Here is a 144,179-nt window from a genome sequence, read left to right as displayed (position 1 = left end):
AAGTTGTCTACTCCTGATAGCTTCCGAGCCCTGCTGGGGTGCCAGATGGATTCGGGGGGAAGGCACTGAGGGGGCTCTCTGAGACCCCGGCAAGGAAGAACAGACACAGGTGCTAGACGTCTGTGAGGGCTGCATCTGGGAAGAAACCCCCAGGGATGAGAGAGACCTTCCCTCGATTTCCAGGATCACTCTCCGTGTAGCTGATGTCGCAGAGGAGATACGCCTGCCCATGTTGGCAAGGTTTGTCCACAAATCCATAACCTGTGCACTTCCTACCTTATGAAGCTGGTGCCGAAATGTCAGCTTCGTCGTTTCACACTCTGATGACTGAGGAGTGGGGATTAAACGTGGATGTGATCCTAGCCAGGTTTACATTGTGTCCAGTGGATTTTCTTCCAAAATTGAAGCTGTGGCCTGTAGGCTTTTAGAGAAATAGTCCCAAGCTAGCTACACAATCTGCTCTTCCTGGGCCTTAAATACGTGCTTGGCAAAAGCAATGTTTGTTATGGGACGATCTGTTGCATTGCATTAGAAACAATGACAAAATCCATCGTTGTTGTGTTGCGTCTCGCCCCCTCCCCCCTCAATTATCGCGCATGCTTTTAGAGCATGGCAGTATAATTCCCGTCCTGTTTGAGAACCGTGAAGAAAGGGGCAAAGAGCAGAAGGCAATTGGCCCTCCTCAGTGGACAGTCTGGAATGATGGTTTCCTCCACGCGCTTGTTTTATGTGCCGGCAGTGACACCAGTCCCGGACGGAATGACTACGGCTGTGCAGGCTTTTGTGCTCTATCGTGCAGTAGCACGTTTCGATTTCATTGTTAACATTGTTGTTCCAGAACATGTTCTGTCTTTCACAAGAACCTTTGGGAAAAACATCCAAGGGCAAACCTCTGATGTCTTCTTTGCAGCCGGACATTTGACTGCAATGCTTTGTTCACTAAATGAGTTGATACAACGTATTGAAGTGTGTCATAAATTTTGGTTTGCGGAAGCCACAAATTTGGTGCCCAACCTTGGTATTCAGATGAAACTCCCTGAGCATGTCTGCAGAGCCCAGCAAGGCAGTCTGGAATCTCAGCTGGTGTCTGAGAGTTCCTAAGGAAATTCTAAGTGTTCAACAGTGGAGCACACTGTTCAGGGACTGAAGGAGTCTCAGAACAGCGCCTGAAATCTCTTCAGTGCTTATCTCTGGTGCCTTCAGTCGTGGGACAGATCCCACTTAATACACCGTGGGAGGGCCACGCTGGTGCCTACAGAAGTGGCTTGCCCAGTCCCGGCATGCTCTCAGCTCCGTGGCACCATTAAAGAATCAAGTGGGAACACAGAGGGAAAGATACAGTTTCCATCAGCCACTTACGAAGCCCTCCATCTGACAAACATCAGTTTTTTCCCTAATGTTTGTACATTGCTGAAGGTCCCATGTATTTCTGTGATGAAGGTTGAGAATGAATACTGTGAAAAATCAGGCCAAGTGCCTCAAAGCGTACCTGAAGAACACTTTGACAGGCCAAAGGTGAGGTTACTTGGCTTTGCGTAACATGAGTTTTGACCTAAAACATGACCTGAATTTAATAATGGTGGACACATATATCAGACTCAGTACAGTGAAGTCACAGCTTCCCACAGATAGTTCAGAAACCACTGAGACTACCTAAGAGACTTTAAACATAAGCTTTCGCTTACATTTGATACTTGAAAAAATATGAAAGAAATTTCAAAACAGCTTTCAGAGAAGCTGTAGATGTATGTAAGCCCCTTAATAACTGAATGTCTTGACCTTGGGCCTCTCATTGAGGACATCAGCCATTGATAATCTACATTTAATGGCCCCTGTTGGAACTCTTCCCACTTTGAAGACCTGTTTTTCCAGAAGACAGCGTTAACAGTGACACATCACACTTCTGTGAGATCTCTGCTAATGGCACTTTGGAATTGGCTGAGGTGTCATTTTAGACATTTTAACATTTATTTTTATTTTAAGATTTTATTTATTTACTTATTTGAGAGAGAGAGAGAGAGAGAAAGAGAGAGAGAGCAGGAGCAGGGGGGAGAGGCAGAAGGAGAAGCAGACTCCCCCACTGAGCAGGGAGCCTGATCCTGATCCCAGGATCCTGAGACCATGACCTGAGCTGAAGGCAGATGCCCAACCGACCGAGCCACCCAGGTGCCCCTAGACATAACATTTATTATCATTGTAGAGCTGATTGCTGGGTATTAGGTTATCAGTTCTTTGAAGAAGTGAATTTCGAGGCAGTGTGGGAGGAAGGAATACATTTTATAAAATGTTATCACAAGGGGGGCGCCTGGGTGGCTCAGTGGGTTGGAGCCTCTGCCTTCGGCTCAGGTCATGATCCCAGGGTCCTGGGATCGAGCCCCGCATCGGGCTCTCTGCTCAGCGGGGAGCCTGCTTCCTCCTCTCTCTCTCTGTCTGCCTCTCTGCCTACTTGTAATCTCTGTCAAATAAATAAATAAATAAATCTCAAAAAAAAAAAAAATGTTATCACAGGGTTCACTACTGAGCTCTGAATAGTAGGAGTTTTAAGTATGTTGTTAAATATCTGTAATGGACAGTTTAAAGGAATTACCAGACGGTGAGAGAAACACATGAGCTCTGGAAACAAGAATCTCAGAGTAGGTTTTTGTTTTTATGAAAGGAACTTAAACAAGTTACCGTTAAAGTTTGAGTGGAACAGCCTGCTTTTGCCGCTGGTCCACATCTGCTTGCTGCCGTTCACATTCTTTTGTTGAGGTTGTATCTTCATAAGCTTTTCAGCCAGTATGAGTTGAACACTTCTGTTGCATGGTCAAGATGGGATCCGAGACCATGGATATTGACAACTGATTTGCCTGTTTTCTTCTCTCTTTTTCCATGTCTCTATCTACTGCCTCATCTTAGTTTATAATAAAAACTCAAAAAACCTACAAAAATATTTTGTGGTTTGTCTAGGAATAATACAGAAAATATTGCTCTTATTTTTGGTGAAGACAGTAAGTTTTATATAGTTTATTTCACTCTAAGTAAACTATGAATTTTGTTTTTTAAAAAAGTATTACCCTTAAAAGGTTTTTAAAAAGTTTTTATTTGAATTGGAGTTAGTTAATGTACAGTGTCATATTAATTTCAGGTGTACAATAGAGTGATTCGGCACTTCCATACCATACCCAGTGCTCATCATGACAAGTGCCCTCCTTCGTCCCATCACCTGCTTCACCCATCTCCCTCCTACCTCCCCTCTCATGACCATCAGTATGTTCTCCATAGTTAAGAGTCTCTTTCTTGTTTTGCCCCTCTCTCTCTTTTTTCCCCTTCATTCATTTGGTTTGTTTCTTAAAGTCCACATATGAGTGAAATTATATGGTATTTGCCTTTCTTGGACTAACTTATTTTGCTTAGCATAATACTGTCTAGCTCCATCCACATCATTACAAATGGTAAAGATTTCACTTTTTACGGCTGAATAATATTCCATTGTGTGTGTGTGTGTGTGTGTGTGTGTGTGTGTGTATGTATATACATATATCTCACATCTTCTTTATCCATCCATCAGTCAATGGACACTTGGACTGTTTCCACAATTGGCTATTGTAGATAATGCTTGCTGTAAACATCAGGGTACATGTATCTCTTCAATTTAGTATTTTTGTATTCTTTGGGTAAATACCCAGTGGGGCGATTACTGAATCATAGAGTTTTTGTATTTTTAACTTTATTAGGAACCTCCGTACTGTTTTCCACAGTGGCTGCACCAGTTTGCATTCCCACCAGTAGTGCAAGAGGGTTCCCCTTTCTCCACATCTTCACCAACACCTGTTGTTTCCTGTGTTGTTGATTTTAGCCATTCTGATAGGTGTGAGGTGCTATTTTGTAGTTTTGATTTGCATTTTCCTGATGATGAGTGATGTTGAGCATCTTTTCATGTATTGTTGACCATCTGGAAGGCTTCTTTGATAAAAGGTCTATTCATATCTTCTGCCCAATCTTAATTGGATTATTTGGTTTTGGATGTTGAGTTTTATAAGTTCTTTATATATTTTGGATACTTATCCTTTCTTGGATATGTCTTTTGCAAATATCTCCTCCCATTCTGTAGGCTGCCTTCTAGTCATTATTTCCTTTGCTGTGCAGAAGCTTTTTATTTTGATGAACCCCCAACAGTTTATTTCTGCCTTTGTTTCCCTTGCCTCAGGAGACAAATCTAGAAAGAAGTTGCCATGAAACTTGCCAAGAAACACTTGAAAGACTTTTGTAAATCAACATAATCATGTAATAATGTATTCTGTGATACAAAAATAATGTAAGCCTGTCTATTGGACTATCTGTCCTTTTTTGATTTTTGGTTTCTTATTGTTAATAATGACCGTAAACTTACTTGAAGGAAAATATACCTGTGTTTCCAATAATCAAATGGCATTAGAGACAAAAAAACAACTCATGCTTCCCTTTCTTACTAGCCTATCAGACCCTAGTGTGCAGTGGCCATCTCTCCTCTTCCGCGTGGCGTTTTTCTATCCGTTTAGGGTTGGAGTCAAGCAAAGATTTCTTTCATGTCACCAACCCTCCATACCCCCATAATTTTAAATAATCCGTGAGCTCTGTGTAGAACCTTATGTACTCTGGATGTTCCTATCATCTTCTACTTTCCGTGCAATAAAATCATTGGGAATGGAGAGGGAGGCTTAAAGAAAGGAAGAAGGGACAAGACTAAAATCCCACTGTGCATGGGAGAATATAAGAATATAAGAATTTCCACTTGGAGAATGCCTTCTGTGTGCCAGGAGATTTCTATATGTTTTTGAAATCATAAAGTAGAAGTTTGTTATCCCCATGTTACAGAGATAGAAACTGAGACTCACAGAAATTAAATGATTCATCACAATTTTCAGAATTAGTGGTGGTTGAACTAGGGTCCATACCTGATTGAGACAATTCTGATTGTCTCAGAATTAGTGGTGGTTGAACTAGGGTCCATACCTGATTGTCAGCAAACTTGTGGGCCTGAACCCAGTTCAAGATCATGATATTTTGTTTTGCTTGGTTGGCACTGGGATATGCTCCTCTCACCCATTTTCATTCTCTTATATATCACACATGTACTTTCTTTTCCTGGATCAGTAGCATTTAGAGTTTGCAATTTCTGTCCCTGGTATAATGGATGATTGTGGGCTCTGGAGCCAGACAGTCAGGCATTTGAGCTGGGGCCAAACCAGTTACTAACAGAGTGTGTGTTTTGGGCAAGACTAAAACCCAGTCCCTCCGTACAGACAAGGTTAAGCCATACCTATAGGTCAAACAGCTTTGTAGAGATGCAAAGGAAACTGACGTAAAGTGCTTGGCATTTGGTAAATATCTGTGTCGTCTACAATCCCCTCCCACCCTTATCACCATCCATTATAAAATCACTTTGAAAAATTTCTCCATGCTCTGTTCCTTTCAAAGACTATTTCTAGGAATGGAGACTATGTCTGTGTCTAGAGACTGAGGCTATAGTCTCCATTGCTACTGTAAGAGAGTATCAGGCCAGCATTCTTCCAGCCCCCAGCTCTACTGAGGTGTGGAATTCCTACAGAGAATGTGAGACCAGTCTTCATTTTTATGTGTGATATAACAGAAATATGCAATAACCCCTTTCATGAACCTTGGTCTCTTAACCATACCAAAGATATATATGTATATGTGTGTGTGTGTGTGTGTGTGTGTGTGTATATGTGTGTGTGTGTGTGTGTGTGTGTGTATATATATATATATATATATATATAAAAGAAGAGTCATAACAGGGGTTGGTGAACTATTTCCTGGGAGCTGGGTGTTGCTATGCTGATTTCTACCCCTTCCCTCCTCTGTCTTGGCCAAATGAGGATTGACTTCTATATGGAAAAGCTCTGTGGACAGTTAGATGTATGTGTTGCTGCTGTTGGTGGTGGGGAGGAGAACTCTGTGTATGTAGGTCACATTCTTAGGCAAGAATCTAAAGGACAAAAGTCTGACAGATGTGTTGGTGGCAGATGCAGGGGAGGGCTGCTCAGATGGCGTGAATCTGCATTCCTTGACCTCATTCTGGGCAAGGATCCCTGAGGGTCTCCCGCTGAGTGCTGTGGGCCGCACGGGGAGCTTGTAGCAGGCAGCCGCAGAGCTTCCCACCATTTCCTTAGAACCTTCCCTTTCAGTGAGCTCCTCCTGACTTCTGATAATGAACGACTCTGTTCCTGAGGATTTTTCTAGAACAGGAGCAGGCCACTCTCCCTGGGGGGCAGTAGGCTTGGTGTGTCAGAGAATGAAATGCTCTGGAGGAGTCGTCAGATAGACTTGAAAAGTGACGTTGTTCGTGTGTTTGTGTGTTTGCAAATACCACGATTCCCTGTTTTGTTTTGTTTTAAAGATTTTATTTATTTATTTATTTGTCAGAGAGAGAGAGAGAGAGAGCGCGAGCGAGCACAGGCAGACAGAGTGGCAGAGGGAGAAGCAGGCTCCCTGCGGAGCAAGGAGCTCAATGTGGGACTCGATCCCAGGACGCTGGGATCATGACCTGAGCCGAAGGCAGCCGCTTAACCAACTGAGCCACCCAGGCGTTCCACGAGTCCCTGTTTCTGAGCTAGGATGATTCTAAGGCACGCATCCGATAATATTTCCCAAATTTCCTTGTGGGATGAAACTCTAGTGCTAATGGGCTTGGTGTTGTATTCCTTTCCTGGATGTCTCCTCTTCCCTCAGTACCTTGGCCCTCTGGGAGGGCTCTCAGCAACTCCCAGAGAAATTACTGGCATTCACAGCCTTCCCTCGGTGTCTGTTTCTGGAGGAGCCCAGACTAGGACAAGTGGCAGTAGGAGAGGTCCAAGGAAGAATATACCCTTACGATAAGATTCTGGAACTTGCCAACCAGATCACAAAAAGGGCTCTATCATTGGTGGTGATAAGAGAGGCGAGCATCACAATTATGAATATTTTCATCTGTGGTGAGCCGGAATGGGAAACAGGCTTCCAGAATATCTCTAGCATTTTTTAGATATGGTGGCAGTGGTAATGATGACTGTGGAATTGGTGTTAATTGTCACGGTGGCACTGAAGGGGAAAGACCACCTCAGGTCAGCTAACCATCAAATTATTCTCCATGTGAGGCCCAGAGGACCTTTAATTCAGCATTTACAGAATGCGTATTTCCTATAGCCACAAGTCAGACCCATCTAGTGTGAAAGAAGTGGAGTTGTAGAGACGTGATTCTTAGCCCTGGCAAGTCTCCTGTGCTAAAGTCTAGGACCTTGGTATGGGAGGGGCGTGGGCCTGAGACCTGAGATGGGCAGACTGGGGAGTGATATACTTGAGAACCTTGAATTAACACTTTCTCCTGAATTCCTTTCTCTGAAAATGGTTCCCTTCCCCCTTTGTTACCGGGGAGCAGATTCTCCTTGCCCAGAAATCATGCAGACACAGACACCTCCTAAGACGATACTTACCTTCTTCAAGGTTTTCCTATACTTGCTTCAGAGATTCTAGGACCGTAACTAGGGTCAAAACTCAGCTTGAATCCTGAGAAAATATTTTCCCTGCTCCAGGAGAAAAGAACAAAGGGATCCTTAACAACAGAGCTGCAAGGCTTGGCTAATATGTCCTGGCAGAATCAGGAATATTTTACCTGTACTTTGAGGGTACTACCCCAACTATGAGGAGTTTAAGGCTGCAGAGATAGAATTTTTTAAAGGCAGGCATTCTCCCGTGACATCAGCTTTAGTGTCCTAGGCAGGACTACTCTCATGGGCTCTAATATGCTGCTGGGATAGTTCCTCCAAGTTCGGAAAGTGATAGCTTGCAGCAAATGAGATGCCATTAGTGTGTAAATACCCAGCTCTCTTGCTCCTCATGTGGGGAAATCCTTAGGCGGGTGGTGAATGCTCAGTCTCACAGTTTTTCCTTAAGATTAAGGAGCTGGAAGCTGAAGGAAATACCAGATTCCTGGGGATGAAGAAACAGTCACCAGTGGCAGCTGAGTGAAGGGGCAATACGACAGGTCAAGGAGGAAGTTCTCCATCCTGCGTCAACCTGAACATCCCTCGGCCCCAGGAGTACAGTCATCTTGGGACAGAACAGTCCCAAGTGAAACTTTTCTATCCCTGTGCTATTTTTTTCCTCCGCTGTGACACCAGAGAGGTAAGAAACCATCTAGCAATCTAGGGATGGGTGGTGAGGGAACAGGAAGAGATAAACAAGTCAGAGAAATACAGAAGAAGCCAAATATTACTCCTTTTCGTGCCCCTAGGCTTGCAGTCTAAAATAAGCTAAAGTTGTGAAGAAAGAGAAAATACGTGATTAATTGGTTTTTGAATTTTTATGAGTGTCTGAGAACAGATATTCTAATTACTAAATTGACCTTGTATTCTGATTTAAAAGGATATAAGAACGTCTTTTAACTAACGGTTATCCAAAAAATTATGGTACATGTCAAATTTCTACTCAGCAGAGAGAAATTAGGACAGGGGAGTCTCTAAAGATAACAATGAAACAAACCAAAACACCAAGTTTCATGTGAGTCCCTCAGACGGGTCTGTTCAGCATGTCCTTTCTACTACATTGTTGCCTTTGTGTTCTTCGGAAACTCTCCAGCTTTTCTCCCCATATGTTCTGTTACAAAAATAAAAAGCATAGTTGATAGCAACTGACCTAGAGAAAAGGTAACATAGGATGCGGGAAGAAATCTTAGTTGTCTCATGTGTGTATTTCCTAGCCCATCATCCTTGGTGGTTGATAACTCCCAGGCTATTTTAAAGCCATATTGTAACATTGTTTCATTTGTTTTCTTTTGCAAGCATAACATGACTGTATAGAGAATGGATGGGGAAAAAAAAGGAGTATAAGAGGCAAAAGGTTGTTTGGCTTTCTTTCTTGAGTCTCAAATACAGTAATGTTTGCTTCATAAGGAAGAAAGAAACAGGAGGGTTTGAGATGGCCACCCACCATGTGCATAAGTCACTTACCATCACTTTGTTCCCTCAGAATCTTCAAGAGCACTGAGTGTGCCCAGGAGCAGAACTGTGACCTAAACCAAGTGTTTCTCTCTTGCTGTGTATTTTTGTGTTGTAGAAAACACAGTCCAAAGCTGTAATCAAATCTAGTGAGATCACTTCCTCTTTCTTAGCATGAATCTTTGTTTAACATGGAAGGCAACAATTTTTGTTGGAACACTGTATGCTCCATCAAATGCTCTTGCTTGATCCCTGAGACCTGATTTTTTTTTTTTTTTTTGGAATTTGTTATAGATTGACTTATTAGAGAATTCCTGATGGTCTCATTCTATCTCGATCAAATTCAACAACTCTGAAAAAAACAGTAATTGAAATTGTCATGAAATATGGGTAGGGCTCAAGATGCCCATCTCTTCCTTTGGACCAATATTTCCTAACTGTGCAGAGATAAGTTGTATGTCTAGGGCAGTGGTTTTAAACCGGGGGTGATTTTGTACCCCCATCCCTGTGACAGTTGGCAATGTCTAGAGCTATTTTTGATGGCACCCCAGAGAGGGACACTACTGGCATCCAATGAGTAGAGGCTGGGGATGCCTTTAAACAAATGCATTAATTTCCTATTGCTGTGTGACATAGCAGCTTACAACGATGCTTCTTTATTAACGCACGGTTTTCTAGGTCAGAAGTCTGGGAGATTGGGAAGGGTGCTTGACCAGGCTATCTACTCTTAAGTAGACTATCATGGAGCTGAAATCAAGGTGTTGGTTAGGTTGGGCTCTTATATGGAAACCCGGGGGGAGAATCTAGTTTTAATCTCATTGATGTTTTTGGCAGATTTCAGTTCCTTGTGGTTTTAAGACTGAGGTCCCTATTTCCTTGCTGGCTGTCAGACATTCTTAGCTCCTATAGCGCACCCACCTGTGTTTGTGCATGTCCCCCTCCAACTTCTAGGTCAACAACAGCATGTTGAACTCCCCCCAACCCCCCTACCCTGATCTTGCGCTTTGAATCTCTGACTTCTCTTCTGCCACCAGACAAAGAATATTCTTCTTTTAATGGGCTCTCCTAATTGGATCAGGCGTGTCTGAACTATCTCCATAACTGAAGGTCACCTATTTGGAACTTTAATTACATCTACCAAAGTTTCTTCACTGTAGCCCTCATTAGCTTTTGATTGAATAATTGGAAGAGGGGGGGACCATCTTGAGAATTCTGTTTACCATCACAGTCTATAATGCACAAGACAGTCTCTCACAATAAAGAATTACCTGACCCCAAATGCCAGACTACTGAGACTGAGAAACCCTGGTCTAGATAGACCTTTTTGCACATGGTGGAAATATTTTCAGCTTCTCTTTCTCATGAAGGGTCCCTGAAAGAAGCACTGGCTTTCTGATCATGACCCCAAACTCTCATTTTCCAGGAGTTGGTCACAAAGATCTTATGAATTATTTGACACTGGCTGGTCCATTGGCTTTACCCATTGACCACTCTAGCCTCACGTCAATCAGTCTGTGCAGTTCACAGTCTTCTGTTCTTTGATGCAAGTGCTGTTTGATTTACATATATTGGGAAAAGAGAAGAATTTTAGTATTTTTTGTTTTTGGCCAGATAATCAGAATATAATCATGCATGTAATTAGAATGCAAGTTCCTGATTATAGAGACTTTTCCTTGGTCACTGATACCCTGAGAACCTAGTGTAATTGGTGGCATATGGTAGGGACACACTGTTGAAGGAATGACTTATGCAGTCAGGGATAATACAGCAAGACAAATCTTGACTTTTGGTGCAGATACCCAGATTTAAATGGGTCTGAGGCTTGATTAGACAATCCTTTATTATGAGGCATAAAGGGATAAAGCATATGTTTATGTAACTAGAGATTAAAAATATCTTGATAGGTATATAAAGGTGTGTAGGCTCTCAGCCTTTCTAAAACTTAGAACAGCCACGTGGTTTAAACTCTTACCCCCATATGAAATCTTTATAACACTCCTGATGGGTCATTCTAGTTTGGATTTGAAACTTTTCAGATCGTGTCACAGGATTTGGATGCTTTGGAATAGAAACCTTCAAAGTTTTTTGTTTTTGTGTTTTTTTTTTCTGCTGAATACTCCCTAAAGAATTTTGGAAAATCATGGATTCCTTTGGGTATTTGAATTTGACATCTAAAATTTTTTAACCATCATATTTGGAAGGAATTAATTTCTGGCATTTCCCATATCATGTATATACTTTAAATATATATTTCAAAACATCAGATTGATAGATTTAGTTCATTCAGTTTGTATAATATGACTTCCATATGATCTATCAGATAAATGCAGCTCAAATTGTTAATCAAAATAGACAAATGAGGTTTACTTCTTGTGCAAAAAGTCTGGATTCATTTTTCAATTTAAATAAACTGGGATCTTTGCATGCCTGTGACAACTTCTCACTTCTAAATTCTCATTCTAAGATAAATCAATATACGGATAGACACAGAGCCTTAGAATGAGTCTGTCACCTGGATGAAATAAGGCATTGCCCCATCAATATTTCTTACAGATGATCTTTATGCTTTGCTGTCACCTTATCAGGAATTATACAACCTCTTGTTATTCCTTTGTTTTTACACCCTAAGTAATGCATGGTTGGTGAGGCCTGGCAAATGTAAAGTTGGAGTGTTGACAAAGAATAAGTTTTAACCTTAGATAGAAACATTTTAGGGAAAAGGACACATAGAGGTTGTGGATTTGGGAAATGATTCCTTGAAAGCTATACATACCCATTTACCCCTGGAAAAAAATCTTAATGTGCTCTCAGAGATCTGAGTCCCCCATTTTGGAAACTACTGGCTTTGATGACAGTCTTCTGCATGATTAGAAAGGGCTTTCCAATACCGAAGTAGTGAATTGAAATATGCTTTCTACCCTTTATCTCTTCTACTATATTTCAGCTCTCTTGTAAGTACCTAGAGTAGGATAAATTCATCTTCTGTTGATGATGCTTCAAACATTTGAAGATTCTCTCCTGCATCCCTAATGTCTTGCTATCTCTAAGATTCATATTCTTAGCTCCTAGAATTGTTCATTGTCTGTTACTGTTTTCAGTCCCTTTACCCTTATAGTTATCCTCAAACTTATGATAAAGGATCCTCAAACTTAACAAAAATTACCTGAATTTTGATGTCGAAACAGTATAATGCTTCTACAGTCAGGGATAAAATATTAATCCTAGTAATTTTCTTTGTAGCCTAAGGAACTACCATATACTGAATGTTTAGTGTATGCTTAGTGCATGAAATAACACTGCAGAGAAGATACTGTTGCTATTATTCTCATTTTACAGATGAGAAAACTGTCTAGAACTTCAGTCATTGCTTATTAATTAATCACTGGCTGGGCCAGCAGTTGATTTAACAGCAACATAACAGCTAACAGAGTGGAGGGATGCAGGGCCCAGGGTCATCCAGATAGATGATTGGGCAGAATGTCTGGCCCTGAACATCCTCTGACCAGGTCCCCATAGATCTGTGAGGAGCTTCACATGTATCATGCTGCTGTGGTCCAGAATGGTGTGCCTAGATAACCTGGGCCTGGAGGCCTTTCCAGACCGGACTCTGCTCCACTCAGGGGAGTGTGTCGAGTGTCTGGTGGACTGCTGCCAGGGGAGCGGGGAGACTCCTAAAATGGGGCTTTGTACAACCTCTCCTCTGCTTCAACCAAACAGCTGTGCTTTTTTTTTTTTTAATTATTTTACTTGTTCATACTTGTAGACAGCAACAGAGATAGAATTGAAATAGGGATAGAATTAGAGATATTGTGTGTGTGTGTGTGTGTGAGAGAGAGAGAGAGAGAGAGAGAGTGTTGGGGGGAGAGAGAGAGAAAGAGACCACTAACTATGAAAAGAATACTGATTTTGGAGTCTGCTTACTTAGTTTGCTATCCATAATATACTTAATATTAAGTGATTAAGTGACCTGGGCATGGTCTTTAGCTACCCTGAGCTTTCGTTTCCTCACCTGACATATAGCAGGGAGTCACAGGGTTTTGTTGAGCAAATAAGCCAATGAATGAATGAATGAATAAATTATTTTATGTTTTGGCAAAAGTAACTTTGCAAGGTTAGGTTGAGGATTAATGCTACTGTAGCCCGGCACATAGTAGGTGTTTTGCTCATAATAATAATAGTAATGGCACTCCTTGTCATTATTGATTCAGTGGTATTTTTCTGGATTGATGTAACAGGTGCCTTTATGGTACATCTCTCTATGCTAGATGGAGATCCCTCATCAAAATTGAGAGCAAATCCTGTATGTTGCTGAATATTTGGAGTGCGCCTAAGTCAAGAGGACCATTCCTATTAGAAAGGGAAGACACTGGAAATCTCAGAAGCTTCTTGGCCCTCCAGTCTTGAAGGTGTGGCTTGAGAAGTTTGGGGGCAAAAACAGTGGCAGCGTGTTGTCTGGGAGAAGTCCTGCCATTGTCCCAGATGTTCCAGAATCATACAGCAGCTCAGTGAGCTCAGTGCCTGCAGACCCAGAGGTGTGTGTGCTACTGTCAGTGGTGTTCCTGGGGCTTGAATTCCACTACCCAGTGACATCTAAGTCCAGGCGCACATTCATTTTTTGGGTAAGAACAAATTATGAACCTATAGCCCATTCTTCTTGAAAGAGAAGGGGAGGTGGGAAGTGTGCTGGGCTTTTGACCTAAAAATTGATATCTTTACCTAAATCATTTCTAGTTAAATACCATTGTCTTGTGGATCACATTCATCTGCTGTAGTCTGTAAATTCTCTAAGTTAAGACCTTGTCTTTCCATAGCACTCATGGTATAACAGATGGTTATCATTTATAACAAAAGAAAAAGAACAATGGTGACCTACTCACACCTAGAAGCTTGGTGTGAAAAAGGAACCCCGTTATATTTATATTTATACTTATACGTGTATTTATATATGTAGTAATCCCATTACAACATATTGTAAAGGTATGCATGTTTCTCATCAGGAAAACCTGATAACTCATTCTTCCAAGTCTAGAAAACAGACTAGTGAGAGTTAATTCTAATTATGTAAAGATCCTTTGCTTTACCAGACAGTTTTTCTAAAGAGTCTCTTTAAATAGCTGCATCTCTTTTTGGAGTATTCAAAATTGGATTTGCCTTACAAAATGTTGATTAAACTCAACTTTTCAGGAGCAAAGAAATTGTACAAAAATGGGGCATTGCATGTCAAGTGTTATTGGTGAAGTCTCACTTAGTGATCACGAGGCTCACCATTCCGTCCGTTGAGCCCATCCGAGTCAGAATGTCCAAATATGGCCGGTGGCTTTCACAGGGCATTGGGGGGTCCTCATTGTAGGCAGGAAATCTCAGCCAGCATTGAGGTCATTGTCCATCATTACCCATGTGAGTTCTGCAGCCACGGGCATTAATCTGTGCTCTGAATGATCTTGCATGATTCAGCATGTACTGGTATTAGCTTAAATAGGGATACTTTTTTTTTTTTTATTGAGACGATTATGAAGAAAAATCTGATGGCTTTTGTTCAAATAAATGAAAACCAAAATTTGGAAGAGAGATATGCATTTCTTACTTCATATGTAAATTGTGAGCAAGGAGAGGAAAAGGAGAAATTAGAGTAGGACCAGATAGGGACACAGGGTCCAAGGGGACCCCCAGATGACAGACAAACTTTTATTCCCTGTGTCATACCCTCTTTTTTATAAAGCTCTCTACTTGCAAGCAGTTAGGAAGGTGTCAGTCACTCCTGCTATCTCCCAGTTCAGGTGGATAGCAAGAAAAAGCACTATTTACTGCACCACTCCATTTTGCAGGTAAATATTGTACAGGCACTAAATTAGACTCAAAGATGGGAAGAAAAGAAGACAGGGAGAGAAAAAGGAAACGCATATTTAATAAGACAAGTGAATGCTTCCAAAGATCATGCAGTGTCTTTACGTGCTATTCCAAGCTGGTTTCTCCAATAGAAAAATGAGAAGACTTCATTTTAAAGTAGCCTACTGTAACGAGATGCACTATTCATACATTGCAAGGGTCCTAAAGCAAGAGTTGATTCATCTCTGCCTGGATGTAGGTGGGGTGATGAGAATCTTTCAGGAAGTCCTGTCCACTGTGCTGAAAGGCTATTGTTAACACTATAGCAAAGGAAGGGGGTACGCTCAGAATTTTCATAGCACAGTTTATTTCTCTACTCCTCTTATTTTCACCTTCCTGCCTTGTAAGCCTTGTGTGTGCTTTGTGTGCTCACAAGTGTCTAGATTTCAAAAGAGAGTGTTTAATATAGGGAGTGGGTCTTGGGCCTGGAGATGAGTGTGAACGAGTGGAGGGGAACCATGATCAGGTGACGTAAGAGGTAAGTTGAAGGATTTCGTGGAGAGGAAAACAGTTAATTTGCATTGTTCAATGTTAAATACACGTTTGGGTTTGTATTTAATGTTTTGCCACTTGTGTTAAGAAATGCCCCTCTCATTTCATTTCTTATATTCACGCAGTTTCTGTTCAGAACCAGGCCAGCATAGACAGGTTTGCAGAGGAGAGCAATCCTCATCAGCCCAGGGAAAGGAGAAAAAAAAATCGAATGTGTACCCTGCGGGGAGATGGCTCTCCAGAGTGTAAAAATGTGTTCCTGGGACCATGTGGAAGAGGGTTGAGGGTGAGGAAGCCCGGGAGCTGAAGCTTCCTCCCTTCCCAGGCTTAGGAGTGCCGAAGGTGGGTTTCTCACTGCGCGGTGCTGGGGTGGCTCCCCGTACCCAGCCCCAGGGAGGGGAAGGACCGGGAACTGGGAATGTGTGGCAGAGGCTCACTCTGCTAGGAGGAGGTGTTGGGGTATGAGGGTGGGGTGGGGGCCTGAGGGGTGGCTTGGAGCCCTGGCAGAGGCTGCCTGACGTCACCGGCCTCTCTGGCAATAGGCTGCGAGCTGAGCTCCCCGAAGCGGCGGCGGCAGCAGCGGCGAGGCTTGGTCTCTGGCCCCTTCACTCCGCGCCTTCTGCAGCCGCCACTGCAGCCGCGCGGCGGGGGCTCCCTCCCTGCAGCCAGCTGGTGGCCCCAGGTAAGGGACGCGGTGCGGCTGAAGGTTCCAGGCTGCCGGGTGGTGGGGCGCGAGCGGGTCGGACAGCCCCGGCGGCCTGCGCAGGCAACCCCTGGCCATAGCTTCGGCCCCCACCCTGCCCAGACCCGGCTTGCGCGCCTCGTCTGTGCTCCGCAGTGCAACAGTTTGCAGCTGCCTCTCGAGCACGGCGAGGGGGCTCTGCTGTGTGCTGTGGGTCTTCCTGGCTCTGGTCCCCGGGAAGAGCCTCGGGCTGGGGTTGGGGAGGTCGGAGGGAAGGTCCGTTCCCCAAACTTTGCAAGCGAAAACCCAGACCCTTCCATTTCCAGTCCCCCTAGAAAGAAGCAGGATACTGCCGAGTGCGGGGCACAGGGAGATTGAGAGAAGGGGGCGTTTGCGGGGATGTGCTTTAGCTGAAAAAGGTGTTTCAGCTGCTTTTCTTTTTCTGATTGGGGGGCGGGGGTACCAGGGAAGAAGACTGTAGAATGGAGGGAGCGTGATCCAGCGCGTCAGCTGCGGTCACGGACAGAGGCGGAGTGGGATGTGGTTGCTGTGGTGCCCCCTTGGGAATGGGACTTATGGGGCCTGAAGCCGTCCAGGGAAGAGGAGTCTGGAGGGGGAGGGAAGAGAAGGCAGTACTGCGTACCCGGAGCGCGCTGGTTCGGCGCTTGGGGGTGGGTGCCGGGAAGGGTGGGATGCACAGGAAGACATCCACTAAGAGGGCAAAGGAAGGAGGCAAGTCGGTGCTCTGGGAAGCGGGGACCGCGTTCCCAGGCGGCTGTGTGTCTGTTGCAATTAGAAAGTTGTGGAGGGCCCAGGAAGGCTGCCTTATCTGCTGAGTAATCTGTCTCTCCGCGGTGCCGGCGCAGACCCCTTCCCGCGAGTGGCGCGAGCGCGAAAGCTGGCGGCTTGGGTGCGCGGCCAGGGGCGGGCGGGTTGGGGTCCCCGGGCTGCGGAGAAGACGGGCAGCGCCCGGCCGAGGCAGTGTGCCCAGAGGGCCGCTTTGCGGTAGTGGCTGATCCTTCCGGTCCTCCGCACTCCCCTGGGCAGCGGCCGGGATCCTAACTAAGCCTGTTCTCTTTGCAGCCTGGTGCCTTGGGAGAGGAAAAGGGCGCGCGGACACGCGTTCCAGGCGGGGCCAGAGAGGATCTCCTGGGCACCGCTCGCTTCCTGGCCGGCTTGCTTGTCCGCGGTTGCTCTCTCAGTCCTTCGCTCGCGCGTGCATCCCCTCCCGCACCAGGGAGTAGTTTTGGGTGGCGTGGGCTCGTCCTCTTCTTTCCTGGTGGGAACGGTTGCCCAAGAGAGGAAGTCTGGTGGGCCCGGCCCCTCCCAGCCCAGCGCCGATGAGTGCCAGGGCGCCCAAGGAGCTGAGGCTGGCGCTGCCGCCGTGTCTCCTCAACCGGACCTTTGCTTCCCCCAACGCCAGCGGCAGTGGCAACGCGAGCGCCCGTGGCCCGGGCGCGGGTGGCAGCGGTGGCGGCACCTGCATCTCGCAGGTGGGACAGCAGCTCTTCCAGTCCTTCTCCTCCACGCTGGTGCTGATTGTCCTGGTCACCCTTATCTTCTGCCTCATCGTGCTGTCCCTCTCCACCTTCCACATCCACAAGCGGAGGATGAAGAAGCGGAAGATGCAGCGGGCGCAGGAGGAGTACGAGCGGGATCACTGCAGCAGCAACCGCGGCGGCCGGGGGCTGCCCCCGGCGGGCGGCCAGGCCCCGACCCACGCGAAAGAAACCCGGCTGGAGAGGCAGCCCCGGGACTTGGCCTTCTGCGCCCCCTCCAACGCCTCTTCTTCGTCTTCGTCCCCCGGCCTTCCGCGCCAGGGTCCCTGTGCTGCTCCACCTCCCCCGCCGGCCCCCAGTCCGCAGGGAGCACACGCGGCCTCCTCCTGTTTGGACACAGCTGGCGAGGGCCTTTTGCAAACGGTGGTACTGTCCTGATTGTTTAGCCCCCCTTCTCTCCCCTTCCTCATTTCCAGCATCTTTGCCGTCCTTGCTTTCTCCCCACCATCTTTCTTCTTCCACTTTTCTCTGCCCCCCCCCCTTCCTCTGTCTGCCCTCCCCTCACTCTGTTCCTCCTCCGCCGAGGCACTGTGCGGCATTTGTAAATACTGGGCGAGGAAAGTCTCGAAGAAGAAATAACGCTGATAATACTTTATTATTAATATTTATAGTAATTATATACTAATAACACAATCCAAGCGCATGACAAATCACCTAATTTCTCATTGTTGATGAAAGATGCGTCTTCCCTCTCCACCCTGCACCCTCCCCCCACAATAAGGAGAAGAAACCGCACAAGCTACCAAATATTTTTAAAAAGGCGTTGATTCCTGGAGCAAAGGGAGTGGAGGGGGCCCGGTGTGTTGTACATAGCTGTCAAGTTAAGGTTCAGTTACCTTCCCTCCCCCCCCCAAGCTTTCACTTTTCCTTCAGCTTCCCTCCCTTCCCCATACCCACCCTCCGCTGGGCTCAGGCAATACTATATTATAAAGAAAACGTCTACATTAAGCACCAGAACTACAAGAGACCACAGAGACAGTCCCAGAAAAATGTGTGTGACATGTACCCATCTCTGGCCAGCCCTCTTCCTCAGCCCTTAGTTAACCATTCCCCTTTCTAGGACCAGGCATTTAAATTTACTTTTAGAAATGTCCCTCGCTGGCTGAAAATCTTTAAATGAGTTGAAAGAAAAGAAAGAAAGAGGAAAAAAAGAGAAAGAAAGAATGAAAGAACAAAAGAAAAAGAAACTCTACTGCTTTAGCTCTCTGCCTGCTCCCAGCTGTACACCTTGACTTGGGGCGCCTTCAGGATTCACCAGGATCCAGGAGCTGTCCAGCCAGGTGTGGTGCTGAAATTGCTTCACCAAACTGGTTACTTTCTTTGGTTGAGCAGGCAGAGGAGGGGCTGTTTTGGGAAATGACTATTTTGCTTTTTGTTGGTTTCTTTCTTCTTTTTCTATAATCGGGTTTGCGTGTACTATTGGTTTTATTATTAAACATTGCATAAGTTACCTTTTTTGTAAAAAAAAAAAAAATTTACTAGGTGATGTACAGTACTGAAAGTGCAGTATCTAACCAACCAGAATGTTTCTGTTTCATTCTTAGAGCAAGTGCACCTTTGTTATATATTTATTATATTGGTACCAAATACAGAAGCAAACTATAGTTCTGTACTACATCCCTCAAACTGTATAGTCTTGTTCTTCATTTCCAGCTGTTGATACAACGGTCACCACTGGATGAGCAATTCAGTGGTGTAGACCTGGCTTCTGCTGTTTCCAGAAGTGTTCTTTTGTACCTTATTCTGTAGTCGACTGTTATAAAAAGATAACACATATGTTTTCTTTTTTTCTTTTGCGAATAACAGAAACAACCACAACAGAAAACAAACAAATAATGGATGTGCAGGAATGCCATCTATTAAAACATGGTTAATATTGAAACAGTGCCTGTAGTCCTGCCTGCATGCAGTTACCCCCTGGAGGCAGATGGGGTGTGTGCTTGCTTGTACTGTATGTGTTTGGGGGGGTGAGGCTGGTGGGGATATTGGGCGATTTGGATGACAGGACGTGCAAATTTCAAGGGAAGTTAAACCCAGTAACTACTTGTAGGATAACAATATTTGAAGCCTGTTCAGTTAAAAAATTGTGCCTGCATCCGAGGTGCAGTGAAGGAAGGGCTCTTTTCTCTTTCTCAGTCTGGCTTACCTGTGTTGGCTGGGTACACCAAAAAAGATTGAGAGAAAAGCAAAGTGAGAGAGAAGAAGGTCGATGTTTTTCTTCTCCCTCCTGATGCCAGACAAGGCCGTCTGTGTTAGAAATGGGGTCCACCTATGGTTATTTCCCACTTTGTTCCCCCTTGGACTGATGATAGAAGGGGCCAGAAACATGTTACAGTCTTAATTATATGCAGTGGCATCCTTTCTTGGGAACCAATTCTTCGACAGCTGTTTAAATGTTTGGACAATGTATGAATGTGAATGTTCTACAGAAAGCTCAACTGAAAGAGTTCTTACTAACCTGCAGAGTGTAAGGCGACCATGCCCCTAAGTGCATCCCTCTTCCAAATAACTAGTATTTCTAGGTTCTCTGTCTTGGTTCCAGGCTTCTGTGCTCTTATGTAGAGAAGAATATTACCTATGAGGTTTTAGGTCAAGTTCCTTCTTCATCGTTTATACAAATAATTTAACAAGCTTAGTTTTAAGCACCCATTAGATATTCACTCACATCCTTTCCTGAAGCACAGAGGATCATCATTTAAGCATGCCATGTTGTAATATTAGGAAGACCAGGTAGAAACTTTGGGTTCACTATATTAAACAATGAACCAGACTCTCTCCAGTGCCTTAGTCACTCCCTAGTAATAGGTAAAAGAATGCATTACCTCCCTCAGGCCGCTAGGGAATTCTTTAGTGCATCAGAGCTCTACATTGTACATCAGAATGACTAAGGCACTGTGAAGAAGAAAGTCCATTAATTTTTGTAGCTCACCCTCATCTAGCTGTAGCTTTTTAATACCTTATTACAGAATGACTTTTGGACTTGAAATTTGAATAGAACCAGGGACTCAGAAGGGAGCTTCCTCATTTCCAGTAAGCTCCCCTAAGTGCGTGGATATTACCTTCTTCCCCTTGTTTGGGGCACTTCTTACAGTGAATAATTTCCCATTTTACTAAAGCAATAAGATGTTCTGTTGTGAGCAGTGCTGGATGATGATTCCATTTCCTTGGTGCTGAAGCTACTCATACGTTCTTGCCTTATGAATCGCAGTGCATTCAAGGCATGCAATAATAACCCCGTCCAGGGAGAGCCGGTACACTCTAGGGGGTCATTATGAGAGCGTCCTATGTCAGAGTTCCCCAAAGGAATAGAGGACACAGGAGAAATGAAAGCGTTATGTATACCATTTAAAAAAACATCTTGATACCTCTAAACGTGGCACACATCCGTAACATGCTCTCATTGTGCACCTTTAAATCTGTATGCCTTTCTCCATTAACTGACTGTGGCTTAATATTTTTAATAGTGCTCTTTGTAAAGATGATGTGGTTTGTGAGTCAAATTCCATGCTGAGTTTAATATACTCAGAATTCTAAGCTTCTGGTGGTGTCACTTGAGATTTTTTTATGAGATAGTGAATTACATGAAATTCTAGTAACACCAGTCCCCATACCAAATTATTGCAATAAGCACATATCCCAGCAATTTGCACAGACCCTGTTTAGAACGTTGCATCTTATTGAGCTCTGTTGTCAGTCTCAGGAGTTTGGGATGCTACCAACAGGGCATTTCGGATTTCATTTATATGAAACAAAAGGCAATCTGGAAATAGCTGCATTTATTTTAAGGATTTTGTTCACTGATGTCCCGTCAAATGAATAGCTCAAATCCCTGCAGCTACAGCTCAACTTCCGCACTTGCTGTTCAGTATTAATAAGGTGGCATGCTTGATTCTTACTGTTTTTAAAAGGAGAAAATTGGAGCGAGAAGACCATCATGTCAACTGTATGGGACTCTGAATCTTAAAGATGTAGATGAATATAATCTTCTTTAGAATTTATATACACCCGTAGATATGTATTTATATATGCATACATTTTGTACAAATTTACAATGGACTTTTTGTATTCTCTTTTCTGTCATTATAAGAACGAGATGGAAACCAAACCATTGTGCCATCCTCTTATCCAGAGAGGATGCTGAGAAGTCAGATATATGCATGTACTTATTTCTCTGGGGTTAAATCCGAATGACTTTCTCTTTCTTTAATGGAAGGGAGAGTCTTGTTTGGCTCGGGGAGTTGGTAATTAGATAAGCTTCCTTTCCTAGTTAGTGACTCAAATGTAGCAATGATAATGAATTTGTGACCATACGTATGTGGTTTAAATATCTAGATGGAAAGTAAAAATATCTAGAAGAGCTTTAGGGCTGTCTAGACCACAAAACCTGGATTGTGGCTTGATTTTTTTTATTTTCAGCCTATATGTTGTGTGGAGATACAACTTATATCTGTGTAGCTTAAAGGTAAAGTGAAAATTTGACCATTATCTGTTAAGTTTGGAATGTAGTTTTTGGAGAATATGGATAAATTAGCTTTAAAAAAAAACTTTGGCATCGACCTTTTCCACCATTTCTGTCTATATTGATTGAATTAATTAGATAATGGTTAAAATTCCATTTTTTTCCATTGTGTAGACATGTGCTTTAAATGCTTTTCTATGGGTAACAGTTGAGCAATTGCTAGCTGATATTATGTGGAAGTTGTAGGTTAAATTAAAACCAGGAACTTTAATCTAATCTGGTCAGGCTCCTCAGGTCCATTCCCCTGTGAATCTGGACTTTGAATCTGAATTTGGAAAACCACTTCTCTGGGCCATCCTTTTTGGGAATTAGTGATTTCGGCTCATAGATGTTTTAGTTCACGTTTGAATGAACTGAGCTATCTATAGAGGGGTTGAACTGAACCTTAATCTGACTCTGATTTGGTTTCTGATTTACTTGATAACATTTGAGAAACAGATTTGATGACTTGACATCAGTACTTACTAATGTCACCAACCAGTTGGTGCCATGTAGGAATGCTTAGCTAAGAATAAGAATTTAATTAACTTTAATTGAGGACAATGTCTTGTCAAGGTAGTTCTACCTGTTTGAAGCAGGGACATTTGTGATTCCATTGGGTTGTTCCCATAGGGGGATTAACAACAACAACAATGACAAGAGCAACAGAAAAAACTGATTTTTTGAACTCAAATATATCCAACAAACCGAATGAAACAGATATTAGAATTCATGGAAAATTTGTTTTGCTTTTCTATCAATAAAAGAGTTTTCTTGTTAATTGGCTTTTTGGACACTATTTCCTTCTTGATGTAGAATATAGTAAGATTATAAAATTACTCATGCTATTGCCCTCAGATGCTGAAAGAAATTAGTTTTTATTTTTAATTATTACTCATCAGAACTTCTTCACTTCAGACCAACTGTATCACAAAACGGGAAGTTTATAAATTTAGTATCACCCAATAAACTGAGATTAGCAGTACTTTGAGGCAGAAGCTCCGGCTCTCTAGGTCATATACTTAGTCTTTCAGATCTCCTCTTTTCCTGCCTTCTCCGGTATAATCAGGTATTTGTGGAAAGGATATGGCTGACGTGATTTTGTGGCCGTGAGGGAAATGGGAAGCCTCACATTCATCTACATTCTTTGGGTCCTGGCTGAACTCCACCGGGAAGTGGTTGACTAGGACGGCTCTCCCGTCTGAAGTGCTGTTGTCCTTTCTAGCTTTCGTGCTGACTTTCACCACTGAGTCTTAGACCCTGGGCCTTTCTCCTGAGTCTCAAGTCATTTTCCAGAGGAGTCTGTATATCCTGCCCCCTGCCCCCCTAGGTCCAGCAGGCTCTCACACTTTGTCCTCTTGTAGATATGGGGACTTCTGGGTATCCTGTATGCTGTTGACCTCCTCTTCAGAGGCATGGCACCACCCGCCCTTGCCACCCCGGTTCAGCCAGCCGTGCTCCACATCAGATGGTGCCATGAACTAGGTCTTAACTGCTCCACTCTGGTACATTCCAGAGAGTGGGGCTTCCAGGATGCCCTAAGCCTTGGACTTCTCCAAAACTATGTACATGTTTATGCAGCAACACCCCTTCTTCTTGTGTGTAGAGAAGAGAAGCATGAAAACCTAAACAGCTGCCTGTCTCACTCTTCTGTCTCATTTTTTTTTTTCTTGGAATTGCCCCAAGCTGCAAGAAGCAAATTTTCCTCTCAGTGCCCCTTTTTATCTACCCAAGCTTCCTTCTAACATAAGTGGCATCCCATGTCTGCAGTGGGCTTTGTCTCTTTCCTGATTTCAGCCTTATGACTAGCCCTTAATGGTGGTTAGGGTCTAGCAGACAGAGAGAGAGAAGCTTATTGATAAGGGATCCTAAATTGGCAGATATTTGACACATATAATACTACATACTAAACCTTTGTATTCCTGAAAGGACATTAATTCATGATTAAGGTCCTACTCTCTCATTTTCCTAAAGGTGAGAGCTTGATTATTATCCTACATTTATCTCTTTGTGAACTTCTACCCAGTCTCTCCACATTTGGATGGATAATCTGGGTATGGATTGCATCTTTTACCTCGTATCACTGTTTGGCCTCCAAGAAGGCACAGCCTCTTCCCAATACTGGTTCATTGCTTTGCCCTACCCACCCCCCCTGCCCGCCCCCGCCCCAGAACTGTAGATTGCACGTTGGAAATGTTTTCCCTGAGCCGGGAAAAACTTCTAGTGGCTGTTGAATTCTTGAGTGGAGATGAATAGCTTTCTCCACCAAAAGGTGGCAGGAAGTATGGATTGGTGCCACGATCTAATCTCTAATCAAGGTCTGCTTCATGCCCAGGAGGTAAATATTTTTTAATCTCAGTTTTTTGGTTCAAGAGAGGGGATGGGTATTTACTCAGCTAGGTCTCACGAGACTGACAACGGACCTACTCACTGACTTCTTGGCTCTTCCTGGGTGGACTATTAAACACTAGCTGGGTATTCTCTTTCTGATTAGTTGCTGAAGTCCAATCTCTTTCCAATGATTCCTCTCTAAATATGTCCCAGTCTTGAACTGATGGGGATAGTATTGGGCGTACCTCTCTGAAAAGTTAGTTCTACTTCTCACAACTTAATAGACCAAGAAGGGGCTCTAGTGATAACTTTTCTTATCCCCTCTTTTCTACTTTATGCTGACCATTCTTGATCTGCATCTGCAAGTCTTCTCTCTCCCTAGGTCATGGCTTTGACTTAGAATTTTTAATTTTAGCCTAGAGGTTCGTAGTGACCTTTTGGTACAGAGCTCCACACAGATTCTTAAAAATTCTGAGAAATACCTTGAAATGCACTGAGAAGTCAACAATACTCACCCTTCACATACAGATGTGCAAAACAGATGTGGCTGTTCTGTCTTCCTATGATTCATCTTCTGTCTCTCACAGGGACCAACTTGCTGGGTAGTCCTTTTGAGAAAATTTTCAAACTCTCCAATTCTCTTCTTTTCTGCTTCTTTCCACTGTAATGTTTAGGAATGCTTTCTGTTACATGATGGTGGCTGAGGAGGAAAGTTCCTCAGACCTGTGCAGTCTAAAACAGCTCCTTCCTGGTTTGAGCTGCAGAGTGGCTGGTCCCATCTGCTTCCTGCGTTGTACCCAACACCGGAACCTAGGATTCTGGACTTTTTTTTTATAGTCTCCCCAATTCCGAGTCTGCAGTGGCTCTTTTGTGCCAAACATAGGATTTTGCTGTTTTTGCTGTGTGTAAGCATCTCTGGGCCCCTTCAGTTGAGCCAAATGAGTATCTCTGAGTCCCTTAGTGCATCCCATTTAGACCATGGAAAATAAGAAGCCTTCTAGTCGCCTAAGGTCACCACCACTGTCACAGTGCCACTGCCTTCCTGTAGGAGAGAGGAGAGTACTGTACTCTCTCTAGTAATGGCTCCCCCCAGTATGGCCAGAGAGATTTTCCAAAGCCCCTGCTGGCTTCACAGTCCACAGACTCTCTGCTCCAATCAGAATACTTATCACTGGACTTCTCTCGATAGCTATTTGTCTCTGAATCAAGGGCATTCAAGGGCTTTGGGACCAAGAGCCTTGGAATCTGCCTTCCTCAAGCAACATTTGGTGCCCTTTCCCCCCCAAATTACCTAGAAATAGAAGGGATAGACTGCTTCTCTGTGGTCCCTTATAGGGTCCTCTGATGCAGCCAACAAGAAGTGTTAGACTTGGGCTATTTTGCTTTCAAAACACAATTCCTGTGCCGTGACTCAATTTCACAGCTAAGTCTTAAATGGAGGAAAGGGAGTAGAAGAGGGACTGACCCACTAATAAATGGGCCTCCAGTAAGAGATGCTTAAAACATGCTTTATTCGTTATACTTGTTTACACATAGAGAGTTATTTCAAGTTGAATGGCTAGAATTTGGTGATGTCTGGAAGATACCGTCTCCGCCTTCTACTTAGCAGTGTGTAAAGTCCCTCCATTAAGAGCTTGGTCCTAGGGGTTTATCTTGTAGACCCCAGACCAGTCTCTATGAGGGAGATAGTAAGTGTCACCAGTGCCTTAGCATGGATCAGCCTTCCTAAAGATCCCCCCATGAAAGGAGAGGAGGACATGTACGTCCCTAAGTTCCAAAGCTGCATGTGTAATCAGGGAACACCAAAGAAAGGAGAGGCCAGGAGACACCCTTCTCTATCCTTGCCCTTGTGCACCTCACCCTTCCTTCTGCCACACTGCGTCCTGTGGGGAGATGTACAAAAGATCGTGGTCATGCCCGACATGTGAGAGAGTGGCTATTATGTGACAGGCTTGTTTGCAGGGTCCACCCATGTTCGTCCTGTTCTTAGACTCACCATAGGTAGCATCATTTTTTCACTCCAGTTAGACTGCCCTGCTTCTGACTGCTCTAGGTCAGCCTGTGCTCCTCACGGTCTGACCGCGTCCCCTTAGCGAATCCTGGCTTGGCCAGTCACTAGGTGTCATTGACTTTTTTTTTTTTTTTTTTAAATCTGGTTGATGATCCCTTTGAGCCTTCCACAACTAATACTTGAGAGCTCATTCAGTCAACAGGTACTCACTGGCAGCCGGTTCTGTGCCAGGTATCACTTTTGGTGCCAGAAATGTAGGATTACATAATATAGGTAAATGTCTTCCCTCATGGGAATGTCTTTCTTTTTTTCTTTTTGTCTTTCTTTCTTTCTTTTTTTTTTTTTTTTTTTTTTTTTGGAGAGACGTAAACAAAACACATGAGTAAATTAAACTATGGAGTACGTTAAGGGAGAAAAGAGCTATAGAGACAATCATGCAGTGTAAGGGGATAAGGAATGTGCCAGAAGAGAGTGTTGGGTTTTAAATAGGGTGGTCTGAGAAGCCTCACTGGGGAAGTGTTACGTAAGCACACACTTCAAGAAGCCACGCAAATACATGAGTTAATTGACGAAAGACCGTTTGGCTATAAGGATTTGTAAAACCCATTTCACCCATGCCCCTAATTTTGTAAGTAAGCAAATCGTGATCTGGGTAGGCAGAAAGCAGGAACCCGATGCTTACTGAGCAGTATGTTAAATGACGTACCTCAGGTGGGGGGCGGGTGGTAAAATCTGACCCTAGCCTTGAGGGGCTTGTAGTGATTAACAATACATTTCAATTCAATTCAATTGTGGTAGGAAATACATGTAAAAATTACTTTGGGAGCACAAAATAAGTAGCAACGGTCTGTGTGGTAGGGTTAGGAAAGATTTCCCAGAGGAGGTAATGCTTTTGTTTGGTTTTAAAGGATGAGTAGGAGTTTATCAAGAAAAGGAAAAGCATAAGCAGAGAGAAAAGCATGTCTGAAGGCACAGAGGTAAGAATGTGGTGCCTATTTTGAGAATATTATGTTTGCACTGAGAGTGACATAGAAGAAGGCCGACAGTAGAAGAAAGCCAGATTGTTAAGGCCCTTCAAGAGCAGCTTTCGAGAAGATGCTGTTGTGGTGGTAGTGGGGAGTCCATAGGAAATTTTGAATATAGAGCAGAGTTACACATTTGGATTGTTAAACTATTACCCTGGCAGTCTCAACGTTCAGGATAGATGTGATGGTGGCCACAGAACTGGATGGAGAGACAGCAGATGGAATCCAGCTTCATAAATCCTGCAGCAAGAGATGAGGGATTGAGCCAATAGGAGTGGGGATGAAGAAACCGTATATTCAAGAATATTCTTGTTACGTTCTGGAGTTGACGGATGATGGGTTAATAGATGCTTCCTGTGAGGGAGAGGAAGCAAAGAGAGAAGGAAAAAGTAGGGAGTAGTTGGATGGATACTTTCTTTTTTGGTGATTAGGGCAACCCCGGTGTGGGTGCTGCTTAGCTGTCGTGAGTTGGGGACAAAGTTAATCATTAATAATAAAAGTTTAGGAGGTCTGGGCTTTACTAGCACAGCCTGAATGGGTTCGTCCCCAGGCCGTGCTCAGACTGTGGTGAAGCCTAGTTGTGTGGACCAGCCTGCGATGTGGCATATGAGCTTCAAGAAATAGCACTGTCACTGTCATGTAATTCCTGGATGAAGACTCCTTGTCTGTCAAGTTGGAGGAGTTCTCCGTATGTCTGGAAGTGTGTGTGTATTCTGACATTAGCTTCTAGGGCATTTGCTGCAGTTCTGAGACACGCCTGCAGAGAATTGTGAACTTGTACAGGACCTACGATAAACCTTGCTTGGCTCTCTTGGAAGAGAGAAGTGATCAGACAATGACACCATTGGCAGTGATAAGAATCTTTATGCTGTTGAGAAGGAATCCTAGGGTGTTGGTGAATTTGTTGAAAGATCAGTACAACCAGTATTATGGGGAAAGGCATGGTTCTATCACTTGGTGGTCATGACACCTTGGACAAGTTTCTTACCTTCCCATGCTTTGGTTTGTGAAGGCTTGTGTGCATTACATGAGAAAATAAATACGAAGGTCTACCAACAGTGGGCAGTGAGTGCCTGGTGGTTCCTCTTTTTGCTTCTTTTATGGGGAGTGGCCAGCAAAGGGAGGGCATAGTTTTCTGGTAGATCATTAGTAGCAAACTCATGTGCTCTGTGCTCTAACAACACATTCTAGTTTCTAGCAAAGTGCCTGGCATTCAGTAGTTATTCAGTATAAATGTTGTTGACTAAATAAGTGAATGAATCAATTGAAATTCTATGGACACATGCCCGATGAAGTACTTTGATACTACTGTAGGAATCTAGCCTGAATCATCCCAGCAGCAGCAAAGCAAAAATTAAAAGAGTATTTGTGACAGTCACCAATTTCACTTGACTCCTGGATGAGTATGGCAAGGAGTATGGCATCATTGGAATCTTGGGCATTTTCAATGATCTGTATCTTCAAAGAAATACTTGGCAGATGCAGTGCTTCTCCAACACACACTACCCCTATCCCATGCTTGTGAGAATAGCCCAGCAAAGCTTGTTTTTCTGACCTGAGCCTTAATACATCTCAGGGCTGGTGTAGGAACAGTGAGTCAGCCATAGGAACTGAGGCCAAATGAACATTTACTGAAGGAAAAGAATCATAAAGCAGTCAGTCACCTGGCATTTCTCAGTGCCCATCAGTTCTTCCACACTGAGGGAGATGCTCAAGAAGATGGTAGGACCCAATTCTCTCAGAGAGACTATGACTCAGTTACAGAGACGAGACTTCCAGAATGAACTAATACAAGCAAAACCAAGTTCAAGTTGCAATTACATAAATAATAAGCCAGGTTGAATGAACACAAGCAGATCATTTATTATATCATCTTCTTTCACTCTCTTGTCCAAGAAGGGAGCCATGGGATCCCACTTAGATGCAGACAGGGAAATCTGGATCTGACAGCAAGATTTGGAGTGGAGGCAAAGAGAGGCTTAGACTCTCTCCCTTTGTACTAGAAAGCGAGTCACTGTCCCTTAGTGGACAGTGTAATGCAAAACTACAGGCCCTTCGCAGATTTGCCACAATTTATCATTCCTCTCTTTAACCCTCTTACCTACCCCGCATGCTTGTAAGCTCTCTGAACTGCCCAGGGCCCCACTCTGTGCCCTACTCCCACTTGAAGACCTATTCTCCTCTTCTTTGGGTTGCTGGACTCAATGCCAGCCTATGGAGGGGGACGTTTCCGGTACCAGGAACAGGCAGTTCTCGGACTTCAGCTCAGTTCTAACACCGTCCAGCTGGAGAATGCATCGGCCCTCCCAGGTCGGGTGCTCCGTCCTGCAAGAGTGTTGCCCGCCCCCCCTTCCGACGCCGCCCGCAAGTGCAGGGAACGGCCAGCAGTTCCAGCTACAAATCAACAGTTCCCAAGACCTATTTTTCAGGTTTAATTAATTTGCTAGAGCAGCTCACAGAACTCAGAGAAACATTTTACTTACTAGACCATCAGTTTATCATAAAATAACGTACCTTAGGAAGAGCCAGATTGAAGAAATGCACAGGGCGAGGTATTGGGGAGAGGGTGTGGATTTCCATGCTCTCCGAATGCACCTCTCTCCCCAGATCTTCACATGTTCACCAACCTGGAAGCTCTCTAAACTTCATCCTTTTGGGTTTCCACAAAGGCTTTATTATCTGGGTGTGATTGATTAAATCATTGACCATTGGCGATTGATTCCACCTCCGGCTCTTCTCTCCCAGCCCCCACCTCGCAGCTCCCCAGCTTGCACTGAAAGTTCCAACCCTCTAACCACAGGGTTGGCTCCACCGAGGAGCCCCCACCCTTCTGTGCTTTCCCAGGAGTCACTTCATTAACATAACAAAAGACACCTTGATTATTCACCACACTTTGAAAATTTCTAAGGCTTTGGGAGGTGTGAGCCAGGAACCCTGGATCCAGACCAAATACATATTTTCATCTGAATGCCCAAATATATGTTTTTCTTATAAATTATGATATTGTACTTCCCAGAGTACAATACAATTTAGTATTCTACAGTACTTTCGATTTAGGACCATCGCCTGTCTCTGAAAATTTAGTATGAAAGGGTGTTCCTCCTGTAACATTATCTGACTTTTCCTTCTCAGGACTATACCCTGCTATATCGAGCATGTGTAATTGGTATTACTCAATAATGACTATGACTATGAATAATTTAAGATGCTACTCTCATTCTCACAGAAACCTACAGGGCCTTGGATAGGAGGGCATATTTCAAGGCAGGACTTTGGGTGCAGGAATGTTGGTCTCAAGACCCTTAAGATCTGATCAAGGAAACCACCACCTACTCAACTCAGTGCTCAGCGGGCAACCCCGAGGACAGGACTGAGACCTACAGAGACCTCTGGCCTTAAAAAAAAAACCAAAAATGTGGCTTCCCAATCTATCCTCATCATGTGGTTCAACATAAAAATAATGCAAAACTGTAAAATAAATAAGGAAGCCCATTAGTAAAGTTCTGATTTTTTCCCTGTGGCAACGATTTTAATGCTTTGTTATGCCAGCAGTTTTTATTTTTTCACGCTTTGTCTGCCTGACGGGAAATCTAGCCAGCACCAAGCCAACCTAATGGAGCGAGTGGGCAACCTAGTGCCCCCTCTACAGAGACTCACATTCTGGGTCATGAGTGAGGGGCTGTCTGTGGAGAGTTTATCAACCAACCCTCTCCACCCTCTGGGCTTGGTCCTCAAGGAAGGGACATCTTTGGCTTCATATCAGGGTGCTTCCTGCCGTGCAGGGGGGAAACACTGGGGTAAGGGTCTTGTCTGGTCTGGTTGACACTGATTTCTGTACTCTCTGTTGGGTTTGAGGGTGGAGCATAAGAGTGTGCTCGCATCTCAGTAGGCTCTTTGCCTCTCTGGTTGCCATATCTAGTTCAGGAGCTTGTCTAGGTGACTTCAGTCACCACTGACGTACGCTCCCTTGGGTCACTGCATCTGTGGGCCTACAGTAGAGTCTTTGCAGGCTTTGTCCCATTCCTTGCAGGAGAAAGACAAGTCAGGGGCAAAATCTCCAGGAAGACCCCGTCTTAACCCAACAGAGCATCATTGACCTTTATTCTCATTCCTTGTAAAAATGTGTCCACTTCATTTAAGCGAAGGGACACTTCAGTGTCACTTAGAAGCTGTCCGGTCCAGACTCCAGGTGGGTGCTTTCTTTGTTCCTGTTTTGTATTTAACCGGGTTATCTCAGTTAACCCTCAGCGTAAACTTCTTGGGGGTCATTATTCCCATTTTATAGATGAAAAATCAGATTTAGTGAGTATTGCATTTCAGAAAATGCATCTTTAGCGAAGTCCCCATGTGGTAGGTAATGCAAGCTAAAGCCCCCATCCTAGAGGGGTGCCTGATGAAGCAGAACGAGGACCTTGAGGGAAATCTGTACATTTCATCAAGTTCAGGAAGGGAAACAGTTTATTTTTCAGGATTCTGTGGGGGACATATACTCATTATTTGTTGTGTATGGGTGGAACAGTGATGCTCTTTCTCTGTGTACTAACACACAGCACTGGAACCAAATGGAATTACCCAGCTTTTTGAGCCTGGTCCCTTTTTGTTGGCATGAAAAAGACCAAAGAACCCCATGGCTCTCAGACCCTGATGTCAGAGTCAGTAGATCTGGCAAGGTCCCGGTCTCTCCTTCACAAAGACAAGTAAGTAGAATTATGCAGATTGGGTTGGCAGAGTCATTGCCTCTGAAACAAGCCCAAAAGCCACAGACACCCACCAAATTGCATAAAACAGAGCTGTGGCCAAGAGGAAGTACATGGCAGCTCCGAATGCAGTAAAAGAAAGGGCTACCAATATTGCTGTTAGTGTATTAGCATCACTGGTGGAAATCATCAGTTTCTCCTTCAGGGCCAAAAAAGTCATATACTATATCAGAAATACTAATCATATCATTCTCTTCCTAGAAGCCAGATAGAGAAGGGGAAAAGTTTCAGATTAGGCTTCTGGAAGGGAAAATGAGGAAAGGTGCTTTAATTAAAAAAAAAAAAAAAAAAAAAAAAAAAAAAAAGTGGCTCCATTAGCTAACCAGTGTTTGAAGACACCGGTATCAAATGTTTGGCAGAGATTTGAGCTCGCTTGTTTTTTTAAAAAAGTAATGTAAATGGAATATTTGGAAATGTTTCACTGTGATCTATGCAGTAATAATGAGCTGCTTACATGATGCTAAGAATTTTACTTTTATTATCTCATTCATTCTTCACAAAATGCTGCAAAGTAGGGATTATCCTCATCCAAAAACTGCTGGGGAGAAAACAGGGCCTGGGGAAGGTGAGTGTCTCGCGCATCACCGCATGGTAAGTCGCAGAGACCATCTGGCCCCACAGCTCTGATTCTGGCTGAGTCACCCAGTTCCTCCATCGCCTCTGTCTCCCCATCCCTGTTCTTTGCTAACGGCAGGCGATGCCTGGTCCAAAACAAGAGTTCATCCTCTGTGCATGGCTACTCTGTGAACGTTGACTCCGGCCAACATCTCTTGCCCCTCTTCTGAAAATGGCCCATAGCCAGGGGTTCAGATTCCCTCCCAGCGTATGTACTATACCTGTCCCTGCTTCCTGATGGAGGAAGAGCTGGACAGGTGCCGATGTCTCATTTTTGAAGTGTGATAGTCTGTGGCAAAGGCCATTGTGTGTGGAGGCAGACTGCCTGGCTCTGAGCCCTCCGTGACTTACGAGCTGTGTGCAGGTGACACTGTGCAGGTTACCAGGTTGTCTCTTCCCCGTTCCTCTGGTTTGCAAAACTGATGTGAGGATGAAAGAGTGGGAGGGCAGGAGGGAGGGCTGAATGAGTTAATATATTAGGTAAATTCATGTGTGCTTAGAATGGTGACTAGCACCCAATGAACGCTCAGTAGACACCGTTGCTGTGTTTGTCATGGTCGTGAAAGGTGAGTAATGAGGGCCTTTGGGGCCGTCAGTGCAACAGTATGCAGTGCCACCCAAACCATCCACAGCGAGTGAGCAGCAGTCACTTGCACACATAACGGGGAGGCTAAGAGTATGGGTGCTGAACCAGACCACCTGTCTTCTTATTTCAGCTTGACACTCACTAGCTGTGGGACCTTGGGTGACTCGCTCATCGTTTTCTTGCCTCGGTTTTCCCACCGCGAAAGAGTAATGATAAGAGTATTTCCTTCAAAGGCATATTATAAGGGTTAACAGCCAGTTAACATTTCCGGAGTGTTTAGAAAATGCCTGGGACATAACAAGAATTGCCTACGTGTTGGGTAATAAACAACGAAAAAGACCACCTTTGCCAGTTGTTGAAGTCAGATTTGTTAGCAAATTCTGGGAATGTGTGAACCTCAGCTCACGAACGCTGAATCTCAGTAACCCTTAGACTGAAGGCCTTAGAGGCTTCTGGGATCTCGTACAAAAATAAAAGGAGTGAGAACTGAAAACAAAGGTCTGCAGTTTGGAGCAGTTCTTGGACCGTCAGGGAGACTCTTGCAGAAATTCGGGCCTCAAGCTGCTGATCTTCCTCCGATGGCGTGGGAGGCCCCTTCACAGCTTGGGAGGCGTGGGGGGAGGGCAGCAGCGGGCACAGCCTCCCACTGATGGGCACCCCTGACGACAGCATCCTTGGGCAATGCTGAACTGGCTACGTGCCCAGTGGATGTGGGCATTTGGGTGAGCAGCTCCGTAGTTCCAAAGGAGGAAGCATCTTGTGGTGCAAAGGGCATAGACTTTGGAATTCGTCAAGCCCACCTTGAATTCCTGCTCCCTTGTTTCCCGGCCATGGGACCTGTAACAATTTACTCAGACCCTCTGAGCCTTTATTTCTTCAACCTTATAATGGGGGTAATAGTGCTTCCTTATACAGTAAGTTTGACTTAAAAAAAAAAAAAAAATCCGTGTCGTGCGTCTAACACAGTGAGCAGAACACGCGCTGTGGTTCCCCTTTGGGAGCGGCTGTCCTTTACTGTGCACCGACAGTGTGCCCAGGCTCTGTGTTAGGCACTTAGGGTCCATTATGACACTTTATAAGGTTCTAGGAGATAAGTTCTATTAACTCTTTTCTCTATAAATGAAGAAACTTGGGGTGGGCGGGGTAGAATAACCTACGCAGAGCCACACAGCTGGGACCGGTGGGACTCGAGCTTCCATCCTGGTTTTGTCCGAGTCTGAACTCTCTCACTGCCCTTCGCTGGCCGTCACCTCTACTTCATTCCAGTCTGTTCAGAGGTAAACAGGCTGCATTAAATACCACCCACTCTGAGAGCAAACATGCAGACTACAGTGTTAGTGATCCCAGGTCTGTGTTGGTCCTCAGGCCTTCAGTACCGGCCAGGGCTGCTGGGGGTGAGCAGAGCAGAGCCAGGCAGCAGAGCTGACCCATCCCGTTGGACGCACCTCATCTTCAGAAGGAAGATGCGCTTGGGGGGCTGACTTTCAGCTCTTCAGATCCCAGAGTTCCAAAATAACCTGCTCCAGAAGAGACACGCTGTCTTGTCCCCCAGCAGAGGTCTGCAGGTGTCACACTGGCTTAATTGAAGACCTCTGATTAAAACCCTAGCACGTGATCGCCAGTGAGGTTTCCACTCATTCTTTTTTTTTTTTTTTTTTAAGATTTTATTTATTTGACAGACAGAGATCACAAGTAGGCAGAGAGGCAGGCAGAGAGAGAGGAAGGGAAGCAGGCTCCCTGCTGAGCAGAGAGCCCGATGCAAGGCTCGATCCCAGGACGCTGGGATCATGACTGAGCTGAAGGCAGAGGCTTTAACCCACTGAGCCACCCAGGCGCCCCAGGTTTCCACTCATTCTTGTCCTTGAATAAGGCCCCCAAACACGTCCAGTAGTTCTCTGGCCATCTTATCTCCTTTTTGACTTCTATTACCCCTTTTTATATTAGAAAATCCTGGGAAGGCTAGTGGGCCTCTGCATTTGGAAAGTAATGCACCTGGACATTCAGTGAAACAGGGGATTTATAGTTTTATTAGAGCAGCTCATTTAAGCAGGGAATCCCCCTAATAATGGACTTCACCTACCCCGGCTTAAGAGAGAGAGAAGCAAATAAAATAGCAAACAAAAAAAACAAAAAAACCAACCCATAGCACAGGCAGTGTTTCCTAGTGGGCTTCAGGGTCTGGAACATTCTCCTTAGACTTGAAACCAAAATGGAATTGGTATGCACAGCACACACAGTTGCACAAATCTGATGCATCTCACGTTGTGTGAAGCGTTTTCTTTTCTGGTTAGGAGTACCTTTGTGGAGAATGAGCCTATTTTCTTCCAGAAGGATGAGGGATATTTATCTTCCCACTCTGGAAGTAGGTAGGTATTATTGCCATGTTACAGAGATGGTCTTAGAGATGGCACAGATACTGGTAAAAATGAGTTACCAGGGATGCCTGGGTGGCTCAGTCGGTTGAGCGGCTGCCTTTGGCTCAGGTTATGATCCCAGCATCCTGGGATGGAGTCCCACATTGGGCTCCTTACTGGGCAGGGAGCCCGCTTCTCTCTCTGTCTCTGCCTGACTCTTTGTCTGCCTGTTCTTGCTTGCTCGCTTGCTCTCTCTGACAAATGAATGAATAAAAATCTTAAAAAAAAAATGAGTTACTGCTCACTATCCTAACCATCTACCGTATGTGTCCCCATTAAATGGGTCCAATACACCATTACAAGTTGGGTATTTCTCAGCGGCCACTGGCAGACTTCTTCAAAATCACTTCAGGCCACTGTGATTTGCTTGCTCTGCCCCTTCTCTCTGTGTCGTCTTTCCAGCTGAATATTGGCTCCATGCTGTGTCTCCTCTTCTCCCCTCCAGCCCTCGCATCCATGACCCAGTTTCAGTCTTGTCATCTCTAACAGATGCTGTCAGTGCCTCTCCCAATTCCCTTGACACCCATGAGTGTCATGTGGATTTCCTTCCACGTGAATGGCTTCTTACAGAAAATACCACAACTCTCTGAGTGCTTTTTCAGGCTGCAGAGAATGCCAAGACTCCTCGCCTGGTAGCCAGAAGTCCCAGGGACTGAACACCCCTGGGAACAGACAACTGCCGGTGACACATGGGAATTGGCAGATACATACCTCGGCCTCCTTGCTCCTAGGACGGATCAATTCTGAAATGTATTCTCTAGTCTCCTAGAGATTCTTTTTGACCTATTTTTACCCTCCCCTACAGATGCTTCCTGGAATCACCTTCCAAATAAATCTTACTTCAGTCCTGCCCTGGGCTCTGCTTCTCAGAGCACCCACCTTACAGGGCTAGTCCAGTTTTAGACACCAGCCGCCTCTAGTACCTGAACTAGTAACTGCCTCTGGGGAACTAGCGTTGGAGATCCCAGCCTCTCAGAGCTGCCGTAGCCCCCTGAGAAATGCCCCAGGCAAGTATGACCTTCACTCGGGTTCCTCTAGGCAGGAGGGGCTTGAGACATTGCAGTTAACTAGATCGGTGGAGAATTTCATGATTTATTCAAGTCAGCAAAGTAGACAGTTTGTGAAGAACTTTCTCAATTTACTTGAGCGTGTCAGTATCATTTTGTGTACATCTGGCTTTTAAGGAGAAGTAATACAATATGGTGGTTAAGAGCTTGGGCTCTGGGGTCACAAGAACTGGGTTCAGATCCTAGTTCTGACTCTTGCCATGTATATGACCTTGGGGCAGACTAATTAGTCTCTCTAGGTCACAGTTCCTTTAACTATAAAGTGGGGAAATAATAACAGAACCTACCTCAGAAAGTTGTTGGGAGAGTTAAATGCCATAATACTAAAGCCCTTGTCATAGAGCTCAGCACATCATACATACCCAAATAGGTATCTGCTATCATTAATACACCATAATCTGTCCCAGAGCATAACATAGCACACTATGCCTTTCATCAAGAAAGAGAAAAATAGGTGTGGATAGACACAGAAATCTGTAGATTTCATTTTCCTGCTACATAATAAATGGAGATTTGGGCCAGTATTTGGGAAGGGGGATATGATTCCCCTGGATTAACACATGGCTCCTGATTTGGGGACTTGTTGCCTGGAAGTAGAGCCCAACATGGGCACGCTTGTATAAGTAATTTATTGTTGGGGAGGCGCTGAGGTAAAACCTGTAAGGGGACGAGGAAGGCAGGCAGGGTAGGACAGAGGGAGTGGCTGAGTAATGATGTAGATTCATTTGAATTTAGACTCAACTTAATCCCTGATCTGAGGGAGCCCTAGACTATGAATGGCTCTACAGAGTTACTCCGTATTGAGGCAAGGGGGCAGCTCTTTTGTACCCCGTGTCAGTCAGTCCCCGAGTAGTATAGCTCTGGGGGAAGGCATGACCTCCTCGGTATTTCCAGGGGCTGGGGCTTTCATTTGGCGAGAACACTTCTCAGCAGGAGCGTGCGTCTGTGAACTGTTAGCAGCCGACATTCCCAGGGGCGGGGGGATGGGTGCGCTGGTAGAGTCTTTAGGTGAGACCTCATCAGTTACTGTCGAACTTCTCTATTTCCATAAAATGTGTATCATATTATGTACAATATTTCTGCTGTGGTAATTAGAAAAAAAAAATCCACCAACGCTTATCCTGCTTCTTCATCAATTGGTCACTCAGAGTATCCCAGTAATCCGCTTCCTCCATCCCCAGCCCTCCTTGCCAGACTTAGTTGTCATTGGCTCGTAGTGAGCAACACTTGTTAAGGCATCTCTCCCTCTAGTAACCCCCTCTGGTAACGTCCTGTTCATCTTGGGGTTTCTGAACTTGCTCTCACATCCCTGCATCTAGAAAAGTCTTGGTTTATGAGAAACCCACCAACCCGTGTACCCTTTCACCCCATAACTACTCTGTTTATTGATGGCTGACAGAGTTGGCAGGCCAGAGCAGGTAGTGGGAGAACACTGGGCTCAGGATTAGAAGGCCCGAGCCTGAATCCCGATTTTACCAGCTCTCAGTTGTGTGGTCACTTTTCTGTTGGGCATCTTTTCCTTTTTTTATAAAACTGGTTCAAAAGACCTGCCCTGAATCCTTCACAGAGAGACTGTGTGATCAGGTGAAAAAACACATACTAAAGGGCTTTAGAAAACAGTATCCTAAGGCAAGTTATTCATATGATTGTGACTACAGTGATTGGCCTGTTGATCTTGGACGATCCTCAGCCTTATGATTTCAGTTACTGTGAGTCCTTGTGAAAGCCTCAGCCATTGTGTTCCTCCCCCTGCACGTTGTCCCTTAGCTCTCTGGTGATCCATTTTCTGCTATGACATCCAAGTCATTCCTATGGGGAAGAGTTCCTCAGGCTCTACAAGAGATTTGCTAAAGAAAGGCCAATGGGGGGCGCCTGAGTGGCTCAGTGGGTTGACGCCTCTGCCTTCAGCTCCGGTCGTGATCCCAGGGTCCTGGGATTGAGCCCTGCATCGGGCTCTCTGCTTAGCAGGAAGCCTGCTTCCTCCTCCTCTCTCTCTCTCTGCCTGCCTCTCTGCCTACTTGTGATCTCTGTCTGTCAGATGAATGAATAAAATCTTAAAAAAAAAAAAAAAAGAAAGGCCAATGGGAAGATTCAGTGAGAATATTTCTTACTGAGCGTAGTCACCTGAAGTCTCCTTGTCCGGTTGAAAGTTATCCAACTTTTATCCAAGATTAGCTTCCCGGAAAAACAGAATTGTGCTGGTAACACCAGGGAAGATGATTTCAAAATCCATTAAAACGAATGACTTAACATCAATATGTTTATTTTGTTTATTGCTAAATATTATTATTTTAATACACAAGTTAACTTTTCTTTCAGAGCCGTCCTGAGAACCCTTTAGTGCTGTCACGTCTGATGCACATGACAGTGACACACATCATGCCTGATACAGACACAGGGCACTTTGCAATCACAGATAGGAAGTCTGGATCTTGGCATTTTGAAGGCGGTGACTCGTATTATGTGTGTGTGTTGGGGGGGGGCTGCCAAAGATTTTTCTCAAGACCTAATACTTTGAGATGATTTGTGAAATTATTGAAATTCTTTGTTCACTTTGTTTGGGTTTAGATTATTGAACCTCTTGCATTTATTGATTACTCATTCTCTATCTTGAAAGAAATACCATGTAGGAAATGGACCTGGGGGAGCATCCAAGGACAGGAAGGAAGGAGGAGGACTGAAGAAGGGAGGCCGGGAGGCAAGTTCTCTTCTATTAGTGAGGTCATATAAAACCTTCCCACTTAAAATGTGGTCCTCAGACCAGCAGCACAGGCATCCCTCGGGAACTTGTTAGGTATGCAGAATTTTAGGCCCCACTTCAGAGGTACTGAATCAGAATTTGCCTTTTAAAAAGGTCCCCAGGTGATTTCACGTTAGGGTCGATAAACAGTCCTATGAAGAATTCAAATAGCATAAAACAGGGTGTCTTCTTTCAGGGTTGAGGCAATAGGGCTCTAGGAAACTCAATAGACTTTTGTGAACACTGCCCCCCCAAAATCAGCCTTTTAAGAGGAATTTAATTTATAGTGGAAGAAGCAGAAACGTAAATTGATCCTTGTGATACAGAGTGATGAGTAAAGAGATGTGTCTACTTGCAAACGAGAAAAGTTTCACATAGAACATTGTTTTGTATTCTATCAACTTTTTTTCCTTTTATTCCTTTTAGCACTTAAAAACTTCTTTGATAATCGGTATATAGTAATGGAAGAAGCCAGGCTCTAACTCACCTCTGTGCTTCTAAAAATTAAGGGTACTTAATGTCTTTCTGTGGGTCCCCTACTCCAGACTCTAATGCCCACTCTTCCCCACGGCAGGACCTCTCATCAGCACACCTGCTCCTATCTGGCCCTGTACTCGGGCCTTCTTTCTGAGCCTAATCAGGCCTGGCCTTGTTTCCCTGCACCTGAGTATTAGTCTTAATAAATAGGGTCCTACCTTGCCAGCCCTGCCATCTCCAGTTGCTCCTAAAGACTGAAATTTGTCTGGATTCTACATTAGAGCCATGCTTCCTGCTGAGACATCCACGGACACCCGGATTTCTAAGGGTGACCTGGCTAGAGATGCCTCGTTCTTATGTTTACTGACTCCCTCATGATCTTCTTAGATTATTTATGATGTAAGTACCATATAGAGACGTGAACAGTGTAATCAAGCTAGGGAATGGGGATTTGGGTTGCTATTGTATTTTGTTTTGTGTTATTTTATTTATTTCCTTACTGATTTATTTATTATATTATATTCAGTTAGCCAATGTATAGTACATCATTAGTTTTTGATGTAGTGTTTAATGATTCATTAGTTGCATATAACACCCATCACAACACGTGTCCTCCTTAATACCATCACCCAGTCACCCCATCCCCCCACTCCCCTCCTTTTTATAACCCTCAGTTTCCCTGAGTCCAGAGTCTCTCAGGCTTTAAAGAGTGGTCAGGAAGATCTTTCTGATAAAGTAGCCTCTCTCATCTGCCATCTTTTTCTGTTTGCTTCATATCTTGCGTTTTTCCTTAAAAAAAAAAAAAAGGTTCTTTGTAGTCATTTTAATGAAGTTCTGGGAAAAGAGCAAAGATAAACATATACATTTAACCCACCAATATTAAATGAAGCTATAAGTGCATTTTCTAGCACAATTATCAGTCACCTTGTTCTTCTTTAGATATGTAAGACTAAATAGGCTTATGAAAAATTTAGATATCCCTACGCTGGACTCAGTTTCAGTTGGAGTCCTACATTAAGGGTTTCCCTAATCCCTAGAGATCCTTGTTACAAGCACTCGAATTCTATTAGAAGGTATTAATCTAAAAGCACACAATACGTTTTCAAACATGATTTAACATTTTAAAACCAGTTTCTTCGATATCACCCACATCTTCATGTTTTTTTAACCTTGCCAATAATTCTGTGTAGAAAATTGGTATCCAGTCTGCCTGGAATTGTTATTTAGCTCATCTGAATGCAGAAAAGTAAAAATTCTCTTATGAAGTTTAAGGTTTTTTTCTGAAGTATTTAACATTTACATTTCTGGAATGAGTGCTCGGCTCCTATCACCATCTCACTATAGGCCTGCTTTGGAAACGGACTCTTATATGTTCAACAAACATTGTTTTTTGTTTTTTTCCTGAGGTACATTAACTTACCACAAAGAGGGCACATTAAAACGATGTATAAATCAATGGCATAGTTATTAATGGGCTAATAACAGGTTGGCAGGCTTTAGTAGCCTAAAGACTACCTAATAAGGAAGTTGACAGCAGGAAAGCCTTGAAATCTAAGGTTTGCTTCGTATTCTGAGAAGAAAATGAAAATGTACATGTTAAAGCTGCAGCTTCAAAGAGTTAAAATGGCATCCTTTTCCCTTTGAGGTGAAACATTTATCTTTCAAAATTGTCTTTAAAGTAGCAGGACACTGTGTCATAGACTTGGTTATTGACGGTGAAACATGTACTTTTCAGCGCAGCGAGTGCCTCACTTAATGCCAGGTGATCGTCTCTTCACTTACTTATTTAAAAGATGTTTATTTACTGCCTCCCTTGCACAGTCACTGTTTGAGTACTGGGGCCACAAAATGCAAATGAAAGATACTTCCCCCGTCCTCTTCAACTGATAGTCAGGTGGGGAAGAGAAAGAGTTAACAATTCCATTTCCGAGTAGAGGTATTCAGTCGCAGAGATACCCAACCTTTTCTCTAGGAGCCACGCAGGGAGTCCAGGGAAGAAAGCATTATTCTGAGTTTCCAAGGAGGCAAGCATAATTACTGATGGAGGGCATTCTGGAACACTGAAGTTTCATGATGGTAGGATCCATGTCTGTTCACCTTTCTATCCCATCGCTGAGCACAGCATTAGTACACAGCAGACCATCAATAAATACTTATTGAAGGAAAGAAGAGGGGGGATAAAAGACACGTTCAATACAGTATCACATGCATTTGCGTGCTTGTGTGTGTGTATTTATGTGTCTGAAACTACTGATGCTAAATGGCGTCTCCATACTGCCCGAGTTTTAGAGTTGTTTCTCGCAGCCTGCAAACAATGCTTCATACACAGTTGCTTGCCTAAGCAGTGGGTTTAAGAGTGATTGCTAGCCATTCAACTGGATTATAAAATAGACGATCATTTTTGTTTTTCAGTTGTCTAAATAAGCCTTCCGTTCTTCCTGCCCCATTGTTCTCCGTACAACAGAGGAAGCCTTTTAAAGAATAGGATAAGATTCAGATAAAATGTAGAAAATAATTAAATTACTTATTCATCAACTATCTGTGGAGAATCTTTTATGTGCCAGGCTCTGTAAGATAAAAAGGAAGATAAAAAGGCACAGTCTCTATCCTCAAGGTGTTTACAGTCTTTGCGGGAGACAGATGCCGCAACACACACTGTGTTGGAGTTATTATTATTATGGTGTACGTAAGATGTTATGAGACCACAGATGAGGGAAACCGATTAAAGTGTGTGGGATGAGGTAGAATTGCTTATCAGGGAAGATTTCAGAGAGAAAATGACAGCTTGGCTGAATATTGTAAGTAAGGATTAGGTTACTAGGTGGTAATGGAGAAAGGGGACGTTTCTTGCAAACACTGGGAGACAAGAGATTATGATGTGTAACAGTAGTGAAAAGGTAGCAAGGTAGGGATAAGGAGAGGAGATTTAAAAAAAAATGGTGGAAAATGTTCATTGCAGCACTATTCCCAGTAGCCAAGATGTGGAAATAGCTGACGTGTCCTACTAAGAGATGAATGGGTGACGAAAATATGGTATAGATATATAGTAGAGTATTAGTCAGCCTACCAGAGAGAAGAAAATCCTACCGTTTACAGCAACAAACAGGAACCTGGAGGACTTACACTAAGGGAAATACACCAGTCGCAAAAGGTCAAATACTGCATGATTCTCCTTACCGGAGGTGTCTGAAGTAGTCAAACTCACAGAAACAGGGACTGCGTAGTGGTTGTAGAAACAGGGAATTGTTATTCAGTGGGAACTGAGTTTTCAGTTATGGAAGCTGAAAAATTTCTGGAGATCTTCCTTATACTGCTTACAGTTAACAGTGTGGTATTGTGTACTTCAAAAAAATTTTTAAAAAGTAGATCTCAGGTCATGTGTTCTTACCACACACACACACACACACAAAAGGATTGTGTGTGATGGCATCACAGGTGTTTACATGTCTACACTCACCAAACTGTACACATTCAGTATGTACAGTTCTTTGTGTATCACTTATACCTCAATAAAGCTATTTAAAAAAGAGAGATGGGGGAAGCGGGACAAGAGTGATTAAAGTCAGTCCAATTATAAAGAACTGTAGCCGTCCAAAGGAGTTCAGTTTCATTCTATAAAGAATTTGAAAGTTTTGAGTAGAGGAGTAATGTGGTCAGATTTGGATTTTAGAAGTATGACACTGTCTGCATAGGAAATCATGCCTAGATTCAGGGAGATGACTTAGAAGGTTGTGTTTAGTGATGAGAGCCTGAAAGAAATGTATGGGCTAAGAAAAGGGATGGTTTTAAAGCACAAATCAGGAAGAGTAGGGGAGGATGTAGAGAAAAAGGGCAGAGATGTAGAGATAACTGCTGGAATGCAGACCCAAGAAATCAGAAAGGAGTTGAGTCTATAACTTAGGCAGAGGTTAGGCCTTTTCAAGAGAATCTTCTTTCCCGTGGAATTCCGATTCAAATCTGTCAGCTGTTTATGAAAGCAGATAATGGGCTTGGAAGCTACTACCATGCAGTTCTTGCCACAAAGAATGGGATACTCTCTCCCCCACTTCCATTGTAACCAACTATCGTATTTCTGTGGGCAGGGCCTGTGTCTTCTTCTTCTTTATATATACTCATATCTGATATGGTAAATGAAGCTTAGTAGATAAGCAGTAAATGTGCTTTCTTGCAACTCATTATGGAGTTGTTATCTCATGATCCAGTCTGTGAGTAAATGTGTATATAAGACTCTATAAATAGCTCAAGGTTTAAGAGCCTTTGGAATTAGCCACAGTCATAGCTTTTCTTGAGACACAACTGTATACAAGTAGCAAAAATAAAGGTATATCTTCTTGTGTTCTTTTATGTAGATTTATTATATAACAGATCCTTAAAGAAAGGGTCAGTAGGAGGGACTCTGTTGTTTTACAGTTGATCTTGAGAAAATCAGATATACACAGAGAATAAATGATGAGAATACTCTCTATGAGAATGTATGTTTCATGTCTCCAGTACTTGCTGGCATGGGTAGAGGGCAGAAGATCTAATTGCCTGGGAATACAACAGATGCCCTCATGTTCATGGAAGGGACTTTTTAGAAAATGAAGTTTAAGGATTCCTGACAGCATTTTTGGTCTCCAAGAATACTAACAAAGAGGTAGAGCTTTTTTTGAAGCTTTTTGTGGGATTCAGTTTAACTGAAAATTATGTATTGAGTACCTACTATTCATAATGGACTGCACTCAAGGTTAGTGTGCCTTTATGGAATTAAAAAAAAAAAAGACACCACCTACACAAAGATAATTTGTGGGATAAAGATTTTATCTGACAGAAAAATAGTAACTCATACCTTTCTTCAAGCCCTGGCCCAGGGCACAAAGCTTGGTTATTAGAGCTAGCAATCATTTTCAGCCCTGACTTGCCATGCTGATCAGGCACATTGGTGTCGTGTGCAAGATGCACGAATTCATGTAGGAACCCTGACTTTTGAAAATCCAGGATACACAGTTGAAGGGGACCAGTTCCTGACCTCAGGCACTCCAGTTCTGGTCAGGGGAGGCAAACACAACCAAATATCCAAGTGACACTCATACAAGACGGAGAAGCACTAAATGTTCTATTGGAGACACATGCACAGTTCTCCAGGTATCTCTAAAACAATAGGAAATCAAACAGGCATTTCTATCCCCACAGAAGCAAGACATTGTGAGGAGGCTGCCACAAGATTCATACAGCCCAACAGTAAATAAAGACATTTGAGGATGGAGGGGAACCATCTGTGAAAACATGAGTGGTCCCATATTATATATAAATACTCAGATAATATTTTAATTGAATTTTCTGGATCTAGAAGTACAGAGCTAAAAATATATCTCTAGGGAAAGTATAAAGACATCATTACATGCTGTAGTAAGCATTGGGTAGAGTTGTGAACAACTAATTCAAATGAGGTCACAACTAATTATGGGGATTGGGAATTATTTTTCAAAAAGAAGTGATGCTTCACACATTGCACAGTGAACATACAGTTTACATTAATCCCCAGAGAAAGTAAAGTTTACAGATATAAATATATCAAGAAAAAGTAAGTACAAGAACATTTAAAGGGAAATGAGAATTTCATAGTGTTTGTGGGTGATGTCAAAAGCAATCCCCATTCCTTCTTACCCTAGCTGTTGATGCAAGGTGAGAAACGTGCTGGAGTGAGTGGATTATGGATATCTCCAAGGAGGCATATCTTTGATTTACCTGGAAAGTAGAAAACACAAGAGACTACAACTCTTATTTTAACAACCAAAGTAATCTGGGTGTGCCTGGGTGGCCCAGTTGTTAAGCATCTGCCTTCGGCTCAGGTCATGTTCCCAGGGTCCTGGGATCAAGCCCCACGTTGGACTCCCTGCTCGGTGGGAAGCCTGCTTCTCCCTCTCACACTCTCCCTGCTTGTGTTGCCTCTTTCGCTGTCTCTCCCTCTGTGAAATAAATAAATAAAATCTTTTAAAAACAAACCAAAAAACCAAAATAATCTGGATAAGCTATAAAATCATAATTTCTTTCTTAACTAAAGAGCTTAAATATGATACAAAGAAACATAAAGTAACTAAGCTTTTGGAAAATGACAGATCTTTTAGAAGAAAGGAGTTCCCTCCTAAAATAAATAAATAAATCTTTAAAAAACAAAACAAAACAAAAAACACATGGTGGCTCAGCTGGTTGACTATCCGACTCTTGATTTTGGCTCACACCATGATCTTGGGGTCCTGAGATCAAGCCCCATGTAGGACTCCACACTCACTAGGGAGTCTGCTTGAGTATTTCTCTCCCTCTTTCTCTCCCCCACCCCCACTTGTGCTCTTTCTCTCTCAAATAAATAAATAAATCTTTAAAAAAAGGAAGAAGAAGAAAGGAAACCTATGGATGTTCTCATCTGACAGGGTGTTGGAAGGTCTAATCTGTCATACATAGAAATAAGGAGAAACCAGGCAAAACATTAAGTAAAATAGAATATAGACAGTAATGACAGATTAGAATTCCATTGTACCCTAGCCATTGGATGAATCTCTACTACCTTCCAATTTTTTGGTAAGAATTTCTGTAAGAATTCACCAAGGGCTCAGGGATAATAAACTAAACACCAGGAGACAGGACAGAAGAATTGAGAGAGACATCTCCTGAAACGAAGGGTGATTACTCCAAATGCAAGTCAGCCACTCTCCATTGACAAGGAAAGAACATGAGAGCTGAGAGAAATCCATCTGATCCTCTTTAGGAATTTATCTACCAAAGGCTTGGGGAAAAGACAAGAGAACTGAGGGAAATCCCTTTGAGGCATTAAAGGCCTTCGTCAAATGCAAGGTATCTCTGCAGAGATACAGAAAGTTGATAGTGATATCAGAAAGCAATAAGGACTCCACAGTTGCTTAATAAGCTGGCAGCCAGCTATAATGCAGAACAGGAGATCTTTATGGTTAGGATGGTGGCTCAACTTTAAATCATAACGAGAACTGGAAACTCACCAATGCTCAGATCTTAAGTCATAGAGGAAAGAAAGCCCTGATTTTACCAACAAAACATTTGAAGGCGTTGGAGAACTGAATAAAATTAACCAGGTAATCTAGGAGCCTGGCACAACATGGAATGTGCCCTTTTTCTGAGGGTGAATATTATTTACTTCAGTGTGTACTTTTAAAAAATATAAAATAAATAACTACAATATGTATGAAGCCAAGGAAAATATGACCCATAGACAACAGAAGAAATAGTCAATAGAAGCAGACCCAGTGCTGATTCAGAAGTTGTTATCAGACGGAAAACTTACTTGTGATTTTTAAAGTGCTATAGGATGTAGAAAAGGTGGACAAATGTATGAACCAATGGGAAATTTCAGCAGAGACATGGAAACTATTGAAAAATAATCAAATAGAAATGCTAAAATTGAAAAATAAAAGAAATGAACAGTTCATTAGATGGTCAGACTAGATCTAACAGTAGAAAGAATCAGTGAACCCAAAACAGGTTAAGAAAAAAAAAAAGTAACCTGAAATACAATCAGATAAAATAAAAGCAGGGTGCCTGGGTGGCTCAGTCAGTGAAGTGTCTGCCTTTGGCTTGGGTCATGGTTCTGGGGTTGAACAGGCTCCCTGTTCCCCTCTCCCCAACTCGTGCACACACTCTTTCTCTCTCAAATAAAATTAAAAAAATATATATATAAATAAATATAAATATATATATATATATAAATATATATAAATTTCAAAAAGGTGTGGAAAAGAAAACAATGGAAAACTTGAAACTGTAAAATTGCTAGAAGAAAGTGTAGGCAGTAAGCTCCTTGACATAGGCAATGATTTTTTTTTAAAATCTAGTGTAAAAGCAAAAGTAATGGGCACCTGGGTGGCTCTGTCAGTTAAGCGTCCAACTCTTGATTTAGGCTCAGGTCATGACCTCAGGGTCCTAGAATTAAGCCCTGTGCTGGGGCTCTGTGTTCAGCAGAGAGTTTGTGTGAGGTTTTCTCTCCCTCTCCCTCTGCCTGTCTTCCTACTCACATGTACTGTCTCTCTAAAGCAAATAAATCTTAAAAGAAAAAAAAGAGGCAGATCTGAATTAACATTTTTTTTTTTCAAAGACGACAAACAGAGGGCCAATAGGTACATGAAAAGATACTCAATGTCACTAATCATTAGGGAAATGCTACTCAAAACCACAATGAGATATCAATTCATACCTGCTAGGATGACTATTAGAGAAAAGACAAGAAATAACAAGTGTTGGTGAGGATGCAGAGAAAAGGGAACCCTTGTGCACTATTAGTGGGAACGTAACAGTGTAGCCACTATGGAAAACAGAACGGAGGTTCCTCAAAAAATTAAAAATAAAACTACTATAAGATCCAGCAATTGCACCTCTGGGTATTTATCCAAAAATAAAAATAAAAGCATGAACTCAACAAGATATCTGCACCCCCATGTTAATTATAACATTATTTAGAATAGTCAGGATGTGGAAACAACCTGGATGCCCATTGATGGGTAAAGAAATTATTTTATGTAGATGGGCATGCATACACAAAGACACACAGATGCATATATATACACATATACACACACATATATGTGTATATATATATAAAACATACATAATATGTAATGTGTATATCTGTATCTAGCATAGTCAGTGCCCTTAGGAGCTTATGTCCAATAGAAACACATTTAAAAAATGATTATGATTCAGGAAAGAAGAGGTTGAGAAAACGGCTCAGCAGGTCAGGGACAGCCTGAAGAGGTAAAAGGGGAGAAAAAAATAAGAAAAAACTCATATGCTCATATATCATTATTTTCCATTCCCATCTCCCTGCCCCCAGACTTAGGTAAGCATGTTGTGTCATATATCAGTACTTCTTTCCTTTTTATTGCCTCTTATCCTAAAGAGTATCTCATTTTATTTTGCTTATCCATTTACCGGTTGATGAACACTTGGGTTCCTTCCAATTTTTGGCTATTTTGACCAATGCTCTTAAGAACATTGATGTGTAAGTCTTTGTGTGGATATTTTCATTTTCATGTAAATAGGAAATGAAACAGAGTGACTGAGATTTGTGGAATAATATCAAGAAGTCATACATGCATGTACTTGTAGTCCCTGAAAGGAAAGTAGAAAATTATTTGAAGAAATGATGGCTAAAAACTTTAAAAAAAAATTTTATTTATTTATTTATTTGACACAGAGAGACAGCGAGAGACAGAACACAAGCAGGGGGAGTGGGAGAGGAAGAAGCAGGCTTTGCAGGGGGAGTGGGAGAGGGAGAAGCAGGCTTCCTGCCAAGCAGGGAGCCTGATGTGGGGCTCGATCCCATGACCATGGGATCACGACCTGAGCTGTGGGGCTCGATCCCAGGACCATGAGATCATGACCTGAGCCAAGGGCAGACACTTAACAACTGAGTCACCCAGGTGCCCCAAAACTTTCTTTTTTTTTTTTAAGATTTATTTATTTATTTATTTATTTGACAGAGATCATAAGTAGGCAGAGAGGCAGGCAGAGGGAGAGGAGGAAGCAGGCTCCCTGCTGAGCAGAGAGCCCAATGTGGGGGCTCGATCCCAGGACCCTGAGATCATGACCTGAGCCGAAGGCAGAGGCTTTAACCCACTGAGCCACCCAGGCGCCCCACCCCCAATACTTTCTAATATAGGTATCAAACTAAAGACCTAGGACCAGTGATCCCAAGAAAGATAAGTGGAAATAAAGCCGCATGTACATACATGTACATACAAACCGCTATTTAAAAGAGAGAGAGGGAGAGATAAAGAGAGACAGAGAATCTTTAAAACACCAGAGAAAATAAAACAGAGTGTACATCTAGGGATAATAATGCAACTTAGGATGGTTTTTCACCAAGAACAATAGAAACCAGAAAGCAATGAAGTGACATTTTTAAGGAGCTTAGATAGAATAAAAAATACTGTCAAGCTAAAATTCTATTTCTAGAAAAAAAAAATTTTTAAAAAGGTAATTCAAATCACTGGTGGTAAAAATAGATAGATGATTCTGGGACAAGCGGGTAGCAATTTGCAAGAAGTTAAAATTATATCCATATCTCACACCATATACAAGACTAAATTTCAAGTACTATAAGAAAGTGAAGATGAATTCTTATTTAACCTTAGTGTAGGGGAACGTGATCTAAATATGATCCAAAATCCTGAGCTGTAAAAGATTGATAAGTTCAATGACATAAAAAAAAAAGAGAGAGGGACAAAAGACTAAAAAAAGAAAAGAAAGAAAGAAAAATAACATATAAAGAGATAATTTGCAAAATAAATTTGGAGAAATAATTATTAGATTGACAGAATTCTCCTGGCAATAATGTGGAGAAACAGACACTCATACAGTGCATTTGGAAATACAAATTGGTTCAACCCTTTTGAAAGAAAACTTGACAATATCTCCTAAAACTACATATGTACTTACCCCCTGACCTATAAATCTCACTTTAAGACTATAACCTTAGGATACACCTCTAACTGGGGTGCCTGGGGTGGCTTAGTTGGTTAAACGTCTGCCTTCATCTCAGGCCATGATCCCAGGACCCTGGAATCGAGCCTTGCATTGGGCTCCCTGCTCAGCTGGGAGTCTGCTTCTCTCTCTGCTCCTCCCGCCTCTTATACTCTCCCTTTCAAATAAATAAATAAAATCTTTTAAAAACAAAAAAGATACACCTCTAGCAATACAAACATACATATGCATAGCTTATTCATTGTGGCATTGTTTGTAATAACAAAATACTGGAAATAATCAAAATGTCCATGCATAGGAGAGTGATGGTTGAATAAATAGTATATCCACACAAAGAAGTATTAAGCAGTTGTCAAAAAAAATAAGATAGATCTCTCTGAACAGATTTTGAATAACTTCTAGAATATGTTAATGGGTTAAAAAAAACAAGCAAAATAAGAATAGCTATAGTGTACCACCATTCAAGGAAGAAAGAGAGGGTCTAATAATATACATTTCAGTCTTTTGTGCAAAAGAAATACAGAAAGGCTACACCAGATTGGATACTTACAGGAGGCTGGGAAAGTGCTGGAATGGAGTGGGTAATGGGGACAGGTTAGTAGGGGTGAGGATGGAGTGATAACTTCTTGAAGCATAGCAGCTTGTATAATTACAGAAAATAGTTAAAATTAACCATGTTGTAAGGAAAACTTAAAATGGAATCTAAACTGTGTTCAGTTAACCCAACTTTACTACAAATGGAGTGTATGCATGAATAACATAAGCACACTAAGGGTACAGGGAAGAAAAGAACTAACCTAAGTAATGTTGGGAAGCAGTATTTTAACTCTTTCATTTTGACCATTATAAAGCTAAAGGCAAAAAAATCTACAGTGAAATATGGTAGTCTAATTAGTAATTCTGTTTTACATAAATATGTGGGTTACGAACGCTCTCACTACTTTATGTGTATAGTAAGAGTACGCAAGTAAATGAATGCGTAATAGGTAAGAAGGACAAGGTTTCTCATTTAGAATTTAAAAATAAGCAGGAAACAGTGGAGTAAAACTTGTAATATTGGATTGCAATCAAAGATGTCAGTATGTACTATGCATGGCTTTTTAAAATATATATACAGAGAAAGAAATATATGTCACACTGTACGTACCCACACAGGTATTTAAATACTTCATAGCTCTTTGCTGAAAGAGCCTAGGAGCAGTAAGAATAGCGAGAGCTCAGATACTGAGAAAATGCCATTTTGCAATAAAAGGAACCAGAACTTGTTGGAGAAATTGATTCTAGGATTGAGACATGGAAAGTACAAGGTGAACCTTTTACATTCTGTGAAGTCAGAATATAGGGAAGTGCTTAAACATGTATAAGGAGAAACTAGATAACTCATACATTTCTTGTAGGAATGTAAAATTGTACAGTCACTCAGGAAAACAGTTCAACAGTTTCTTACATAAAATTAAACATGTAATTATCGTTAGGTCCAGAAATTGCACTCTGAGAATTCATTCAAAAGCAATAAAAACTTATGTTCACATAAAAATTTGTACATGAGTGTTTATAGCAACTTTATTCATAATAGCCCCAAAATAGGGGGAATAAGATGTTCTTTGATGAGTGAATGGGTAAAAAACCTATTGAATATCTCAAACATGACATATTAGTAGTAAAAAAGAATGAATTGATACATACCACAACTTAGATTAATCTCCAGGGGATTTTTCTGAGTGAAAAAAAAAAAAAAGCCATTTCCTAAAGATGATGTACTGTGAGTCCATTTTATAACATTTTTAAATTGGCAAAGCTTTAGAGATGGAAGATGGATTAGTGGTTGTCAAGGATTAGGGACCATGATAGGGAGAGTAGTGAGAGGGAGGTAGAGTTTATAAAATGGACACCACAAAGGATCCTATGGTATTGAAACTGATCTGTTTCTTGACTGTAGGGGTGAATACATAAAATCAAACAAGTGATAAAATTGCACAGAACTAAATATACACACACAAATAAGTACAAATTAAACTGGAGGAATACAAATATGATAGGTGGGTTGTTTCCATGTCAGTATCCTGATTGTGATATTGTACTACAGTTTGCAAGCTCTCTCATGTAGGAGAGCTTGAGTAAAAGGTACACAGTTCTTCCTATACTATTTCTTACAAATGCATACAAATTTATCATTATCTCCAGATAGGAAGTGTAATTAAAGAAAAAGGATGGTGGAATAACAAAACAAAACCAACACAAATGTCAACGGAAGGAGTCCCCAGTGCCTAATGCTGGGATAATTTGAGCAACAAAACAAATAATGAACAGCCCTAGATTATAATTCATATGACAAAATAAGTATCCATGGGACTAAACTGATACAAATTAATGAATAAACTTATAAATGGAAGAGAGGGGACCACTCTTTTATACAGAGAAACCCCAAATACAGATGGAGAAGAAATTAGAGAAATATTAAATAACCACTAGAGAAAATTCTCAAAAATAAATATTTACATAATATATACCAATTATGCTAAAATTGGTGGTCAAAAATTTGAGGAGAAATAGGCTACTAATGTAGCCTCAAAATATTTTTCTCAAAATATTTATCAATTAAAAAGGAAATGAAATAATATTATGATTAAAGCTGCTATGAACATTCATGTACAGGTTTTGTGCGAATATAAATTTTACTTTCTCTGGGATAAATGCCCAACAGACAGCGCCCTAACTAAATGATCAAAGTCAGTAAAACTAGTGGTAAGACAAATTAACATCTTGTGCTCCCCTTATTTAAGACACTTACAAAGTCTGTGAATACAGTTAAAGTAGTAGATCTGTTTTGTTCAGTTCTTGCTTATCTTTGTAGCCAGAGTAATGACTCCTTGTCGAATTCTGAAAACTTTGGAATAATCACAAAAATAATTGGTAATGATGTTATTCCATATGCCTAAAGTAGTGGCTCAAGATAAACCAGGTTGTTGGCATGTTTGAAGTAACTATGAAGATTCATGGTATTTACTTAGAACCAAGTCCAAGGTCTGGCCATGTGGCAGAAATGCACCTATGTGATGAGCTCCTGTTAGGAATTTTGGATTCCAAGACTCCAGCTGGCTTTCCTGAGCAAGGATATCTCACACACACTCCTGTAGTTCACAGTTAAAAAGAAAAATGTGTCTGTGTATCTTTGTCCTGCACAAGGATGACAAAGGGATGTTTAGCATATTCCTTATATCTTTTTCCCACTCTTTTTGCACATCATCCTCTGCTGTAGCAACTTTAGTTATGAGTATATCTTTGAGTCCTGTGAGTAATTGCCAAACCAGTGAGTAGTCATGGGATCCCTGAGGCAGGAATACAATATCATGCCTATGGTTTCCTTGACAAAAATGTCTAAGTACATTTTGCTCAAAAATAAATCATGAAATGGTCCACACAATAACTGACCGATACTCAAAAAGTTTATGCCTCCATCAGAAAGGATGAATACCCAACTTTTGTAGCAACATGGACGGGACTGGAAGAGATGATGCTGAGTGAAATAAGTCAAGCAGAGAGAGTCAATTATCATATGGTTTCACTTATTTGTGGAGAATAACAAATAACATGGAGGACATGGGGAGATGGAAAGGAGAAGGGAGTTGAGGGAAATTGGAGGTGGAGGTGAACCATGAGAGACTATGGACTCTGAAAAACAACCTGAGGGTTTTGAAGGGGTGGGGGGGAGGTTGGGGGAGCCAGGTGGTGGGTATTAAGGAGGGCACGTATTGCATGGAGTACTGGGTGTGGTGCAAAAACAATGAATACTGTTAGGCTGAAAAGAAATTAAAAAAAAAAAAAAGAAAAAGAAACAGGCAACAGAGGCAACACACACACACAAAAAGTTTCAAGGTCATGCAAATCAAAGAAAGAATGAGGAACTGTCATTTATTGCAGGAAACTAAGGATCTTCACAAATTGAATGCAATGTGAGGATTTGGATTAGATCCTGGACAAGAAAAATGACACTCTGGGGAGCTGATGAAATTTGAAAATGACATAGAAATTAGTTTAGAATGTAGTGTAGTTTAGTTCATTATACTGTATAAAAGGCAGTTTCTTGGTTTTCTTGTAAGTGTTGCTACTAGAGGAAATTGGTAAAATACATTTGCAAACTCTACACTGTTTTTGCAACTTACCTGTAAGTCTACAGTTATTTCAAAATAAGAAAAAGAAAAAGAAAATGAGATAGATATGTTTGCAGACAGAAACAGAAAATTCATCTTTAGTAAACCTCCATTACAAGAAGTGCTAAAAAGTAAAATGTTCATAAGTCTGAAATGGAAATGACAGTAAATGAAATTGAGGTTCTGTCAGTAGGAATTAACAGCACCAGAAAGGATAAATATAAAATTCTTGGTTAAAGTATATATTAAAAGTCCACTCACTAAATAAAACAACAACAATGTATTATGGGTTTATAGCATACATAGAAGATGAGAGAGCATAAAAAGGAATGGGGCAGAGGTAAATCAAACTATAAAGTAAGTTATTTATGCCCTTTATAAAATTGTACAATCTTACTTGAAGGTAGACTGTGATCATTGAAAGATGCATAATGAAATCTCTATAGCAACCATTAAAAATGAAAATGTAAAAGATACAATATAATAAGAAAAATTAAAGGTATACTAAAAAGACAAGAAAGGGAAGCGGAGGAACAGTACACAAATAGGTCAAATGACAACTAAATAGGTGAAAGACCTAAGTCTGGCCATATTAATATTTACATTAGGTATAAATGTAGTAACTCTTAAGTTAAAAGGAAGAGATTTTAAGGCTGAATAAAAAGCTATTTGTGAGTTACAGGAAAAATGTTTTAAATATAAAGAAAGAAGTTGAAAGCAAAAGGTGAGAAAAGGTATATCATGCAAAGATGATGCTGATATGGCCACATTGATACAAATAAGTAGACTTGGAGACAAATTATATTATTAAAAAGAACGAGGGTTATTTCATAATAATACAGGGATTAACTCATTCTGTTAAAAAAAAAAAAACTATTCTAAAGGTATATACAGCTAATAATAGAGCCAAAAAATTCATGTAGAAAAACAGACAAAACTTTTGAGAAAAGGAAAAGAATCGACATCTGTTTTCAGAAGTGTATTAATTGCTTTTCTGTAATTGATACAAGAGATAGGCCAAAAATATCATTAAAGATATAGAATGAATGACTTGACCAAATTGACATTTATAGAACCCTGCACCCACCAATTTCAGAATACACATTCATTGTTTTCAAATAAAAAAATCACATGCTGAGCCATAAAATATGCCTGAATAAATGCCAAAAGATTGAATCATACAGTACATAGTCTGTGAAACTGTGGAATTAAATTAGAAATTACTAACAATATGACCTTTGAAATACCCAAACATTTGGAGGTTAATATCACACGTCTAAATACTGAGATCATCATGACATACAGGGAATCATGATTCCCAAATACTCCTATGAGTGTCTGGGTGCTATAGAGAGCAGTCAATTAGATCTTTAATTGTATGCTCTGGAAGAAACCAGACACCATAACAGAGGGAAACTTAAGGCACCCTCTGGAGAGGCTCATGTGCTGGACTTTGTGGAAGTTACCTCTGACTCCCTCTGAATGTCAGCACATTCTCACAGTGAAGATCCAAGGAAGATTTCCTGGTGGCACTAATAGAGGGATGGATAAAGTTATCACTGTGAAGTAATTCAAAGAATTTTCCCCAACAAAGCCTGCTCCTTGAAGGGGAAAGACTTTACCAGACTGTTATCTTGGCTGAGAAAAGGGAATTTGCCCAACTCTTTCCCCTCTCACCTTGGTGGGAGGGTAGAACTATACCATTGAAGAAACATTTGTGAAGATCACAGCTCAAAGACATAAGCCCACTAAAGGTTTGAGGTTAAATCACAGTCCCTCCCCATTCCCACCTTTTACCATCAAACTAACAGGATTCTAGAATGATAACAGGGATTTAAACTTGAAAGAGCTGCAGCATGTAGACTGCCTTTGAGGAAGAGTACTTAGGACAACTTCAGATCAGGAGGGGAGATAAAGCCAAGAACACTGGAAGAATTTCAAGGCTCCAGCCAACATTAAGTACAGCTCAACAACTAGCTAAATAAACATAAATCTTCATGTAAGATACATATTCATCCCAGTTCCTATTATCCAATACATATCTGGCTTTCAACAAAAAATTACAAACTATGTCAAAGCAAGAATCAAAATTAGAATCAGATGTATTATAGTTGTGATTATCAGACAGATTTTTAAATAGCCACAATTAATATGTTAAGGATTCTAATGGAAAAGGTTGACAACATCCAAAAATAAGTGAATAATGTAAGTGGAGGGATGGGAACTCTAGGAAAGAATCATCAAAAGGAAGTGCCATAAATCAAAACACTAACAAAAATGAAGAATGCATGTAATCATCAGTAGAGTCAATACAGGTGAGGAAATGGTCAATAAGCTTCAGGGAAGGTCAATAGAAATTTTCTAAACTGAAATGCAACAAGAAAAAGGGAGAGGAAGAAAAACTAAACAGAATATCCAGAATCTGTGGGAAACTTTTGAAAGGATTACATATTATAATTAGAATACTAGAGGGAGGAGAAAGAGAACAGAGCAGAAAAACTATTTGAAGTAATAATGGACGAGAATTTTCCAAAATTAATGATAAGATGGCATTACAGATTCAGAAATCTCAGAGAATGCCAAGAAGGATAAAAATCAAACACCAACCAACACACACACACACACACACACACACACACACACACACACACACACACAAGCTACATCTAGGAATATCATGTTCAAGCTACATAAATCCAAACACACAGAAGAAATATTGAAAAAAGTCAAAGATGGGAGAAAGGGACATTACTTATACAAAATGGGGAGTTTCCATCCGGAGCTCTGCAAACAAAGCCACCTGGCTGGTTCAGTCAGTAGAGTATGTGACTCTTGATATTAGGGTCATGAGTTTGAGCCCCACGTTGGGCCTAGAGGTTACAGAAGTTACGCAAGCAGGAAGACAACATAGTAAAATATTTAAAGTGTTAAAAGAAAAAAAAAACTCATTAACTTCTAACTATAAACTAGAATTCTTTATCAAGTAAAACTGCCCTTCAATAATAATAATGAAAAGAATTTGTTGCCAGTATTCCTGCACTATAAGAAATGTTAAAATAATTCTTCAGGTTCATGTATAATTATACTGGTGAGAAACTTTTGACCTATATCACAATAAATTTAATGCTAGGGAAGGAATAAAATCTTTTATTTTCCTTATTCTTAGTTGACCTAAAAACAGTTTATTTAAGGTACAAATTAATAATAATGTATTAATTGATTAAAGTATGTGGATAATAAGTGAGATGAATTTCAGCAATCTCATGAGGAATAAAGAATTTGGAAATTCTGTGTTATAAGATCCCTGTATTACACATGAAGTGGTATAGTGTATTTAAATATGGAGTTGGGGGGAGACAAAAATCAATCAATCAATCAATTAGCTAGATTAATTAAAAATGTATATTGGAAACACTAGAGAAACTACTAAATTTTTTAAAAAGATGTAATAGGCTAAGAGAAGCCATAAAACAAAATCATAAAGTGCTCAATTAAAATAAAAAAAAGTAAGGGCAAAGATATAAATAAATACCATAAATACAAAACAGTTACAAATATGGTATATTGCAATCTAACTGTACCCATATCAATTTAAATGTGAGCAATCTACATACAGCTATTAAAAGAATGTCAAAATAGGTAAAATAAGACATAACTATGTTTTGTCTACAAGAAATTGAGTTTAATCATAAAGACTTAGATAGGATAATAGTAAAGGGATGGAGAAAGATGTACCATGTTACCACTAATCGAAAGAAAGCTGGAGTAGCTATGTTAATTCAAACAAAGCAGATTTCAGAACAAGAAAAATGATTGGGTAAAAGAAGGGTGTCACATAATTAAAAAAAAGGTCAATTCTCTAAGAAGGAATAGTAATCTTAAACATGTATTCATCTGACAGCATAGTGTCAAAATTTATGAGGCAGAAGTTGAGGGAAGTGAAAGGAGAAATACACAAATTCACTATCATATTTGGAGATACCAGTACTTCTTTTTCAGTAATTGACAGATCAAGCAGACAGAAAATCATTCAGAATGTAGTTGAACTGATCAGCACTATCAGTCAACTTGATCTAATTGACATTTATGGAATGCTCCTTCACAAAACAGAATACACTTTTAACTCAAACTCACATGGAACATTGACCAAGATAGAACACATTCTTGCCCATGAAACACAACTTAAATTTAAAAGAACAGAAATCGAAAAAAATATATTCTCAAACCACACTGGAATTAAACTAGAAATCAATACCAGAAAGGTAGCTCAGACAATCCCCCCAAATATTTGGACATCCCCAGTTATGGAAATGAAACAATGCAATTCCAAATAATTATTGGGCCAAATAAGAAATCTTAAGGGAAATTAAAAAAAAAAACATTTTGAACTAAAATCTCAACAAAACTTCAACAATAACAACAAAAAGATAAAATCAGGAATGAAAACTTTCTAACAGTGAAAAGTCCAGGACCAGATGACTTCACTAGTGAACTCTACCAAACATTTAAAGAAGAATTAACTTCAGTATTTCTCAAATTTGTCCAAAAAATTGAAGAGGAGGGAATATTTTCAACTCATTCTATGAGACCAGCATAACACTGATATTACAGCTAGATAAAAACATTAGAGGAAAATAATAGGTGAATATCCCTTATGAATATAGATTCAAAAAGCCTCAACAAAATACTAGCACATCAGATCCAACAGCATAAGAAAAGGATGATGAACTACAACCAAGTGGGATTTATCCCAGGAATGCAAAAATGGTTGAAAATAATAAAATCAATTTAGTACACCACATTAATAGAATAAAGGAAAAGAAGCACCTGATTATCTCAATTGACAAAAAATAAAAGGTGCTTTACAAAATTCAACACCTTTCATAATAGAACAAGCTCAGAAAACTAGGACTAGAAAGAAACTTCCTCAAAATAATAAAGAGCATTTAAAAACTCACAGATGGCATCAACCGTGAAAGATTGAAAACTTCACCTGACCATGAACAAGGCAAAGAGGCCCACTTTCCCAAAGCCATTCAGCACTGTACTGGAAGGTGTTGCCAGAGCATTTAGACAAGTTGAAATAAATAAAGAACATCAAAATTGGAAAGAAAGAAGTAAAACTATCTCTATAGCGGCTAATATGACCCTCTATATATAAAGTCCCAAATAATCTACAACAAAGCTACTAGAGATCATGAATGAATTCAGCAAAGTTGTAGTGTACAGTATCAACGTTCAAAAAATCACTTGTACATCTGTACACTTGCAAAGAATGAGCTGAAAAGAGAATTAAGAAATTCTATTTGTAGTAGTATGTAAAAATAAAATCTTAGGAATAATTTGATGAAGGAGATAAAAGATTTATACACTGAAAATTACAACATATTTCTGAAATAACCTAAAAGTCCTGTATTCATGGGTAGGAAATGAGTCCTGTTAAGATATCATTGCTAATCAAAATTGTCTCTGGATTCATTGCCATTTGTAGCAAAATTCCAACAGCCTTTATGAAGAAATGGAAAACCCAGTGCTCAAGATTTTACAGAATTCCACTGAACACAAAAAAGCCAAAAGAATCTTGAAAAAGAAAAATTAATTTGTTGGATCCCTACTTCCCAATATCAAAAGTTACTACAAAGCTGCTGTAACCAAAACAGTGTGGTACTGGCATAGAGATACACATGTTGACCAATGGAGTATAATTGCAAGTCTAGAAATAAATCTGTACATCTATGGTCATTTAATTTTTGGCAAGGTGCCAGTTCTTTTCAATGTGGAAAGAACAGTATCTTCAACCTGTAGGCCTAGGACTGAATTTCCCCATGCAAAAAAATGAATTTGGACCCCTGCTTCATGCTACATACAAAAATTAACTCAAATTGGGCAATGACCTAAATGTTAGAGCTAAAATCACAAAAGTCTTAGAAGAAAATGTAAGGGAAAATCTTAATAACTTTGAATTTGACAATGGACTCTTAGTTGTGACTTCAAAATATAGGCAACAAGATGATAAACCGGGTTTCATTAAAATTGAAAACATTTGTGTGTCAAAGGACATTATCACAAAAATGAAAAGACAACTTACAGAATGGGATAAAATATTTACAAATTGATATCTGATAAGGATGTAATGTCCAAATTGTACAAAGAACTTCTGTGACTGAACAATAAAAAGACATTAAAAAATTGGTGGAGGAATTGATGTTTCCCCAAAGAAGACACACAAATGGCCAATAAGAACATGAAAATATGTTCAACATCATCAGTCATTAGGGGTATGCAATTCAAAATCACAGTGAGATAACACTTTATGCCTATAAGATTGGCAATAATAGTAATAATAATAATGAAAATAATGACTGTTGGTGAGGATGTAGAGAAATTGTCACCTTCATATATTAATGATGGGAATGTCCAAGGGTGAGGCTGCTATAGGAAGCAGTTTGCTGGTTCCTCAAGAAGCTAAACAGAATAACCACATGAGTCAGCAATTTCTAGTCATATACCCAATACAGAAGAAAAGGGAACTCAGATATATTATATATCTCAATGGCCACTGCAGCATTATTAACAATACCCAAAAAGTAGAAACAAGGCAAATGTCCATCAACAGATGAATGGATAGACAAAATAGGATATGTACAATGGAATATTTTTTCCCAAAGAAAGGAATGATGTTCTGATACATGCTACACTGTGGATGAACCTCGAAAACACTATGTTAAGTGAAATAAGCCAGATACAAAAGGAAAATCATTACATGATTCCACTCATATGAAATAACGAGAATAGGCAAATTCATAGAGACAGAAACTATATTAGATGTTATGATGTTACCAGGGCTGAAGGAAACAGGAGATGAAGTGTTAATGCTTAGTGGTCATAGAGTTTCTGTCTGGATTGATGAAACAGTTTGGGAAATAGATGGCGGTGATAGTTGCACACCATTGTGAATATAATTAATACGACTGAGTTGTACCCTTAAGAGTGATTAAAATGGCATATTTTGCAGTATGTAAATTTTCCACAATAAAAAAATTTTAGTGACCAAAAATATTGAGCAGACATTTCACTAGACAAGATACAAGAATGGCCACTAGGCACATGAACAGCTGTTCAACTGCATTAGTCAGCAGATAAACATAAAATAAAGTAATAATTTAAAATTGTTTCACACCAACCAGGAGGCTGAAAGCAAGTCTGACAACACCAAATGACAGGGATATGGAGCTACGGAAATGTCCATCCATTGTTGGTGGGAGTGCGGAAGAGGTACAACTGTTTCGGGGATGTTTTCCGGGATCTTACAACATTAGTGATATATCTGCCTTACAATTTAGCAGTTCCCCTCCAATAAATAAATGTAAGAGAAAGGAAGGCTTATCTCTACAATATGACTTTTGTAAGAGTATTTTCTATGGCTTTATCCATAATAGTCAAAACCTGGAAAAAAATCTAAATGTCCATCAAGAGGAGGATAAACTTATGTTCATTGCATAATACTGCTCATCAATTAAAGGAACAAACTACTGATACACAGGAAATATGGTTAAATCTCATAGACATTGTTCTGAGATTAAAAAGCCAAAGATAACAGTATACATTGTATGATCCCAAATATGTAGGGTTCTAGAAGAGGTAGCAAACCATTGTTTAGTCAGAAAGTAATTCCTTTTGAGAGAAACTTGGCTACAAAGGATTGTTGGGAAACTTACTGGAGTCACGGAGATATTCTATATCTTCTCGTGGTGATTACATGGGTGCCTTCGATTATTAAAACTTACTAAAGGGGGAAGTTAGGTTATATTGTGAGTACATCATATCACAATAAAAAATAAAAAGAAATGAGGAATAAAATTAGCCTTGTGAATTGGTATGTAAACTTTATTTTTTAAATTTAATTTTATTTTTTCAGCGTTCATTGTTTATGCACCACACCCACTGCTCCATACAATACATGCCCTCCTTAATACCCACCACCATGCTCATATGTAAACTTTAATAACAGAGAATGTGATTTACTTTAAATTTTTTGAAGATGCTCAGGAACATGGTTTGAAGTATTAACATCATAGATTATTATTATTTGTTGCAAGTCGACTGTATGTAAATTATATTTTTATCAGCAGGTTCATCCTATTCAGTTTTGATCTTTTTTAATTAACGTGAAAGCCATCAGAAAGTCTTTCCTCTCGTATAACACTATTGCTCATTTATATATGCCAATGAAGTGCTGATTAGTTGTTTTATTCTTCTTGATATTTTTTATAGTACGTAGGAAAAGATTATGGTAAAAAAAAAGGAAACGGGGAGGAAAATATTCATTTATTTTTCTTATAAAATCTGTGTTGGGTCATTGCCTCTATGGTGATGAGGTTTAGTTGCCAAGTAGAAAGGATTCAGACTTGAGATTATGTGTTCTGCTGTACTGCTAATTTGTTGGGTAATGAAGCAAGTGAGACAACCTCTTATCCAACATTGTTACCTCTAGCTTCCTTGGAAATGAAACTGTATATTCTCCAAGAGTCACCACTCTAGCTTGCAAAACCTAAAGGATTTATTTAGGAGTATTTTACTTCTGCCCCAGGATTGGGGAATCAATTTTTTGCACATAATTATTGATGCCCACGTGTTTCAGCCTTTATCAGACACTATAAGCTGCTGAAAGTCTATAAACAATTTTTTAAAGATTTTATTTATTTATTTGACAGAGAGAGACAGTGAGAGAGGAAACACAAGCAGGGGGATTGGGAGAGGGAGAAGCTGGCTTCCCTCTAAGCAGGGGGCCCGGAGCGGGGCTCAATTCCAGGATCCTGGGATCATGACCTGAGCCCAAGGCAGACACTTAATGATGAGCCACCCAGGTGCCCCTCTATAAGCGATGTTTTATGCTAGATCCCAGTGCTCAGGAAATTACAGTCCAGCCTGGAGTGGACATGTGATGTGAGGTGGTAAGCAAGATGAAGTGGGGGAGCAAGATACATAAATACTAAGCAATTAAAAGGCAAGGCACAACCACATTTAATTAAATGAAATGTGTTATCTAGATAGTAAAGGGCTATGATTGATGAGGAAGAGGAGAGAGAGATCATTGGGAGTTACAAATAAAACGTTTTCTCCCTTCATAAAAACAATGTTTTGGCGTTGGGGGTGGGATGGAGGGGATACCACAGTATTCTTGCACATACACAGTCTATTAGAAAACTGAATCCCTGGGCCTGTGCCATTTTTACCTAGTTGATTTTTTAAAACTGATTTCTTATAATAGTTTTGTTCTCACTTAGTAAGTGAGGAAGTCACTTAGGTTAATGAGTTACTTAAGATTACAGAACTTTTAAGGGTAAAATGGAATTTTAATATAGGTCTGCTGGTTGCAAAATTAAAAAAAAATTATATTCTATCCTTGGAACCCTCTGAACTCAAATGTCTGAGGTCTGTGCTATTTAGGACTCCCAATGATAATCCAAAAATAGTATCAAGAAACTTCAAGAGACATGTGATTATTAGGACCCCTGCAAGGACACAAGGCTAGTATGCTGCTGTGTTTGTGGGAAGACTATGACTCTGCTGGTTTCAAGATAACTGATGAAGAAGACTGACTCTTTCCCTCTTCTTGCAATCTCCAAGTCAGCATTATCTTAGAAAGTTAGTGGCGACCTGACTCACTCCTCAGGTCATGGATCCTTGAGAAAATTCACATCTTATACTTGTCTTTGAAAATGTCCTGGCAGGGCCTAGAGATGATAAATTCTGCTCCAGTGTATGCCAAATCATCAAATTATGCTTAAACTAGTGGAGGATTTTGAGTACCTACTGTGCCTTGTATAGTGTCTAGAACAACAATAACTCAGTGGTACATTGAAGGTAAATTGTACAATCTCCTAAGAGTTAATTGTTAAGTTTTCAAAAGTTTTTTTAGCTTGTTAAACACAGTCATGTTAAACATTAAATTATAGGGGCACCTGGGTGGCTCAGCTGTTTAAGCATCTGCCTTCGGCTCAGGTCATGATCCCAGGGGTGTCCTGGGATTGAGCCCCACGTTGAGCTCTCTGCTCAGTGAGAGCCTGCTTCTCCCTCTCCCTGCCACTCCCCTTGCTTGTACTCTCTGTCAAATAAATTTTAAGAACTTAAAAAAAAAACATTAAATTATGTAAACACACTTTTGAATAAGTTACATTAGAAGGATGCTCAAAAATCCTCATTCTATAATTCTTCTGCAATGAATGTTATTTGTATCTGTTGAATCTCTAGAGTGGAAATAATCACGTGCTACTGCGCATAGCTTTCTCACTTTGCCCTGAGTGACATGCATATAGTCTGAAATCAGCTGTGCCTCGAGAACTTACACCACGGAAGTAGGCAAACGCTACAGATCAGCGCGTCACTTGTTTGTTGATTGCCTAGATTCAAGAATGTTACACTGCCAATGTCGATAATACAGATTAAACATGAAAGCATGTCATGTCTTGTAACTGTTATATTATAAATAGCACAAAAGATTGAGATAATAATTCCCCAGTATCCAACTGTTACTCAGATCAGCAAGGAGGTCACTCATGTCGTTGAAAAATGAGTACAGTTCCAACCTACTTCTACCTTGGTTCACTTTTCATCCTATGAACATAAACAAATGTTCATCAGAAGTATTCTTGTTCATTAATTGCAGGCATAGTTTGGTTATGGATACAAGAGTTTGGCAAAAGGTCAGTTATTTTCTGAGAATTAATTGGTTATGTGAAAATTACAACAAAGTTATATATTTTATTATCTATTATAAATTCTATTTATATATTCTGTATATCAAATTTTAATAAATGTATGTATATATAAAATTATGTACATATAAACATAGGTATGTTTATTTATATCTATTTATAGATAGATACAGACAGACATGTACTCTTTTGGCCAGAGAGGCAATTATTCATTATCTGTGAGCATACTACACTGTAAAACCCAATCGGCCCTCAAACAGATAAATCTGTGTGTATAGATGTTTTTTGTATGATTATAGAAAATACTATAAGGGGCCATATCAAAGAAACCAAATGCTTTGGGGGATCAAAAGAGAGAAAGAGAGGGGAGGAGGAGAGAGGGGGAGAGAGAGAGAAAGAAAGGAAGAGACAAAGGGTGAGACAGAGAGAGAGGACACTACCTAGGCAGGATCACCGCTGTGATTCAATGTTCTTGTTATTCAGTGGTGATCCTTCCTACTTAGTAATGCCCATGAAGGTCTTGGCCTTTTTGATGGATCTTTAAGGATGGTGAGAATATACAGGCAGGAGAGGGCATTCCCAGTAAACAGAAAGACCTGATCCAAGCCACCAGGATATGACATAGTGTTCTCCGTATGCATGAAGTTTCCTTTTATTGCAAGGAACAGGAGCTGACTTTGTCCAAGGTAAGTTAAAGAGAAATGGATTTGGCAGAGGATCTCCAGGAAGGCTGAGGATTGGAACGAGAGACAGCCTAAAGCCGTGCCCCAAATCACGGCACAAAAGAGTCTCAACAGCTCTGGCATGGAGAACTGTGTGTGCCGCAGCCACAGGCACCGGTGCTTACAGTGAGGTCTCCGCAGCCTGCGACTGTCAGAGTTCTCCACAGTTCTTCCCTCCTCTGAGGACGAGAGTGGGGGTCAGCTTGGGGAATCCTGAGTCAGAGTCCATACTTTGGTGCCATAGTGAACTGGGAACGCAGGTCAGTTTCAACTTCATTAAAAGGAGGTAGACTCCCTTCCCCATACAGTTTCTTGGGGCAGGAAGTTCACCCAGCATAGCTGGAGTGCGGGGGGGGGGGAGTCTAATTGGTATTGTTTTCAATTTGATTGAATAACCATTTATTAAACATTCTGTTTGCCGAGGACTGTGGTACGTACTATGAATTCCAGCTCATGAGGCAGCCCATGAGTTCAAGGTCCTTCCTTTTAGGAGCAGAAATAGATGTACACGTAAGTAAACAGAATGCTGTAGGATCAGCTGTACAGACAAAGAGGTGAGGGAGGCTGGGCTCTGGAGGCTGTCAGGGAAATAGACAGAAGAAGGCAAATGAAACAAGTCTTAAAGGACGAGTAGATTTTTGACTTGCACAGAAGACAAGGACCTTCCGGTCACATTCATGCTTCAAGTAGCCCCATTAGGGGAGAATATAGTGAGACACTACACTAGAATATAAAGAGATGGTGTGGAGGGATAAAAAGAGGCATCAGGAACCATGGAATGTTTTCGGGCAACAGATAAAGCGTGATCAGAATGTGGAACGTGAACTCTAGTAAGGTATTTCAGCAGTCGTATGGAAAGCAGAAATAACAGAACCACACCATGACCATATCCACACCAGTGTGGAGAAGAAAAGCCCATGAGGGCTCAGGCGGTAGTAGAGAAATGAAGCAGAAAAGAGGGATGCAAGAAACACTGTGAATTTGGTGGGATTTGACAACTTGTTGTCCGTTTAGTCGAGACAAAGTTAGCCTTGCTGCTTTTGTACCAGGAGGTCAAGTGCCTTCCCTAACGCTCTAGGCATGTCTGTGTCTCTGCATTTGGCCACCAGCCCTCCAAAGCCCAGCTGATGTTTCATTCATAACAGAGCTCAGGTGTTCGCCTTTTGTGCAAACACTGTAGCTCTGCAAACTTCAGAAAGGCCTTGATCAATTTTGTCACATCCCTTTTATGAAGTAGAATGATTGTTTGCTTAGCTGCCAGGCTCACAAAGAGCGGTTCCTCTGTGTTTTCTCCAAGGTTGCATGGATCAAGTGATCGCCTTCCCTGAACTGGATACTCAGGCAGATCCTGTGCGGGTCTGGAGTCATTCTCCCATCCAACAGGACCTGACAAGGGCCATCGGGGTTTTAAGATAGACTTCTTTTATAGTATACTTGATAAAGCTTCTCTCTCCCCAAATGTAAATGACATCTTCTTTGATAAGTGGACTGAAATGTAACCTAATTGAATTAAAATTCCATGGGCAATAAGTGAAAGGTAGTTCCGGGTTTTGAGCTATCACACATAATACTTTTTTAAATAACTAAATAAAAAACCAAACTGTAACAATCATGCAGGTGTTAACTTTTTTCTCCATAGATGAAAACCCATTAATTTTCTTGCTTGCTTCTCTACAGAGAGTGAGGCCATAAACAGAAATACAACCCTTTCGTGTCTCACTAGTCTCCAAATCAAAGACTGTAACTTGCCTTCAATTATTCATTACTTATAGCTTCTCTTTATTCTTTGTATAAATTAAGAAGGACAGCTTTCTTGTAAAACTACATATTATTTCTGATTGGAAGCCCCAACTTTCATGTAAACCTGTTTAAGCAAGTCTCCTAGAGCTCAGATACCCTAAGCTGTGATCACAAGACCGCTCTGTCCCACAGACACTCAGCCCAGCCACGGTGGGGTTTCTGAGGAATTGCAGAATCATGGCAATGGCGAAGGTGTCTTCAGCACATAACACTACGGATACAGTATTCCAGTAGGAAGTACAGTGAAACCGGGTGTGGAAGGATTCTTGATTGAATATTCACCTGGGGTAAAAGTAATGTTCTGATGATGACAACCGCTTTGAACGGTACCCCAGCAATGATTCAGTGATTGCAAAAGTGCTTTCCTTACTCTAAGTGTTGGATTTATGTCTGAGTGTACTGAGCTACCTGCAGTGCAGAAGTAGGGCCAAAATTGTGAAAATTCCAGTGAGAATACTCGCTTTTGGAGAAAACTATGAAATAGTGTTGTGTATGGGTTCTGGATTGTTTTGTCTTCTCTGCTTAATTCTGTCCCTCCTCACTTTGGTTCCCAGTTGTCACAGTGTGTTTATTCAAGAGTCCATTCCTTCTGTCCTGTTTTCTTCCATTGTTCTGTGTGTCCTATGTCAAGCTTGCATTTATGTGAGCAATGTCTTTCTTTTATTCTCTGGCAAGGTGGAGAAGACTAAACTCTTCTGTTTCTCAAGATAGATAGAGCATATCCCTAAATCTGCCTGGTCTTGGTGTGTGCTTTGTGGGCAGATTACTCATTAACTGTCTGTGGTAGTTACAGGATTATTTAAAGTTGTCACTTTCATAAATGTCCTATGAGGTTTAATGGCCGTATCTTTTAATCTCTCTTTCCTGTTTGCAGATCTTTGTCACCCTTGGATGTTGTATAGCTTTTCTCTCTCCAGTTCTTTTCTTCTCTCTTCAATTGTGTTTTGTAATTTTAACAAAATATTTATGAAAATTTAACACATGTGCAGAAATGTGCACAGTTCACCAGTATATATAGTTCCATAAATTTTTAAAGCGTGGACACACCAATGTAGCCCCAATCTACAGTAATCACTGCAAGAAATTATTACAGCCTCCTACAAGTTTTCCTGCGTGCCTCTTCCTAATCACTGTTCTTGCATCCACAAAGGCAATCATTATTCTTACTCCTACCCATGTAGATTCGTTCTACCTGTTTTTAAGCTTTATATAAATGGAACCATGTGGTCTGATCTCTTTTGTGTTTAGTTTCATTGACAGATAGCAAAGAAGGTCTATCATTTTTTTTCTTTCCAAAATTAGCTTTTGATTTAATTTTCTTTCTTTCCATTTTATGGGTTTCAGCTCTGATACTCATTATTTCATCCTTCTTTGGTTTGAAATGCTCTTCTCTTTGTAACTTCTTTTTTTGAAAGATTTGGGTTTTTTTGAGAGAGAAAGAGTAGGGGGGTACGGGGGAGAGGCAGAGGGTCTGGGGAAGAGAATCTTAAGCAGACTGCACTGAGTGCAGAACCTGAGGGGGGGGGGCTCGATAACACGATCCTGAGATCATGACCTGAGCTGAAACCAAGAGTCAGTCACTTAACCAGCTGCACCACCCAGGTGCCCCTCTGTTTGTAATTTCTTAACATGGAAGCTTAATTATCAATTTTAGTTCTTTGATTCTAGTATAAGCATATAAATTATTAAATATCCTTCTAATTACTGATTTAGTTGCATCAAATATTATATTCATTTTAACTCAGTTAAAGATGTTTTCTAATTACTGTTGTGATTTTACTTCAAAATGTGGGTTATTTAGGTGTGTTGTTTATTCCCCCAAATAAACAACCAAGATTTACCAAAAAAAAATTAGGTTACTTTCTAATTTGATTTAGTTGTGATTATAGAACAAACTTTGTACCAATTCAATTCTTTTCAATTTATGGGGAATTTTTTGCTTTAGAATATTGCATAAACTGAAGAATTTTCCATTTGTACTTGGAAAGTGCACATATTCTGCTATTGTATGAAATGTTCTATTTGTCAGACCATTTAGTTTGTAGTCCTATAAACTTGCTGATTTTATGTCTAGGAGCTTTCAAATATGTTACTATAATCATTATCTTCTCTCTTCAAATATAACTTTTTTGCATAATGTATTTTGACACCTTTTCTTATATGCACATACATGAGTAATTGTTTTATCTTTCTGTTGTGTTAACTTTTATCATTATGAAATGTCTTATCTCTAGTGATTTTTCTTTTCTTTTCTTTTCTTTCCTTTTCTTTTTCTTTATAGAGAGGGAATGTGCACACATGGGGTAGGAGGAAAGAGGCAGAGGGAGAGAGAGAGAATCTTCAGCAGGTTCCATGCTCTACCTGTGTTGTCCCCCTCTCTCTGCTCGTCCCTGCCTGCCCCACCCCCGCTCTCTCTTTTGAAAAAAGGAAAAAAAAAAAACTAAACATTTTAGATGAAACATTGTATTTACTCTAGATTCTTAGTTACTACCAGATATAGTGTCTGGTGATCTTTATTTCTTCCCATAGACTAGGGGTCTCATCTGACGTCCTTTCACATATTCTTTCTTGAGAGGGAGATCGGCGAGCGACAGATTCCTTCTGCTTTTTTGTTGTTGTTTTTGTTTGTTTTGGTTTTTGTTTGTTTTTTGTTGTTGTTTTTGTTTGTTTTGGTTTTTGTTTGTTTTTAAATGTGCATACCTTTATTTAACCTTCATTTTTGAGGAATGGTTTTTTACTAGATGTAGGATTCTTGGGTGATCTTTTTTCCCTTCTACCAGCCCTTTGAATCTGCCATTCCACTGCCTTCCAGCTATCATTGTTTCTGATGAGAAGCCAACTGTCAATGGCATGGGTCACCCCTGTGTGTGATGAGCCATTTCCTCTTGCTGTTTTCAAGGTATTTCTCTTTGTTTTGACTGTGGTGTTTCTAGGTGTGGTTATTGCTATATTTATCATACTTGGTGTTTGTCGAGCTTCTTGGATCAGTAGATTAATATTTATTATCAAGTTTGGACATTTTCTGACCATTATTTTTTCTTTATCTTTTATTTTTATTTTTTTAGAGATTTTCTTTATTTGAGAGAGAGACAATGAGAGCACGTGAGTGGGGGGAAGGGTAGAGAGAGAAGCAGACTCCGCTCCGAGCAGAGAGCCCCGTGATGGGCTTGATCCCACCTGAGCTGAAGGCAGATGCCTAACTAACTGAGCCACCCAGGCACCCCTGACCATTATTTTTTCAAATATTTTTTTCTGTCACCTTCTCCCATCCTTCTTTCCGGAACTCCCACTGTACAGATACTGATATGACTGATACTATCTTACAGGTCTCTGGACCTCTTCATTTTCCTCTAATCTTTTTCTCACTATTCTTTTTGAGGTGATTTGTATTTATCTTCCTTCCTATATACTAATTTTTTTTTCTCTTCTCCCATTTCATATTTTCTATGGAACCCACCTAGTGTATTTTTCTTTCCATTATTGTACATATCAACTTTAGAATTTCTTTTTTAAATAGTTCTCATTTCTCAAGTGAGGTCCCTCTTAAGATGTTGTCATCACATGTCCTTTCATTCTCTGGGCATAGTTTACTTTGGAATTCTTCCACATTTGGGTTCACTCAGCATCTTTTTCTTTAACTGCCCCCCCCCATATATCTCATATATGTATGGTACATTTTCAGTAATGCATTGTATCAACTCTGAATTCTGACTTATTTTTCTGAAACTTTAAAAAAAATAATAACTACCTAAACGTAAACTGCAAAATCTATCTTCACTGCAGTATTTGGCTTTTGATATCTCTGCTTGGACTTTAGGATTTCCCTGTATCTGCATGCCTACCGAGGAGTCAGTGAGTTCAACCGAAATTGTGCTCCAACACCTTAAGCCTATAAGTCTTCTATACCCTCAGCCCATTTAATTTGTTTGACTCTGGGAGTACATTCAAATTTCAGCCTGTTTTCAAGTCTCTTGCCCTCCCCTGTTTTATAGGCTCTTCCTAGTATCTTCTCCACATGCATGCAGTTCTCAGACAGTGAGAGGTGTATAGAATGCTTGGCTAGACTTTCTGTGGTTCTCTTGTTCACAGGGTACCCTTGTTGAATTTCTGACTGAACCCTGCCACTTTCTCCAACCAGGACCACAAACTTAGGCTAGCAAAGATAAAATATTTCTTATTTATTTTTATTAAGCTTACCACTTTTATTAAATAAATTAGCATCCATCCATTCTACCCTGCACTTGAAATCAAACTTTCTCAGGAAAGCTGCTGGAATTCTCAGATACCGTGATAAAATAGCTGTTCTCGTTGACTGTGCTGGGAAGTGGTGGTGAGGTGACAGGAATGACGCAGCCAAGAAGGTCACAGATTCCTACTGATCTCATTGAAGCTGTAGCATTTTTTCCAAGAATAAATATTTCTCCATTTTTTTTTTGCCTTTTGTTAATTTCCAGGGCCCTAAATTTGTTTTCAATAATTTTATTCAGCTTTATGGTTCTTGTTTTAACCTAGCCATCACCAGAATTTCCTAAACTCCCCAATTCCTGAAATTCTTTTACCCAATTATTTTTATAGGACCATGTCTTTATAAATTAATTCCATGTCTTTTTGGTCTTTGACTGTTCCTTAAATGTTGATAGTTTACAAGTGTCTCTACTCAACATACTTCTATTCTCATAAAACTCATGCTCTCTAATTACATGTAGAAAGGAGGTTCATTAGTCTCCTCAGGCTACCCTACAAAATATCACAAACTGTGTGATTTAAACAACAGGAATTTATTTCCCTCACAGTCTGGTGGCTAGGAGACCAAGATCAAGGTGCAAGTGATTTGGTTCCTAATAAGAACTTCCTTCCGACTTACAGACAGTTACGTCCTCACTGCATCCTCTTAAGGCTGAAAGAGAGAGAGAGGGAGCAAACTCATTGGTGTTTCTTCCTGTCATAACCCTGTCATAACCCAATTGTCTCCCCAAAGCCCTGTTTCCAAATACCATCACATTGGGGGTTAGGACCTCCACATAGGAATTTTTGGGAGACTCAAACATTTAATCCATAGCAGGAGAGATGGTGTAGGGTCTCAGCCAGAGAAGGCTGGCACAGGTGCAGAATACAGAGTAGGAGAGGATGGTTGGGTCACAGAGGAGACTGCAACTTAGAATGGGTACCTAGGAAAGGGGCTCAGGCTGATATGATACCCAGTGCCCCAAAACCACAGCATCAGTGACACTAGTGGGTGGGGAATGGAAGAGTACTTCGTGGTATAATAAACTTCAACAATTCAGGGAGTGGCAACGTAAATGTATTTGACAGAGAAACCCGTGGGCTTTTGTGCACAAAAATCTCTACAAAAGATTAAATTGACCTGAAAAAATACATTTTTCCTTCCTCTCTGGTATATTCTTACTAAACTTATAATTCAACCTTCTGCCTTCCTAGAAAGTTATCTACAATTAGGAGTTAGGTAATAGGAGAAGCACTTACATAATCACAATTCTGACTAACCAGGACTTGGGAGAAGACCTACTTATGTGTAGATTAAGTAGGGCGTAGTGTTAACAAATATCTGAAGTGGGTGTTTTAAAGAGAATAAGGGAAATATTAAGTGAGACACAAGGGAATATGAGTAGGAGTAATGAGATGACAGGCAGAAGGGAGTAAAGAGACTATAGCAGCCCATGATTGAAGTAAGAAGAAACGTCACTAAGATCCAGAAGACTCAAATAAAATCATGCTATTTCTCTGAGAAGAGTATTTTATGAGTCTAAGAGACTCTAAGATAAATGCGTAGAAAAGTGAAAGTGAAGTACGTTTCATGACCATGGTGTCCTCTCAGTGAGGATGTCATACTTTAGTATTTTTATCTGTGCAAAAAACAAACAAACAAAAACTAAAACAAACAAACAAACAAACCAAAACCTAAACCCAAGCAAAACAAAAAAAAATCTGCAGTGTTGGTATAAAATTTCTAGTTTAACACAGTTGCTAATCTCTTGAAGATGTCAGGTCTCTGCATGATGCACCACTCATTGCAGCCCGGAACATTCCCAGTGTTAGTTACATGCTGACAATTTGTGTAGCTTTGCAAGGGTTAGAGAGCCAGGAGAAAGATACTTAACTGAAGCTCATGTATGTGTTCATGTCCACAGAATAGTTGAGGACATGCTCAGCTGTGTTAAACATTTACAAGAATTTGTTTATTTAGTTCTTAAACTAATCCTATAAAGTATATTCTCCTATGTGGTAAGGTTAGATTGACTTACTGTATCCAACTATTTTCTGTTCTCAAAAGAGAACAAACATTGGCTACAAGCTTGAATACTTGTCTTTCTCCATTGCTTATTTCCCATTGCTATGATTGTAACATTTTCCAGGTACAAACTGTTCCCTTAGCCTGGATCTCAGAATGATCTGTGTCAGGCAGGAAGCACAGCTAACACATATCATGAGCAAGATACAAAACTGTGTTGTCTGAAATCACTAAGACTTGCAACTTGCTACACAGCATAATCTAGTGAGAACTGACTAATACATTTTTTAAAAAAGATTTTATCTATTTATTTGACAGACAGAGATCACAAGCAGGCAGAAAGAGAGGAGAGAGCAAGCTCCCCGCGGAGCAGAGAGCCCAATATGGGGCTCGATCCCAGGACCCTGGGATCATGACCCGAGCCGAAGGCAAAGGCTTTAACCCACTGAGCCACCCAGGTGCCCCTGACTAATACATTTTATTCCTGTTTTGTGCATGATAAAATTGAGTCACTGAAAGTTGTATTTAGGCAAGGGATATGAATGAGAGATTAATCAGTATATGCATTAAATTTAAATCCCTCATGATGATGGTGTAGATGAAAGAAGAAAACCAAGAAAAATCCTAGAAAGTTATAAAAGTTATAAAATTGGCTGAGAATGTACAATTAAGGAGCGGTGGACCTAAGAGGCCATGCAATGCCTAAGCTCTCCTAACTTTTACTGCTTGGATTGAACACATCTTTTGTAAACCTCATTCTGCCCTGATTATTCAGACCCAGCCCTCTGCAATTTCTATGAAACCCACTGAGGAGAATCATTGAGATATCAGACCTAGATTCAACTCTTTGGAAAGCTGGAATGAGAAAAAGTCATTTGTTAATAGAATCATGTACATGATCACTTTCTTCACTGAAAATGTAAAGGACATCATTGGGTTTCCTGAAAAGCTCTTGCAAACATTTGGTAACACTGGGCTTTATTTTATAGAGTTCCTCATCTGTTTAATGACAATATTTTCTGGGCTAATATTCTCTGGGTTTATTATCCTCATTGTAATGAAAAAATGTTAGAAGTGAGAAGAACAAGATTCCAGTCCTGGTAACATCATTTGTCAAAATTCAACCTGGGATAAACCACTTATCTTCCTATAACTTTATTCACAGTATTTGTGAAGTAAGGATAGTAATTCCTATGATACAGCCCACAATCGTCATTAAAGAGATTAAATGAGATACGTGATCCAGCTACATCTATTATAAAGATCCACATGCAAACATAAATGGTTATTCTTCTCATTAGGGCCTCAGCATGAGAAAGGCTTTGAAGGATCATATACAGATCTTTAACTTTGCGATGAGAAATGCAGAGTTCCAGGTAAGGGTTGAGAGAGGAAAGAAAACGGACATTGTTCTCCCCTTTACAAAACTCCACAAAATCTCCTATATTTTTTTCGTGAATCTGTTCTCCTTTCTGCAGTGGGGAGAAGAAAACACATTCTGTGATTAAGCCTAGGAGGGATGAGCTCCTAGGTGACTGGAGATAGGGAAGAAAGAGTAGTTAGAGGAGAGGAAAGATTATTTGCTATATACAAGTTCTCTGCTCTCCCAGCTATGTATACAGTAACCAGCTTTCTAGTGATAAGCATTTGTCAAAATCAGCAATCAAACTTGGAGACGGTTCAAGAAATCATCTTTTCATTCTTTCAGAAACATTTATTGAGGGTCCTTTATGTGCCAAGCTTTGTTCTAGATGTTGGAGGTACAGGAGAAAACAGAACAAGGTCCCTCCTTGATGTACATTTTAGTGAAGAGTGACAGACAATAGGCACAAAATCAATAAATACATAATTAGCAGAATTTCAAAGGTGACCAGTTCTATGGAGAAATTAAAAAACAGAGACTGAGTTGGGGTGGAGAGACAGAGAGACAGCTAAGATGGCCTGGAAGATACTGCTGAGAAGATGGGGAAGAGCCTACAACCAAGGAAGAAACGCAGTTGCGGGAGGGACTAAGGTAGAAATGCAAGACAACTATGGTTCAAGCGTAGTTTGACGGAACCTAGTCAGATAGCAGTGCTGAGGCTCCATTTGTATAGGATTTCTAGGCCAGGAGATGTGTCTTCACTTGCTTGAAGCATAGTTGGAAATCACTATATGGCTTAATTCTGCAGAGTGATGTGGTCTTGTTCATATATTTTTTTTTAAAGATCACCTTTGATTTCTGTGCAGAATGTGGACAGAAGTGGATCAAGCGAAGAGGCTGGGAGATCAGTGAAGAGGCAAGGTAGTAATCGGGTAGAAGATGCTTGTGGTTAGATTGGCTACAGGGGCAGGGTTAGGGCAAAATGGGCAGACTCGTACCACATCTTGGCAGTGGATCCAGGGAAACACTATGATGGTTTGGAGCTGCAGTGCAAAGGAAAGAAAAACTGACGAGGATTTCAGGATGGATTAGGGTTTTGGCATTTTATTAGATTAGGAAGATTTATGGAGGAACCAGCTGGCATGGGTGGGTAGTGATCGAGAGGTTTCTTTTGGATACCATTCTAGATGACAGTTACAACATCCAAAGGGGCAGATGTAGTAAGCAGTTAGATATCCAGTCTGGAGATCAAAGGAAAGATTTAGGCAAGGGATATGAATAAGAGATTAATCAGTATATGCATTAAATTTAAATCCCTCATGATGAGGGTATAGAGGAAGAAGAAAACCAAAAAAAAATCCTAGAGAAATATAATATTTAGATCCAGAAACCACCTACCACCCACACAGAAATAGCACAATAGCTAAACAATAAATATTTGGTAAATGAATAAATTTGTTATCATAGGGGCTGCCTAATTTGTTAGGAAAAACACTGTGCTATGCCTGGGTCAAAACATTTGGATTATCTATTAAAATATAGTAAATTTGTCATTCTTATGCTAATGAGTATTAGGGATTGATAAACTTTTAAGTCTTCATTTTCTTATATTTTCATCCACTCTTAATCTCTGCGTAATGCTGGTAGTTTTTGCCATTCTCCTGGCCTGAAATCTCCAAGATTTCAAGAGGGAAATCTTGAGCTGATTCTGTTTATTATCCTTTCAACTACAGATGTGAAACAGAGGTTTTCTTTTATTTCCCATCTGTCTTGCACATCTAAGTGATCCAATCATTGCTGTGGGGAGCTTCTGAGTGTCCTGGGTTGCCATGATTTGGAAAGGGCCGAGCAGAATATTAGCCCAGACGAATGGCACTCCTATTCAGTTATCAGTGTGTCATAGGGAGTCAGATATTGCTGGGAGGCCCACACCGGATGGTTATAGAACTTCATCCTGAAGGACATTCACAGTGCTCATCTGAGCTGCAACAGAAGACCTTTCGTATACTGACTTGGCTCCCACTTTTCATTACTGGCACCCGTGCGGACAGATTTTGGGTGTTCTCTAGTTGCTGATTGCTCTCTGCTCCGTGAAGTGGAGTGTCTTCCTTTCCATCTCTAACTTTCCTGCCCATCATCAGCTATGCAAATTCTTAATGTTGGAAGGTGTGTGGCTCTTGAACTATGAGCTCTCTTTCCCATGTGCTATTTGTACATAAATACTGTCTTGTTGTGGGAACGTTTTTCTTGTTGCTATTCAAAGCTAAACTCATGCTATTCAAGGTCATCACTTTATTTTCATGAGATGACTGTCTTTTACCATTTTGATTTTGATATTTTATTCCACAGGTGGAATTGACATTTCTTGTAGACATCCTCCTATGGCTGTTAATGAAATTGAAACAACTGGGGTGCCTGGTGGCTCAGTGGGTTAAAGCCTCTGCCTTTGGGTCAGGTCATGATCCCAGGGTCTTGAGACAGAGTCCTGCTTCAGGTTCCTTGCTCAGCAAGGTGTCTCTTCTCCCTCTGCCATTCTCTTGCTCATTCTCTCTCTCTTTCTATCAAGTAAATAAATAAAATTAGAGAGGAAAAGAAATTGAAGTAATTATTACTGTTGGGAGGAGAGAAAACAGGGTAACCAGGAAAAAGTGGAGAGAAAAATCTTAGGTAGTATTTAGAAAGAGCATCCATTGGTAAAATGTGTTAGGTAGGGAATATTCAACATTATACTACTATATCTTTACTTTGTTTTTTATGTTTTAAAGGAAACTTTCAGGGCAAAAAATACGCTTTCTAACATACAGAGAGCAGGGAGGTTTTGCCACCCTCCTACATTCTTTGTTTGTACTATATAAAATTATTCTCCGGGAGATAAGACCCTAAATGGCTCCATGATGTTATGGTTTGAGTTTCTGCAGAGGCAAACCCTGTGCTAAGGATCTGAGTGCAGATCGCGTACACAGGAAATGTGCCAAGCATTGGGAGTAGGGAAGTAAGGGAGGAGAATGATGTCGTTCCAGGTACATTAATGAGCAGGTTACCACAGAGGACAGCTGGGGCTCAAGTACAGCTGGGACTCTTGGGAGGTCACGTGGGTGTGCTTCAGTAGGGCGTGGAAGGAATGAGGAAGCTTTGTCATTTGGCTCTTGTCTTTTATTGGCTGACTTCTCCTTGGGAGATCAGCTGACGTTCTAGCCTTCCATGCATGGGCCTACCACATCAGAAGAAAGTAGGGGGATGGGATGCTTCAGTGGAAAGCCGTTGGCACCCTTGAGAACTGTGAATGCCAAGGCGGTGTGTGTGCGGCACTTAACCTCTCAATCTCAGTAGCTTACGAACAGCAAAATGCTTTTTCTCACTAGTACTGCGTGTACATCACAAGTTGGCACACTCGTCTGTCTAGTCAGTGACGTCTCTTCAGAATGAGGCTGACTGAAAGTTGATGGTCTCTGTGGCAGAAGGAAATGGAGCTCTGGAGGATTCTCCTGCCTAGAAACAATAGCTGTCACTTCTTCTGACAACTCATTGGCTGGAAATAGTCACATGATTGCTCTCAAAAACAAGGGAACCAGGAAATTGAGTTTTGTATACGCCTGAAAATAAAAGAGAGAGAGAGAGAGAGAGAGAGAAATAGATACAAACATGCAGCACAACTTACCACAGATTTTTCTTCTGGTCACCAGATATTTCATTAACATGCCTTCTCACATACAAATATTCTCACCCTCTCCCTAATGAAAACTGCCCCAAAAGTCCTGTCCAGTCACAGAATTAGGAAACGCCTTCCCTCCCCAAGTGCCCAGTAGACAATGGTGCAAGCAATAAAGACTCCCATTTAGAAATGGGAACGATGGAAATTCAGAGCTGACTCTTATCTGTGGTAATTCTGATATCCTACTGGGCAGACACTGGAAGGGGCTTCCGACAGGGAGGAGAAGTATCCCTCGCTTGAGCTGCGCTGCTCCCAGGAGGAGCTCCCTTGTTTGTTTCCTGCGTGAAATGTGTCTCTACATTCTGGGACATCAGTCATTTTCCATAATCCTTTTTGGTCAGATTTAGAGTTGGAGTTGGGCCTATACCCTCCTTGAAGAATGAGTAGATTTTTCTTAACCTGGGTCTTTGTCATAGAAAGTCGAGGGCCCACAGGTTAATTCTTTTTTTTTTTTTTAAAGATTTTATTTATTTATTTGACAAACAGAGATCACAAGTAGGCAGAGAGGCAGGCAGAGAGAGAGGAGAAAGCAGGCTCTCCACGGAGCAGAGAGCCCGATGCGGGGCTCGATCCCAGGACCCTGGGCCGAAGGCAGAGGCTTTAACCCACTGAGCCACCCAGGCGCCCCTCCACAGGTTAATTCTTAAGCGAGAGCAGTCTCCTTTACCCTAGACTAATGCAACAAACAAAAAAACTCTTTCAAAAACTTAAGTTTCTTATGAATATTTGATTTATGCTGTTCCATTTGTCAATAATCCCACTAAAAATTCTTCTCAAGACCAATTTTCATGTGTGCCCTCTTTTTTTTTTTTTTAATTTCTTTTCAGCATAACAGAAGTCATTGTTTTTGCACCACACCCAGTGCTCCATGCAATGTCTGCCCTCTTTCTTTTTCTCCTTACTTCATGCCTTTGCCTGTCTATTTAGTTGAAGGTGTTTGGAACATATGAGGCTCACACTGTCCGTCTTTTTCCCCCACTGAATCATTTTATCCAACTGAAAGGATTTACTGGGGCTACCTTAATCCATTCAGAGGTTTTTAAACAGTCAGCATAATAGCCACTTGATTTGAGTCTTGCTGCAAATTCGAATTTTAAATCTATGTTACTCAAAGCATTTTTCAATTTTAATCTATCGTTATTTGAAGTTGGAAGCATGATCGCTACTGTATTTACACGTTTCCAAAATTGCAGGGACCCTGCCCCCCATTTTCTTTCATTCCTTCTTGAAATCTGGCCAATTCTTTTCTCTTTTCTGTTCTTTTTTCTGACAGCTTGCTGAACACAGCTACTAGTAACCAATACATGCAAATACCACTTTCAACCTTTTCCCTGTTGCTAAAAGTTCATTAAGTGCATGCTTGGCTCCCCAAGTTATTGTAGGCATCAGTTCTACCAAATGTCTTGCCAGCGTATAATATGGAAAGCTACCCTTCTCACTCTTGAGAGTAGTTTTCTTTCCACCCACCACCTGATTCCTAAGCTAATGGCATGCACTTTTCATATTTTTTGTGGTGTTATTCCACTTCTAGATAAACACCTCTACACCAGCCACTGTAGTAGCAACCTGGAAATTTTCAGTGGTGCAAAGTAACCTGTTTATTTCTTAATCTTGCTTTTATATCCATTGCAATTTTGCTGGGAGATTTGCTCAGTGTCATCTTGTTCTAATTACATGCTGATGGAGAAGCCATCATCTTGAAATTTGTCACTGCGGAGTGAAAATGTGGTCTGGGAAGTCTTACACAACAATTAAATGTTCTAGTCCCAAATGGATGCACGTGTCACTTCTCACAAATCCTTAACCAGAAACTGTCATTTGGTGCTGTCTAGTGACCAAAGGGTCATGAAATTCAGACATCCCTCTGCCCGGAAAGAGAAAATAACCTAATGCTTATTAAGCAGAGCAGTGACTACCTGAGTCAATTATATGTCTTAAGCAGAACAAATTTGTTTAATATAATAGTGTTTGCTACTTATCTTTATGTAGGTTGCTAAAAAGGATTTTCCTAACTCAAATTTTAAGGCGTATTTGTGTGTCTCACTATAACAAGGAAGCTGAAGATAATGGACATTAAGAATAGTTTGAAAAATAATCATCTGACTCAAATTTTATTTCTTTTTTTCCTTTTTAAATGATGACTTTGAAAGATTAAAATTGTACTGTTGGTATCGTGTAGTGTGTAGACCAATATTGCCTATAATAACGATTGTGTATTTCATTTTTATTAAATTTTTTTTGAGAGAGAAACATGCATGAGCTGACAGTGGAGGTGGGGGGCTGCGGAGAACAGAGAGAGAGAGAGAGAGAGAGAGAGAGAGCAAGCGAATCGTAAGTAGGTTCCATGCCTGGTGCAGAGCCCAGTGTGGGGTTTGATCTCCTAACCCAGAGATCATGACCTGAGATCATGACTTGAGCCGAAATCAAGAGTTAGACACTTAATTGACTGATTCACCCACGTGCTCCAAGATTCTGTATTTTACAAAAAAAAAAAAAAAAAATGGGATAGAGCCTAAGCAGAGAAGAGACACACTGCTCTCTCCCACTTCCTAGCAGACGGGAGGTAGAGGAGTGCCCGTCCTCTACTGTCCGGGAGTGTGCAGCAGGTGTTCCCTGCTGAAGGGCCTGTTGGTGCTGCAGCCTTGTGCCCGCTCCTGATGCTTGGGAATGTAGGACCCGGAGATACTGAAGTTTCAGAAACCCAAAATGTTAGTGCTTGAGGGAGCTTTTGATATCATATAACCTAATTTCTAATTTTTCAAAATAAGAAAACTTTATTAATGGTAGGCATTTGTGATCTATACTACAAATAATTACCACTTATTGAATATTATGTGTCAGAAACTGTTTCAAGCAGTTTGTATTTAGTTTTTCATTTAATCCTCCAACCAAACCAATGGAGAGATATGGTTATTATTGCTAGCCACGTTTTATATATTAAAAAGCTTTGGCAGAGGGAGGGCCACTGACTTGCCTAAATTAGCGCGGACAGCCAGTGCTAGGTCTTGGACTCGAATGCAAATCCACCTGGTTCCAATACCCTTGTCGAACCCGGAGGATACGTGCTCGTAGCAGCTCATCCGTCATTATTAGATTTTCATTCTCACTACCTTCTATTTTAATACAGTAATACATTACCAGAATTTGTTTTCCCTCATGATATTAAAAAGAAATATCTCTGAGTTCTTTGATAAGCATAAAGAAATACCTTTGCTGAACTGATTCCAGTAAAGGCTGGATCCCCAAATCCCAAGATGTGTAATTATTGTGTCCAGATGCTGGGATGACAAGTTTTATTTACATGTCCCTCATTTGTTTCCATGCTTGGTTTGGTCCCTCTTTGCTCTGCAGCTGTCCTTGGGGGCATTTCTGCTTAATGGAATAACAAGATCAATGAGCAAGGCTGTTTTATTAGCCTCAACAAACGGCAGAGTAAGTGGCTTGATGGTCACATTTTTGTAGGTCTGTTACCAGGACTTGGACGTTCTGTGTTTTGTAATAGCCTTTGCTCAGGGAATGCAGATGGAGATTTAAAGAGAGCCCTGATGAAATTATGTAAACCCCTGGATCCAGTCGTACCTGCGGTTAATTCCATATTCTCCCTGAGAAAGTCTTTTTTTTTCCTCTTAAGGTGTTTCAAGTATTGTAATTAGCTACGTCGTGTTGCTGCCTTAATTCACCTGGTCAAGGTCCATCAGATATAATTCCTATATCTTATGAATAGTTTCTTCTACAACGGATCTACATGAGGGACAAGTACTCTAAAGGACACAGACTGGTTCTCATCCCTACATTCTAAGGCCTCTATTTGCATTAATTGGGCAATTCGGCAACATCGCCTGGCAGCTTCTAGTCCGCAAACGGGAGAAGAATTAGGCACAAACAAGTCAGCTGCAAGAGATTGGGAGCAGAGGACAACAGTCGAAAAGACGGCTGCCACGAGCAACTCCACAGTCTCACTTTCATTAGATAGAAACAAGAGCCAACAGAAGAACCGATGAAGGTCAACCATTAGTCACATGTCTTGTGGACAAACAAGGAGGAGGATAAAGTTTATAGTTAATCAAGCACGTTCAAAGGGCTCATCTAACTAACAACGGGCGCTTCTGGGAAGAGAAAGGAGCGATAACGGAAAAGGGAAGCGGGCGGTGTTTCTCGTTCCACCCTGAGCTGACCGGGCGTTCCCCGGTGCTCGGCTTCCCTGAAGCAGGCGGCGTTCCGCCCTGGGTGGGCCCGGCGTCCCCGGCTGCCCAGCTTCACGGTCGTAGGTCGTCCTTCTCCCCAAAGACCTGTTGCCAGTATATGTTTTTCTTAAGGCCGTATCTAAATGTGCTTGGCAACTAGTAAAATCCTCCAGGGGCTATAGTTTAAGTAACAAATTGTTCCGAGGGGCAGTAGCATCGCCCCTCACTCTATACAATGATATTCGCTTCAAAATTACTTACAACATTACACTCTTATACTGTCTTCTGTTGTAGGTCTTCATAATAAAGAGTCTGTGTTAGTTTCCTGTAACAGACGTGACAAATTATCACAAGTTTAGTAGCTTAAGACCAGGCAAATTTATTGTTATTATTTTAGGGGTCAGAATTCAGAGATCAGTATCATTGGGTGGAAGTCAAGGTGTCAGCAAGGGCAGGACTCTGCCCCCCTAAGTGGCTGTAGCTGAACCCTTTTCCAGCTTTGCATTCATTTGTTTATGGCCTCTTCCTCCATCCGAAAAGCCAGTGGCATTGAACCTTCAGATCTCTGCTCCATTACATCGCTTTCTCCTCTGTGGCAGTATTCCCTTCTGCCCACCTCTTACAGTGACGCTTGTGATTATTTTTGGGTCCATTCAGATAATTCAGGATAATCTCCCCATGTCAAGATCCTTAATTTAACATCTTTTGCCATACAAGGCAAAAATTACACATTCCAGATAATAGGAAGTAAGCATCCTTTGGGCTCTTTATTTAGCTTACCACAGTGTCCCTAGAAATTGTTTCTCTCTGTTGTAAAGCCTGATTTGAGGACCTTGTCTCCTAATATGTATTTCTATATACAAGGAATGCAATTTTGAATTTCGTATTGAAAAATATTTCTCTTTAATAAGTGAACTTTTTCTTTATATAAATTATGATGGCTCCATTTCAGTCTTTTTTTTTTTTTAAAGATACTAGATAATGTGCTTGAGATGCAAGTTACTTATAGGCCAGAAAAAAAAGGTAAACGTGCAAACAAGGTAGAATAAAATGTTTTCATAGAGTAAAGTAAGGGTTCCTGGGAGAGGTGACATTTGAAATGGGTTTTTCAGGTAAAAAATTTGCATAGAAGAGGGAAGGCAGGGATATAAATGAATTCCAAATTGAGGGAAGCATTAATTCATTATTTAATAAAGATTCTTCTAGCACCATTCTGGGCACTGGGAATGTCTGAATGAACAAGAGATATAAAGCCCCTTTCGTGCAGTATTTGTATTCAGGAAAGAGGAGTTAGACAATAAGCTTAAGCAAATAAATGTATAGTCAAGTTAAGACAGTAACAATTAAGATGAAGACAACTGTCATACCCGAGGAGGGAGATGCGGTCTATACAGCTAGGGTAGTGGCTCTCAGGCAGGGGTGATTTTGTCCCCTCACGGACATTTAGTAATTACACGGACACATTCTTGGTTGTCAGAACAGGAGAGGTGCTGCTGGCATCTAGTGGTTAGAGGTCTGGGATGCTGCCAAACATCCTACGATGTGCAGGACAGACTCCCAACAAAGATTGATTTGGCCCATATGTAGGTAGTGCTGAGGTTTAGGAGCTCTGGGCTAGAGCATCAAAGTGAACTTGGTAGGAATCAAGGTCACTGAGCTTAGCAGAGGCCTGCTCATAAGAGCCTGTTGATACTGGTAACCATTTGGGTTTCATTCTCTGTGTAATGAGAAGCTGCTGGAAGGCTCCAGTCAGGGAAGCCAAATGATTTGATTTGCATTTATTTTATTTTTTTGAAGATTTTATTTATTCATTTGAGATGGAGAGATACAGAGAGAGAGAGAGCACGAGCAGGGGGAGAGGCAGAGGGAGAGGGAGAAGCAGGCTCCCAGCTGAGGCGGGAGCCTGCTGTGGGCTTGATCCCAGGACCTGGAGACCATGACCTGAGCTGAAGGCAGATGCTTAACCGTCTTAGCCACCCGGGGGCCCCTGATTTGCATTTTAAATGATCACTTCAGCTGTTGGGTAGAAAGAATTGAAGCTGATGCCACAGGGATCAGGAAGAACGATAAGAAAACTATAAAAATAACGCATGTGAGCTACTCATGACGAGCATGAGGCTTTTATAGTTTGTCTTCAAATTCTTGGATACTCCTCCTTCAAGACATAGAACTTAATTCCCCCTTCCCTTGAGTGTGGACCATATTTAGTGACTTTTGTTTAGCAGACAGAGTATGGAGGAAGTGATAGTGTGACCTCTGAGGGTAGGTCATAAAGACATGGTATCTTCCACCTTGCTTTGTTTCTGGGGGAAGCCAGATGACATGTTAGAAGGACACACAAGCCCTATGGGGAATTCCATGTGGTGGGGAAGTGAGACCTCTATCCAGTACCACACAAGGGGCTGAGGCTTCTGCAAAAAGTCATGTGAATAAGCCACCCTGGGAGCACAGGCTACAGCCCCAGTCAAGCCTTCAGATTACCGCATCCCTGGCTGACATCTTGGCAGTGATTGCATGAGATCCTGAGCCACAGTCACCTCCTAGACCTCTCTTAATTCCCTACTCACAACAACTGTGAGTCAGTACATATTTATTGGGGTTTGGGGATATTTGTGCTGCAAAAGATAACCAAATATAGGCAAGGAACCAGGGTCAGCGGAGGTCGGGCCAAGGGCAAGAGGACAATGTCACGGCTAGTAGAGGAAGGCAGTTGTAGATATCAGTTACAACAATGTGACCAAATATAGCATGGGAGGGGGTCGTAGTTATGAATATCTCTTTGTTTATTTGATGTGCTCATGTACATATTAACCAAATATCCTTGTTTTCTTCCTCTCCCATTTCACCCCCATCTAATATAGGCCGTGTTACTAACAGTTAACTTTATACACCAGACTTAAGTAACAGGAATGTAAATCGCTATAAGAATGAACATCACCATGGGCATTAAGGAGGACACGTGATATGATGAGCACTGGGTGTTATATAAGACCGATGACTCACTGAACTCTACCTTTGAAACTAGTAATATGCTATATGTTAATCAACCGAATTTAAATAAATTTAGGAAAAGCATGAACATCACCCAAACACAAAAATAGGACTTTGCCTCCTTTTTGGTGGGAAAAGGTTAGCATGTTTTCCTTTGTAGATGGGACCTGTCTCATTTTAGGTGGAATCATATCTTCCTTACTCTTTTTTTTTTTTTTTTTTGGAAATTAGTATGGCCTTGTTTTCAAGAGGGGTGTATGGTTGCCAGGTCGGCAAGGTGTGCACTGCGGTGGCCTTGTCATGTGTCAGCTTGCCTAGGCTGACTTCCGTTTCCCAGATTTCTCTGTATATTTTTGGTTAAAGTGAGCCACAATAGAGATGTTATTAGAATGAAAATTGTTGGGCAGAAGTAAAATTACAGCCACTTTGGTTTCTATACTCAGTAGTTGGAGACAGTAGGTTTGTAGCTTCCGTGTACCATTGCTTATTTGCTGGAGTACCTTGTTAGTGTGTGGCATCAACCATGCCTGAAACTACTTGACCTTCCCCTGGATTTTCTTTTTTTTCATCTTTTCCGACCTGTGGGTGAGGTGCATATTTAGCTCTGTAATAAGGGGCAGCAGCTTCTCTTGCAGGATCTCTTGGAGATCCTGGAATGTTAGGTACTGGGCCACCTCACCTTCAGTAACCTTACACCCTCCATACCCAGGTCACCCAGTCCCACAGTTCTCCTTTGTCATTTCCAATAAAGTCAACCTTTCTACTAACTCAGTTTCAAGTACCTGTTCATTCCAGTTCACCCACTAAAATACCTCAAATCCAAGTGTCTTAATTTCCAGGACTTATAACCCATTGATATCACTGAACGTAACCCTTTCATGACCTTACTAGCCCTCTTACTCAGTTTAAATTCCATGCTTCATCACTGTAAATTGTCTCCCACGTATACCCTCAAGTCTCTGGCGCCTCTCATCCTTGCCTAGCAAAATCCCTGCTGCGGTTAAATCCAGCCTTCCATTTATTTAATATCTGTACCCCAGTAACTGCACATGGGCTGGGGAACTCCTAAACATGACTGCTATAGATGGCATGTGTGTGCTCCCCCAAGTGTATGTGCTGAAACGTAATTTCATAACTAGTAGTATCACATAAGCCCTGCGTGTGGCTCTCAGACTTACTGTATCTTCTTAGTTTTCTCATCCCTCCGTTCTTTCTGACGACAGTGGCATGCTGCGTTCTAAGGCCTCCAGGTGTCCTCACTCTTCTAAGTCTTCACTCACATCCACCTTAGGGTTTGGCCTTGCTTCTCTTTCACTGAGAAAATGAAAGCAAAGAGGGAAGAATGCCAGCGTTGCTCATCATCACCACTCAACTACATACTTGGCTTGTGCCCATTTATTATGCCTTCTGGCTTGTGGTTATGGATGACCCGAGCCGCCTTCTACTTGGGTCCGATCCTTCGACTTGAAGGTCAGGTCTTGTGCCCTCTCACTGGTGCCAGGAGGTATTTATGGTAATCCCCTCTTCTTTCGTGAATTGTCAGTTTTACTGTCTCTAGTTGATCATAATCTCAGTTTATAAATGACTTGCGTAAGTCATTTATATAAAAGCCTTTTTTGACCCTAATATCTCTTCCAGTTGCCCCTCATAATCTGCCCCCTTCATAGTAAATATTTCCAAATAATTTGTCTGTATGTATTATCTCTGATTTCTCTTCTCCCGTTTTCTCTTGAATCCACCTCATTAGGGCTTTCACCTCCTACTTACCCATTGAACCTCCTCTTGTCAGTTACCATGCACCTCTTTGATACCATGTCCACTGGTTAATTCCCGAGTCTGCACCTTACTGGACCTATCAGCTGCCTTTTGCGTAGTCCCCTTCTTACACACCATTCCTTCTTGGCCTCTTGAACTCTACACTTTTTGTTTTTGGCTTACCTTGTTGGTTGCTCTTCTTAGTTAGAAAACAAAATACACCAAAAAGTTTATTTTGTCTTATTGTTTTCTTGTTATTGTCAGCTCTTTCTCACTGTCCTGACTTCCAAACTTTGGAATGCCCCAAGGCTTAGTCTTTGAATAGGGTCATGCTCTGATGATTCCCATTTTCTCTTCCTACATACAGCCCTAGCGAAGCCGCGTTTCCACAGCCTTCTCCCCTCACCCAGTGACCGTCCCGTTCGTCCGGTTGTTTAGGCCCAGAACCGAGGGATCATCTGTTAGGTTCACTCCTTAGGACTTGGCAGTTACTATTTCTTCTGCTTGTTATGATCAGACTCCGGACAAGTACATCCATGGCTTCCCCACCACCTCAGGCCTTTTGTTACTCAAAAGTTGCAGGGAGGAATCTCTCTGATCACACAACTAGAAATTGCAGCCTTCCCCTAACCCCCCTTTCCACCCTCTTGTACCCTTATCTCCCTTTCCTGCTTTATTTTTTTCCATAGCATATATGATCTGATGTTTTATATTTTTAACATATTTGTTTGTGGACTGTCTCCCCCCCAACATATAAACTCACAAGGACAAGTATCTTTGTTTTGTTTACTCTTATATCACCAGTGTCTAGACAGTGCCTGGTATATGGTAAGTGCTCAAAAAATATTTGTTGAATGAATAAATATGCCTCAGCGGACTCTAATTCCTTGTGTACATTGGATCTCAGTGAATGGTTATTGAATTCATCTTTGTTCAAGATGGAAAAGGATCAATTGAGTACATACTTATATTTTGCAAATGAGAAAACTAAAATCTTAAAAAGCAAGTGATTTGTCATAATTGCATGAATAGCACAGGGCCATCACTAAAAGTCTCATGTAAGTACACCTAATATTTAAATGTGAAATACATTTAAAAAATTTTAAAAATGTGAAATACAAGCAGAGGTTGATAGACTTAAGATAATTTGGAACAGTGAGGGCCAAGAATATATATATTTATTTTTGTATCTCTTCTGTAAATACTTACTTAATACCACACCGTGCCTTGCCCTGTTCTTCAGTCTGTAACAGAATGTCAAACAAGACAGACATGACCCCTGCCCTCCAGGGGCTATCGAAGGAGAGAATTAAACAGGCAATCATTCCAAAATGTGATAGGCTGTAAGGTAGGGAACTGAAAGGTACTCTGTGAGCAGAGAGACACCTGACCTGGGAGAAGTCTTCCCAGACGAAATTATTTCTAAGGTGTGACCTAGGGCAAGGCAGGAGAAACTCAGCTCCTCCCCAAGCAAAGCCAGGAAGTGTGTGGCCAGAATCTTACCTCTTTGAGAGTCTTAGAATTCAGGACGAGCAGTAATCTAACTAGATTCCCATTAGCTTCTGTACCTTATCCCCTTGCTGATTATTGTCATCGTTCTCTCCACAATCAGCATTATCGTCATCTGGGCCATTGCTGTTAGTTTCTGGTATAGAAAGAACTTGCCCCTTATGTGAATTAGGTGGCTTTAAAAAAAAATCGAAATACACAGTGTCACGAGAATTTCAGCAGTGTTTGCATCCCATGAATGAACCCTAAGGATGAATATTTTCCAAATGGCCCTGAAGGTGCATTACGTAAAAATCGGAACTGGTTTGATAACCCGTTCTTCTCAAAGTACCCAGTATACTGAGATCTTCTTTCTTGCCTTCTCCTAGCTGCCTCAGCACACCTTTAAATTGCTTATTAGAGCAGTTAGGTGTTTAGAATATTAATAAGGACTAGCGTACTCATCTATTCAATTACAATGATATGTTAATATTCAGAATTTCGGTGTCATCTTAATTTTGGAGTTTGGGCCACTAAAGGCAACACAGAGTCAAGGTGATTTTCAGATCATTTTAACAAGATCACTAATGCAAAAGGATAGGAATTTCTATCCTGGAATGCTTTCCATTTCAAAGTTGATGAGGACACTGTTCTGGGGCCAGTAAGGACAGAAAATTTATAAGGGTCTGGAAGACAGACCATGGTGCAACCTAGCTGTTGAATTTTTCATCCATACCGTAAACAAGGAAGGATGAGAAGCATTTACTGTGCACTGCAAGGGTCTGTACATGGAAAGAGGCTGCGGAGTGGGGAGCCAGTGCAATTAAGTTTCAGTCTTTAAAATGTCACTGCATTTTAGACAGTTCTGTATAGGGCTTCTCACTTTTATTTTTTATCTTTCATTAAACTTATTGAAACTCCTGTCTCATCTGGAGAGCAAGTCACTGAAAAGCAGGGACCAGGGGGTTATAGATCCCCATTACGTTACAGGTTCTGAACTAACGCTGTCCCAGTGTTCCAGTATGACAGTGGTTAATATGAGTAAGTCTTGTCTTTATAACACGCTTATACCACAGTAGGACACCCTGATAGCAGTCCCTAAACTGGGCAAAATGAATGATCACCATGGGTGTTGGCAGGAAGTTCAAATTGGAAATGTAAAATAAACTGAAATTTTAGGGACCACATAGTGTTGCCATAATGGATGATGGCAAAGAATCTGGCCCACACCCAGAAGGCGAGGAGGAAGGATTAAACCAGATGCTTCTGACGAGGACAGTGAAGGACCTCTACAGGATAGAATGTTTATTTCTTTTGACGGTGAACACTCTGGCATCAGTGGAGTCCAACAATGTCATTGTGTTAACTTCAGGTCAGCGTTTAGTAATTTCTTCTGATTCCAGCAACATTGATGATAGTGTTTTGCTTTTGGGTTTCTGTTACTGTTTGTGTAAGGGCCGTCCCACCATCTAGATACTGTTTTTGTTCCTTTATCTGTGTGCATGTAGTTGTCAGTACACACACACACACACACACACACACACACATTATAGTAATTTCATGCCTTTTGACTACTTTACAAAGTATGTTTTTGTTCAAAAGAGGGATATGTTGTTAATATCTGTGAATTCCTTTGATTTAACAGATGGAATGATTCTTTTTTTTTTTTTAATGCAGCCTTAAAATGGACTTTTTCCTATCTATAGTGACTCCTTAGCATGCAATAATAAATGCTGGTGCACATTTAAGTACGTAAAGAAACTACCTGTGATAAATGTTCACGATTTGGAATTTAACAAATGTCCTTGGGCTCCCCGGGGACTCTTGCTCCATGTTCATAGGTGTAAATTAGAGACCCGAAGGCGTAAACAAGGCTCTGATGCATTGGCCTACGGCAGAGGTTGCAAACAGGTGGCCCACAATGATGTTTATTTTGTCATGATTTTAAAAACTTTTTAATATTTTAATATTATTTGATTGGTCAACACTTAAAAATTGAGAGTGTTCACAAAGACATCTGACTTTCTGCTTGTCTTGAAATGTTAGGCACCCGGGAACACTTGACGGGTATTTCAGGGTTCAATGATAGAAGCTTAACATCTGGCCGTCGAGGAAAAAGAATCCCCATTGGCAGCATTTGCCAATTTCTGTGCCGTCAATGCTCCGGCCGGTACTGATTTCCAGCCACGGAGGTGATGTGAGTACAGTGGAGTTGGGAAGATAAGCACACAGTCAGCTGCTGGAGATGGGCCTGAGCCAGCTCTCTGCTCTCTAGTCAGTCCTCGACACAACGGGCTGAGATTACTAGCTGCCCCCTTTAGGGAAAGCACGATCGCCCTCGTTCTCTCCATTTCCTATGGAATCTGTGTCCCCTAGTCAGGTGACTTGCTAATCCACGGAAAAAGAAGAGTTGACCCCATCAGGACAGCATGATAAACCGGGGCCTGGTTGGTCCTAAATTAGAAGGCAGGACAAGGATTAGAGGAGCTGTCACTTATGAATCAAGTCTTGTCGTTTTGAACTGACTGTTAGAGAAGTTATTGCGCGTTCGCCTGAACTATTAGTAAAGATAGCAGTCTGGCTTCCTGCAGCTCTGAGGACAGCGTCTGGCTTCCTTGACCGATTATTGCAATTAAGGGTATTGGTTTCCTGGGCAGGTTGCTCAGGTCGTGGGTCATATTTGGTCATTTTCATATATGGTCTGGCCATTGTCTATTTGTATATTTGGTCTCACATCGTGGCCGTGACCACCCTTCTTGTGGACGGTCTTTTCTATGTCCTACATTCTTATTTCTGGGGGGATTTACAGATTGAGTCTGTCCATATTAGGTGCTCCAACAGTCAAGAGAAGCTTTATAAAAGGCATATTTTAGGTGGAATCATATTTATGATAAGAAATACATGTTTGGTCTTCATCCACGGTTCTGAGCACATAGCTCCCAAAGCCCTTGGATTTTCCTAAGTTATGCTAATGAGATGAATTTTGGAAAGCTAAGGATGGGAGTTGCTTGCCAGGGGAACCAAACCCCTCAACCTTCAGGGAGAGGAAAGGGGCTGAAGATTGAGTTCAATCACCAGCCATCCCTGATTTAATCAATCATGATTCTATAACAAAGCCTCCATGAAACACCCAAAAGGATGGGGTTCAGAGAGCTTCCAAGCTGGTGAACCTGTGCAGATGTGGAAGAATGATGAACTAATGCCCTGCACACGTACCTTGATCTGTGCATCCATCTGTGTAAGTTAAATCCCTTTATTGGAAACTGGGAATCCAGTAAGTGAAATGTTTCTCTGAGTTCTGGGGGTGCTCTGGCAAAGTAGTGGAACCCAAGGAGGGAGTCACTGGAGCCTCTGGTCTGCAGCCAGTGGGCCAGAAGCACAGAGGGCAACCCGGATCTGTACCAGACATCTGAATTGGGAGGGAGGGGGTCCATCTTGTAGGATCAGTGTCTTAACATGTGGGGTCCGGAGCGATCTCCAGGTACTACTGTCAGAATTGAGTTAATTATAGGGTTCTCAGTTGGTGTCCTGGGAAAAAACCCATGTGTTGGAAATGGATAGTACCAGAATCATGGCTGCGGGAGTGGGAGACGGATGTGGAATGGTCCAGGGAAGGAGTAGAACACACAGAGAAGGCCCATTCCCAGCAACAGGTCACACCCAAGAGACCCAGCCCTTCTCTAGTGCTGCCACTGTTATTTTGGTGTTGCTCAAATTTTAGCTTAGGGCTTTCCTGGAGGAGTTTCCATCTCAAGTGATAACTGAACTTAGATGCCATCTTGAGATATTGAAATCAGAGAAGGGTTCAGTGTATCCTAGTGAAGCAGCAAAGTGTAATATGCCCACAGCCAACGATGGTGGCTTTTTCGGGAATGCTGTTGACCTGGGATCAGGCCTGGGTCAGACACCAGCCTCTGTGGCCTCTGGTCATCGGACTGAGCCCCTGTCCTCATTCGGAGCAGCACCGATAGTGAACGCTGCCATTGAGGTTCCCTTTAAAGCTCGACAAATGGCGTACAGGGAGCTGCGCTTCCAAGCTCCTTTGGTTTCGTATTAGAGACGCGTTCTTGGGCGTTGGGATTCCTGGATTCTTCTCTCGATTCCACTTCTGCGGCGCAGCGGGTGGCTCTTCAGTATTCTGCTTTCCTCCAACCCTCAGCCATTGGTCTTCTCCACTCTTTTAAATAAAATTCCGACTTCTTAAGATACTTCCTTTGCTAATTAGAAGCAATCAAATAATTTCTCTCTAGTTTTGCCTTATCTTAATGAAGGATGAAGACGTTCCCTCCCATTATTTTCTTTTTTCCTACCTCTCTGTTTTTCCTTATTTCTTCTTTTCAGCTTACCCTTGTGTCCTTTGGCTTAGCTACGCCTGGGTTACTGGTTAGTGTTGATGGCGGTTTAGCAGGCAGGCTGCGCTACTGAATTTGCTTTGTGCTGCATTCAACCCCATACGATATCCAGCTGTGTTTTCTGGTTTGACAGCAATGCCACCAGAAAATAGTTTCTCCTCCCAGATGATACACTGAACTTTTCCATTTCAAACCATCCATGCTAGATCCTTAGCAGAAAAAAAAAAGCCATATCATTTTGCATTATTTGTGGCAGTGTCTGTTCAAATACATTACTAGGTATAGAAAAGCAAAGGAAATAGATGGGGAACCACAAGGCGTCTACTGTTGTGAAGATAATGGAAAGCTCCTGTTTTTTTTGTTTTGTTTTGTTTTTTGACCAGTGCGTAATAGAAGGTACGTTGCTAGTAACCACACAATGCTTTGGGTAAGGTTTAAATGGTGGGTGTCTTCGTGCTACTTGCCTTCAGACAGATTTTTTAAAAGTGTCTCCATCTCCCCTTTGGGGCATATATTGCCTTTTGAATGTATGACTCAAAAGTGAGCACAAAGTGTTTTCTCAAAAAGACAAATTCACTCCTTCCTCCTTGCAATCATTCCTCCTGCCAAGGTGGCCCATGACTCAGCAAATTCTGCCACTTGTCCCGTTAGCTGTGTGGTTTTAGTCCGTGGTGTCATCGAGTTCCCCTTACCCAGCAGTGCACCGATCGCCAGCTGCTTTCAGCCTCGGCTGCTGTACCCCTCAGGGTTCCAACAGAGAAGCAGAACCAGAGAGGGAACGAGAGACAGACCGACTGATTGATTGGTTGATTGATTGATTGCAAGGACTGGCTTACGCGATGGCGAGTGCTGGCTAGGCAAATCTGAAGAAATCCATGGGGCAGGGTGTCAGGAGCGGCGCGCTAGACTTCGCATCGCAGGCCGAATCTGCCCCAAACTGCTGTCCCCAGGCAGGATTCCTTGCTCTTCAGGGAAACCGCAGCTCTGCTCTGACAGCCTCCTCACTGCTTGCGTCAGGCCCACCCAGATTATCCAGCATGATCTTCCTTCCTTAGAGTAAACCGAGTGTAGACTCTCATCCCATCTACAGATACCTGTACAGCAGCACCCAGTGTTTTGTTGGGTAACTAGAGACCACAGCGTAACCAACTTCCCATATAAAACCGTCACAGCCGCCCTTCCTCCAGAGAACTGACCTCAGGCGATGGGAGCTGCCTGGCCGGGGGGGATATGCTCCCAACTCGGCAGCTGCCAGTCCCGCACTGGCTGGGGGGGAGGGTTTACAAAGGCCTGTCTGTTCTCTTGTAAGATGGGGATGATCTGGAGTTCAGTTTATGTGAATTATTATATATGACATATAACAGTACTATATAATATGTTATATATTGTTATAATATATAATGTATGGTATCTATAAAATACGATCTAATATGTAGTGTATAGTAGAAATTGCATTATGTGTTTATATAATTTATGTATTAAATTCATAAAAGCACACACATCCTAAATTACCATTGCCTTGTGTACCAGGAACCATGCCTTGCTTTCACCAAATCCCTTTTCCTTTTCTTCTTCCTGGGCATGTAGGAAGACGACGTTATTTTAGGGTCAGGTGACTAGATCTGGTTGGGGGTTCTAAGCAGTGACGTGTGTTCCTCAAGGCCACAGTATAGAAGGGCAAAAGAAGCGTGGGTTCTCTGCATTCTCCGTTTCCTTCCGTGGCTGTGTGGACGGTGTGGCTGGTTTGCATGTGGCCATCGCTCTGGAAGTTCCAGATGTGTGATTCTCACAGCTGTGCAGATCCATGTGTCCCTGCCTAGGAGGGCACCGCCCTGGAGAGCCACTGCACCTGCTGCGGGTTTTCATAAGCAGGAATTAACCCTTTTCCTGTTATGCCCCTGAAACTTTAGGATTTATTTGTTACCAATCCACCATATATATATATATATATATCCTTTCTTCTCTAAAGGGAGAGATATTATATCTACCTAAGGTTTTTGGTTTTGTCCTTGTTTCTTTTTTTTTTTTTTTTTGTCTTTTGTTTTTTGTTTTTTAAGATAGAATGTAAGCAATTTTCAGCAGTTGCAGACAATGTAAGCCTCCCTGCATTCTTACACTTCCACGCTCATTCTGGTATTGTCCTCTTGGTCTCGAAAGTCCCCAGGCTGGCTTGCAGTCAGTCTGAGATCCAGTCCCTGCCCTACTCTTTATAGGCAGAATCTTAACTAGATTACTTGGATTCCTCAGTAATAACAAAGTGATAATAATTCCTAGTCAAAGTGGTTTTTCTTTTGTTTTGTTTTTTACTTAACAAACCAGTGTTTCCAGAAGCCCTTAGTGTAATCTCTGACTCAGAAGTCAGAATGCCTAGCAGAGACTCATTAACGGCTTTGCGGTCTTCTTCTTTCCCCCCTATAAAAAGCCTACACATCCTTCAGGCTTACTTCAAATGTGACCTCTTCTTGCTTAAATGATTTCCATTTTTCCTTTGCAATCACTAGGCACAATATATTCTCCTTTGTTTAGCCTTCTTTCGTTCTGCCTGGAACTAAAGCTATTTGTTCACACATCTTACTGCTTTCTAATAGATTTTCAACTCTTCAAGGGCAGAAAGACCTGTTTCTTTCATCTTTGTATTTTCTCTTTCCTCCTCACAGCACCAGGTGAGCTCCTGGCAAGTAGGAGGTTCTGGATGATGTTTATTAAAATGGAATGAAATGAAACCTAGCAGGTTTTGCAAATAAAATGGACGTGTCTTTTCCCAGAATCTCCAAAGGCATTTTGGAGAGGAGAGCAAACGAGATGGGCAAAGTGTACCCAGTGTGCGTTCTCTAAATCATTAGCAAGGTTAAAGCTGAGCCGTCTGTGCTGTCTGGCCCTAGGACAAGGAATGTTTGCAGTTAACCAAGTTTTATGCAATAGTCATTCTACATGGATTTTGCACAGCTCTGCTGATAACAAAGACATGCCACGGAGATATTTGACATTTTTCTTTACAGACCTCGTTCCACTCAGCTCTGGACTCCGAGCTGAACTTAGCTCGCTGATGGCTGTCAGAAGAGCGAAGGAGGCTGCAACTTCAAGCTCGGAAGGCAGCGAAAGAGAGAGTGAGACCTGCAAAGGCATTGTAGCTCTCACTCCCTTTCTGCGGCTTTGACCACAGGGTTTAAAAATAATTGCAATGGCAGTGATCTAGATACTTAGGAGAGAGCAGAAGCCGTGTGTTAAGAAGTGTTTGCTCTTGTTCTTTTCGAAGAACTCATCATGATTGTTAGAATAGTTCGTGGAATTATGGTTAGAACAATTTTTAAAACTTAGCTTTATAAATTTAGCTTTATAAAATGTAGTCTTAAAGTAGAGGAATGGCAAAATACATCATGATCCATTAATTCTAAGAATATTCTGAGACATTTAAAAAATCATATTTTTGCAGGATATTTATCATTTGAGAGAAAGGTAAAAAGGAGCAGGTTATCAAGAAGGAGCACCTTGATTAAATATGTATGTCTCAAAAAGGAGGTTTGTGCATGTGCATAGAGAAAGCCTGGAAGGAGATACTTCAAAACTTTAAGAATATGTGTTCTTTTCAGTTTTTGACTGGCAAAACCATTGTAGGTAATTTTCATGGGGTTTTTTGTTTGTTTTTTTGTTTGTTTTTTGTGTGTGCCATCCTGACTCAGGATCCGTGTTAACCTTCTCTGTATGGTTCCAATTTTAGTATACGTGCTGCAGAAGTGAGCACAATTTTGATGTTTTTACATGTACTTTTCTGTGTCTCCTTTTATATTTCTATAGGATTTCCTTTTAGCTTTTCCCTTAGTTCTGCTGTAAAAAACAAACAAAACCCCAGAAAACAAAAGATGACTTATTTTGACTTAATGAAATAGCGTACCTTTAGGTACTTCATATAGGGTAGGCTCATCTCTAAGCATTTTTCTGAAGTTATCTTACTTTATCTTCATACAAATCCTGCTATTATTTATAGTTATTTGCCAGGGGAAGGATTCAAGGCATGGCAAGGTTAGGGACCGTGGTTGTGGCGACCCGAATGTTGTAAGAAAGAACTCAGATTTCACATCCACGGATTCTTTCCAGAGCTGTGCTCAGAACATTACACTGCAGGCAATGCCTAGGATGCACAGAGGAGTGGGATGGGGGGGGGGGGTGGTTTAGGATGACATGTGCTTGTATTATTTGGGAGGAATTCTGTTCCCAGCCCAGCCTGTTGAAAGCAGTGCAGAAGACTAGGGACTCAACTTGAAATGGAGGAAAGATGACCTCTGGATTAACAGGAAAGGTTTGACTATCAATACAAATGGAATTTTTATCCAGAACAAGTTCCCAATTTTTGATGGCCTGAATGATATCTACAGAATTTGATGGTCTTTGAAACTTTTGACAGGAGAGTGAGTGGTAATCAACCCTGTTCTTTTTTTTTTTTTATAAGAAAAATATTTCTATTTTGTAATGTATTTTACAGTAAAAAGGTCAATATCTTTAATGTGTATAAGGCTCTTCTAAACAAATAAGAATGGAAAAGTACAAGAACAGGCAACTCACAAAGGAACGTGTATGACTAGAAATCCTGTGGAAGAAATAACCTTTCTCATTAAAAAAATCATAATCAAGCAATAAAATGTGATACCTCTCTCCCTTGTCAAATTGAGAAATGATTGACATGCAACATTGTATTAGTATTAGGTATATAATATAATGATTTGATACACGAATGTGACATAAACTGCTACCACAATAAGTGAACATCCATCCCTGCCCATAGTTAGAAATTATTCTATTCAACAAATATTACTTGAGACTATAGCCTGGGGACCGGGCTCCATGCAAGTGGTTTGGAAGGTAGGATGGGAGTGATGCGAGGCTGGAGGAAGCCAGGACTCGAGGAAAGCCCCTAGAGCATGGGAGAGAGACCAGGTTAGGCTTAGCACACGAACAAGAATGCTGAGGGCCGTCTGCAGGCTCCTTTCCAATTTCTGATGGGATTTCTTAAAACGTTTTACTTGTTTTATGCACCGAAGAACCTCATAAAATGGAAAGACAAGCAGGATTTAACTAATACTTACTATACACTAGGCACGATGCTAGAATTTTTTCTCGTTCTAGCTCATGCAACCTCCTGAAAGACTCCTTTTAGGAGGTCATGGTTGCGTGCTAGCCACCCGAAGCTCGGAAGAGTGGATGAACACGCCGTGAACTCTGGACCCCGCCATCCGTACGCAGAACTCTGGCCATTGCCCTGAGCTGCATGGGCTCTCGGTTGCCTAAAGCTGTCATCTTGGAGCAGGTGCATTTCTACAAAAGGGAGAGGTTCTTAATCAACTTGGTACCTCTTTCAGCTTCTTTCTCACCTATAAAAGGAGTTCCAGTTTGAGCACGCTCAGCTGGTAGTTTCTCTGAACATTTCTCCAGCTATTCCCCAACTGGGTCAGGAACCACTTGACACATTTATGGCCCCTCCCAGTGCAGGCCTTAAGCCTTAGATTAATTTTTTTCCCTCATTAGCCTCCTTTGGAATTGGGCTCAGGAAAGTTCAGTGCCTGGGTTGACAGCTTTTTATAAACAAAGTTTTACTGAAATATAGCCAAGTTCATTTGTTCACGTGCACCTCTGGCTGTTTTTATGCTACAATGACAGAACTGAATGGTTGCCAGAGAGACTAGCCTTCCAGGTCCCAAAAAACCCACTGATCATCACATACTTTGTCGTATTTTCTACCTGGGTCCCCTGTCGTTCTTCCTCCTGACTGCCGTTTTAGTTCAGTTCCGTCTTTGTTCCAGAAACCCACCGTCATTAAGCCAGCCCTGTCCACTCCCTGCCCCGCCCCTTCCTTTACTTTGGACACAAGTTGGAGGGAGAGACAGAAGGCTGGCTCCAGTCTTGGAGTTAAGTCCACAATTACAAGAAAAGACGAAAAACAGAACTGTCGGATACAGAGTTGCAGAACCTACCAGCAACCAACACACCGATTTCAAAGCAAGACAAAAGACAGGCATTTAATGGCGTCTAGACTTGCAAAAACATTTGAGAAAAAATGAGCAATGAGAAAAGTCTACAGAACTTGACCGTGAGCAGTTCACTGGTGACCCTTGGAACTGTAGTGTCAGTTGAGTGACGTGGGAGGAAACCAAATTTCTGGCAGTGAAGACGATAATGATTTGGATTTCCAGAATGGACTTTGAATTACTGGCTGAGGAGGTTAGCACTTCCTGCCTGCCTAATTTCTCATGGGCAATTTTGTGATTTTGTTTCCTTATTTAACTTCTCTGCACATTAAGAAGAGCTAGTTATGCTCATCATTTGTAATCAAGCAGCTGTTGCCTCCGGAGGTTCTCTGGACAGCCACAGTCCACGTGCCTGCTTCCTCTGAATCTCTCGATGAGTGTTTGGTTTCACTGAAGTTTTGTAGGTTTTTTTTTTTTTTCTTTTCCTCTTTTTGAAAATGTGGAGATTTTGTTTTTGTCCTGGTCTGTGCTCCTTGAATCCTTGATAGCAGAAGCCCTGACATGTTAATGAGGTCATGTCTTTGCTGGTGGACAGATAGATCAGTGGCTTTCAGGTGTTAATGAGATGTCCTCAAAATTTATGCCCGTTGTTAGAGAGCTGATGGCTCCCTGCTGAACCATTAGCCTTTCTTCAGTGGACGACCAAAGGCATTTTTTCAGCTCTGCATAAATTTCACTCATCAGGCTTGGATATGCAGTAGAAATCCCACCCATCTCAGTGGTGAACTTCTCTCCCTGCTCCTTCAAACTTGACTGTCTCTGACCTCAGAGAGAACTGGTCCTCTCCCTTTCAGCCGTGTGTGTTTTGTTTTTTGTTTTTTGTTTTTTATTTGACAGATCACAAGTAGGCAGAGAGGCAGGCAGAGAGAGAGGAGGAAGCAGGCTCCCCGCCGAGCAGAGAGCCCAATGCGGGCTCGATCCCAGGACCCTGGGATCGTGACCTGAGCCGGAGGCGGAGGCTTTAACCCACTGAGCCACCCAGGCGCCCCTCAGCCGTGTGTTTGATCCCCATTTCTGTTGCCTCCTCTGGGCATCACCACTTTTCTCACCTTCATTGAAGTAGTGTGGACCCCGCCTTCCCATTGAAAATACTCTGGAAAGTTCATTACTGATACCCCAACTGTCAAACCCACTGACTTCTTTCTCGTTGCCTACTGGGCCCTGCAAGCATCTCCCCGGTCCCTTTCCCAAACTCTCTTACAGCTTCTGCTAGGGATCCCGTTGTTTTTTGGTTCTTCTCCTTTTCTGATCCCTTGCTTCTATTTCTGTGCAGTCGTGTTTCTCTGTTCCTTCACACTGTGGCTTCTCAGATTTCCGTTCCAGGCCTTCTTTTCTTTATTTGCAAATTCTTCCCGGGCTCCTTCCCCATCATGAGCGAGTTCATCTATCTTCCAAATGCTCAGATAACTCCCAAATCTGTATCTCTGGTCACTCTCTCTCTCTCTCTCCTGAACTAAGACCAGTGGTACCCGGTAATCCTTTCTGCAGTGATGGAAGATTTTTCTGCACCAGTGATGCCGTCACCACTCGCCTCGTGTGGCTGTTGAACATCTGAAATGTGATGAGTGTGATGAATCGAATTTTAAGTTTTGTTTTGTTTTGAGAGGGAGCGAGAGCGCGTGGGCATGAGCAGGTGGGGGGAGGGGCGGTGGGAGACTGGGAGGGAGATTCTCAAGCAGGCTCTACACTCAGGGTAGAGCCTGACACGGGGCTCAGTCTCACGACCCTGAGATCATGACCTGAGCCGAAATCAAGAGTCAGATGCTTAACCGACTGAATGACCCAGGCACCCTGAATGTTAAGTTTTATTTAATTTGAGCCCATCACAATGTCAGTAGCCCCATGTAGCTAGTGACTGCTATATTTTACAACACAGCTGAAGACCCTTTAATTTAAATCCCCTATTAGCTATCTCCTTTCAGTTTTTCCCCTTAACATATCCCAAACCAAACTCATCATCTAATCCCCCAAATATTTCCTCCTCTTATATTCCCCATTTCATTAAAATAGTATCACCATCTAAACATTTAGCCAAATACCAGATCTGATTTGTGTTTGATTTTTTTTTTCTTTATCTCACACTGACAGTCAGTTGTTTCCGTTGGCAAAGTATTTCTCGAATCTGGTTTCTCCTTTACTGCTAATGTTACTGCTTTATGACCAGTATCCATTATTAACGGCTTTTAGTGCATTATCCAATCACATCATACACATATGTACATGTGCACGCACACACACACACACACACACACTCATGATTGATATTTGCCATTTTAAGTGCTAAGACACACCTGTCTGTATAGCCAGGCAGATAATCCTGGTTACAAACTTGAAAAGAACAAGCTGTCTTAAAGAACTTTCAAAAATGTTGAATTCTCATGAGACTATGGACTCTGAGAAACAGACTGAGGGTGTTGGGGGGAGGGGGGGCGGGGGGGTTGGGTGAGCCTGGTGGTGGGTATCAAGGAGGGCACGGATTGCATGGAGCAGTGGGTGTGCTGCAAAACAATGAAGCTTGGAACACTGAAAAAATAAAATTAAATTTAAAAAAAACAAGGAAGGGGAAAAATCAAAACATAAAGCCATAATAAAGAAATTAATTACATTTAGCAGGTTTTAAAAAATGGTGAATTCCTTAGACTCTTTTCTCTGGGCGCTCTCTGTGGCCTCCCCTCCCTGTTACTTCTCATGCCTCTTGTGGCACAAACTAGTGTTGCAGAGAGGCTGCTAATACTTCACTTCTCCTGCTCCTTATAGAGCGTTCAGAGGTTGAGTTCAGTTCCTCCCCACCATCTAGTGATGTCAGCAGCAACTATATGGCATACTTAGGCTGTGGCCAGAAGCTACTCTGAGGGACAGCCTTCTAGTTCTTTTGATGCCAAACAGCAGACCCTAAGGAAGTACCCCCTGGTTGCCAGGGTCAGAGCCAGGAGCCCCTGATTTCACTCACAGAGCACCAGCCTATGGAGTTCTTCCCAATCCTAAAGGTCTATTGTAGACTCCAAGGAATCCACACAGTGCGGAAAACACCAGGAATGCGCAGGGAAACCTCAAGAACTCACCAGGGTGATGGTCACATCCCATCCTCGGTTGATGTTGCTGTTTTAGTTGCTTGTCCTTTCGGTTAAAAGTTGTTTAAGCTAACACACTTAGCACGTTAGTGGAGAAAAGCTAGCCTTTTCAAGAAATGATGCTAGATCGATAGAATATCCATAGGCAAAGAAAGGAACCTTGAACTAAGTCTTACACCTTATACAAAAAATTAGCTCAAAATGGATCACGGACGTCAATGCAAAATATAAAACTTAAAATGTTTAGGGAAATGACTTGTAAGGGGAGGAGGGATCAAACAAAGATCATAGGATTAAGTGGAAAATAATTCCTAAAAAGTTGATCTTAGAGTTGCCATACAACCTACCAATTCCATTCTTAGGAATCAATGTAAGTTCACACAAAAAAGTGTACATGAATGTTAATAGAGGCATTATTCATAATAGCCAAAAGGTAAGGACGGTGTAAATGTTCATCAACTGATAGATAAACAAAATATGGTATGTTTATAAGATGGAACATCATTCAGGGGCACCTGGGTGGCTCAGTTGATTAAGTGTCTGCCTTTTATTCAGGTCATGATCCTCAGGGTCCTGGGATTGAGCCCCCGTCATCGAGGTCCCTGCTTCTCCCTCTCCCTCTGCTCTTTGTGCCACCCCCCACCGCCACTTGCACACACTCTCTCTCTTGCTCTCGCTCTCTCATCCTGAACTAAATAAAGTCTTTAAAAAATAAAAGATGGAACATCACTCCGCTGTAAAAAGGAATGAGACACAGATACATGCTACAACATGCGTTCAGCTGAAACACAATGCCAATTCAAAAGAGCTAGACCCAAAGGTCACATATTATGTGAAATATATGAAATAGGAAAATCCACAGAGGCAGGAAAGCGTTTGGTGGTTGTCAGGGAGCGGGGAGGGAAAGGTGGAGAGTGACTGCGATGAAAATGTGAAGGGATGAAAATGCTCTGGGGTTCAGTGACACATTTTAGAGTGGTGATGACTGCACCACCTTGTGAATACACTTAAAACTGTGCACTTTGTAAGGGTGACTTTTCTCGTGCATGAATTATATCTCTACAAGAAATAAAAGAAAGAAAAAGAACCTCTGTATGCAACTACCACATAACCCAGCAATTGCACTCTTGGTCACTCATCCCACAGAAATGAAACCTTAGCTTCATTAAAACACAAAAACAAAGACAAACTGTACGTGAGCACTCATGATGGCTTTATTCTAATAGTCAAAATCAGATGTTCTTCCGTGGGTGATGGTCAGCCCATTCCTAACCTTGGAACACTCGCACGCTACATCCCCCCTGGGTGGAATGCCAGAACATTGTGCCTAGTGAAGCAGCAGCCGGTCGTCAGAGCTTCCCTGCTGTGTGATTCCATGTCTGTGGCGTGACTGCACTGACAGAATTATAGGAATGGGAAGCAGGTGAGTGGCTGGCAAGGGTGAAGACTGCGGAAGGGAGACGAGGGAGGGAAGGAGGTCTGACTCTGGAAGAAGCAAATAGGGTCCTTGTGAGGACGGATGTGCTCTGTATCTCGACTTCATCGATGTCGGTCGATAAATATATCCCAGTTGTGATCGTGTTGCCGTGTTCCCATGGTGGGGATCTAGGCGAAGAGCACCGGATCTCTCTGTGTCACTTCTTACAATCGCATGCAGCGCTACAATGGAGCAACATTTAAAGGCTTAAGTGCAATGAAAAAACAAGTCCTAAAATTGGCCTCTGGAGGTACTTGCCAGTTTAAAGTCAGCGGAAGAACGAGACTGCTCTAAGATCCATCATTGGCCCTGAAAGGTTCTGTAGAAGTCGCTCAGCTTGAAAGAACGTGCCAGGGCGAGGGCACACTGGGGGAGCAGCAGGAGGCGGGAGGGGCCAGTCAAGGGCACTTCTAGTGGAAGGGGCTGTTTTGCTAGCGAGTTCAGCTGATAGGAAAACATCAGACTCCAGGCAGGACCCTCGGACTCTGGAGAAGGGATTCTAATGGGCAACTTATGTGGCAACTGGGCAGGCTACAGTCCCTGCTTACTTACTTAAACACTCATAGCCCAGGTGTTGCGCTGAAGGCATTTTGTAGAAATGATTAACATTCATAACCAGTAGACACTGAGTAAAATTATCCTAAATAATCTGGGTGGGCCTGACAGAAGCAGTTTAAAGACCTCAAGGATGGAATTGAGGCTTCCCTGAAGAAGAAGAAATTCTAACGGTTGGGGAGCAAAATGAGTGAAGGGGACAGGGTGGCGCAGGTTTCCAATTAGGGCGTGAATAGGTCACAGGAGTAAAAGGCACAGCATAACCCAGAGAAGTGGAATCACTGTGTTCGCTGGAAACTAATGTCACTTTGTGTGTCCCCTGTACTCAGATGAAAACATTTTTTTAAACAAAAGAAGAAATTCCACCTGTTGATTGCAGATTCGGTTCCTACACATTCATGTTATGCCCGAGAGTTCTGCGCTGTTCTGTTTGGTGGTCTTAGATTTGCTGGGCAACACCTACAATTGCATTGCCTACTTCCATGCAATAAGTATCTTAATCTATATCTTAATATATACAGTTGACCCTTAGACCAACACTGGCTTGAAATGTACAGGTTCCTTTTTATTATAGAATATAATTTATAGCAGTGTTTTTATATGCAGTGTTTTTTTTAATATATAAATACAGGGCAGTACTGCAAATGTATTTTTTCTTATAATTTTCTTAATAATATTTTATTAGTTTATTATATAAACATTATAATAATACACATACAAAGTATATGTTCATCAGCTATTGGTGTTATCAGTAAGACTTCTGGTCAACAGTAGATTATTAGTAGTTCAGTTTTTGGGGGAATTCAAAGTTATATGTGAATTTTCAAGGACATAAAGGGTCAATGTCCATAACCCCTGGGTTGTTCAAAGATCAACTGTATGTTGCAAGCAATAAAACTCATATACGTATATGAGTTTTATTGATTTATATGATTATTGACTTATATGATTGATTTATATGATTGATTTTATTGATTTATATTATATGATTTTATATATATATATATATAAAATACCCTCCCTTACCCTCTGGTGAGACCCTGACTCATACAAGGGTTTGCTGTGCTTAAAAACCAAAGCAAAACCTCATTTCTCACCTAGCACACTCCAGAAATGTTTTGAAAATAACTATGCAGACTCAAGCTTCACTGTGTTATAGCTTTAATTTATTTGCTGGAAGTCTATGAGCTGCAATAAAATTCTAATTCTTATAGTCAATTAGAAAAGAATGGAGTTAAGTCTAAAAGAACTCCCCCTAAATTTAGAGACCAAATGAGAGTGGGTTGTTTGATACTCAGTTTTGATGAGACATTATCAGCTAGAATATGGAGGTGGTCTTCATTGTCAAAAATAAATTTCCTGAGGTGGCTGGGTGGCTCAGTCGGTTAAGTGTCTGCCTTCAACTCAGGTCATGATCCTGAGGTCCTGGGATGGAGCCCCACGTTGGGCGCCCTGCTCAGTGGGGAGCCTGCTTCTCCCTCTCCCTCTACTGCTACTCCTGCTTATTCTCTCTCTCTCTCTCTCTCTCTCTCTGAAATAGATAAATAAATAAATCTTAAAATAAATAAATTTCTTTGTCTGTCTTTCTCTGTGTCTGCCTATCTTGTATTTAATCAAACTTCCACTGAAACAAGCTAGGAGCTGGATACTGAGATTACGAACACAAGTGAGCAGAGTTCTGTCCTCCTTCAAAGACATGTTCAGGGTCTCTCATGGAAGAAACAAGCGTAATTGAGTAGTATAAAGACTGGTGCCTTGCCCTAAGAAAAAAGATTAGTCTCTGCCATCTTTAGAGATTCATTTTCCATTTGGGTACAGGGTGGCGGCATCCATGACATATCATTTGTTCATGATTTTGTGGAATTTTTGAACTATTTGAACTGAATGCCCAGTAGCACACTTGACCCCAAAGAACAAACTGCCAAATTCTTCTGAGTTGTTCATATTCTTTACACATGAACTATACATTCCCTGCTGATAATACTAGGAAACTTATTTTACTAAAACAAAATTTCTGGAGCTATTCCCTATTGCCACTTTTTTTTTCTTTTTTTCCTGCATAGACTGAACATGAATATCTGATTATACTTTCTCACCCAATGTCGTGCTAAGTTCACATTTTAGATGGTGAAGTCGTGGGCTCTGTGACATGCAACCTCTCTTCGGGTTCTGATTTTACCTCTCTTTCAAAACTCCATCTGCTGTCCAAAAATAGCTTTCTGGTTTTGTTATTGTACCTGCTGTATGATTTTAAACCAGCAGAAGAGTTATTTTTTCTTTGCCAGGTTTTGGATATCAAAGTAAAGATACTACAACTTTTTTTAGGAATCATGACTTTAATTTACTCGTTTAGGGTCTTTTCAGAGCAGTTAAGCATGATGGTTAAGAGGATGGCTTTGGGGACAGACTGGCAGGCTTATACCATATGAGTCTCAGTGTCCTTATCTGTGAAACAGGGATAGTAATAAGTCTGCAAAGATTAACTGAAGTGGCTAGCTGAGAACCACAGCTAGCGTGCAGTGAGTACTGTGAGTCTCGCTGTGGTCCTGTCATCCCAGCAGCACTGTAGAAGTGCCCCTTTGGTTACAGCATGTGTCCTATAACACTAGCGAGTCATGGAATTTGTAGGAAGGCAGGCAACTCATCATGGCTAACAAAGACCCTGACTGTCTCATCAGGGTAATTCCTAATCTTCAAAAAAATCTCAAGAGATATAGTGCACTTACCGTTTTTAAAGCATCTGCCTCCTCGTCGGCTTTGTTCCCCATACACATTTCTAGGACCTGAAAAGGCACATCTAGTTTTCCATTCCACAAAGAAGTGGTTCTTCAAGAAATGGAGGAGGGTTCCCAAGGTCAAAATCTGAAACAAGGGAGATCTTGAGCTAGAACTCTAGTTCTTTCAATTCTGTATTTTCCCATCACATCTCACTTATTTTGTCTCAATCAAGTATTCACGTTCTCTAAAAGTGAAGAATTTGGGAGGACACCTGTGTAATTCAGTCAGTTAGTGGCTGCCCTCAGCTCAGGTCATGATCCCAAGATTCTGGGATCGAGCCCCACATTGGGGTCCCTGCTCAGCAGAGAGCCTGCTCCCCTCTCCCTCAAATAAATAAGTAAAATCTTTAACAAAATAAATAAATAAAAGTGAAGAATTTGATTCTAACAAAAACATCCCCATTTTCCAGTGACTTCCTTTTTAACACGCCTCACTGAAGAGTGGAGATACACAGTCTGTGTCTCTCAGGATTTGCTCTGGTCAGGGCTGCCTGGGATGCGCTCCCTCTTCTGTACAAACATCTCCGTCATTCTGTCTTTCAGGACACAGTTCAACACTCATATCTACTTGATCACCCTTGACCGTTCCTTTCCTATCCAACTCCCTGAACATTTATCCTGTGCTCCTTTTTATTGTTGATTACCTTTCTATGTGCATGCCTGTTTCTTCAGTGTGGCTGTTAGCGTCCTTATGCAGAGGGACCATAGCCTAGCACTGTACAGAGTTCTTTGATGGTGAAGACTGTGCTAATAAGAGTGATAATGATTATAATACTGACTGCAGTCCCTCCACTTAGCCTTTTTGCTGGTGTGCACCCCATGGCGGTGACCTTGGCAGCCACCCTCAGTGGGTCACTGATTGTTCACTTGTATTCGTTCGTTCGACCGATATTTCCTGAGAGTTTATGCCAGGCCCTATCTAGCTTCTAGGGTTATGAAGACAAAGAAGGTCTGCACTCAGGGACTTGCATTTTAATGGAAGAGACGGACTTAAATATGTACAGTGACATTATATATATTTCAAGTGCTCCATTAGGAATGCTATTAGAATAGCACAATGACGGAAAGATTTCTAAGTTATTTAGAGGGGAGTGGTGGGTTCAAGAAAAACTCCAGAGAAGATGCGGGGCTTGCAACAAGTCCTAAAAGATGAGTCAGTGGGACAAGCTTACTTATGTCTGTTTTTTTTTTTTTCTTTTTCTTTTTCTGCTATTGGCAGCGAATATGTCCCAAGGCATGACAAGACCACTAGTTTAAAGTGCCCGGAGCTAAAACAGAACTGGAGATTTTGACCTTCAAAAACCGGAGTAGAAGGTAATGACATGATCTAATTTAAAAAAATAAATTACCCGTTATTTGGAGAAGTTGACTGTGAGATAACCCAGAATTGTGTTAAGATCATTGTGGCCCTCTTGTTCCGAAGAGGTTCCTCATCTCTGCCTCTCTGTGGGATTCTAAAGAGTTACAAAGAAAAACAGAATGCTCTGTGTTTGAGACTTTCACAGAAATGGTGTGTAGATATGTCTCGTTGTACAGTAGTAGGCAAAATCTCAACATCACTTAAAATCTCAACAGAACATATTTTATTCAATACATGGTACTATGTGCCAGGTACCATTACAGGAGCTGAGGTTCTAGCAATGAGTAAAATAGAAACAAATTATTACCCTCCTGAAGCTTACATTCTAGTGGGAGGAAATCAATAGCAAGCAGATAAATAAGTAAATCATATAATACATTAGGAAAAGAAAGCGTTATGGGGAAAAATAAAGTAGGGAAGGGAGGTAGGGAGTTTTGGGTGGGGTGGGGTAAGCAAGTTGCAATTTTGAAGAGACTGATTTGTAAAGGTCTCACTCAGAAGGGGGCAATCAAACCAAAATGTGAAAGAGATGAAGGCCCAAGCTATATAAATGTGTGGGAGAAGAGAATTCTAGGCTGAATAAACAGTATGTGCAAATGCCCTGGGGTGGGGCTATGGCTGGTCCATTTGGAACATCAAAGAGGCCATTGTGGCAGGAATGGAATAAGTGAGAAGAATATGAGGTTAGGGAAATGACTAGGGGACAGATGGCTGTCCATCTGTCCATTAGGGAAATGACTAGGGGACAGTATGCTGGTGTTAACTCTGAGTAATATGGGGAGACATTGGAACTTTAAAGCATGATCTATCTTCTGTTTCAGTGGCGTAACCTAAGCTGCCATATTGAATATATTCTCTCAGAGAGCAGAGGCAGAATTAGAATAGTTAGGAGATGTTTCTCAGTAATCCAGGTAAGAAGTGATGCAGCCATGATGCATCATTGATGGACCATCATGATGGTCCATGATGGTAACAGTGGTATATATAATGAGAATAGGTCAGAATCTGAATATAATTTGAGGATAAAGTCAAGAGGGTTTGCTGATGGATGAGATACATTGTAGGAGACAAAAAAGAAAGGTGTAAGTGCTTTTGACCTCATCTGTTTGCCATTAACTTAGATGAGGAAGACTATGGGAGAGGCAAGTTCTGAAGTAAGATCAAGTTTGGACAAATTGTACATGAGATATTTACTGGACATTTAAGTAGAAATGTTGAGTAACAACTGAATATATGAAATGAGAAGTTAGGGGAAAAATCCATGTGACAGATACAAATTTTCGAGTCGTTGGCACCTAGATGGTATCTCAAGTCATGAGACAGGATAGATCCCCAATGAAACCAGTTTAAACACAGAACAAATTCCTGGAGTACCCCAGTATTTAGAGGCTGTAGATATGAGAAAGAACAAGCAAGAAGTCTACAAAAGAGTAGCCCTTAAGCTGGGAAGAAAGGTTTGTGGAATGTGTGGTGTGCTGGAAGCCAAGTAAAAGAAGCTACAGAAGAAGCATATCCAACATTCTCTCCAGTATTGCAGTAGATCAGATGAATGAGAGGGAGAATCTGTCATTGCATTTAGCAACATGGTCATCATGGGTGACTTGATAGGAACACTTGTCAGTGTGGAGCGATGGGGAAGAAAGCCTGACGAGATTGGATTTAAGAGAGAATGAGGACAGGGGAATTGGGTACAGCAAATATAGACAGCTTCTTAAATGAGTTTATTTTAAAGTGACCAGAGAAATGGAGCTAAAGCTAAGGAATACAGCATTTTTTGTTTATTTGTTTATAAGGGGGTAAAAATATTATGACTGTATAACTCCATTATCCTTATTGGAAGAATAAAACTATATGCCCAGAGTAGGGACAGCCCAAAATCTGGGTACCTACATCATTATGCTTCCTCTGTAAAAGACTAAATGTTCTAAGAAATTGAATTCTTTCAGGAGAATTTTTTCCCCTAATTTAACCAAAGTGGCAATTAGAATAGTTTGACTTAAACCAAATTGTAAAATCATGAGCCTGAAAGCTGACAACCAAAGTCAAGATTCAACAGTCATATCCCTGGTTGATTTCACTCTTAGAAGAACATTGTCAGCTTAATGGCAACTTTAAACAATAATTTGGTGACCAAACTATGAAAATTTGATCATATAAGTCTGCACATTTAAGGTTTACACTTAGACGACTCACAAAATGTAGGGGTAAAAGTAACTTTGAAGAGGATTTACTTTAATGTGCATCTTTTATCAATTGGTAACCTGAACTCCAAAAGTATAACTGAGATCCCAAAGTCAGTAAAACAGGGCTGGGACTAGACCCGAGTTCTTACTGTCCCAGTGTCATGTCTCAAGCTCATTTCAACCTGGGAGAATGCCCTGCCAATGCCTAAGTGGCCTGTGTATCACTTTATATGGCAATTTTCCATGAAGAACAGACATTTTAAGAAAAAGCTGCTCATTCAGCTAGTAAATGCTGAAGTCAACACTGTTGATTGCTTTCCCCTGCGGTTAGCCGCTAAAATAAGGAATGAATGCCCAGAAGCTGTGTTTCATTCTCTATGTGTTTATGGAACACCTTCTGTATGCCAAGTGTCATGCAGAGCTGTAAGGAGGAGAAGATGAATTCCGGCCTTCCTTAGGGCTTATGTCATTTCTGTAGAGGAGAGGGAGAGAAGGGACTGACAGTTTCTGGGCTAGGAACCTTCCTGTACCATCCCTTCTTAAATCTCAGCACAACCATGTGGGGTGGGGATGGTCATTCCCTTTTTACAACTGAGTAAAACTGGGGTTAAGCAAGGTTAATCCAGTTGCTCCAGGAGCTAGTCGGGAAGATGTTGCTGAGTGTAGGGACTGTGTTTTCTTCATACATACTCGCTGGGCAGCTGGAGCCTGATATTTTGCTGACATGGTAAGGGCCTCTTTCATTTACGTTTTTGAGGGACCAGAAGGAAAATGTGAGGAAAAAATTATAACAGAACCTAAGAACACCTTGCGTGTGTTTTGAACAAGTAACTCAAAGAAGGGCTGCTGTGCTGTCCTTTTCTGTCTGGGTAGGATGGGGGAGGGGAAGAGGGCATGGGAAGTCCCTGCAGTTAGTTACTCAGAGTTGCATTGTTCCAACTAATTTCCATGATGCCACACTATATGAGCATTTTTTAACAAGTTGGTTGTGAATTTTAATGTTTAGAATGTAGTGACCAGTCATGTTGCTCTCTCTTTGAAAAAGTTGGATTGTAATAAGTAAAGGAACAGTAGACTTAGATAAATGGGTATTAAATCTAGTGGCAGAAAACATACATCTAGGAGCCGGAATACCTAGATTTTGGTCCTGACTCTGCCTCTTACGAGTTCTGGGACTGGTGGCAAATCACTTGGGTCGGACTCCCTGAGTCCTAGTTTGTTCATCTTTAAAATGAACATAATGATGAGTGTTACTGGGCATAGTTCTTGAGCACAACTGAGATAATATATTTAAAAGTGCTTTATAAACTCTAGAATACCAACATAAATCTGAGTTATCATCATTTTTATAAGTATTCTTAAATTTCTGATTGCAGTATAAGGTATCTTTTGACATACCAGGGTCATCCAGGAATTTTTTGTCTTTTCCGCTGGTGCTTCTAAGAGTCTTTGCTTTTGAGTGACATAGAATTGCAAAGTCCAGTTATATCTCCTGGGCCACTTCAAAGAGTCCCGGACTCTCAGAAGTTCTAGAGCCCTTGGAGGAAACAATGACTCTTGGAGTACCTTGGACTCCAACCAAATTCCCAGGCACTCTCCCATGCCGGGCCTAACAGTGGACGTGAGAGTGTATAGGCCTAGGAAATGGAATAGTATTTTGGCAAGTGCTGTGTGTTGGTCATCAAAACTACACTGAAAATGAAAAATATGGGCCATTCTTAATGAAAATATACTTATACAACGATTAATGTGTTGAGCCTGGGTCACTGTACTTGATTTTGTACTGTTGGCCCCTAGAAGACTTGGAATTTCCAATGTGTAAGCGAAACAACAGATTTTCTTTGGAATTAACATGAAGGATGTGACCATTAGAAACACCCTCAACGTATTGAGACCTTGCATGGAAATCTAATTTTGCCCAGAAATTTCATTTAAAACCTACGAAAGAAAAGATGGAAGGTAAATTATTGTATTAGGAGTGTGAGAAGATTTAATTAGAGTTGCGGCTCACTTTTTCTTTTAAATTAAATGATGTGGTGTCTTTATTGTTTCCCACCTTATTATCGCATTCATGATTGCCGTGGATGGAAGGTAAATTGTTCTGATTTAATGGGTTGAAGGTACTGCAGAGGGATTTGATAATCAGAGTTCTTCTTAGCTTCTCATAATTGAAATAGATTTTCACTAAATATACAGTGTTAACAATTTAAATAAGATGGCTTTTATCAGCTGAGAGCAATTTTCATGGGACAAATTTAAGCATGTACCTTTCTGACTTTGTGGGCAAAAGATTTGATTAAAATTGACCAGCTAAGTGTGACTGCCCTTTAGAGCAATGGAACATTCTAATGAAAAGCCCATTTTCTGGGGACTGTCTGCTGGTGAGAAGTAGCTGGCCGGAGTCACCTGTGTGGTTTGGTCTGAGGAGCAGCTCTCTCTACATGAAACAGAGAACAGAGAAGCAGATACAACTTTCATGGGCCAAAGTCGGCCAAATGAGATTGTAGTCACCTTGGTTGGGAATTGCTTGGTCACAAGTAGGAGAGATCTGTTCAAAGTTACTTTAATATAAATGAGGCGCCAATTGCTAAGAAACGGGGTAGCTTGCAGAGCAGGGAGTGTCACCGGCCTCATGGATGGCTGGAACCAGAGACTGGACCGCAGGTGGGAGCCCAGGCAGCCTACTGGCTTTTCTCCACATCGGTGCTCGGTTTCACACGTTCTCTTGTTGTTGCTTCTCTCGGCATATCTGCTTCAGCGTTGTCTCTCCAGACCCTGGCTTTCTCTGGCCACTTGCCCGTGGGCCTGATGAAGCTACCTCAGGGCAAAGGTGATAGAGCCAGTCCTGAAGTCCTTTGCGTTCTGATTAAACTTCTTGGGGTTCAAGAACTACTTAATTCATTCTGAAACTGACAGTATAGTCTGGCCTTGGGGATCCTGGGAATTCTGAGCGAGTCCCCGAACTCCAGGGAGAACGTCTGAGGGCTGGGCGCCAGCCTATTGGCATGACTTGGTCAGGAAGAATCTGGGAAAACTTGAGAGCTCAGCAGGTGCTCTTGCTTCCTCCCTGGTCACCCCATTGGGGGTACCTGCTGCCCTCACACTGCCTCCTCCGATCCCCATCTTCTGTCTTTGTCAGCACCGGACCTTTCTGTAGACTCATTTTTATCATCTCCATTGCTATTTGTACCTTCCCAGCCATGACCTCTCATTTGTTCAGCTATGATCTGACACCATCTAGCAAACATGGGACCCTCCATGGCTGACAAAAAATACTTGTTTCCCAAGGGCCTTCAAAAAATGACTCAAATGACGAGAATGCCAGATGTGAGGCAGGGGTCATGTGAGGTCAGAAGTGTCTTGATGTAAATGGTGAATCAGACAGACTTGGATTTGAGTCCCACCTCCGCTACTTTTAGAAGTGAGAACTTAGAACCTTGCTTGGCATCTCTGCTCCGGCGTTTTTAATCATTTCATTTCTACTCACCCCACAGAGCTGCTGTAAGCATTAAGTGCGGTAAGGGATGCAGGTATATTAGGTACCTGGGTTCAGTAGGTTTTCAGTTAATGATAACCCCTCAATCTTATCCCTTCTGAATGCCCTTCAACTCAACTCTCATTACAAGAATGCTCACTTTCTAAGAGTAAGATCAACACCCTGTAGAAACCTTAAGAAAATCTACTGGCTCCTCTTTCCATATCAGGTAATTCCCCTTTCTGATGCACAAACTGAAAATGGGCTCTCACACTCTTCCAATGAAAGGTGTGGTTGGTTACAACCTCCAAGACAACGAAGTGTTCCAAGACAAAGAGGCATTTCAGATCTAAAAGGTGTGTGTGGACATCGTGGACCAAGGAAAACATGGGCAACACGTTTCTAGTGACACCACCTTTTAACACTGGAAGCTTCTTTTTTATATGGCGATATTAACTTACATATACACAAACGTGGGTGGGGTCCTAAAGATAATCTTATGAACAGGTGCTACGTTTTTGCCACCGGTTCTATATTCACCATATTAAGTGTTCACATTTTATCTCACAAAAAACCCTCGAGTCATCCCATTTCACGGATAAGGAGCTAAGACTCAGAGCTGTGCAGTAAATAGTCTAAGGTTTGAGTGCATTAGAAGATACAGAGATTCCAAACCCCAAAATGATGCTTTTGACCACTTGTAACACGTTGTGTTGCACGCCGCTGTTTCCCTTACTGCTTTCATTGTCGTCAGCCCCCATCACCGCGCTCACAAAGCCACCAGGAAGGTCCAGTTCTCCCCTGGGCCCTCAACCTGCTGGGCAGCGCAGAGAAACGGCACCCCCACAGCTGAGATCCAGGCCCCGTCTGTCTCCCAGATGTAGAACTCTGCTAGTCATTACAAACACAGAATCTCACCCCAGACGAACTGAAAGCACTGGCATTTTAAAAAGTGGCTTCTGCACACGTTCAAATTTTAGAAACGTTGATCTGGTGCGTGAACCACAGTGAATGCAGATTATCTTAATTGCTTGGCTATTTTTCAGTGTGTTAATCTCCTTTCTGCATTAGCTGCAAGGTTTGATCCCTGGACACAGTCTCTATCGTGGAGCTCTTCACCTTCCTCTCCTTTCCTAGCTGTATTCAATAGTGGTGTCTGCACTGCTGGAGATGACTTGGGAACCAGGACAGAATTTAGTTTTGGGGGCAGTCCTTGGCCCCCTCTCCCCACACCCCCAAATGGAAGGCACTGCTCAGGTCCTCAGCCACAGAGGTCAGGCCCGCTGACTGGGGAAGTGTTTGCAGCTCAGAAGGATAAGGGATCTTTTTGCTCATTTGCTGGGGTTGAGCATTCTCTCTTCTGCTTTTCTTTCCACTCTGGGCTTGAATACGACACAGTTGGATGTGTGACTCCTGTCCGTCTCTGAGGTGACACGTGCTAAAGGCGTCAGTGCTGTGCATCTGGTTTGTGGCTTTCAAAATACTTCTGTCTTATTTTTAAGAGCAAAGAGAGGCAGGGAAGGTTGATTGATTCCTTGAAGGTAGTGACAGAGAGGCACCGGGCCCTTCACTCTGGCGAAACAAAGATCTCAAGTAATTCTTAATACGTGGTTTTTAAATTGCATTGATGCTGGTGAAAATAGGTCAAGCTGTCCTTGGTGCTGGTCAATCAATAATAATAGATGACTTTTAAATCTTTTTTAAAAATTCGATGCAGCAGGAGAGCTTCTCACACCCCACTCCGTCTCTGCTCCTTTCACCAGAGCCCTGCGTAGAAAGCCCCAGAAGGGATGCAGAGGGGGAGTGAGCCACATGATTGCCAGCCCCAGGGCTGCTGACAGGAGAGCTCAGAGGAGGCAACTGGGAACCCTGGAAGGGGGGGTTCTGCGAAATCTGACTGTTGCCTCTCTCGGCTTCATCGTGGTTCTTGGAGAGGGGACACGCTCTGGGAAAGATGGGAAAGATGAGAAAGACAGCATAGGGAGAAGACTTGGCCATCATTTGTGCTCTAAATCATTTTTTCTTTGGTTACAAAACCAATACATGCTCATTGTAGAGAATTTAGAAAACACAGAAAGGTCCATAGAGAGAAATAAAAATTTCCTGTAATCCCACTAGCCAGAATAATTATTAATACTGGGTTATAATTCTGTTCAGATACACACATTTTCTTCTACTTCCCGTCTTCATGATCATTAATATTGCTAAAAATGTGACTTTAATGATTGTTCCATATAAATGTGCCCAGTCTCACTTATATAAAATTACTAAAACTGATCATTGCAGCTATTTCTAATTTCTAGCTATTAAAAATGTTATGAATACTCTCTAACACGAATCTTTAACCATCTGTGATGAGCTCCTTGGAATAACTGCTAGAAGTAGGATTAGTAAGTGAAAGATGTGATTCTTTTTAAAGTTTTTGGTACATTTGGCCTACTTGCCCCCTGGAAAGGTTGCTTTCAGTTTGCAACTTGCTAGGACCTAAGCCTTTTCAGATGAAGTAGCCGCTATGCTTTCAGTTATAAATAATAGTTAACAACCACTAATTCAAAGTGACTTGGACAGAAAGGAGATTTAGAGGCTTCAGAAACTGGACAAGAGCTTCATTGTTTCTCTCTGTGTTAGTTTCATCCTCAGTCTGATCTCCCTGTGGTTGTAAGACTGCTGCTGGCAAAGTGCTTCTTTCATACCTAGAGGAGAAAGACAGTTCAGCCCCATCACTGGGCAGAAGCCATTCTGACTGGCCCGGAAAGCCTAGGATTACCCGACGTTAGGGCTAGGGGCTTCCTGTGACCTTGCTGGACGTGACCACCAGGGGGCACCTGGGAAAGGAAGCGGCAGAGCGAGGGGCAGGCCCGCACTTGCCGTGTTGTTGCTCCCAGTGGCCGGTGGGCGTCGTGGGTGTCGTGGGTGTTGGCAAGGCAACCACTGTGCTCTCTGTCCTGTTACATCGTGTCCGTTTTCAAGTTTTCCTGACATGATAGGTAAAAGTGGCATTCCGTTGCTGTTTTACTTTGTGTTTCTTTGATTACTGTTGAGATTTCATGTCTTTTTTACGTTATTATATTTTGTTTTATTTGAGTAAGGTTTCATTCTTAACATTAAGTAAAAGATACAGTATATTTTTATAAACTATTTAGTGGCCATTTGTACGTCGTCTTGAGTGAACTGCTTCTTCAGGCCCTTTTCCTCGATTTTTCTGGATTAAGTCCAGAAAAATTTGGGGCACCTGAGTGGCTCTGTCAGTTAAGCTCCTGACTCTTCAGGTCATGATCTCAGGTCGGGAAGATCAAGCTCCGTGTCAGGATCCGCACTGGAGCCTGCTTAAGATTCTCTCTTTCTCTGCACTCCCCGGCCCTCCCCTCTCCACTCTCCCTTGCTTTAAAAAAAAAAATCCATTTCTTTACAAATTGTAAAATTGTATTTAGGAGCTTGAACAGTGGCTCTCATCCTGGTTGCACATTAAACTCATCCAGGGAATTAAAAAAATATATATGATGTCATCACCCACCTCCAAAGATGCTGATTTAATTCAGACAACGTATGTTTTCATCTCTCCTCTGGAGATTCTAAATTGCTTCCAGGATTGAGACATGTTAACCTTTTGAAATACCTGCCCTCAACACTCAGATCTACCTACATCTCTTCCACGTCCGACCAGACTTTCCTTCTTTTATAGATTACTCTGCAATCCTACAGCCTCTCATAAATAGCTCTCATAAGATGAAGCACTTATTCCAACCCTGGAAAAAACCAGAATGAGATGAATATTCATGACCACTTAGTATCCATAAGTCAAGCAATCAGCAGCTTCTCCAGCAGGTCGGGGCAACAGCGCTCAGACTTGCCAGAATCCCTTCCTGGCCTCTTGCTTTCGGGTGAAGGGGGAAAGGCAAAGATGTCCCTAAGACAACGAGTCCAGAAACAGCGTATTGTAAACAGGGAGCTCCACGGGTACGTGTTCTTGCTGAAAAGCAGGAAAATATTTACCTCTACCTTCGTTGTTGATGGCACTTCAGCTGTACTACAGAAACAAATGGTGTTATGCTTGTTTTATTCCCGCTCCTAAAGGGTCCAAGGAAATGGGAGCAGACATTTCCTTTAACAAATGACAGTGCTTCTCTTCAACAGCTCTTCTTCGTGCATCCCCCCTCGCTCGGTTTGGGGAATAGCAGGCTCCTTGTTATTCCCAGAGTGTGTGAAGTCAATGAAATCGAACTAGAAACTTTGTTCCTTCCAACATTGTGCTGACAACTGGGTTAGATTTTTTTTTTTTTTTAAATCAGAAACACCTCACTGCTTCAAATCATCAATCAGGAGAAATTGTTTCATAAATGTTCATTTTCTTGGCTGTAACTGAGATGTGCTTCTTCCTTCCGTGTTCAGGAGGCTATTAAGGTCTTTGAATACTAAGGGGAAAGCTGGCATTCCATCCAACTCGTTCTTGCCACTGCCTCTAAGTATTTATTTGATAAATAATCGTGTCCTCCTGAAATCTCACATTATGCATATACATCATTGATTGATCATCTTTAATTATCTCGTCAGTCTTCTTGTGGATGCATCCATAAGCTGTTTGCTAATGTTTTATTTATCAAATTATAAAAATATTTGGCATTTTAAACAAACACATAAACACCACCTGTGAAAAATAGTTGCCACTATTACTGGAGATAAGTACCCAGCAATGAGGCGTGGTGGACTTGCTGGCATGGACAAGTACTTTCATTGTCCTCAGGGAAAATGACAAGGTGAATGTATTCCAAGGGAGGGCGAGACAAGCATAGGGCATCTGGAAACCATCGGCCATATAAGATAGAATCCTGTGCTTTATACCTCTCAACTCAGACTTGCATACCTGCTTGTCCAAAAGATGTAAGGGAAATGCCTAAAGGACTTTATTATTCTAGTAGCCTAATTTTACCTACCAAGCCCACAGCAGTATTCAGTTAATGAAAGGAAGTCCTTTTTTTTCTTGCTTCCTTGAGAGTTAATAATACAAAAATGCAGATTTTTGAAAAATATAATCAGTCCCCAAGGAAATTGCTCCCATCTTTACAATTTGCAAATCCAGCAAAGTGCAGCAAACTGTGCAGTTTAGCAATCAAGGAAGAATCCCAGCCCTCGAAGAGGCAACATAGTTTATCACTTTCTGAAAATTCAAATGTCAAAGCACTGGGAAAGATATGGCTGAGATTTTTCTTGTCTGGCAGACAAGAAGAGAAGGTAGGCGGTAGCCCAGGTAATACTCAACACAGTATTTTCTCGAAGCGGAAGGCAAAGATAAACGAAATTCCAGAATAGACGCTGCAGCTATGTCCCAAAAGATACTGGGTGACCCTTTGGTTATTTTTGGAGGCCCTTCTGCTCCCACCCTATTTTCCTAGATAGGTGCCTCCCCTTCTTACACGTGCCCACTGCCCTCTTCTAGGCAGAGGAGTGCAGAAAGAACAAGGGTTTGTGAACCAACGACAGCTTCGTACAAATCTCCACCACAAACACACGGTGTGACCTGGAGGAGGTTATTGACCTATTTATGAAATCGATGCAATTCATCAACTTCTTTCAGATTTCACCAGTTTTATATGCACTGACTTGTGTGTGTGTGTGTGCGTGTCTTCATGTAATCATCACTAGAGTCAAGACACAACACATTTCCCATCACAAGGACTTTTGTCTTATAACTACAGCCCCCTCCCTCAACCACCCTGATCCCCAAATCCTTACAACCACTCTGTTCTCAGTCTCCATAATTTTGTCATTTCAAGAATGGTATAGAGATAGGCTCCTATACTAGGTAACCTTTGCAGCTAGGCTTTGTGGACTCAGCATAATTTTCTTGAGAGAGAGCAAAGTTGTGTATATCGATAGCTCATTCCTTTTTACTACTGAATGGTATTCCACAAATCAAATGTTTTCTTTTCATATTTTTTCTTTTCTTTTAATTCCTGTATAGTTGACATACAGTGTTATATTAATGTCAGGTGTATAATCTAGTGACTTGACACTTCCATACATCACTCAGGGCTCGTCACAACAGGTGTGCTCCTTCATCCCCATCACCGGTTCCCCCATCCCTCACCCACCTCCCATCTGGTGACCATCAGTGCGTTCTCTGCAGTTAAAAGTCTGATTCTTGGTTTCTCTCTCTCTCTCTCCATTTTTCTCATTTGTTCCTTAAATTCCACATATGAGTGAAATCATATGGTATTTGTCTTTCCCTGACTGACTTATTTCCCTTAGCATTATACTCTCTAGCTCCATCCGTGTTGTTGCAAATGGCAAGATTTCATTCTTTCTTATGGCTGAATATATTCCAGTGCATTATTTATATGCACATTTTCTTTATTCAGTGTGTGTGTGTATATATATGTATGTTATGTATGCGTGTATGTGTGTACATATATATATATATATACACACACACACACCACATTTTTCTTTATCCACTTACCTTTTGATCACACAGAAATAAATCCACAATTATATGATCAATTAATCTTTGACAAAGCAAAAAAATATCCAGTGGGAAAAAGGCTCTCCAAGAAACAGTGTTGGGAAAACTGGTCAGTTATGTGCAAAAGAATGAAACTGGATGAATTTCTTATACCATACACAAAAATAAACTCAAAATGGATTAAAAGCTTAAATGTGAGAGCAGAAACCATAAAAATCCTAGAAGAGAGCATTGACAGTAATGTCTCTGGCATCGGCTATAGCAACATTTTCCTAGATAATGTCTCCTGAGGCAAAGGAAATAAAAGCAAAAATAAACTATCAGCACTACATCAAAATAAAAGGCTTCTGCACAGCAAAGGAAACAACAAAACTAAAAGGCAACCTACTGAATGGGAGAGGATATTTGCAAATAACATATCTGCTAAAGGGTTAATATCCAAAATATAGAAAGAACTTATAAAACTCAACACCCAAAAAGCAAATAATCCAATTAAAAATAGGCAGAAGACATGAATAATTATTACTCTAAAGAAGACATCCAGATGGCCAACAGACACATGAAAAGATGTTCAACATCACTTGTCATCGGGGAAATACATACCAAAACCACGATGAGACGCCACCTCACACCTGTCAGAATGGCTAAAATGAACCACACAGGAAACAATAAGTATTGGTGAGGATGTGGAGAAAGGGGAACCTCGTGCTCTGTTGGTAGGAATGCAAGCTGGTGCAGCCACTGTGGAGGGCAGTGTGGAGGTTCCTCAAAAAATTAAAAATAGAGTTACCGTATGATCCAATAATCACACTACTGGGTATTTACCCAAAGAATATGCAAACACTAGTTCAAAAAGATATGTGCTCTTCTATGTTTGTAGCAGCATTATTGACAATTGACCATTCTATTTTTAAATTATTTTTATTTTTATTTAATTTTTTATTTTATTTTTTAGAGAGGGGAGGAAGGGGAGAGAGAATCCTAAGCAGGCTCCACACCCAGTGCAGAGCCTGGCACAGGGCTCAGTCTCACAACCCTGAGATCATGACCTGAGCAGCAATCAAAAGTCTGACCCTTAACTGAGCCACCCAGGCACCCTGTTATTGACCTTTTTAGACTCAGTTTTTTCGGTAGAAAAATTGACCTAAATAAAAGTAGGAGCTCCAACAATATAAAGGAAGGAAGGGAAAGGGGAGGAGAGAGACAGAGATTGGGGAGAGAAGAGGGAAAGAGAACAGAGAGAAGATGGAGGAAAGATAGGAGGGAAGGAGGAAGATAGTTGTTATTAGAATCAAATGAAATCATTTCTCAGCCGACCTTAGTTCTCTACCGGTTCTCTTTTCCTTCAGCTTCTCCAGTCCCTCTCCCTTTACCCTCTGCTCAAAGCATCAACAACAACCAAAGACCTTGACCTAAGGACCATCCAGCTCCAGGGATGCGCATGGGCACAGCTGGGTGGCCCATCTATAGCATCGCATGGAGATGACATATGGCATTGGTCTGTTTGAGTCAGGTTAGCTTTACCAGAGGCTGTCTTCTTTGTAGGGGAGGTTGAACGTCAAATTATTGTTGGGAAAGCCTACTAGTAATCTGCTGTAGTTAGGCTTTTATTCAATTTCCCCCATCCCAATTAAGACTTTTTAAAAAAAGTATCATGTCTGTGCTCTACAGAGGAAGGAAAGTAAAGCATAAAACCAAAAAGTCTCAGGAGGGGTGGGCACAGGGAAAATAGGGACAATAAAGGACATTAACTAGCATTTGCTGAGAACTTACTAGTGCTGTTCAGTTTGTAATTATGTATCTTATCTGAGATAATCATCGTAACAATATCACTAGGTAGGTATGGCAATATCACAATGGAGGCCCAGAGAGATTAAGAAATCTTCTCAACTAGGCCTTGAGCTAGGGAATATGGAGCTGGAATTGAAACCCAGACACTCTTATTACAGAATAATTGAGCCTAATTTTCTGCTGAGTGTGGGCAGAGGCTTGGAGTTGGACAGACATGGGGTCAAGCATTGGCCTTGCCACTTGGGGGCTGAGTGGCGTTAACTCTGCTACTTAAACTTTGTGAATCTTCATTTGTAAAATGGAGATGCTAAGAGAACTCTGCATCAGAGGTCTAGTTGAATGTTAAATAAGATCATGCTTGCAGAAACTCTTAGCATGGTACTTGCCATGTAGAGTCACCATTTTGTAAAGCGCTACTTATGAATAGTTTCATTTTATGATAGAGGTGACCTAAATGGCAGCATTATTTTGTTTTAATTTGCTAATTTTTGTACATTCATCAGCACATAGGCACCATTGACATTGGTGCAACTGTTAAATATTTTTTAGACACTAATTCTTACTTTGGAAAATATGAATTATATTCTGAAAATTTCTCATGCATTGGGATGAAATGGTTTCTGCTTTTATGATAAACTCCTGAATGGGATTTAAAAATCATCCCGGAGAGAAGTAGACTGTGTGCAATAATAAATCGCTGTCCTATTATTCTGCTTTCTTAATACCGTCTAATCCTCGTTGTTTTGTCTAGGTCATTAAGAAACTCTATCTGAAGGGCTCAAAGGGAGGCAATGTTGTGGAAAAAATTAGAGTTCAAAATCCAGATACTCAGATTCTTTTTTTATCACAAACTCGAGGCAAATATGTGATTTTGTTTCCCATGTTGGATATATTAGAGTATGTACCAGCCACCTTTGAGTGTTCTTTGAAAAGGGACGTGTCACAAAATAATAGGTCCATGAGGAAACAACCTTAAAATGGTGCCAAGTGTATCAAATCTAGATTCATGACTACGTACTATGTATTGGCTCTGCACTAGCAGATTGAGTAAAATGAAGGAAACAATTTAAGCACCTTTTCTGCCTTTTAATGATATGTTGAAAAGCGTTCCCAATTCTCCTAAATGCCCCCAATCATCATGCCTGAATAGTGTTTCAGCTCTGCAATTTGAACCATTTCCTGAACTGTTTCCGATCAATGTATATTGTTTTCACACCAACTAATTCTAAAGAGTTCTCAGTAATTTTCATCTTTAGCAAAAAGCCCTGGAGGTGGGAAAAATGAAGGCTCCCAGGAGTGAAAACAGGTAAAGAGAGAGCCGTGAAAGGGAAAAGAAAGTGGGGTCAGTGAGGTTCCTGGAACAGAGGCTGGCATGTTGGGGGGTGGGGGTCTCTGGGAAGAACACTGGGGTGGTTTCTCTAATTGCTAAGCCCATCCCTGCCTCTTGAAAGGGCCCATGACCCCAAGGAAGAGAGAAAACAGCCTCTCTTTTCTCCCAAACCATGCAGAAGCTAAAAGGATCCTTTGAAAAAAATTGTCGTGGTTTGAAGCATGCTTTTTTCATTTTATAGTATTCAAACCAAAAAGGAGGAGGAAGGGGAAATAATGATGATACTGGATCTCTTTCCCATGTGCCAATGAAGCAAACATTCCTGTGTCATTTTTGATACTCACCAGAAACAGAAGGTAGTAATGGAAGATAAGAGAGAGGACGAGAGAAGTGAGAGATGGGGAAGTAGAGTCAGGGAGGGAGAAGAAAGAGAGACTGGCCAAAAGGATGATCATGGTTGAAATCCCTCCTACTTTGCCTGGTGGATTTTTTTCAGAAGCTATTCTGTCCCACACATTATATAAGCCTCTATTACATACTCACTATGATACCAGCCGTGACACAGCCTTGGGCCAGTTCAGGAACTGGCTACATGCACTTTAGTGTGCTGCCAAGAAAATCAAGGTGACAGACTCTGTGGGTGTCCTTTGTAGAGTAAAGGCTTAAAAGCCAATTGAAGACTCAATGATTATTTGCTTCTTGCAAACAAAGTATATGCACGTGGGCACATTCGGAAGCAGGACGGGTGGTACTGAGAAGGAAAGTCACCTCTTGTGTCTATCAGAACTCGATAGCCAGAAACTCTCATAGACAAAGACATTTGGGTCCCGGGCTTTTCTGGAGGAGAACGAGAGAGGAAGTAATGGGCAGCCATGGAAACATGCCTCACCCAACAGACCTAGGGCTTGAAGGACTCATGTAAGTCTGGAACTTCCAATTTAAGGTTGAGGAAAATAGTCTGAATCAGAAACAATTTGTCCAGTGTCCAAGGTCAATGTTTATTGTCTGGCATAAATAGCAAAAAACCCAGGTTTCTCATATCAGGCCATTAAAAAAAAATCATCCTCCATTTCTTCTTAACGAGTCAGCAGATCTGAACCCCCAGTATGTTTAGGTCCCCAAGTCTTTCATGCCTGTCAGTGTTAAGGACACATGACTGCTCTGTCCCCATCGCCAAGTCTTCTGAGGCATCTCTAGCCTGCCCAACCCCCTCCCCCACACACAAATAACAATTTGGTCATTTCTTTTCTGTGTAATATTTTGAATCTTTGCAAATTGGCAGTTGGATGAAGAGAGGAGGGTGTTTGGTACTAACAAATGAAATTACCATAGTAAATGCCACAACGTTTTCTGGAAATTGAAGTCTAGAGCACTCAAAATACCTCATCTGTAGTCTTTGAAATAATAACAGCCATAGTGATTCCTTTTGACCGTGTAAACTTCTAGAATTCCTCTCTCTTTCATGTTAAGAAGTAAAATGATTATTTCTTCCTGTCTCCATCCTTTAAATCTGCAATCCCATAACAATCGTGTTATCAGTTACTCACTGTATCAAATCAGTCATCCCTATTTTATTGTGTCCACTTTATGTACTCACTCCCGGCACAGTCTATTAACAGCCTCCCCCACCCCCCAGAACAGAGGAAAAGCCCTGTAGCTCCTTTCCATCAGACTCAGGAATTCTTCCAGCTTGTTCCTCCTTGCCTGCCTAGCGGATTTCATTCACTGATTTTCCTGACTAGTGTCTGTATCTCACAGGGGCAGGAGTACCAAAACAAAAAAATAAATACGCTCCCTGTCTTCAGAGAGCGTTTGGTTCAAGGGAGAAGACAGATCCTTGCTACTATGGTCCTAGGGCTAGAATGTCAATATCCCCCGTGGCCCCATCAGAAATGCAGAACCTTACATGCATTTCAGACTTACCAAATCAGAATCTTCATTTTCATGAGATTCCCGGGTGATTCAGATTCACATTAAAGTTCTGGGAGCTCTGAAGTCAGCATCGGGTAAGGAAGTACAGTGCAGAGTTGCCTTTACCATTGTCTGGGAAGTGAAAGACACTGGTTCTGGAAGCAAACAGGTGGGCACTTAACTCGGATTTGATGAGTCAAGGAGGACTGTTGGAGCGGAAATCTGAAGGACACATTTGTGTGCACATGCCTTGGGGAGGGCTGGTTAGAGAATATGGAGTGATTGGTCAGAATATGTCAGGTTCTGCTAGAGTAACAAACAACCCCAAATGTTAGTGGCTTAAAAATATCAATGATTGCTTTCCCTCTCATTGCACTTATTTATTGTGGATCGAACTCAAAACCCAATTGAAGGGAGACTCCAAATCTGCTTCCATATTCTCCAAGACAGAAGCAAAGGGAATATAATGACTTGTATACTGACTCTTCACCATCAGCCCAGGAATGGTTCAAGACTCTTCTGTGCAAATTCCATTAGCCAAATAGATCGATACGGCCACACCTAATTATAAGGGGGCAGAGAAATGTAACCCTGCCGTGCTTGGATAGAGAAAGTGCTAGAATACTGGTAAACAATCTTCGTGACTGCTATGATGGAAACAGCCCTTGGGGAAGTATCTCAGGGAAAGGAAATAGCATGTCCAAAGTCCCAGAGACAACAGATAGCAAAAAGTGTTCTAGGCTCTGGTTGAAGTTTTGAGTTTGAGAATGGAGTTCAGGAGGAGGACTTGTAAAAGATGAAGCTTGAGAACTAAGATAGGAGAAGATTACTCAGGGTTTCATAAGCTCCATTAAATAACTTGGAATTTTATTTTAAGAGGTGTGAGGAACCCCTGAAAAAGTTTTAAAAGTTCACAGCAATGCAATCAGATCAACATTGGAGAAGGTCACTCTGGAGGGAAACAGGAATTCATTCATTCATTTACCAAATATAATGCCATGAGTCAGGCACTGTGCTAGGTTGATGAAGAGATGAAAACAGATCAGATGCCTGACTTTGGCGCTTGAAATACGGTGTTTGCAGGAAGAACATTTAGGAGTATGCAGGCAAGCAGTGAGAATGCCCTAGACTAAGGTAGGGAGATATTGGAGATGGGGGTAGAGAGAAGTGGGCATATCTGAGAAAAAGCTATTGGGTGTGGGTGGTGATGGAGGGGAAGAATTCCATAAAAAGATTCTTCCTATGATTTAGGCTACAGGGTGGATGGTGAAGTCATTTACTGAGATGGGGAACACTGCTGAAGGAGCAGATGTGGGTAGGAAAGGAGTTGGAGGAGTTCCATTTGGGCCCAATCTATGAGCTTATAACTTGGTTTCTGGTTTTGTTGAATTTGATCCTAATTTTATTTAAGTACTTTGTACCTAATTTTTAGCTGACCTCTTGGATTTGGTGACTTGACATTTGAAATACTCTCTGCTTTGGACCCTGGCACTCTCCAGACTCTGCCTTGGTAGGCTAGCCTCACCTTCTCCCACAAGTTTCTTAGTATCAAGGGGGAGACAGTGAAATGTGTAAGGCAGGGGTCGCCCGTCACCCAGGGATGAGGGGGAGCTCATCCACATAACTTTGGTAGTGTTCATTCAGTTCAAAGGCTGCTCTGCACTAAATGTTTGTGTACCCTCAAAATTTAAATGTTGAAATCCTAAACCCTGATGTGATACTATTAGGAAATGGGGCCTTTGGGAAGTGATTAGGTCATGAGGGTGGAGCCCCCAGGAATGGGATTAATGCCCTTACAGAAGAGACTCTAGTCCTCCCACTCTGGGAGGACACAGTAAGCAGAGGGCTGTGCACGGAGAAGCGGCTCTCACCAGACGCTGAATTTGCGGTACCTTGATCTTGGGCTTTTCATCCTCCACAACTGTGAGAAACAAATTTCTGTTGTTCCTAAGCCACCACCTGCAGTATTTTGTCACAGCACTCCAAACTAAAACAGAGGCCTTTATACCATGTCCTATTCATGGATGTTTCTGTGCCATTATGTAATATTCAAAGCTAAGCCACATCAACATTTTAATGGCTTTGGACACCCAGGATATGGAGAAATGGGCAGTTTTCTTTAGCGCTCCTGGAGGTTCATGTCACATACAGATCCTCTGACATGGTTCATCCTCTCCTGGGTACATACCCCCAAAAGAAACCTTTGCACCCATGCCCAGGACTCATGGACAGGAATATGCATATGGCAGAACGGTAATAATTAAGTTGGGAAAAATCCAAATACCCAGGAAAGGCAAAATGTATGAATACATTTTGTATATCCACCAGACATTATACCTCCAGTAGCGAACTCTACCGAGTCACAGCTGCGGTGAACATTACAGAGACTTCTCGCAAACACAGCGGTACGTGAAAGAAGCAAGACAAGAAAGAACACATAATATGCTTCTATTTAAGTAAGGTTTAAAGATAGGTGATGCTGCTGTATTAATTAGGATTGCTTACATAGGTGGTAAACCATAAAGAAAAGCAGGAATGTCATTATCAAAAGTGACGGGATAGCCCTTACCTTTGGAGAAAAGTTTGGAATTAGGACAAGGGAGAGCCACCCGGGGTTGAGAGCTTCTGGACCTGCCAACACTCTATTTCCTGGGGTTAACTGAAGTATACTTTAGAGGAGAGGAATTCACCAAAATTCTGTTTTAAAATTTTGATTGTGAATTCAAAGGTTGAAACTTATCTTCATGTGGGTCCTAGAATCTCTATATTCATAAAAAAAAAAAAAAGGTGTGTAGTGGTAGATTGAGCTGGAGAGAAGGGAACATAGGAATTGGCTGGTATTGGATTATAGGAACAGGTGGGAAGATGTTAAGGCAAGGGGAGGGGGGTCTCTTGACTAGCTTTGTTCTGGGGATGGACAGACTGCTTTTCCCCCTGGAATCCAAGGTCATATTTTTGTTGTTGTTGTTGTTGTTTCCATATTCTGCCTAAATGGGCCATCCTCTAACTTCATTCTTTTCTTTCAATTTGGTTCTCAGTCACAGTTGGCTTTTGGGATGCGTTCCATTCATCAGTGAGCAGAGCATGTCCCAAGTCCCCTGCACACTATATACATATGTAGAGTGATAGTTTCCTAAAGGTCTTTGTCTGGATTGGGATTGTATACATTTCTTCTTTGTAAGTTCTACTACAATCCTTTTGTTTTCGGATCGTTAACATAATACATGAGATCTGTATGTACTGACTTATAAAGGCCACTAAGACATAACATTGAATTTTTAGAAAAGCGAGTTATAGTTATGTTCAGAATGATGCCATTTCTTAAGTGATACATTTCTATATGAGTACACATGTGTGCTAATGCAGACAAAATTCACCTAGGAAGCTATAAACCAGGATTCTCGACTGGAGGGGGGGGGTGATTTTGATCCCCAGAGGACATTTGGCGAAGTGTGGAGACCTTTTCGGTTGTCATAACCGAGTCGATGCTGTTGAAATCTAGAGACTAGAAACCCAGGAGGCTACGTAGTACCCCACAGTACACAGAGCAGCACAGCCCCACCCCTCAAAAGTTATCCTGCTCAAACGCCCACAGTGCTGCACTTGAGAAACCCTGCCATTATTGAAAAGGAGTAACGATGTCAATCTATGGGGAGGGGGTTGAAGTGGTAAGATCTTTAAGGAGTATTTTAGCTTTCTCTGAGTTTGAGTTTTGATGAAGTTACTTTTGTTGTAGTCTGTAAAATACTAATAAACACAATAAAACATGAAAGTAATATGTATCTATTATAAAAATTAGAAAAGACTGTTCAGTTAAAAAAGGAAACTAAAACCACCCCAAATTTACCGTCTAGAGATATCTGGCATATTTCTTTGTAAGTATTTTTTCTATGTGTATATCTGTGCACATATAGAATTATATTTTTTAAATGATGCTCACACTTGGGGCACCTGGGTGGCTCAGTGGGTTAAGCGTCTGCCTTCAGCTCAGGTCATGATCTCAGAGTCCTGGGATCAAGCCCCACATCGGGCTCTCCGCTCACTGGGGAGTCTGCTTCTCCCTCTCACTCTCAAATAAATAAATAAATAAATAAAATCTTTTTAAAAAGCTAATGTTCACACTCTACATCAAGTTCGATGTGTTTTCCCATCTACATTGTATTCTGAACATCTTCCCATGTCAATAAATATTCTTTAAAAACAAAATTTAAGTGGCTGTGGAACACTCACTCTGCATGGATGTACCAGAGCCACGTTTCTAAAATAAATTCAGAAATATTTCTAATAAGGCAGTGTTTGTATGTTTAGAATATATTTAGGTGGAGGCAAATTTCTGAAGCAAAGAGGTTTACGGGGAGAACAAGCCGTAGTACAAAATGCCAACTTCAGATTTCAGTCAGATGATGACCTCATTCCGTTTTCAACCGTGGCTGAAATTATCAGAAATTAATAGATAGCGCACACATTTGGAAATGGAAATTTGAGAGCTGGATGCCAACTTAGAAAAGAGATTACTTAGTAACGTTGCTACGGCAAGAAGCCTCCTAAAATACAAGTAATTGCCACTTGTGGTTTAATTATTCCATTTTCTCAAGAACATAGTTTGGAGCTCAAGTGTGCATATTGGGTAGCGATTAACCTTCCGTGGTAACGTGGAGGACACCAAATAGCTTATTTAAGCATCTCCCTTCTCAAAATGCCGCTGAAATGAATTAAATTCCAATTTCTATTCATGGATTAGAGCAAATTGCTCATTACGACCAGGCGGATGGAGACCTTGTGACAAGTGGGAGGACACTGGGGAGGAAATGGCCGCCCGCAAGAGGTTGGCGCCCGTCCAAGGAGGAGGAGGGAGGAAGGGCAGAGACCCCTGGAGCCCGCGGGCGCCCTGCCTTCCCCGAGCTCGGCTCTCCCGCCTCTCGAGGAGCCCGTTCACTCCGTGCCGGCCGCCTGGGAAATACCGTGAGATCACCACCGCCGGCGTCTCCTTTGGCCTCCCTCTGCCCCAGGCACTTGACCTTGCGTGCTTTAGACCAGCAGGAGGATGCAGGGGAACAATTGGAATTAGTTTTCTCAAGTGCCATCTATTCAGGAAATATTTCTCTCCCCCCTGGCAATGAACCGAGGAGGTCAGGATTCTGAGGTGAGACAACCCGGGGAAAACAGCCACGTTTCTCTGGGGCTCGGGGTGGAGACTCTAGAACTGGAATCTAGAATCTAGAATCCTCCCTGGGCTCCTCACCTGGCCTCTGCTGCCCCACGGTGAGAGCACCGAGACCTGATTCTTCTCATTGCTTGAGGATTACATGAGATAATACGGAAAGCAGTGTGCTGGGCGTAAGGAACAGGCTTGATCCCAGCCAGTGGTACAGTTCTCTGTTGTCACCCCTGCCCATTTCAACCGCTGGAATAAGTGCGGGAGAGTGTAAAGAGAAGAGTGAGAACATTGGGGAAGGTGTCACAGAGAACACTCACCCGTCATGGTCTCTGAGCCTCTCTCCCTAACCTGCTCAGACTCACGCAGCTCTGGGTGGACCTGTGTCTTCAGTAGCCTTGCTTTTGGCACGCTGGCTAGGCTGATCTATCTTCTCAGTCTGGTTTAGGAGGGTTTGGGAAAGGAAGACTAGCTTTCCAACACAGCGCTTCCAAGGAAATGATCATTTACACACCCATCCGTTCATCCATTCATTCATTCATATATTCGATAGCTCAGAAAATATTTATTGGATACCTTCTCTCTGGGCAACCCATGAGATGAGGAGGTGAATAAAATGTGCACCATACTTTGAAAAAGTGCAGGGTTTATTAAAATAAGGAGCTATTTGAGTGACCTCAAATGATGAACCTTGTCAGCAAACAAAACAAAACAAAAAATATCACTGACCCCTTTCTCTCTATAGCCTTTTCCAGCTTCATTTTTAAAAAAACTTCTGCCTCTTTTCACAGCTGCTGGTGAAGAGGCAGAACATCCGTGTTCAACATGCAGAAGCTGTGGCTTACATTTTGGTTGTGGAATATCTAGCAGGACATTTTTTGGGAAATCTTAAATCAAGTAACTCTTTTACGAGCCTGGTCTCTCAGAATGCACTGGGTTTCATCACTGTTCGGGGCTCTCCCTTTCTTGATCTTGAAAGGAAGTTATGTCAACCTTAAGAAGAAATTTGTAAAGTTTGAGTCGGATCCAGTTCTAGGACTTAACTCCAGTGTTAGGAGTTAACATCGTTTCCTGGACAAAACTCTCTGTAAGGTTATTACGATGAATTTCCTAATTCTTTGAAATGTCTGACAGTATTTTTGGTTGTGGAACCGATTGTGTCTTAAGGCTGAGATTTTTCTCTAGTCCGTCTGACTTAAGATGACTCCTTTTTGGCTTTTGTAACAGAAGCTATGACTTGGAAACTTGATAGAAACGGTTGTTGTCAGAATAGAATCTAGAAAAACATCACGAACAATTCTGCTCCAGTGAAATTCTTAGACAGTGGCGTAGCTCCCCGAATGGTGTGATGGCTCAGACCAAATCAGACATGGGATGTGCATTACAGAACGGTGTTTGGCAAAGGCACCAACATGCAGGGCTGAGAAGGACACAAGTTCTCTGCAATCAACTTGGTTCTGGGGTTAAGTTAGAAAACCCTCTGAGGGAACAGTGAATGCATGTGCCCTGGCATTGCCTCCCTCCCCAGCTTCCGAGAGGCTTGCCCAGTGACCGTCTATGCAAAGTGCCCACTAGATGCAGCCCCGTTAGTCAATTGGGCCTTCCTAATGACTGGATTGCCTGATGGGCATAATGACTTCCTTGGTCCTTGTCCTCACCTCTCTTGGATCAACATATCAGGGGGTCTTCAGCCTCCACAGGCCCAGCTTTTCTTTAGGCTCTACAACCCATTATTTTCCTGAGTCTTAGGAACTATAGTCTACATCTTCCACATGTTCTGGCCCCACTCTGACCTTGTACTTCAGGCCTAATAGATGTGTTCTCACCTGTTCTTGACACCCAAACATTTATATTATATACGATTCCAGTAATTGGGTCTCCACCTGAGTATCTTGACCCATCTAAGTTCCTTTGGGTGGGACTGGACTTCTCCCTTGGATTGGAAAGTTTCCCTAAAGACAAGACTCAGGGTTCCGAATGCTAATTTTCATACTTAGGTACTTGAAACTCAAAGCCAGATCTCTTCATGCAGACTCGGCTCATCTCAGGGACACCCACCTGAAGCCCTTAACTCGTGCTACTTAGATATCTATCTAACTTAGACTAGGTGCTGGGCCATACCTCTCTGCTCAGTTCTTCTTTATGATTCTACTGTCCACACCCTGCACCCCTCACTCCCTAATACTGGTACCACCTCACATGATCGGAAAGTTGTTCATTTAAAAAAATATGTATTGAGTGCCTATGATGGGTGCTTTGGACACAGTGCTGTGCAAGGCTGAAGATAGCATCTTCTCACCCAGTGGGCCATGCAGACAAAGGGATGAGCAATTACAGCAGTGAAACGCTGTGGTACGGGGGTCTGGAAGCATTTGGGTGGAGGAAGCAGACATGAAGGTTGGAGATAACAGGAGACATCTGGTGGTAGAGACATTTAAACCAACACTGGGAGGTTAAGCCAGACAATGGGAAAAAGGCAAGAGGAAGAGTAAGGAGACATTTTATCAGGCAGAAAATTAGGGTAATTGAAGACCAGTAAATTAGAGAAAGAGATGACCTCTGAGGAGTTGAACAAAATCTTGAGAGAATGAGCAGCGAGCAAAGAGCTTGTTAGGACCCCCATCACCCAGGTAGCAAGCTTATTCTCTATCCTAACAGCAATGGGAAGGCCTTGAACACTTGTAGGTAGGGAAGGGGCATGCATGTGGGGGGATCAACCCCTCGTCCTGGCCCCCATGATCTGGTACATTCTGTCTGCAACTGAAGGCAGGATTCTGACAGTTGTATCAATCGCCGTTGAAGGTTTTGTGAGGATGGCCAGAAAAGCTTTATTCATGCCATGTAGCCAGAACCTCACCTTGATAGTTGATATGGATGAGTTTACTAAAAATAAGTCTCTCCCATTTGATGACCACAGGCAACTTTGGGTGCTGGTAACTTCGCTATGCTTTCTAACGACTCTGAGGTGTATTTTGAAATATTGTGGGAAATGAAGCCAGATTGTTCTCCAGATGCCACCCTCAGAAAGAAAACATTGAAGTCTAATTAAAACGCAGCCCAAGTTATATTTCACTGAGGCTTTATAATAAGTATTTCCAATAGCTGGAGAAGAAAAAATGCCCTTACTGATAATCTGTGTCCACACTCTTCCAGCCAGCCTTGTGTTTATTTTTAAACATTGAAAGAGAGAGCAAGTGAACTTGCAAGAATCCAGTCATATGTTCTATAAATATACGATATTCGCTAATTAATTTTTTAATAAATATTTCAGAAAACCTGTTAACTCCTAGGTAGCTTATAAAGCTGACAGAAGGATTTTTTTTCTCTTTCTGGAGAAAAAAGCAAACAAAACATGGGAACCAACTTTTAGAAAGAAAGTTAACGTAACATATCAATAAGATACCACAGTCCGCAGGACTGTACCTGTAACCTGCTTTCTTCACTTTTCTATTTACTTGGAGCTAGAATGAGTGGGGAAGACAGAAACTGGCTTTCTGTAACAGAAATGAGGAATGTATTTTCTGCTCGAGGCTTTTACTCTAACTTTGATCATTATCCTTCCTCCATCTCTCTCTCTCTCTCTCTCTCTCACAACACACACACACACACACACACACACACGTGTGCACACATGCAATCAGCCAGATGCTAGGCAGGTGACAACTCTGTTTCTTTGCTCTTGTTTTTAATCACAGAGAAATTTAAACAACTTCACTTACCTTCTTGAAGAAATTTCAAAGCAACTCAAGGAACATGAAGTACATGATATTCAAGAAACTTTACTATTCAAGAATGCAAAGCTCATTTTTCAATTCTGTACCATAGAAAATGAAAGAAGAAAAAGAAAGTGAATACAGGAGAGAAAATGAACATATACACACGCCCATGCATGTGTGCAAATACACCTCTGTGTACATGTATATACATGTCTATGAGTCACAGAGACACAACCCAGGGAAAAAGACTACAGGGCAGAAGGTTACCAGAAAGGGCGATCCAGAGGCAAGGACACAGTAAAGGGAAGTAGAAATCCAGAAACCTATGGGGGGAGACAACTGCATGGATCCGGCCCTCCGACAGACCTTCCTCACCTGGCCGGAGAGCATTAAGGACTGGTGAGCACCGCCTCTAACCACCCTTCAGTATTCCAGTGAACCCTTCACCATTTGGCAATCATCCTTTTTTCTGGACAGCAGTAATCTCTCCCCTCCCCAACTTGGGTTTTAGATTTGCCGAGGTAGAGCTGATACACAAAAATTTGCAGACATTGAATATTCACATCTTGACGAGTTTGCACACATGCATTACACCATGATACCATCATCACAATCAGGGTCCTGAACAGATCCGTCACCTCTAAGAATTTCCCTTGTGTTCTTGTGTGTGTGTGTGTGTGTGTGTGTGTGTACAACAAAAACTGCTTAACATGAGATCTCTTGTCTTAAGATTTTTTAAAAAACACAATACCATATTGTTAACAGTAGATAGAAGTCATACCACAATAATTCTTTAGAATTTATTCTTCTTGAATAACTGAAACTTTAGTGCTCACTGAACATTGGGTTACTTCCCCTTCCCTCAGTCCCTGGCAAACACCATTCTATTTTCTGCTTCTAGGAGTTTGACTGTTTTAGAAAACTCCTATAAGTGGAATTATACAGTATGTATCCTTCTGTGGCTAACTTTTTTCACTTGGCATAATGTCCTCTACGTTCATCCATTTGTTGCAAATGGCAGAATATCCTTTTTTACGGCTAAATAATATTCCTCCACATAATTTTTTTTCTCCTTTACTTACATGTTACAAATTTGCACTTGTTTTACATTAGAATTAAAATTAATCTGGGGTGCCTGGGTGGCTCAGGGGGTTAAAGCCTCTGCCTTCAGCTCAGGTCATGGTCCCAGGGTCCTGGGATCGAGCCCCACATCAGCCTCTCTGCTCTGCAGGGAGCCTGCTACCTCCTCTCTCTCTGCCTGCCTGTCTGCCTACTTGTGATCTCTGTCTGTCAAATAAATAAATAAAATACTTAAAAAAAACTAATCTGAGGTGGAAAGCAAGTCCAGAGGCCATAGGTTCCCCAGTCCTATTGTCTAGCGGTCTTGGAAGCAATGTCTTTTCCCTATACTGTTCGTTGTTGTTCCCTTTGTTATCATTCTGATGGTTACTACCTACATTTTCTGGGTGATGCCCTCTCTTGGGGGCATGTGTGAGACCTGCAAGTATAAACTGGTCCCTTTATGCCTGTGGTTCTTCAGAATCCTGCAGATTGCTATCCCCTCTCTAGCCGCAAAGAGACAGGCAAGACACAATGGCCTCAGTACTTACGTAGTATCTGGGTTACGGTAGGCACCAAACAAATATTTTAGGAATATTAAATAAGTCAGAAGCTGTACTTTTTGTTCCCACTAAAAAACAAACAAATCAAGCAGTATACAAAAATCCCTGGTATTTACATTTCAAATCCTATTAGTTTTGGATGTGCTCAACTGAAGCTCCCCGTATTATCTCATGTTGATTAGTTCTGAAATCGGCTTGGATTTGGGGTACTAGCTCGTCTGAAATGTTTTTAAGTTTTAATTGTGTTATTCAGAAATGCAATTGCGCTTTGTTCTTCAAGTCTTTTGCTCTCATTTAAATTTCACTTTAACACTGAAATGTTTCGTCATTCTCCCTTTGGGGAAGAAATGGAGTTCGTTGGATAACCCTGATCTGAGTGTGCTTTAGGATGTGATTTTTTTTTTCTCTATGAGAATTTGCAAATATATGCCCTGAATCATTCATTTATCTGAACGTAAGACAACGGAAGATAAAACGAACACACTTGTATCTCAGGACTCTTGCTGTAACCCCAAATACATTACTAGCCCTCGGTTCCATTGTCAAGCTTCAGTGCAACTCTTCTTGGCAAGGGATTTTATTCAAGTCTTTCTTGCTTTCCTTCTGAAAGCTTTTTTAATGTAAGATTTAAGACTGAGGTGTCGCAGTGGCCTTCACTGCCTTTCCCCCTTTACAACCATGAACATCCACACAGAGGATTAAGGAATGAACTGGAAAGAAGCCAGCCTGCAGCCTTTCCATGCTTCTCACTGCCCTGCCTGCCTTTCCCCCCGCTCACATTTCACGGTGAAGCGAGGCTATGAGGAAGGCAGGTGGATCGTCACTAGATGAAAGTGAGTCAGATGACGAGGGAACCCGAAGACAATGATGTGTCATTCTGTGTTTACTACAGTTAAGATGCTTTTCAGGGTTTCTGCCTTACAAGAGGGCATGGATTTTTATAAAATACACTTGATTGTATAATCTAGTCCTCATTCCAACTCTGAAAGCCAGATGTAGGGCACGTTGGTATGTGGCTGTTCCTGCTTTTATGCCTCAGCCCGTAAAAATAAGAACTTTACACCTCTCAGAATTCACAGAAAATAACCTAAGTCCTTTCTTTTATCCCGCACTGGTTTCTCTCCATGGGAGAAGAGTGTTCTGACTAACTTGTGGTGTAACTAGACATCTGTTGATCTGGGTTTTTCCATTTTATTCTGTTTATGCACTTACAGTTTGCACAAAGTGGCCTCAGAACCCTGAGGTGTAACTTCTGTCTGACTTGCCCTTTGGACTCTCTGGACTTCATAGCTGACAGCTATGTTTCTTCTTGCCGCCAGCTGAGTTAGTGTCCACACAGCAGCCCACAGCCTCTTGGACATTCACAAGATCTAGGATTTTTAGTCACTTCAAACCCCAACGAAAGATTTTATTATCTCCATGTTCAGATGTGGAAAATGTCCCAGGGATGTTAATAACTTGTTCAAAGCCATATGGTTAGTGAGTGGGAGAAGGACAGTTTGAACCCAGGTGTACCTGGCTCCAAGCACACACCTTTTTGTTATTACTGTCCTGCAGCTCCTGGGCCAGTACTGTGGTTGGAAAACACTAGAATGTGCTTTTTTGGTTGTAGAGCATGATCTGTTTTCTTCAAATGGTAATTTAAATTCTGAAATACACATATGAAACCTGTATAGGCAATCCTCAGATGGGCCTTGAGCGTGGTTCTGGAGTTATCTGTCATTCCTCTGTCAGTAGGACATTGGAAAGACAGGGAATTCTGTGTCTCACCATCAAAATTGTCCCCAGCTCCTCATGGGAAGCAAGAAAGGCTAAAGTCTCTCCTCCTGCTAAATTGCTGTAATTTAATCATTTATACGTATCCATGTATATGAATATCACACATTCATGTTACATGTGCATTAAGGAAATCATGAGAAAAATAGGCCATATGCGATAGTCACTGTTCTTTGAAGACCAGCAGCCATCCTGACCCACAGGCGTGCCTTCAGAAAGGCAAGAACTCTCTTTTCTGGTTATGAGGCTTGAAAGATAAAAGACTGGTGGTGATTTTTGCCATGGGTTCTAAGGACAGCCAGCCTAAGAGAATGGAGTCTGTGAAGGAGGTGTGGAAGGGAGAGCGTGTCCTGAGGGCTTACAGGTCTCTGGAGTTCTGTCATTCTCTGTCATTCCTTTGGAGAACCCATATTCTTCTTAAACTAGTATGAGTGGGCTTTTTTTAACTCGGAACTGTAGACCTACTCAAGTAGCCTGGACGGTCACCATGTTATGATACTGTGATGCCACATTCTTACGTTCCTTGACATGAACCTTTGCCTCTCTAAACATCATTGACTGGATATGGATTTGGTTGGGATTTTGTGCCCCCAAACTTCTCAAATTTCTGTATGGTTGAGAGCATCTTGAGAAGTAGCTCAGTCTACATGACCCCCAGAAGAAATAAGCATGGAGAATGGACCTTTTCCATCTCCAGCTTGAGTTGAGAAATGCCCATCTACCCTTGGAGACACAAGGCTAGCATCACTTATGGGAAGGGCCTTCTGTCGTGGAAGTGGGCTGTGGGACGCAGACCAGGCTGATCCATGAAGGAGCACGGGCAGGCACCGAGGACCTTCTCACACTTCTGCGAGAAGACTCGTCAATCTAAAGCATGGCAAAGAGGAGTATAACCAAATTAGAAAACGCAAGCCCCATTTTTAACACTAAAGAGTGTTTTGAGCCTCTAGCAGCAAGACCACATTCCTGAATGTGTGGGAAGGGCACATATACTTCGCTGAGTTTTTATATCAAGGCAGTAATAAAAGTCACAGGTTAACTGAATCTCCTAAAAACACAGCAGGCTCCAGCATCTTCCCTCATGGATGCTGTTTTCACTAAAAATTTGCATTTTTAATTATGACTGGGGTGCCATCCCCCCTTTATATTTTCTTCCTTACCTCATGGTCAGTTGCTAATAAATAATAAAATGAACAAAGGCGGACAATGGGAAAAAGTAGCAGAGAAGCAAACGGCACAGATCACCGGAAACAACACAGACTTCGCCCGAGTAATCAAGCGCTGCTGATTTGCAGAATGATCATGGATCCTAAACAGCCCCATGCTTTTCAAAGTAATTACCTTACCAATCGGCACCATCCTCTGCATTGAGATTTGCAGTCAGCAGGTGGAGAAACAAGAAGAGAGCCAGGGAGGGAATTGCTTTATTAAGAAACCCTTGCATGTGCACGGGCTTTTATAATTCCACAGTGAACTTTCACATTTGTTATCTTAGATCTGCCAGCACTTCTGTAAGACATTAGAACAGATACAGTTATTCACATCCAGTGGGTGGGAGAGCTCAGACTCAGAGAGGTTCTCTTGGGAGCCCAAGTTCACACTCATGGGCTGTCTCGGGGACTCCAGACTAGCTCCTGCATTCCTAGTTTAGGAGGCTTCCTACTTAATGGTCCAGGCTCAGGGTCAGGACCACAGGCCCTTTGGAAATCTCACTTTTTTTCTTTTTTAGTAATTTTTCCCCCAGCATATTTAATGAACACATGACTTTTATGGAATATTTGTAACACAAAATGCATACAAATCCCTCAAAACCAATAACCTGGAGATGAGATGATGAAAATACTTTAGCATGCATTTTTTTCTCATATTTTTCTTGCATAACTAATAACAATAATTGCTAACATAATAAATATGCTAGGCCCTGCTTATGTACTTTATATATATTAATTAATCCTCACAATAGCCCTTTAGAGAAGAAACTATTACTTATTTTATAAATGGAGAAACTGGGTCATAGAATGGTTAAGAAACTTGCCCAATGGTACCTCGCTACTGTATGGGACTCTTCAGCTTATGCTCTTAATTACAATAATATACAAATACTTCCTACTATAATGCACATGTATACACTCACACACATGTGCATAATCATACAAATTTGGGATCGTGCTCTTCAGTTCTCTGGAAGCTTCATTTTGCATTTGTTCATATTTATTGCATCATGTGATTAATCTATGATAAAATATTTGCATATATATTTTAGATTTACTGTAATTTTCCTGACCTCTCCTTATTAATAAGCATTCAGTTTGCTTCTCTTTTTTCATTTACGGATAAAAGCAAACATTCTTTTTCTTTAAAGATTTTATTTATTTGTTTGAGATAGAGAGTGAGTGAGAGAGAGAGCATGAGCAGGGGGAGGGGCAGAGGGAGTGGGAGCAGCAGGCTTCCCTCTGAGCAGGGAGCCAGACAGGGGCTCCATCCCAGGACCCTGGGACCGTGATCTGAGTCGAAGGCAGGTTCTTAACCAACTGAGCCACCCAGGTGCTCCAAAAGTGAATATTCTTAAACATAGTCCACTTTTTCCAGTTCTGATCATTTTCTTAAGATAAATTCTCAGCTTCTGATTCAAGTTTGACACGTCTCCTTCCAGTAACTTTTCTTCACATGCTTACAATGTGAAGATTAAAATCACTTGTAGTTTTTACCATGCTTTTTAATTTAGTAGCATATTGTAACAGTCCTTTTCCCATTTCATTTTTAAAAAGTTAATATATGTGTTAATATGACAAAAGCTGAATCGATGTAAAGACAGTGGAGAAAGCAATGGAACCCAAGAAGTTGTCCGTGGGCACCTGGGTGGCTCAGTCGGTTGAGCATCTGACTCTTGGTTTCAGCTCAGGTCATGATCTCGGGGTGCTGGGATGAAGCCCTGCGATGGGCTCCCCACTCAGCTGGGAGTCTGCTTATCTCTCTCTCTCTCTCTCCCCCTCCCTCTCCCCCTGCTCATGCTCTTTCTCTCTCTCTGAAATAAATATTAAAAAAGAAGAAGAGAAGCTGTCAGCAACGGTGACTTGTTCCCAGTTTCGCTCCCTCGAATCCATCCCCCACACTGTAACGAGAGTTGTCCTTCCAACAGGAAAAAGCACCATGCCGTCCCTCTGCTCACAACTCCCAGCGGCTCCGGGCACCTGTAGACTATTCAGGTTCTCCTGCAGGGCACAGCGTGTGCCGTGTGACCCAGCTAGAGCTCCCCTGGGAGACTCTCTAGTTACCTCACAGGAAAATTCGAGCTCCCCCACCATACTATTTCCCATACCCAGTTTTTTTTTTTTTGAAATTAAACTTTAACGGATATGTAACCTCATGTTGGTTACAGGTGTACAACATAATGATTCAGTATTTGCAGACATTACAAACTGATCACCACAGCAAATCTAGTTAACATCCATCAGCACCCATGCTTGATGAAAATCTTTTTCTTGCGATGAGAACTTTTCAATTTACTCTGTTAGCAACGTTCAGATATGCATGACAGTATTGTTAACTGTAGTCATCATGCTGTCCATTTCATCCCCACAACTTACTTGTTTTATAGCTTGAAGCTGAGAGCTTTGGACCCCTTTACCTATTCTGCCCACACCCTGCCTCAGGCAACCACCAGTTTGTTCTCTGTATCTCTGAACTAGTGTTTTTTTTTTTTTTTTAATTCCACGTATAAGTGAGATCCTATGGTATTTGTCTTTCTCTGACTTATTTCACGTAGCATAATGCTTTCAGTTTCTACCTGTGTTATTCCAAAAGCCAAGATTTCATTCTTTACTATGGCTGAATTGTATTCTCCCGTGTCTTACCTTTCTGATGGTTCTCTTTCCTGGAATGCTTTCTCTTTCCTCTTCCTCAGATAGACCCTGTTAACTCCCTAGGACCCTGTTCAGATATTATTTCCCTCAGGAAGAACTTTTTCTTGGACTCCACCACACTCTGAGCTGAATATCTGAACGCCGTCTGTTCATCACCTGGCACCCCGGGGACAGGAGAGAAGCTTGGGAAACCCTCGCACGTTGGGCATAAACCCACTCAGGGACACAGTCTGCAGAGGCGCTGTAGTCAAGGTGTTCCCTGGGCTCCCTGTGAGGGGTATCGTCCCACTCTTGAGAGATCTTGTGGAATCCTGTAGGACTCCCGGATCAGAATTTCCCTGCCCTGCGAAGGGCAGCTTGTGACTGTCCCTCTTTGCCCCCTCCCTCAAGAGCCCACCAGCTTTCCTGGTACAGACATCAGTCTGTCTCAGAAGACTTTTCAAAAACCGGTTCTCTTCCCCTGCTGCTAAGATTGCCAATAACTCTCTTTAGCTTCTGGCTTAGATTAGTGAGAAGAACAAATTTCCTACAGGGTAATACTGCTTTTATTAGTTTTTTATACCTTAGTACAAATGAGAGTCTGAAAGAAGGAGTGGGGACAGGAGGGGAAAACAGAGCGTTCTGAGATTTGCGGAAGGCCATCTATGACTAGATTCCCCTCTCAGGGTTGCAGCCGCTGACCCCAGGGAGTGAGCCTGGGGGGATCTGGGACTGGGACCCACCAGGACTTGCCAAAGCAGCCAGACAGTACCCACAGGGGCCTGACTTGGCTCTCTAGCCCCTGTTCACAAGGACTCATCGCCTTCTCGTTCAGAGATCCCACAGGGACTATGTCTGCATCCCATGCCGGGATCTGGACAATTCCAAATGCAATTTGAGCAATCCGTTATTGCCTAGACAATTTGTTGCTCGTAGAATATACAGCAGCTGAGATCATAAGGAGTGTAGCTGCCTCTCTGTGACTTCTTTGTAGAGAATTTAAGGTCCTTATTTCAGCAGTATCTGCGTCTTTATGAACGGACCAGCATCTGTGTATTGCTATTTTTTACCTATATGTCTTTTTCAAAATCAAAGCAACCTTATTATAGATATTAATTCCTGTCCTTCCTAGGCAGATCTTTATTTCAAGTCCCATCATGAGACAGCTTACTGAAACCAGCATCCAAAATAGCTTAGCCCTCAAAGCAAGTACCGTTTCTCTGATGGAAGGGCCTGGGACCAGGAGCCAGGCTGGGAACCAAGGTTACTCCGCTTTCTCATACAGGCTATAATGATCCGAATCAAATAATTTCACCACTGAGTTTCCATTTCTTCCTGAAGCAGGAAAATGGTATCTCCCTCCTTCAGCCAGGTGCTGACGGGGAGCAGGTGACGAATGTCCCCAAGGCATTGGAGTTCCGTGGCTGCTTTTCCTAGTTAGCCTCTCTTAGTAAAAGTTCTCTGGGGCTCAGTGTGGCTCAGGTAAAAATGCCTTTCATCTATTTCTTCCTTGCTTTCCAGCTAATCCGGGGCTAAAATTAGCAATGCTTAGTTCAGTAAAAAATACTGTTGCAGCAGGCAACCATGGCA

The 144,179-nt window shown here is 41.6% G+C and overlaps 1 protein-coding gene across 1 annotated transcript; it reads left to right on the top strand.

The window, feature by feature from the left end:
• Nucleotides 1-17,354: 17,354 nt before the first annotated feature.
• LOC308351373 (uncharacterized protein C11orf87) lies at nucleotides 17,355-17,951 on the top strand (the record flags this gene model as incomplete). The annotated part of the gene is made up of 1 exon (XM_080816938.1): nucleotides 17,355-17,951. One exon carries the CDS (start codon nucleotides 17,355-17,357, stop codon nucleotides 17,949-17,951), a length of 597 nt encoding a protein of 198 aa, XP_080673064.1.
• Between the last annotated feature and the right edge of the window lie 126,228 nt (nucleotides 17,952-144,179).

The sequence above is a fragment of the Martes martes genome, assembly GCF_963455335.1.
Source record: "Martes martes genome assembly, chromosome: 10".
Classification (NCBI taxonomy): domain Eukaryota; kingdom Metazoa; phylum Chordata; class Mammalia; order Carnivora; family Mustelidae; genus Martes; species Martes martes.
The sequence above is the reverse complement of the archived record's forward strand: the minus strand, read 5'-3'. Positions and strand labels throughout refer to the sequence as shown.